Genomic DNA, 144,179 nt, shown 5'->3' with positions numbered 1-144,179 from the left:
ATTTTTCCTTGATTCTTAATATGTTTAGATCAACTCCCACTTCCCAAACATCTGCGAGGAAGTGGCATAGATATATTACAGCCCGAGAAGAGTTTCAGAATGATCAGATTAATAGGAGAAACAAGACATTCTTAAGGAAGCAGAAGCTCCCATCACATGGACAAATAAGGCCAGGAGAGCCAAAGCACGGGTATAATGCTAGAAAGTGGTGTGAAATAATCTCATAGGTATGATTTCAACATCAAATAAAACAAATGATGAAACATGTAATGGCAGAACCACATCCATCCTCAGGGCTCCCAAAGACTACCATCACTTCAGATCAGAAGCTCTGATTCCACCAAGATTAATCTAGCGGGACTTGATGCTTCATTTAGATTTTACTCAAAGGTATGTTCTTCAACACAGGCAAAAACGTTCTCACAGAAGTAATATTTAAATAAGACCTTTTAAAAAAAAAAAAAAAAGGTGGACAAGATCTTTCAAGGATTAACAATAGATAGGAAACCAATTAAGAATGTTGGGCACCATGTAGCCGAGAGTTTGGACAAAGCAAATTAGCCACTCCTTGCAGCCTCAGTCATTTGTTCCCAGAAAGGGGATTAAGTAGAGCTGCTCAGACTAATTTTATTGACACTGATAAAGAGGAACCAGTTAGGAAACCAAGCCCCACAAAAGCAGAAGCTGATGCTCCTCAGCCCAGCCCCGCCCTTACCCCACTGGAGAGAACTCAGCCCAAACATCTACTTCCTTCCCTGACTAACTCAGCTGTTCTCAGAAAGGAAGTGGCAACCAAGTGCTTTTTCATTCGCTAAAATTAAAGACATCTGAGAAACAAGATGGTGTGGTCAGTGCTGGAACTCTTCAATCCAGGCCAGTCGGTTTCAACGAAGCCCAATCACTCCTCAAGAGTGGTGGTTAACAAAAAGAGAAAGAGGCTGTCTAGAAAAACAACAGTTGCCAACGCAGATAATCTTTCCTAATGTACAATTCAATGAAATAAACAAAGATCCTTTGTCACTGAGGACGAGTCAGTTAGGTCATAATGATTATACCGCTGATTCTTCACTACTTTCACAAGATTACTTCATGATTTTCCTTTTAAGACTATTGTTCCTCAGGCCCTCCTCATTTGCAGAGACCAAACATAAACTTATGAGACAGAGGCTAATGGCCAGAACCTCAAGACCACCATTCCGTGTGAAGAAGATATTGTTTAGTGAGATCCAGTACAATACAGAAGGATATCCATCAGAATCCTGTACATAAGGTTCTGGTTATCTGGGTCCTCAGTGATAAAGGTTTTCCTGTAAATTTTGCCACCGCCCACACCCATGCTCACTAACGTGTTTTGCTTTCTGGGATCACAAAAATCATTTTCACTTTCGTTGCATTATGCATCCATTCAAAACTATTACAACATCAAAATAGCTGGCCAAGGAAAATAGCTGACCAGTAGTGTTTGAAATTAGACATCTTCTGTGGTGAAACTAACAAAAAATTAACAAGAACTACAGTGTTCTCATATTACAGAGGTGATCTACTTTGTAATATAATTGGCAAGATCAGCAAGAAATGGTGTTTTCTTACTCTTCTTAAAAAGATTTAACCAAAAGACTCATAAGTAATGTTTAGTAATATTTTCAATATGTAATGCTAACACACTGAGCATTTGCTATGGGCCAGGCATTTTATATTTATAAGCACTTTATACTTATTAATATATTATTTAATAATTAATATACAAGAAGTTATTAATATATTAATATATTTAATAATACACAGGAAGTCATTTTATAGTAAGTTATGGAGCTACGATTTAAAACTGTTCCATGAAATAGTTTTATCTGTAAAACAGGTTATCTGCCCTTAAAAGTGCATTTCTTTGGTTATCTAAGTGGGTAATTGGATTTTTTTTGAAGGCTTTGTAGTTCATAGTGATAAGTGAAATTACACATTACTTAATCCCTAATGTCTGATTGCAGTGGGGGCAGTGAAGTCCCCTTGTGAGGAATAACTTTGTAGCTCCTCTTGGGAAGAAATGCATCCCTAAGTAGGTTAATTCAACTGAGCTAGATTATCTTTTTAATGATAGCATGAACAACTTTGGTTTCTGTGTTCTAAAAAGTTTCTTTCAAGTGCACCACACATCTAAATAACCGCCTGAATTTATTGTTTATGCAGCTGAGAAAACAAAATATTACTGGGAACTGAACTCAGAATTCATAAAACAAAACATTTCTTTATTGGGAGATTTTTCTAACTGGAGTATGTATCATAATCCTCAGACTTATAGGAACATTGTAGGAAATGCTACAAATCACACATACAAAGAACATGAGAAGGTCTCTGTTGAATCAGAATTCTTTTTCATACTGTGTGTCTAGATGCCTCAAAAAGAGTCACTTGCATGCACTGAGAGATGATTAGGTAAGAAGGTAGAGCCCTCATGAATGGGATTGATGCCCTTATAAAAGAGACCCCAGCAAGTTCCTTCAGCCCTTATGCCATTGGGAGGATGCAGCAAAAAGACAGGCAGGCCCTTACCATACACCAAATCTGCCAGTGCCTCGGTCTTTGACTCCCCAGTCTCCAACGCTGCGAGAAATAAATTTGTTTTTTAGAAACCACCCAGTCAATGGTATTCTGTTAAAGCAGCCCCCATAGACTAACACATATGTAAAAATAAATAAATCCAGGGTAATTTTCAAAATCAACTCTCCTGGTTTCAGAATCGCATTCCTTAACATACTCTAGTTGGCCTTACAAGGAGCATGTAACAGTTTCGCATAACATCCTGCCTGAACGTGTTAGGGTAGAGGGCTCGATGACTCTTCATGGAATGTTTATTCTCTTGGTTTGCCGATAATAAAAATAAATACCTTTTCTTATTGCAGAACATTATACCATTTAATCTTTTTTCTTATTTATTTGTTTAAGTAATCTCTGCACCCAATGTGGGGCTTGAACTCACAACCCCAAGATGGAGAGCTGCATGCTCTTCTTATTTTAGAGCATTATATGGGGTGCCTGGGTGGCTCAGTCAGTTCAACATCCAACTTCAGTACAGGTCATGATCTCACAATTCGTGGGCTCAAGCCCCACGTCGGGCTTTGGGCTGACAGCACGGAGCCTGCTTCAGATTCTCTGCCCCTCCCTCTCTCGCACTCTCAAAAATAAGTATTTTTTTTTTTTAAAAATCAACCTATAGAGCATTAAAAAGCTCACGCACATTCTCTCCTTTCACACGCATGCAAGCAGGCATGTATGTCAATAAGTAACCTGGAAGAAACAGCCAATGCTTCCATACACACCCCTAATTAAGAGTATTTTCCATGTGGACATGGAGTGTCTGGGTTGGAAGAATGCTTACATGTAGATAATGTACTCTAACCCCTTCTTTTTGTATATGAAAAAAATACAGGCCCAGAAATGTGAACAAGAGTACCACTACAGCCCCTAATGAATTAGTGGATCTCAGTAATAATCATTATCATGACAAGGGGGACATCCAGTCCAAAACAATTAAATCAGGATCCCTAAAGGTGGGACTCAGGCATCACTGTATGCTAAACCACAGCAGGTAAAAAGGATCTTTTTTCCAAAATATTTTCCTTATTTTCCACATACCTATTAATACTCTGGAACACTATTTCCTTTACTCTAGCTTGAGCAGTCCTGCACTGAGATAAATTTCCAGAAATGAAATTACTGAATGTATAGTGAAGACTTCTGACATGTATTGTCAATTGACATTTTAGGAATTTTGAAGAGATTTATACCCCCATTTGCCCTTTGTATATTCATCAAACATAGTTTATTAACTTATTCAACAAACCTTTATTGAACAACTACTATGTGCCAGCACTGGGACTGCATCAGTTAAAAAAAAAATTAATACAAAAATCTCTGACTTCATGGAGCTTACATTCATTTTAATGGGAGTAGACAGAAACAATAGACTAAATCAAGTTATATAGTATGTTAGAGGGTGATGAATGCTAAGTTGGAAAATGAAGCAAGGGAGGGAATTGAGCAGGAATGACTGGTGAGAGTGGCAGGAAAGGTGACATTTGAGTAAAGATAAAAAGAAGAGGAAGCCATCGAAAAGGCTCAGGCTGCCTGGCTTTTTCCAGCAACAGTAAGCAGGTTGCTGTGACTGAAGCAGAGTGAGCAAGGAGAATGTGTAAAAGATGAATGGGAAGGGGACATATCATATAGGAGGACTTGGACTTTGACCCTGAGACAGGAACCTGTTGGAATGTTTTGAGCAATGACCCACATGCTAATCAGACTTAACAGGATCACTCTGACTATAGAGAAATAAAAGGAGCAAGGGTGGAAGCAGGAAAGACAGTTAAGAGATTATTGTATAAATCCATTTGAGATATGTTGTGGCTTGCACCCAGGATGGAAACAGTGACCTTGGTAAGATGTGATAAGAATTTAGGTCTATTTTGAAGATAGAGCCAACAGGCTTACTCTCTGGTTGTAAGCGGAGTTTGAGAAAATGAGATGCATCAAATATGACTTCCAAACTTTTGGTCTGAGCAACTGGAAAGAAAGCCGTCAACTCACCGAAAAGGGGAAGACTACCAAGTGGAACAGTTGGGGGGATGTGGAAGGATCCAGAGGGCCACGTTAGACATGAAAAACTGTGAGAAGGAAGAACACCGCAAGGAGAGCGGTGTCCCGGATGCCAGGTGAACCGAATGTTTCCATGAAGAGGTGGTGATTGTTGTGTCAAATGCAGCTGATAGATGAGGTGAGCTAAAACTGAGGGTTGATCAGCAAAAAGGAAAGTCATGGCTGACCTTGACAAGAGCAGTTACACGCTGGAGCTGGTGAAAGCTTGAATGGATCCAGTCGAGAGAGAATGGAAGTCAAGGAATTGGAAATGGTAGAACAAGGATGCCTAACTCTTTTGAGGGGGATTACTGCAGAGCAGAGGAGAGAAAGGGGCCAATAACTTAAGAAAAATGGAACAAAAGAGATTTGTTTTTAATATATGAAAAATAATATCGTGACTGTGGGCTGAAGAGAATGATTCAGTAGATGGAATTTCTGGAGACACCTTCTTGTGCTTGAGTAGGTAAGAAGGGGTGGGAGCGAGGGGCCCTGTGAAAGGGTTGATGGGAGCATGGAAGATTCTAGCACTAGGGGAGATGCTAGTGGGTGGAATGTCGTGGTGGTGTGAGCGTATGGAAATCCTCTTCCGGTTGCTACTACTTTTTTGAGTGAAATAAGCCAGATCATCCATTTAGAGTGAAGATGGGGAGGAGATGCTGGAAGTTTGAAGTGTGGACGAGGATATGAAATCATCGTCAGGGAATGTGGGACAGTGAGTGAACTAGGGAAATGTATTACGATTTTACAACAGGACTGATTTCTTACTTGAAGGCAATTCACAGTAAATTTAGAGTTAGACCACCGCACGTAGTTTTGTATTTTTTTCTTCAGATATGTCCATCTGTGAAGGTTTGGGCACAGACTAGACTGAGACCTACTGAATTGCCAGTGTTGGAGTTTTGACAAGTGATAGTAACCCTGTTTTGTTTATAGTACATGTTTTACAGATCTTTCCTGGTTTGTGATTTGCCTTTTCCTTCTATCTCAATTTTTTTGTACTACAGTAACTGTTTATTTTCATATGGTCAAATCTATTATCTTTTCCTATGGTTTCTTCCATTGAGCTTTTACTTGAGGGAGTCCTTCCTCAAGAAGGGATGATATAAACTTTCTTCTATACCTTCCCCAATTTCTTATGGTCGAATTTTAACTCTTTAATCTATCTGTATGTATGCTGTGATGCAAAGTTCTAATAAAATAGTCTTTAAAAAGTTTCTTCTTCTCCACATTATTAAAGAAACAATTCCTTATCCTTGAGTTTGTGATTTCTTTAAAATATCTTTCTATATTTTATAAGTTCTAGTTCCAGGTTATCATTTCTAAGTTACTAATTCTCAATACTTAAAATGCCTTAACAATTGTATGTTCATAATTCTTCAGGATCAGATAAGGCAAATACCAGCCTCCAGCCTCTCTGTTACAGACATTCTTTAACCATTCTTACTTATTTTTCTAGAAAATTCTGTCATGATTCAAAAACAGACCCCTCTCAGGATTTTTTTGGAATCAAATAAGCCTAAATTTTAATTTGGGAAATATCAATTTCTTTATAATATTTAAGTTCCCAGGGGCGCCTGGGTGCCTCAGTCAGTTAAGCGTCTGACTTTGGCTCAGGTCATGATCTCACAGTTCGTGGGTTTGAGCCCCGCATCCGGCTCTGTGCTGATAGCTCAGAGCCTGGAGCCTGCTTCAGATTCAGTGTCTCCATCTCTCTCTATCCCTCCACTGCTCACCCTCTGTCTCTCTCTCTCTCTCAAAAATAAATAAACATTAAGAAAAATGTATAATATTTAAGTTCCTCATTCAGGAATCATGCTCTGATTCTCTATTCTGGTCTTTTAAATTGTACCGGGTTGATTACTCATTCATGTTTTTATACACTTCAAATACCCCTGAGATACAGTTTTACTTTGATTTTGATTTTGCTAGAATGAGTCCTCAAGTAAATTCCCCAGAAAGAAAAGCAGAAGGTAAATTTCTGATACTTTACAAAAAAATTTTTTTTTCCTCTTATGCATATGATTTTTTGGGCAGGTATAGGATCTTCAGACTGTAGTTTTTTTCTCTTGATAGTTGTCTCTAAGTTCAATGGATAAAATGTTCCTTGAAATACTATGACAAGGGAAAAAAATGGAAAACAACCTGTATGTCAAAAAAAAGATTTATTAACAATAAGTTAGTGAATCATTAGTAGGGAAGTCTGAACTATTTTCAAAATGAGGTAAATATATGCACATGATAAAGAAGATTATGTGGGGGAAAAAATGAGCCTGCATAATAATATGTATATTATGATTAGATTTTTGAAAAATAAAACCCTACATAGGTATATATCGGTATATCTGTTTTCACATCTGTTTATCGGGAAGGACACATCAAACAAATATTAACAAATCACAGTGGGTATTAAAACCAGTGTGTGTGGGAAGAACTTTCACTTTTTACTTTCTGTACTCTAAGTTATTTGAAGTTTTAAAATTAGGTATTATTCTTAACAGGCATATAGTTTTATACAGCCAGTGTATACATTTACTTCACCTTTCTCTGCACCTAAACTGTTGACCACTCCCTCCCACAAACACTGGGCTGGGTGCTTCTTCAAGTATTCCCATGCCATACTATATTGATTTGAATTCTACAACTTTTCACTTTAATTTATAATTGCCTTTTAGTCCATTTTTTCCAAGCAGACTGAAAAGTCAGGTACTTTCCCTATTTCATCATTTTCTGTTATACCTTATGAAGTAATTGTTCAATAACTCTTTGCTGCAAATGTCAATGATTTGAAAGAGAATGTGTGTCATGTAGTTCTCCGGAAAGTAAAAGAGGCAGTGTTCGGTAGATAGAAAAGAGAAGTGATATAGGCATAGTGGAAAGTCCTGAGGATGAGCTGGGTTCATTGATTGGTAAGCCAGTCCACCCCGGGAATGGTTCCCTTAACTGCCATCTAAGTAGGTCAAAGGGAACAAGGTGGAGACTTAACTGGAAAAACTACTCAAGAGAACTAAGAAGGTCACTGGCCCTCTCCATTGGGGGAATTCCACACCTAGATAGGAGAGTATTATGTCAGGGTCTTTCTCTGGTAACCTAGCTGTTCACATATCCTCTGTGGGCAGGAGCTGTAAGAGTGGCGTGAAACTTCTGAAGGGGAAGTTGGAAGGCAAATAATCATGGTAAAAGCAAGAGAAAGCAGGACTTGCTTATTAGGGAAAAGACCAAGCTGTCCCCAAAATGAAACGCCAAAAAGTATATATACATCTACATGCGGAGCGTAAATAACATGGAAGTTCACGTCCTTCTCATGTTACAGTAAGGTGAGCAGTTCTGCTTGGCAGGGAGTCTCTACTCCATAGAGTCACTCCAGGATCCACCCTCCTTCCATTTTATTATTGCTTCACTGTTCCCTGAGGTAATCTCTTCATCCCTATGGTCAAAGTTAGGTTGTGGGCACATTCAGTGCTCCCACCTATGGAAAAGGCAAAGAGGAATTCTAAGGCAAGTGGCTTATCTTTTAAGATCGAGATGACCCAGAAATAACACATTACTTCAGCTTACATCCCATTAGCTAAAACTTAGCCACATAATCATATCTAGTTTTGAAAAGAGGATAAAGATGTAGTCTAGCTGAGTAGCCATGTATCTAGTAACCATCCATCTATTTTTATGGAAGAAGGAAAATATAGGCAGGGAGAAACCAGGAGTTTTTGCCATACAAAGAAATCAAATATTGTGCTCGTAAGCTGACTGATAAAAGTGGCATTGAAACCCTATTGGCCATGAAATGCTGGTCTAAGACTACTAATTTGTGTGCAGTGCAAAAGCTAAAGCCTATGGAAGTAATTTAAAGCTAAATGCATTTAATTTAAAGGATTGTTTTTTTTTTATAAAATTTTTTTTTCTTTTCAACGTTTTTTATTTATTTTTGGGACAGAGAGAGACAGAGCATGAACGGGGGAGGGGCAGAGAGAGAGGGAGACACAGAATCGGAAACAGGCTCCAGGCTCTGAGCCATCAGCCCAGAGCCCGACGCGGGGCTCGAACTCACGGACCGCGAGATCGTGACCTGGCTGAAGCCGGACGCTTAACCGACTGCGCCACCCAGGCGCCCCAAGGATTGTTTTTTTATTATGAGATAACGTCCTTTCTATTTTTTATGTTAAAATGCCTTCGATACAGTGAGAATGGTAGATTGCATGTCTTTTTTTTTTTTTTTTTTTAAGTAAAACAACATTGACAATACTACATCAGTATTCCCATTTTCCATTTTGTGTCTGTGTGTTTGTTGAGATTTTACTGATCCTTCAAATGTTTATACAGGACCAATGTTCCATATGACAACCAAACACAGAGGGTCAGCAGAGAGGCCAGTAATTAGGATGGTTATTATCCCCTACTCTTCCCTCAACACGAAGATGGCATCTCACCCATAGGTTAGGTTTTCTAAACTCTCCCTGCTGGAGCTACCATCGTCTCCCTCTCCATAGCCAGTTAGGTTCCCCTCCTCTGGACTCCCATAGTACTCTTTACATGGTTCCACCATAGCATTTATCCTACTGCATTGTATTAAAAGTTAATGTTTCTCCTATTTGAACATGAGCACCTCGGAATAGGGACCCTGTGCCCATTGAAGATACTAGTTCTTTTTGAACAGGAAATATCTGTATTAGTTTGTTGGGCCCACCCCAGCAAAATACTACAGTCCTAGGTGGTTTGAACAACAGAAATTTGCCTTATCACAGTGTATCATTCTAAAGTCAAGGTGCCAGCAGGATTGGTTGCTTCTGAGGTTTCTCTCCTTGGCTTACACATGGCCACCTTCTCACTGTATCTTCACGTGATCTTTCGTTTGTGGGAAGGGATCCCTGGTGTCTCTTTATGCACCCAAATGTCCTCTCCTTATAAAGACACCAGTCAGACTACATTAGAACTCACCCCAACAGCCTCATTTTAACTTAATCACCTCTTTAAAGGCTCTGTGTTTAAAAACAGGCACATTTTGGGGGCACCTGGGTGGCTTAGTTGTTTAAGTGTCCAGCTCTTGATTTCAGCTCAGGTCATGATCTCACGGTTGGTGAACCGGAGCCCTGCACTGGTCCCTGTGCTGACAGTGTGGAGCCTGCTTGGATTCTCTTATCTCCCTTTCTCTCTGCCGCTCTGTCTCTCTGTCTCTCTTTCTCTCAAAATAACTAAATAAATTTTTAAAAAAACGGCACATTTTGAAGTACTGGGAATTAAGACTTCAGCATATCAGTTTGGGTGCAGACATAATTCAGCCCATAACAACATCTTTATGATCTTTGAGGATTATAAACTAATCAATGTTTTTATTATTGATTGATTTTTTTGATTAGTTTTTTATATTAGAGTGAGCAGGGGAAAGGGGCAGAGGGAGAGAGAGAATCTTAAGCAGACTCCACACTTGGCACAGAGCGCGATGCAGGGCTCCATTCCCTGACCCTGAGATTATGACAAGACACTCAACAACTAAGCCACCCAGGTGCCCCCATGTTTTTATTTTTAAATCAAATCAGTTCTACACACAAATGTAGAAGTAGAAAGTCAAAATCTCCTTTCATCTCACTCTTCATGGTAGTCACTCCCAAAAGTTAGAGGTAATCAGTGATTCTGGAATGAATGAGTGAGCAGTAAGGTGGTCCGCTATTACACCTGAGGAAAATGAGACACCAAAAGGCTAGGCAACAGTTTTAAGGTCGCAAAATTACTTAATGGTAGGAGGACCGTAACCCAGTTCTACCAATGTCTCACCTAACATTCTTTCTACTATCCTGTGCTTCTTCTTTTTAGCATTTAATTGTTAACTAAAACTTGTGTTCGTCATTTTTTAACACTAAAGTGTGTAAGCTGAAGATTTTATATTTTTCTGTAAAAGTTACCAAACTCAACTAATATAAATGCTTTTCACTTATAACTTGTCTTAGGATCTTCATGCAGCAAGAAACAGATATTCATTTAGATTAGTTTTCAGGTACCTGTTGCTGCATAACAAATCTTGACAAAACTTAGTGGCTTAAAACAGCAACTGCTTTATTCTTATGATTCTGTAGGATGGCCGTCTGAGAGTGACTTCTGATGGCCTCGCCAGCAACCACACAAGGTCTCTTACGGCTAAGACTCTGGAACTCACACAGCGTTGCTTTTGTCACCGTCTGTTGGTCAAGGACAGTCTCAAGGCCCACCCAGATTCAAGGGAGTGGAGAGATAGCCTCTGCATCTTGATGGAAAGGGTGGCAACATCATACTGCAAAAATGCATGTGGATACAGGAAAGTGTGACTCATTGGGGAGCATTATTATAATGTTTTTCCATAGCTGACATTTCCCACAGGATAACATTCTGCTTGCCAGCCTTCCTGTTATGCCCACAGCTTCCTTTAAATAGGGGTGCTTGGGTGGCTCAGTCGGTTAAGTGTCCAACTCTTGATTTCAGCTCAGGTTATGATCTCACGGTTGGTGAGATTGAGCCCTGTGTCATGCTCTGCGCTGACTGCAGGGATCCTGCTTGGGATTCTCTCTCCCTGTCTCTCTGCCCTTCTCCCACACTTGCTCTCTCCCTCTCTAAACAAACAAACAAACAAACTTTAGAAATAAACAAACAAACAAATGGAATAGTTCATATGGTTTCATACTTTGTACTGTGTAACTCCACCACCTGGCTGTAAGAAGTTGGACTGGAAATTAGTGCTTATATTAGTTAGGATTAGAACCACGTTCCAGTGAGACAAAATCCCACATGGCTGGGTTTAAACAAGATAGAAGTTTATTTCTGGCTCTTGTCAAAGTCCAGAGGTAGGTTCTTCAGGATTGGTATTGGCCCCTTCTATCTGTTGCTCCATTGAGCAACAGTACCTCCCATTTTTAAGGTTGCCTCATGATCATGATATAATTGTCACAACCAATTCCACCCAACAGGAAGGGAGAGGGGGAGGAAAAATAGAACCCACTCTATTTAAGGATATTTTATGGAAGTTACACATCCATCTTCCTCTTATATCCCATTGGCCTGCACTTAGTCACATAGCCATACTTATCAACACAGGAGATTGGGAAATGTACTGGTGGCCGTGTGACTGGCCAAAACTCCGGAGTTCTATTACTACAAAATAAGGAGAGAGTAGATACTGATGGGTGATCAGCAGTCTCTACCACATGCTTGACCTAAAGGCATGTAATGTGGCCTGGTATGAGATATATGCCCAACAGAGATGTATGATTTATTAACTAATTCCTTCTGCAAACATAGTATACATTGTGTCCTTTCTATAAGCCAAGCACTGTTCTAGCTACTAAGAATAGGGTAGTAAACAAAGCAAAGTCCCTGCCTTCCTTCAGTTAATAAACTCTAGTTGGGAAAGATAGGCAATAAACAGTATATTGTAAAATACTGATTTTGTGCTATGAATAATTGGTGTAGGCAAGGGGATATATAGTTAAGGCATGTGGATAGGAAGGGATTCGTGTCCCTGACATGTGAGCAGGGACACGAATGAGGTGAGGAACAGGCACGAAGTTCTAGGGGAAAAGGCACAGGCCAAGAGAACCGTGACTTCAAAGGCCTTATAAAGCAGGAGCATGTTTGGAATGTTTGAAGTAAGGAATCTGGCGTAACTAGAAAAGGAGCTGGGGGAGTGATAGGAGATGGGGATGTGGAGATAGCTGGAGATTAGACTATAATAAGGACTGGGTAGTGGAGTGTAAGATATGCTTTCTTTAGGAGTCTGAAAGCAAAGTTGTGTCAGGGGTTCACAAGGTCACCCCCAGGTTCAATAATTTGCTAGAAGGATTCACAGGGCTCAGCGTACAGTCAGACTTAATGGCCAAAAAAGTAACAGGATGCAGAGCAAAATGAGCAAAGGGAAAAAGTGCATAAGGCAAAGTGTGGAGGAAATCAAGTACAAGCTTCCAAGAATCTTCAGTGGAGTCACACAAGAGGAACTTATTTCCTTCAGTGACAAACTGTGACAACAGGTATGAAATGCTCTCTACCAGGGAAGCTTATTACAGACTCAGCACCCAAGGTTTTTTTGAGGATTGGTTACATGGGTGTCCTTTTCCTGGTCCATGCCAAATTCCTGACTGCCAGAAGGAAAGTATGTATTTAGCATAAGCCATTACTGTTTGCACAAACAGTTGAGGCAGCTTGAGCTACTCTTAGACATTTAGCAAATGGTCAGAACCCTCCTGAAACCTAAGTTCTCAGATGCTAGTCAAGGGCCAGCCTTGCAAGCAGGTCTTTCTAAGAACAGCCGTCCCGGGGCCTTTTATTAACTGTTTTCTGCACAAAAGCACACAGAGAGATGCTCCAAGCAAGGTGAAATAGGAACCAGAAAACTAAGCAGAGACTAAGCCAACTCCATGAGCTAATAGAGGCAATGAGTAAATAAAATTCATGAGATAAATAAACTAGCCAGAGGGCAGTAATAACAGCAGGAGGAAGAAACAGAGAAGAAAGAAGCTGAATCAAGTGAATGGAAGGGTATCTTGTGCAAGAGGAATTCCCATCTATATGGCAACAACCCCAGTATTGCTTTTGGGACATTAGAATTGCTCTGTGATCCTAGGGACTGATGAACAATTCTCTGCTTCTTCCTGAGGCCCGATTGTTCCATTAAAATGGCTCCATTTTCTTGCCTCCTAATTTCTTTTCGTACCTTTGTAATAAATTCCAATCATCCAGGATCAGAAACATGCCTTGTGCTGTGCTCCTTGAAACCTGAAAGCACCTCACTAATACACCTGGGTTTTCAGCCATTCAAAACATAGACTTAAAGAGGAAAACTAATATGGTGGCCAAGAGGTCACTGGCCAACTGGGTGAAGGACCAAGATTCATAGCGTAGAGTGAAACTCCCCACCTACCGCCGTGAAGCCATGTTCCAGTCATATCAAACTACACACAACTATACTCAAATGCAAAGTGGACTTTTATTCCTTTTTGATTTTGGTCATGTTTTTCATTCTGTTTAGAATTTCAGGGGTTTTCATCCTTACGCAAAGCTAGCTCAAATGCTGTTTGCATTATCTATGAAGCCTCTATGACCACCTCTCTCCCCACACTCTTCTCTGGCCTCTCTGGAGTGATTCTTTCCCTCTGCACTGCTATCTCAGCTATTGGTACATATTTCTGTAGTAACAATTACAAAGCATATTGTAATCAACTATTAAGGCATTTTCTCTGAAACAAATTATGTTCCTAGCACAATGCTTCATAAATGGTAATTTTTAAAAAAACTTTTTAACATTTATTTATTTTTGAGAGAGAGAGAGAGAGAGAGAGAGAGAGAGAGAGAGAGACAGATCACGAGTGGGCAAGGGGCAGAGAGAGAGGGAGACAGAGTATATGAAGCAGGCTCCAGGCTCTGAGCTGTCAGCACAGTCTGATGAGGGGCTCAAACTCATGAACCACAAGATCATGACCTGAGCCGAAGTAAGATGCTTAACTGGCCAAGCCACCCAGGCACCCTGGTAATTTTTTAATAAGCGTATATTTGGTGAATGAATGAATGAACAAATGAACAAACGAACCAAGAAACAAACGCAACGAGTCACATATTGAACAGTTCTGACTCCAGGATTTAAGGCCAGATCTCCTTGACCATTACAGACCATTCTTAATTCCCATGCTTAAAACAATAATCTCTCTCATCTATTGGGGAACTTTTTCTTTTCTAAAATTGCATTGCTTTTATGTTATTTTCTTGAAGATATTATTACTTTACAGATGTTCAATAGCCATATTAGCATTGGTTCTAATGATTTTCCTGGTGAAAATAAACTTCTTTTTTTATTTTCTAAATATGGGAGGACTTAAATATGCCCCATCCAAAAAAGTATATGCTAAGTACACTCAATTTTGTAGTCTCCAAGTATGTTTATACAAATAAGTAAACACAGAATTGCTCTCCTGCTATGAAAGTACTTCCTATCACTAGTGCCTCATGTATCTATGCATATTTTTAATTAATTTTCCAAACGGGAATAATTTCAAGTAGTATTGTTTTCACAATCCACTACTTCTGGTACTAAAAGTGAATTAATTGCCTAAGAGATTTTACATACAACCAATTCTAAAAAGCATAGTTATGATCGCAGCAAACATTAAATAGAGTCTAAGTTTGTTACTCTTTCTGCAAGATCTCTTTTGATTAGTGGCCTTTTAAAATCTGATAGATATTCCACAGCTTTCCTTTACTTCCTTGAGAGCTATTAGAATTAAGACTTTTTTTTTAATGCTTTGATGACATACTGTAGTTGGCTGTCGTTAACACGCAAGAGGTTTCAAGAACTAAATGAAATATATTCCCAGAAATCGAGGACAGGTTTTTTGTTTTTTGGTTTTTTTTAAAACAGCATCATCTAAAATTGAAGCTAATTAGAACTAATTTCAAATCTGTAAGGTTAGCCATAGAAAAGAGGGTTTACAAATACATGTGGATGAATTTGGGGTGTTGCCCAATTCTTATATGTGTGGAGGGGAGGATACTACTGTGGGCTTGGAGAAAAAAAAATTCTATTTTGGGGGCAATTTCTTTGGTTCAGGCACTTAACATATGCTGTCACTTAATCATTGCAACACTTCTCTAAAGTAGGACTCTTATCCACATCCCACAGATGGGAAAATGAAGATAGGAGGGAGGCTTCAGGCTCCACCCCTACTGCAGAGCAGAACTGAAATTTCAACCAAGTTTCCCTGAATCCAAAGTTTGGGTCTCCACCACCCTAAATACATGGCCAGGTTATCACACCACAGATACAAACTGCTTTATATAAATAGGACCTATTCTGGATATCATCCCCAAAATGGAGTGATCTGCTTAGAGACTGAATTTTAAAAACAAAATTAGAATTGAAGAAGGGTCAGCAAATTATGGCCCCAAACTTACTGGAAAGGTGCCAACCACGTGTGTTTGCTGTTGTTGCCGATGACTGCTTCTGGCCACGAGGACAGAGTTGAGTAGTTGTGACAGAAATCACATGGTCCTTAGAGCCCAAAATGTTTACAATCTGACCTGTTACAGAAAAACTGTGCCGACCTCTGGAATAGAATCAGTATCCAATGCTGTCCCGGGGAGACGGGATCACTGTCAGGCAGACACTGGAGAGCTGTACAGAGTTGCTGCGGGATCTGCCCACTCTGCCTTCTCCTAGAGGAAGTATTTTAGAAAAGGAGTCCAATTCCTTTTGCCTTAACCTCTTGGCCACCAAGGAATCTCATTACAAATACCATTCTCTAAGTTCCGTGGTAACTGAAAACATGTATGAAGAAAACCACAAATAATATAATTGCTATGAAAACACAAACTAACTATAAATTAGAACAGAAATAGAAAACCTATACATATGAAGACCTTTTTCGATTGGTACAGGTTGTTCATCCCTGAACCAATTAAACATTAGTAAGGGAGGGGCGCCTGGGTGGCTCAGTCAGTTGAGCGTCAGACTCTCGGTTTTGGCTCAGGTCCTGATCTCACCGTTTTGTGACTTCGAGCCCTGCGTTGGGCTCTGCACTGGCGGCGTGGAGCCTGGTTGGGATTCTCTCTCTCCCTCTCTCTCTGCCCCTCTCCCACTTGCACTGTCTCTGTCTCTCTCAAAATAAATAAACTTTAAAAAACAAACAAACAAACATCAGTAAGGGAGATGGGATTCTGTTACTGGCCTAAATTAACCTTGGCCAGTCACTGGCAACTCAACAATACGATGAAAGATGGAGTTGAATGGATGTTGTCAGGTCAGTCACTATATTCACCAAAATGAATGTGATTTTCTGATAAAGGGTCTGCTAAGACACAGTATGAAGAAATACAGTCCTGGTTAAACAATACAACTTGTCATTATTTTCCCATTTGACACTTACAGATTCAACTGATCTTAAGTGGCCAGATATGTTCATCACACAGTAATTGTTTAAAATTTCTAAAAGGTAATTGTGGAAATTTTTGAAATTTCCAAAATTGTGAAAATTAAAAATTTTCTATTTCTTGGCTTTCTTCTCATGCCATTGATGGGCCTATCATTTCCTATGCATAAACTCAACACCCTGCAAATTATTTACCTTTATTTACCTTTTAAATAAATTAATTTTTTCTTTATTTCTTCATTTACCTTTTAAATAAAAAAATAATACAATTTATTTTTGGGAATAATATGCATTCACATGATTAATAATTCTTTTTTTTTTAATGTCCATCCATTTCCTTAAAGAGAGAGAGAGAGAGAGAGAGAGAGAGAGAGAGAGAGAGACAGAGTGCCAGCAGGGGAGGGACAGAGAGAGGCACACACACACAGAATTGGAAGCAGGCTCCATGCTCTGAGCTGTCAGCACAGAACCCCATGCAGGGCTTGAACCCATGAACCAGAAGATTGTAACCTGAGCTGAAATCAGACACTTAAATGATGGGGCCACCCAGGTGCCCCAAATAATTCTAAAGGTACTTAAGTGTGTCTCAGCAGTTTTCCCTTTCCTATCTCTGTACTCTGTTCTCCTGTTCCCTCTACCACCAAAGTTACCATTTTCTTGTAGATCATCTCATAGTCAGTCTCTGCCTTTATAAGCAAATATGTAAACATATTCTTTCCCTCTGTCCCTATTTTACAATATCTGTGCCTTGGGTTTTTTTTTTTAATCTTTATTAATACATCTTAGTGATCTTTCCATAATGGTATACAACTTGCTCATTTTTTTTTAAATTTTTTTTTCAACATTTTTATTTATTTTGGGGACAGAGAGAGACAGAGCATGAATGGGGGAGGGGCAGAGAGAGAGGGAGACACAGAATCGGAAACAGACTCCAGGCTCCGAGCCATCAGCCCAGAGCCCGACGCAGGGCTCGAACTCACGGACCGCGAGATCGTGACCTGGCTGAAGTCGGACGCTTAACCGACTGCGCCACCCAGGCGCCCCAACTTGCTCATTTTTTTATAGGTCTTCATGATATTCCATTGATGGGTATATTATAATTTATTTGATTAATCCAATGGACATTTGAATGATTTCCAATCTTTTGATATTACAAACAATGCTGCAATGTATAAGATGAGACATAGGTCATTTCGACATATTTGGGGGCATATCTGTAGAATAAATTACTGCCTTTTCATTTTTCACCCAAAATATCATTTTCACTAGAACAACTTTTGCACTGGATGGTAATACTCACTAAAACACTTTAATATTTTGTTGGTTTGGTAAAAAGACTTATTCATGTCACAGACTGAAATTAACTCCAAATTATATAATACACACACTAACTTACACTAAGACTCGGTTGCCTCACTACGAACAATCATTTTCTTAGAGCTTCACCTGTATTATCAGAACTAACGATCAGGAGACATGTGAAAAATGAGACAACTGACTGCCTATGAAACAAGTTGAGAACAACACCAGGAAGACGAGACACACAGGCCAGGCAGCGTTCTGGCCTTGCTCATTCGCACAGCGACTTTCTTACTGGCCTCAGAAGCCCTTCCATCGGAACTGACATCTCAGCAAACTCTGTAAATTCGAAGCCCTTCTGGGGAAGCTTGTACGTGTCCGAAACTTTGTAAACATTTCCTGTTAGGGTTCTCAGAGTTGTAATCCCCTGGATATTTCACAGGCTCCCATTAGCAAAGGTCATGAAAACTAAATGCATTGTTTTCTAGTTACCAGTCCAGAGCAGAAGCCAATATACTCTGAGCAAGTTCCAAACAGTTAATTTAATGTGGATTATACCACCCCTTGGGCCTTATCAATGAATGCTCAGACATTGCCCTTGGGAGCTAAGTGACGGAATCCATACTACTTAGCTTCCATACTGCTCCCTCCTCCAAAGTAAACCCTGACTCCAGACTCTCATTTGTCCTAAGAGCTACTAAAATGAATATAACCCTGCAAGAGGGAACACTATAAACTCAACCGGTCTTTACACACCATTTTGACTGATTTCATCATATTGGTTACAGGATGACATTTTAATGGGGAGAGGGAGAAAGCTCCGCACATGTGGTAGGTTGAGACAGAGTCCTGCTGAGAAGGGACACTAAAAGGCAAGACTGAGTAAAAGCTCAGAGTAGTCCCTGAAATATAATCACCACCGTCGCCCCTCTCCCAGTTTTAAATCTCCCTTAAGAATGTTTGGGAAAACAAATGTCAGGATGGATTTTTTGAGTCTGCAGTGTCAAAACAATTAACTTTATTTAATGGCTCATTAAATATCTGCATGCTCAAAGGCCAGTAACTTCTAATCGATGCACTAGACAGTCTTCACATGTTGCTTATGGGTGCTTATGAAGGGTGTTTAGTATTTTCTTTAATACAATCAGCTCTCAGAACAGTTTCACAGCGATTTGTTTTTCAAAAGAGTATTCTCAAGAGTTGATCCTAGGCCTTTAAGCATAGACTAAAGGTTATCTCTCACAGAGGCATAATTTACCAAGGCCTACAATCACTCAGCCTGAAGAAGACCTCTGACTAATTGCTGTGAGGGGTCAGCAAGTAGAGTGGAATGACTGAAAAAGTGGATCACACAGTTAATTGCACACAGTTTAGCCAAGAGCTGAGCAAAAGGCAATCCCACTCTGTTTCTTTGATTTGTATCCAGTTTGAAACTCTGTCACTGGCAACAACTTGGTTTTTGTGTCTTCTGAGCTCTGGCAGGGGAGTGGGCTAGGCTGTAGCATTTATGGTCTCTCCTGGTGGCTAAGTGCAGCTTGCTGAGCGTATGTCTGGGACAGAAGGCGAAGAAAATCCTGTGGGTGTCCCACTGGATATAAGCCTTAACTGGGAGCCTACAACTAGGCTGTAACTACCATGCCCTCTCCATTATTTCCAGAGAATTACCCAGGAACATTACTGGAAATGAGCTGTCTTGTCCACTCAGCTCCCATTCTCTTGGGGAGATTAGAGCCCTGTGAATTTCACAACCTTTGCAGCTTCTTGGGAAATGCATTATGAGTTCCCAGATCTCTTGCTCAGCTTCCATGAGATTCCCAAGTGATTGCAAAAGTGAAAATAAAACCCAAAGCTATTTTGTGCCTTAGTATTTATGAGTAAGACAGGGAGTGAAAATTGCATACAAGGAACTTGGACTTCATGATCCTACAGCCTTTGGGGTTTCATGAAAGCCATAGTCCCCTTGTGGAAGAAATAAATGTTGTTAATGTCACGGGCCTACTCTTGTCACATACCTAAGTAATTCATGCACTGTTAGGGTTGTAAGAATTCAAAGATCATCTACTCTACACCACCATATCATAAATTTGAGACCAGAGTGCTTAGGCCCTCAGTTCATATGGTAGAAAGAACATTAAGCTTAGAATGAAAAAATTTGAAATTAGGTCTTAACTTGCCCCTTTCTGGTTGTGGCTTTCAGACACACCAGTGAACCTCAATTTCTTTATTGGCAAATTGGTATAATTTATGTTCCAAACAGGCTGCGAATGTTGCTTTGCTGGGCAGAGGCAGTGAGGTGCCACCAGGAATGTGGAAATACATTGGCTCTTACAGAGTCACTCTAGGAATAAATGATTAAATTGTAAATTTATGACAAAACAGTTGTTTTTAAAATAAGTATTTTTGCATTTCATAGAGTACTGTATATCTATTATACTAAAAAAAAAAAAAAAGAAAGAAAGAAAAAAAAGACCATAAAGAAGCAAGTGAGGATTACTCGTAATTCCTGGTCTATATATTTCCAAATAAATTCTGGAAGAATTCCTCATACACATGGGATGGTATCATGCTATATATGCTTTTTTGAGACTTAATAAGATGTTATTGGTATTGTCTTTCAATGTATTAAAGAGCACTCAGAATTCTAAGCCTAATGAATTGGGCCTAATGTCTGAGAAACGGGTCTGATCTGAAATGTGATAGTAATTTGAGAATCCTGGGAAAGACTGAGTGAAGAGAATATGAACATTGGCAGAAACAAAGCAAAAGGAAGCCCCAAAATCCCAGAATGTAGACCAGGCATGGTGCTAAAGCTTTATAGGTTTTATTTACTTCATATACTCTATTCAACTATCTTACAGAATAGGTACCATTACTTTTCCCATTTTTCACATGAAGAATCTGATGGGCAAAGCAAGTAAATAACTTATGCAACCAGTAAATAACTTACCCAACATCACGCAATTAGTAAATGCTAGGAATTGGATCTGTACTCAAGCGGTATACTTCCAGAGCCTGATTTTTTTTTTAATTTACATTTTTACTGAAGTAACACATAATTTAAAGAATCAAATAATTCTTCAAGGTTTGCTTTGAAAACAACAGTCCCTAATTCCTCACTACCCTATTTCTTACAACCTAGAAGCAACTACTTTCATTCCCACCCCCTCCAACAGCTGATTCTTAAGGTATTTACATCTATATTGCTCATGTGCTTGGATTGTTATTTTCATTTTAGGCATTCTCTATTGGCATCTCTACAAGGTGAGGATTCAGCTCTGTCTTCCGTATTTCCCACTCCCACATGAGCTCTTGCCCCCACTGCCCCTTCTCTCAATATAGTCTGCTGAATGATTGTGTCCCCCCCCCCCTGCAAAATATCTTGTATGAAACCTAATCCCCAATGTGATGACATTTGAAGGTGGGATCTTCAGGAGATGATTAGATCATAGGGTGGAGCCCTCATGAATGGGATTAACACAGTTATAAAAAGACCCAGAGAGGTCCCTCACCTCTTCTGCCATGTGAGGTTAGTGCCGGAAGGCACTGTCTCTGAATCAGGAAGCTGGCTTTCAGCAAACACTGAATCTACCAGTGCCTTGATGTGGGACTTCCCAGCCTCTAGAACTGTGAGAAATATATTTTTATTGTTTATAAACCACCCAGTCTATGGTAGTTTGTTATAGCAGCCCAAATAGACTAAGGCAGTCCTCCCGTGATTCTCATTACATCTAGTTTTCAATATTCACATTATTATGAACAGGCAAATATCTACGATACCTGTACACCACCATGACCACTTTTCCTTTACTACACAACCTCCTATATTCTCTGGACTTATTGTCATGAGTGTTTTATTGTTGTTTGCTTTGTTTTCTTTATACTTAATACAAATCCAAACTCCCCCACAATTATCTAATTTGCCTTTTAATATATTCAAATGAACTAGAAACTCTAATCATTTCGTCTTCTGGAAGAAATCAGACTTGGTTGCTCCAATCTGGGTCAGATGCTCTGTAACATTAGTTCCAGTTAGGAGACTGATACCCATTTAGCCTCTTTCGGGAGATTCTCTTCACTTCTCTCTAGTCTTAGATCCTACTTCCTGCTCTCTATGCCTTTCACTTTCTTGGTTTGTTCCCTTGTTTAGTGAAGGACACAACTCAGGACCTTCCTGAGAAAAAGCACAAAGAAGTAAAATTTTTGAGATCTTGCATATCCGAAAATATCTTCATTCTACATTTAATACTTTTCCAGAGCTTAGAAATCTATTTTTCCTCTGAATTTTGAAAGCATTTTCTCCATTGTCTTCTAGATTTGGGTGTTGCTATTGAGAAGACAGATGACATTCTGATGCTTGATTTGTTATATTAAAACTCCTCCCCCCCGCCCCACCCCGGAAACTGGAGGTTCCATTTCTTTGTCCCTCTTGTTTTGGATATTTTGTTTACTCTTCAGTACAAATTTATTGAGTGCCTACTAGGTGCCAGGCACTTATAGGTGCTGAGAATACATCGCTGGAAGTTTTATTATGATATTCTCAGGTGGGCATCCATTTTTAACTCTTATTCTGTTCTGGGTAGTTGGTGGGCCCTTCAGTCTAGAAACTGAGATTGTAGGATATATTCATTACTTTTTTTTCTTTTGATGATTTCCTATCCTCTTATCCCTTCTTTTCATAGCCCTGTTATTAGATATTAGGCATCCCGGACTGATCCTCCAATATTCATATCTTTTCTCTCCTATATCTGTATACTGTAGTCCTTTTTTTTTTTTTTTAAGTCTACTTCCTGGGAGATGGCCTCAATTTTATCTTTTAGCACTTATATTGAACTTCTCATTTTTAATGTCATATTTTTAATATCTAAATTCCTTTTGAACTTGCTGAATATTCTTTTTATAGATCACCCCGCTGTTTCGTATCTTCTCTTACCTCTCTGAGGAGAAGGTTGTTTATTTTCTAAGTTTTCTATTGGCAAAGTTTGTTTCCTGCAAGTTGCTTCCCTCTGTTTGTCTTCGTCCCTACCTTTCATTAATAGGCATTCCTCAATTATCTGATGATTACTGGCTGTCTGTAGTTATTTTCAGAATGGAACATTGAAGAGAGGATAATCTTTATGCATAAGGAGACTCTCCACTGAGTTTGCTACATAGGTTGACATACTGGGTCCAGGTCTGTAGATTTTCTCTTCAGCAATAGGGTTACCCAGAGAATTCTTCCAGCCCTCTGACAGGAAGGCCGACAGGAGCCACGTGAAGAAAGAAGATTGAGGAAGTTTCAACACACAATTTATAGATCTACATATAATACCCAGTCTTTAATAGCTCTCGTCTCTCCCCAACACCCCAATCCAGAGCCCCTCTGTTCTTGTCAGGAGAACAAGACTTCAGTTTCATTCTGAATGAAGAAGAGGCCATCTTTTACCTTCAGGGAATAGGGGTGGGAACTGAGGCTCTGTCAGCTTCTTACAAAGACTTTCCACCAACTGTGCCTGAGTGGCTCAGTCCGTTGAGCATCAGACTCTTGATTTCAGCTCAGGTCATGATCCCAGGGTAATGGGTTCAAGCCCCATGTGGGGGACTCTGCACTGAGTGCTGAGTTAAGCTGAGCATGGAGCCTACTAAGAGTCTCTCTCTCTGCTCCTGTCCCTCTGTCCCTCTCCCCTCCTCTCCCCTTCCTTCCCCCACCTTCCCCTCCCCCTCTACCCTCTGCTTCCCAGCCCTCCCTGCTTGCAGGCAAGAGCTCCTCTCTCTCTTTAAAAAAACAAAAAGACTTTCCACCAAATCATCCTTGTAACCCCACCCTCACTCCCACTTCCTAAGGTACCTAAAAAAGCTTCAGTTTTTTAGGACTGCATGTTGGGTCCAACCGACTTGGGTTGGTTATCAAGTTTAAGATTCAGCTTTCTTTTTTTGTTTTTGTTTGTTTTTTATTATAACTCCAGTATAATTAACATACAGTGTCATACTAGTTTCAGGTGTACAATACACCTGATTCAACAATTCAATACATTGCTCAGTGCTCATCAAGATAAGTGTGCCCTTAATGCCCTTTACCTATTTCACCCATCCCCCCACCCACCTCCCTTCTGATAACCACAATTTGTTCTCTATAGTTAAGAGTCTGTTTCTTGGTTTTTCACTTTTTTTCTTTGAGGAACACACTTTATTTGAATCTCTTTTATGTTCCAGACACACAGAACTTTTTTTCATCTTAACAATGCCTCTCTAAAAGAGGATTTATTACTTGAGTATCCAAATTCAGTTACTACTTGTTTATTAGCTTCCTAGTTTTTAAAGTTTTATTGCTATTGTCTTCCATTTCATTGCTTTTGTCCTTGCACATTTATGTTTGGTTAATGATAATTTTGTTGTTCTCTTAGCTGGGTGAAGGAGGGAAGGTATTCAAATGCTTATGTTCAATCTGATGTCTTTAACTGGACTGCCTCAGCTCCTAAGCTATTATCAGTATGTTATAGAAAAGTTTGCCAAGTTTGTTCTGTTTTAGAAAGACAAATACTAAATCTAGCAAAGAAACAGTCACTAAAGAAACATGATAACCAAGTTGAACAAAATGTTCATCAGGACTCTCCATTTTTTTTTTTTGTTTTGATTACATGCTCACCAGAAATACTATAATTATGTGAAACTCAACATGTCCAAGGAATTCATATTCTAACACCCACACCAATTTCTCTTATAAAGTTCTACATCTTAGTAAGTGGTACCTCATCCTTTCATTTACTCATGTCAGAAACTTAGGAGTCATTTTAACACCTTGTCATCCCTCAGCCCCCACATCTATCCATTACCAAATTCTGCCTACAAAATTTATGACAGGAGTCTATTTCTTTCCATCTCTTCTGTGAAGACTCCAGTTCAAGTTAGCAACGCATCTCACTATACTTCTCTAGTTGTGTCTTGACTGACCTCTCTGCAACCATTCCTACCCCTCACCTGTCCACTTCTCACAGTGCTGTCAGAGTCACCTTTGCAAAATGCAAGTCAGATCTCGCTCTATGCAATCTGTGTGAAATCTTCCCATGATTTCCCACTACTCTTGAACTAAGGAGGCCAATCCTCAGCAGGCCTGGAAGGGTCTGTAGGACTGGCCTGGCTTCTTCTCTGGCCTTATCCAGTGGTGCTCCTCCCCTCACTCTTAGCTCCCAGCCTTGCTGCCTCTTTTCTGATCCTTTTTTTCTGATGCTTGTTCCCCCACAGTCCCTTGAAGCAGAGCAGCTCCCTCCCACAGCTGCTCTCAGCAGCCTAACTGCCCCTTCCCTGGGCCCAGATTATTGCCTACTCATTGCTTAAGTCTCCCCTTCTGGCGTCACTTCCTCAGGCAAACCTGGTGAGGTCAGGCTTTTTCATAATGTACTCACACAGAAGCGTGCTTCACTTCCTTATAGCACTTATCTCACTTGTTACCTAGGCCTCTGCTTTTTACGATATTTTTATTAATATCTGCCTCCCCCACCAGATTGTAAGCAGCATGAGAGCAAAGAGCATGTCTATTACTTTTCACCACTAGATTCTCAGGACCTAGCTAATTTCTGATTGTCTCTTTAATGATTGATTGAAAAAGAAAAATTAATATGTGTCTTGGCTAACATTTTCCTCAAGTTCAGAAGAATTTCAGTGTATTGTGTCATGCAATCTTTCCTTTAAAGATTCAAGGTCATTGTTATAAAAAAAATGGTATGATATAGTAAATTTCTAGTCTTTTTTTTTTTTTTTTTTTTTTTTTGGGACAGAGAGAGACAGAGCATGAACGGGGGAGGGGCAGAGAGAGAGGGAGACACAGAATCGGAAGCTGGCTCCAGGCTCTGAGCCATCAGCCCAGAGCCTGACGCGGGGCTCAAACTCACGGACCGCGAGATCGTGACCTGGCTGAAGTCGGACGCTTAACCGACTGCGCCACCCAGGCGCCCCAATTTCTAGTCTTTTGAATGGATAGGGATATCAACCAGTATGTTAAATAGCCTCAGACTAATTGTTCAGAAAAAAAATGTGAGACAATTTTGAAGTTTTCAAAAAGGAATTTGAATTTTTTTAATGCTCCACAGAAGACTAAGAGTTTGGTTCAGTTACCCCCTTTCAATAGGAGAAGCATTAAAAATAACAGTTCTAGGGGCACTCAGTTAGTTAAGCATGTGACTCTTGATTTCAGCTCAGGTCATGATCTCATGGTTTGTGGAACTGAGCCCCCAGTCGGGCTCTGTGCTGACAGTGAGCCTGCTTGGGATTCTCTCTCTCTCTTTCTCTCTACCCCTCCCTCACTCACGTTATCTCTCTGTCTCTGTCTCTCTCTCTCTCTCTCTCAAAAATAAATAAACATTAAATATATATTATATATATAATAACAATTTTATTATTATCATTAACATTATTGAATACTTACTATGTACCAGCAGTAAGCAAACTTTAAATATGTTATCCCATTTAGTCCTCACAGCTAGCTACCCTCTGAGGTAGCTAACTGGTAGAATCTCCATGTTACCAATGAGGAAACTTAGGCAGGTTAAGAGGTTAAGTAGCTGTGGGTCCAAGTGGTTGAATTGGTGTCCATATCCCAGGCAATCTGGCTCTAGAGCCTGTGTGTTTTAATGCCTTTAATGAGAAAGATGATGAGAAATTCTTTCCAAGAAACTAGAAATTTGGCCAAGGGAAACTGATCTTAAATTTGGAAGAGTCTTGGAATTTGGAAGAATTTAGACACAAGGGAAACCCAGTTAGAAGCAACTAAACACTGGAATAAGCTGGATTTTTTTTTAAAGTTTTATTTAAATTACACTTCGTTTATATACAGTGTCATATTAGTTTCAGCTATACAATGTAGTGACTGGACACTTCCATATGGAATAAGCTGTTTTAAAAAAATAAGTTGCATGTCTTTTCTGATGAACTTTGAAAACCAGGATGGACAGGCTTATAGCCAGAAGGGTCAGTTAATCATGTGTTTAAGAGAAGGGCTTGGAACCAGTGATCTGTTGAGGTCCACTCCATTTCTTCAACTCTGAAAGGCTGTTTAGTGCAGGTTATCTTTGCCTTCAACCTTTCCCCTGGTTGAAAATTTGCCCAATGTAGTCAACTTTGTATTATCCCAGGGTAGCTCATCCAGGGCAAATCTTGCTTTATTGAGTTGAGTAGTCACTTCGCTTAATGACTTGCTGTGTTAACAACTTGGCATGGGCTCATCCGCAGTCAGCACCTCCTCAGTTTAATTACTTGCTTTGTTGACATTATACTGTCTTCAGGGAAACACTTTGAAATCCAAAACTTAACCAACTCCTGTAGTACTGACTACCCACCCCCACCAAAATGGTACTACAGAGGAAGAAAAAGGAGAAGAATTTGAAGGAACTGACATGATGCTCACGAGGATTTTGATGAATTCAAAGAACATAAAAAATTGTTTAAAAAAAGGTGAAAGGAGACTGTGATTCAATAAATCAGAACGGCAGGAGTCTATAAGAATGGTGTTAGGAACACTAAATCATTCTTTAGAATTATCTTGAGGCTTGCTAAAAATATGCTAAGGATACTTTAAACAGATTGCATTTTCAAACACAAAGAGAGCCCAACTTTATGGGGCAAATGGCATATGTGTTGGCAGCTGCTGTATAGAGGAAAGCATGCTGGAATTGGGGTCCCCGCATCTCTTTCCTGGACTCTCCATAGAGCTGCCCTGTCCCAGTGAGGCCATTACTCTCCAGTCCCCATGTGAAGGTGAGTCCTATGGCCCTCACCACACGCTGGGCTGCAGGACCCAGACAGATGGCTCACACTTGCTTTTGGAGAATATTTGTCTAAAGGCCTTGAAACTTAAAACCTGGGTGCTCATCTTCACCAAATACATATGTCTACCTATCTTATCTAAAACAGAAAACAAATACACAAACAACTTCTCCCAGTCCCCTACTGAATCAATAAAAGAATAGGGAAATAAAAGCTGAATTGTAGATCTGTTTGGACTCGAGGCAAATTCTCTGCAGGATTATCTTTTGCTTAGATAACTATAAAAAATCCCACAGTAGGAAGTTCAATCTGGCTTGTGGAATTTGAGATCAAAAGGTCAGGGGCATCTCTGTGCAGCAACCTACCCATTTACTTATGTAATGTTTTAATAAAAGGGAGCACTTAACATATATAACCAGTTAGCAGTTTTGATTGCCTTCAGGATAAGACAATGCCAGTAGCCCAAAATGACCAGAGATTCTCCTGAATATGAAGATGATTGACATTATCATTCCCTAAATACACCAAGGCTCCAGTTTTATAAGGTTTATCACACTTGGAATTATTAATTTACAAAACATTTTTTTAATATTTATTTATTTTTGAGAGAGAGAGAAAGGGAGAGAGAGACAGTGCACCAGAGTGCCAGTGGGTGAGGGGCAGAGAGAGAGGGAGATACAGAATCTGAAGCAGGCTCCAGGCCGTGAGCTGTCAGCACAGAGCCCAGAAGCGGGGCTCGAATCCGCGAACCGCAAGATCATGATCTGAGCTGAAGTCGGACATTCAACCAGCTGAGCCACTGGAATCGTTAATTTAATATCTGTCTTATCCCCAAGTTAATTGCAGGCTTTGTCAACGCTGTTGAATGGTGCCCTAGAATTGTGTGATGCAATACCCTAACCCTTCCCCAGACCATAATCTTTTATGAGACCAGGAGGATTATTACTGTCTTTTCTGTGTTATATTCCCAGTGTTTAGCAGAATCCTTAATGCAAAGTAAATGCTCAATAAATAAGTGGGTGGATGATTGAAAAAATTAATGGTTTGGGTATATTTTCTTTCTTTCCTCAGGACTCTGGGAAGATCACTTAATCTCGCTGTTTCCAAATCTGGCTATACTTCAGGATCACCTTCAGAGTTTTTTTAAAAAATAGGGTTTGGTCCTCACTTCCAGGCACTCCAAATAATAGTTTACAAAACTGCCACAAGTGGCTGTGATGTACTGTTAAGTTAGAGAAGCAGAGATTTAACCCATCTGGCCTCACTTTCCTTGTCTGGAAAACAACTGGCCCTGCGGCCTCATAGGATGTCGTTAAGACCAAGTACGATCAAGTGCAAAGTACTCTAGCAAAGAAAGGACTATATGACCGTGCAAGGTAGGATAAGACTTAAAGGCGACCAAATGGACCTGCCAGAGAGCACACACAATTTTACAACCCAGGTGCTTCTCTTTAGCACATACAGCACCCATTCGATTCTAAGATTTGAATAAGATCTGAATATTTTCTGAACAAATTAATTCTTCATTCCTTTGTCTATAAATCTGCTAAACTTGGCCACAAAGCACCTATTTTATATAATTTTATATAAAAGCATAAGAAGGTTATTGGAAAGACAGAGTCATTTGGGGAAAGACAATTCATTCATCCCTGGCTTTATTTCTTCACTTGTTCAACTGGTCATAATTGGTCATGTCAATCTCATGCAAAATGATACCTCTGGCTACTAACCCCCTAACCTGTCATCAACACAATTGTTGCAGATACCATCAGGAGGATTCCACCTAGATTCCCTGGATCCCCTTTATTGTTTCTATATGCCCATCCCCCAACTGCTGCACCCTTAGTCCTAACATAACTCACTTGGAACCTTCTTCAGAGAGTTTCTCTTGGGTTACGGGAGTCCCTCAGGCAGGACGTACTGAGAGTCAGAAATGGCGTGGTGTGGGAGGGTGATGTAGCCAACCCCTGACTGATAGAGGAGTATGAAAGCCCAGCTCACCTGTCTTGAGGCAGAATAAACCATCCAGTCATTTACACTCCAGAATTCCCATGGGACTAGGCTGAGCGTGAGACCTTACCTGAAATTATACCTTTCCCGGGTTTCTTCCCCTCCTTCTTCTACTCGTCTCACTTCCTTACTGGCATCTCATGTAAGAACTTGCTTGGTCATCATTGGCCCACAAATCTTCATCTCAGAGCCTTCTTCCTAATGTCCTCATCTTGCTCAGCTATGCGTTTTAAATTTAAAAACAAATACTCACTTGTTCAATTAAACTTTTCATTTCTTCAGTTAAAAATAACATTTCACTATCAGATGGAATATGCATCTTTGTGTCCATAAAGAGTTAAGTCCATTGATCTCTTCCTTTGTGACCTCAAGTCTTCGGTCCATCTTATTAATTCATATTAGGTCTTTTGGTTTTTGAGGTGAATTTACATACAGGAAAGTAAACAAGTCTTACATGCATAGCTCAACAGATTTTTACATATGTATGCCCCCTGTAGCCACCACCCAGTCAAGACACAGAACATTTCCAGGACCCAGAGTCTCCCAGTCAACACTCCCAAGCAGCCACTATTCTAACTTCTGTCATAGATAACTTCAACCTGTTTTGTACTTCCTGTGAATGGAAACATGCTGCCGGTACTCTTCTGTGTCAGGCTTCCTTCGTTTCTTCCAAACATTATGTTTGGGAGATTCATCCATGTTGCAAGTGTTGTTCATTCATTTTCATTGCTGTGTTGTTGTCCACTGTATGGAAATACCACAACTTATTTACTCATTCTCTTGTTGATGGAAATTTAGGTTGTTTACAATTTGGAGGTACTATGAATAAGGCTGCTGTGAACATTCTCTACATGCCTTTTGGCAGATATAAGCACTTATTTCTGTGTGGATACCCAGAACTGGAATTGCTGGGTCATAGGTTATATGATTAACTAGCCTTGGTTGGTGCTGTAGCAAACATATTGCCTCTTTGCCATATTTGGGTAAATTTCCCCCTAGGTTTTTGCTTGCCCCCCCCTTTTTTTTCTTTTGAGAGAGAGAGCGTGCAAACACGCATGTGCAAGCATGGGGGCAGAAGCAGAGGGAGAGAATCCCAAGCAGACTTTATACCCAGCATGGAGCCTGAGGTGGGGCTCAACCCATGACCCTGGGATCATGATCTGAGCTAAAATCCAGAGTTGCACGCCTGGGGCACCTGACTGGCTCAGTTGATTAGTCATCCGACTTCAGCTCACGTCATGATCTTACAGCTTGTGGGTTTGAGCCCCACGTTGGGCTCTGTGCTGACAGCTTAGAGCCTGGAGCCTGCTTTGGATTCTGTGTCTCCTCTCTCTGCCCCTCCTTGACTTGTGCTCTGTCTCTCTCTGTATCTCAAAAATAAATAAATGTAAAAAAATATATATGTATATTGAAAAAACAGAGTTGGATGCCTAACCAACTGAGCCACCCAGGCACTCCAGATTGCTTGCCTTTTTAATTATAGTTATCTTTTTTTCCTCCAAGTTTTATTATAATATAATTTTCACACATAATATTCATTTCATGTATGTATGTATGTATGTATGTATGTGTTTATTTATTTATTTTTAATCCATCCCTTTTAAATGTGAAGTTTGAAAAATGTTGGCTAGGATTATAGTCATGTTACCATCACCACAATCAAGATGGAGAACATTTCCGTCACTCTTATTATCTTCTATTTTAACATAGAAATGTTTACATTTTTGATGCAATCATATATGACTTATTTCCCATTATTTCTCTATTTTTAAAATACTTCACCAGTTAATTCTTCCAGATGAACTCTAGAATTATTCTACAAAGTATCAGAATGAGTACCATTGCCTTCTTACACAAACATATAATAAATTTCGAGTCTTAGCTGTTGAGTTGGACACAGTAACATACGAATCCCAGTCAAGGGGTGCCCGGGTGGCTCAGTCGGTTGAGCGTCCCACTTCAGCTCAGGTCATGATTTCATGGTCCATGGGTTCAAGCCCCACATCAGGCCCTGTGCTGACAGCTCAGAGCCTGGAGCTGCTTTGGATTCTGTGTCTCCCTCATTCTCTGCGCCTTCCCTGCTCTCTCTCTGTCTTTCTCTCAAAAATAAATAAACATTAAAAAAAAAGAATCCCAGTCACTTAGCTGCTGGATGAAGTTAGGCAAGCCTCTAGCCTCTGTGGTATCAATTCCTTCTTCTGGAACATGGTTATAATAATGGTGCCTATGGTGCTGTTTGCCGGGCACTGTTCTTAGCAGTTTATTGCAGTGCCTTATCAAATCCTACAACAGTTCTGTGGGGCACATATTGGTCCTCTCCTAATTTTGTAAACTGAAGCACAGAGAAGTTAAGTAAACTGAGTCCGGCTCGACAGCCACACTCATGCTTGCTACTGCAGTGCTCTGCTTTGTAGGTAAGGAGGTGACTCAGGGAGAGATGAAGCACAGCACCTGGCATGAGCGACACAGAAATGCTAACCTTTATTATCATTATTCATCTTCTTTATATACTCGATACAGTTACATAATTGTCTTCATCTAGGTCATGCACATTTCTTGTTAAGGCTACTCATAAATATTTTATGCCCGTTCATACTTTTGTGCAGGAGATGTCTCCTTCTCCCATATGTTTTCTCACTGGCTATTCTGGATTGTAGTGAAAGCTGTTGAGTCCTTTCTACTGCGTAGCTAACAGAACCCTAGCAGCACATCAGCACCATTTAAAATACACCTCCCCAAAGTAATCTTCATTATGTTTAGTGCTCCTTTAATACCAAATGAAGTTAGTAGATAGGTAATGAAAAAAACTAGGGATTAGAAATAAAATATTAGATGCTTTGTCCTTTGGTTAAAGAGAAGAAAGAGGGGAAAACAGAAATAATACACTCCGCTGAGAATAGTACACGAGAAACCATAGCACATTACCGCCCCCCGCTCCAAAAAAAAAAAAAAAGCCCACTTCATTCTCAAGCTCATTTTTAATGTAATACTTAGAAACAGTATTTACAGTTTAAATTGACTAAGTGATTTTTTTTTCAGTTTTATTGAGATATAATTGACATACAGCCCTGTGTAAGTTTAAGGTGTACAGCATAATGATAGTAAATTGTTTGTTTATTTTACCACAGAAGAAGCAAAAAGTGTTTTAAATTAGCAAAAGACATGGTATCAGCAAAGAAACAACTGTGAGCTGCAAAAAAAAGAAAAAAAAAAACAAAAAACCACACAGCTTTCAGCAGATTCTCCCAAAGAACAAGTGTCCTAATTGAATACCACTAGACTAGAAAGAATAATTATTAGCAATGTCACCTGATGCCAGTGCTATTCTAACACCTCCACCTCGCACTTGTAACACCTCATAACCCAGTGTTGGCAACGGCTAACCCTTTTCCGGCTGCAGAAACCCTGCTAGACCCTCCCCCTCTAGAAAAGATCTCTCACATTCCACCTCCTCCACCACAGGAGGAACAGATTAAAACACAGCAGCCTGATAATAAATTGTTTAAGTTCTTCTCACCACTTGGAGGATTCTGAGAAGAGCAGACACTTCCTCCTATCCAGATATTGGTGTTTTAGTGTTCTTGATAACCCAATAAAAAAAAGGAGGGGGCTATTTCTTCTGAAAAATTGCTTTCTCTTGTATATAATAGCCAAGCACTGTACTTGTTGGGGGTGCGGGGGTGGTAAAAATTTCCTCTTGGGCAAAATATTCAAAGGTTTTGGCCTTTGTATAGTAAATATATTTAAAAGTGACTATGTGACTATGTCAGCTCTCCTGAGAACATTCTAGTGCCAGCGAAGGTATGCCTGTGTCAATGTAACACGACTGATCTGCTATCGGTCAGGAGGCCAATGGGAAAGGATGCTACAAAGAAGAACAAAAAAAAAAAAATATTAACAAAAGGACTTTTTGCAAAAGGTGTGAGCAGGCAGAAGAACTTCACAAAGATGATTTATTTGATCATAATTGGGAAATTCAGGAGTGCCAGTGGCTTCATAGGTAGCTGGATCCAGGGGTGCAAACAATTGCAAATCTCTCAGGATGAGCAAACATAAGAACCCTGGCACCTTCAGTCTCCTCACTTATTTTTCCCAAAGGTAGAAGAAGAGACCTGGGTCTGTGGCTCCAAGGGGACGAGTGGGGATTAAAATCTAGCAGACATTCATGTCACCAAACCATGAGCCATGGCCTGCGGAATTGGGAAAAGGATCTGGCACGTGGGCATGTGGGCATGTGGGCTCGGCTCTTCCGGTGCCCTCCATGCTGTCTGGTCAGATCTTCTGTCTTCCCAGTTTGCTCTCGTACATTGTGCTAAGCAGTCTGCAGTGGAGAGCAAAGTCTAAAAGATTCCAGCCATGCCAGTGACTGGTTGTAAATCAAAGTAACAAAGGAGTAGAGTGTTAGAAAGTTCTTTTGGGCAGCAACCCAAAGACAAGGGCTCAGTCAGTTTCTCAGTAATGAAACCAGTTCCTCTCCATTTACCTGACCTCTGCATCTGCATCTATTTCAAAACTTATTCTGAATTGACAAAGAGGGGTATTATATTTTAGACCGCTAAAAATTCCATCAGCCGTGTTATCAGGATATTCTCTCTTTCCATCTCTCAACAGTGGTTTCCTCTCTCCGTTTCATTCTTCAGCAGATTTTCCTCATTCTGGAGGAAAGATGGCAAAGTTCAAGGTTTACACTGCTCTTTCATGTCACAATTTCTGTAAAAAGAAAGTAACTCTTTCACGATAATTCTAGCAAAGAACACAGGGAAATGTTTCATTGGTTCAGCTTGGGTCATGTGTCTAGATAGGACTGGAGCACCCTGATTGGCCAGACCTGGGTAACTGGACTACTGCAGTTTCTGGGGCATGGGTAAGTCTCACCTAAACCATACAGGACAAGAATGGGGAAAGAGACTATACTCATGTGCAGACTGAGCAAACAGTAACTGATTTGTTCTCAGCAGATTGCTAAGGAATTTGAAATGCTTTAAAAATTATTTTTCTTTTTTTTTTTATTTTTTTAAAATTTTTTTTCCAACGTTTATTTATTTTTGGGACAGAGAGAGACAGAGCATGAACGGGGGAGGGGCAGAGAGAGAGGGAGACACAGAATCGGAAACAGGCTCCAGGCTCTGAGCCATCAGCCCAGAGCCTGACGCGGGGCTCGAACTCCCGGACCGCGAGATCGTGACCTGGCTGAAGTCGGACGCTCAACCGACTGCGCCACCCAGGCGCCCCTAAAAATTATTTTTCTTATCATTACTGGTTACATTATTATTGGCTATACATTGGAACTACCCGGAGAGCACATAATCCCCGACCAATTAAATTTCTTGGAGTTTCTTGGGGTTAGGACCCTCACATCAGCATTTTTGTAGCCCTCGAGGTCCTTGCTGATGTGCAGCCAAGGTTGACAAACATAGCATATGTAGAGCATTAGTTCTTAGTCTGGGGCCAGGCAAGGATGGCATTGATCTTGTTCTGGAGCTAGCTTTAACGTGTTATTCATACGAGGCCTGGGAGTGGAGGGAGATTCTGGGAAGATGGAACTGACAGTGACCTCGCTTTTGAATCTTTCTGTATTTCTACATAGAGACAAAACAACTAAAGAGAAAAACCAAAAGCCCATGAATAACGTATGCAGCCAAACAGGGCACAACATGTTCCCACAGACCACAAAGTAAAAACAGGTGATGGCAAACCACAGACACTGTGAGAAAAGGTACAGAGAAGAAGCACCTGGGGGTCTTAAAGACTGCGACGAAGAGATCCACAAAATAGGGAATTTGAGGACACAGCTCCCTTCCAGGACAGGGTCCCACCCAGGGGAAAAACTCCTGGAAGTAGAATCGAATTGAACCGAATGGGGTCAATAAAAAAGTGAAGGAAAGAGAAGTTCCCACAAAAATGGGGGAGAGGTAGAGTCAAGAACTCTTCCAAACAAAATAGTCAACTCCAAAACATGGAAGGCAAAACACTAAATAAAAAAAAAAAAGCCTATTATCTTTAGTGGTAGAACTTCTGAAATTTTGCACTTCAGCTTCATACTTTTCTTATTATTTAATACTTTTTTTCTGTGAACATGAGTTGCTAGAATAGTAAGCATGTATTTTCTATGCATATATGTTACCAAAGCTATATATGTATATATGTATATATTATGTATTATGTGTTATGTATCATGTGTATATTATGTATACTAATAGGTATATTAATTTATATATGCGTATATATCCACATATATATGTATATACACATATATACAAATGTATATAAAAATTAATATGGAAGAACAGCACTCTAAAATATGGGCACCTGAACTACTTTATACATCCCAAAGGCATGCAGGGGGATCCACCTGGAGATCACCAAAGTGAAACCCAGTGTCTGGTACACCTTGTGAGCCCAAAAAGTCATCAAGAAGGAAAGTAGGAAAGTCCACAATTGACTGCATGAAGACAAGTCTCCAGTGTCATTACTTTCCACTGCACGCATGGTGTTGTTTAGACATTATGGAGGTAATAAATGCTAACTGAATGAATGAATGAGTCTAAAATATGAATGAATATCGAGTGTAAGAAAACTTTAATGAAACCTAAAAAAATCATTAAGAATCCTAAACATTTAAGGAAAATGAAAACACTAGAATGAAAAGTATTTACAAATTTGAGTTGTAGAATACTCCACCATTGGGCTCAACTCAGTTTTAATTAGAGTTGCCTGAATAAATAACTCTAATATCATGTGTTAGTCTTGCCCCTCCTGGGACAACATACGAGACTTCATGAGTGTGCATAATTTCTCACCATTGTCTATATATTAGCCATGATTCCAGTCTCCTCTCTCCTATAAAGCAACAAATTCAAATGCTGGCAAGAGATTCTCAAGTCCCTTTTATTTAAAAAACTAGGGAAAACCTTGGAAAAATTCAACACAACTGTCATCAATAACTATAGTAGTTAGGGCTCTGGCATTGGAACAGACTTATAAATGACTGATAATCCAACCATTGCCTCAATCTATGTCCCCTGGTAAGTGACCTTATGTCTCTAAGCCTCATTTTCTCCATCTTTAAAACGGGTTTAATAATTGTGTGCTTGCTGTTGATAACAAAGTGAACGCACAAGTATAAAGCATTTAGTGCAATCCCCAAATGTTGACTCATAATAATAATAATAATAATAATAATAATAATTTCCAGTGACAATCTCAATATGAACAGCAAAACAGTAGGAGGAAGGAAAAATGCCTCTGGAAACCAATGACTCTAAATAGTCTGTTTCATTCTTTTTTTATTTACTTTTTTAGTAGGCTCCACACCCAACATGGGGCTTGAACTCACAACCCCGAGATCAAGAGTCTTACACTCTACCAACTGAGGCCGCCAGACACCCCTAGTCTGTTTCTCTAGTGAAATTCTCTGATTCTTTATATATTTCCCTCATACAGGTTGATAAATCACTTATCAATTATCAAAAATTATGAGTACCTACTGTGTATAAGGTACATGCACATTTGATGGTAATTACAAAATGTAGTATTAGGTTTCCTACCACCTAATTTAGCTTTTATTTGCATATTATTTAAATTTCAGGGTACCCCGCAAACAGAGGATAATTTAAAACCCAAGTAACACCCTGATGGGCAGAGGGCTGTGGAGACAGCACATCTTCTTCTGAGCCTTGGCAGGCCACGGGTGGGCAAACGGGGAACCAGGCTGAGCTCACAGCTATGCAGCTTGGAGCTGCTCTCCCACTTCCAAGGGGTGGGAAGCCTGTGGGGCCACAGATTCACCAGCTGATTGCAGAAAAGGCCTGGGTTCATCTTAACACTTGTGTTCTGAATTGTCCAGGCCCCGGAAACTTGAGAAAACAAGCCACCCTCAATTTCAGTCCCTGGAGTCAGAGGAGTATGGCAACCAGCTGTCTTCCTGAACATAGTTGCAAATGACTTATTTTGAGTTCTTTCTCACCGAAGCAACTACATCGACTGGTGGGCTTAGCATTTGTGTAGACAAAGGCTTAGAACCTGTTTTGTGTGGTACAATTTTAGTGTCTGTGATCTTTCCAGTCATTTTTGTCTACAGGCTGTTGGCCCTGAGAATTATTTACATTTTAATTACAAGTGCTCAACCCCCCATAGTAGGAGAGTCAAGCAGCTTATTTACTTCCTACTGGCAGGCTTCTGAGGAAACCGCTTAGCCAGGCTTGCTGAGCCACTGAACCAAAATAAAGTAACTTGCAGAAGAGCCGCACCAGGTCCTTATTCACCAGCTTTGCTTCTCCTCTGCCGGGGCTTCTCACGGGGACCAAAACAGAAATGAGCTGCTGTGTGCAGCAATCAAAACACGGCCTCATTTTTCACCCTCCCTTTTCTCTGGATGAAGCAAACTTCTAACAGAGTCCATTTGCATGTATGTATGACACTCATTTACTGAGCAGAGCAAGTGAGTGAGTTGGTTCTCTGTGTGCCTTTTCAGATAAGCTTATCCCTTTAATCATTTAACCTTTTCTTTGTTTACAAAGAAATGTTTAAAAATATTAATCAGCCTCATCCCCCCTTCTAAAGCAGAATACACTAAGCAGAAAGCAAGCTTCCCTTGATGGCACGTGGTCGGCATTTTGGATTAGTCATTGAGATGTACTCTGATACCCACAAGAGCCGGGAGGTGGGCGGACTTGTTCGCCCCAACATTAATCCCACACTGCTACATGCTGGGTTCTGGTTTCTACCTTTATGCTTCCTTCCCTGTCTGGCTGCCTGCTTCTAACAGCCCCTTTCTCCACTTCAAACGTGCTATTTCTAATCTGCCACGAACTGGGAAATCAGATAAGCCTGTTTCCTAGAACTGGGAAATCAGATAAGCCTGTTTCCTAGAACCAAATGCCTGACATAATGTTCTATGAACAGAGTGCATAAACTTCAGTGCATACTTGGCTATCAGTTAGGATGCTTTGGGCTGCAAATAATTGAAAACCCCGACCCATCACGGCCTAACCAACAAGCCAATGCATTGCGTCATAGAACAAAGAGGCTCCAAAAAGGATAGAGTCCAGCACAGCACTTCGGGCCCCATTTTACTTCTGGATAATTCTACCAGACCCCTGTCTTCCACACTTGGCTTCATCCTCCAGGTGGCAATGTGGCTGCAATGGTTCCAGAGGCACATCCCAGACACAGCAATGTTCCCAGGAAGAAGAGAGAACATTTCCTTCTGTGTCTCCTTTAGGGGAAGGAAACCTTTTCCAGATCTACTCCAGCTCCCTCAGCCAGCTTCCCCCTCAGGGCCCAGAATTGCCCTTGCTCAAATCAACCACTGACTTCGGGGCTACAACTTCGGGGATTGACTTGGGCTAACTAGCATCCACCCTGGACCACATTGGAATTCTCTTAGGAACAAGAAGAGGAAAAACTAGACATTGGGAAGAGAACCAACAGTGTATGCTAAAAATTGAAGTTGTTTGTCGGCTTATGGTTTTCAAATAATTTTTGTAGATTTGTAAATGTTTCTATAATTAGTTCAGATTTGGAGCAGATTACTTTTAGAAAAGTGAGGCATTGTTTGAGTTAGAAATCAAATGATATTTAGTGAACAACTAACTTTCAGGCTACATGTACCCATAAATGGAGGCAAAGCTTGGTGGTTGCTTCTCTGTGAATATTTTACACTTGAATGACTCCACCTAGAGTAAAAAGACTACACAGTTTATTACAAGGAAATGTTCAGAGGAAGGAGCCATAAAGGTGGCTGGCATGTGATGAAGGCCAGATACCCTTCAAATGACTGCTGGTAAATAAGTGACAGGAAGATCCTGGGAGCCACTATTATCTTCATGGTGCACCTTAAGAAGGAGGTCTTGAGACCTAGGCCACTCCTTAGGATTCTCTCTCTCCCTCTCTCTATGCCCCTCCCCTGCTCATGCCCTCTCTCTCATTCTCTCTCTCAAAATAAATAAACCTTTAAAAAAAAGGAACCAGTTATAACAATCAGACAAAAATGCTTACGATGCACAGTGAGTAATGTAAGCAGTCATGGATAAATTAGGCAAACTTATTAATATATTTTGTTTCTTTCTTGAAGCTCTGGAAAGCATCTCCCTGTGCAAGGAGCTCAGTTGGGCATTTCTTCAATTAACATAATACGTAGAACTGTTCTTATAGATCGACTAAAGGACCCCTCTCATTTTATAGAGTTCAAGCTTTCAGAAGACATCAGCTTTTCCAAGTGGTCCCTGATTCTCCTCCCCACCACCTCCAACTGGGATTTGATGTTTTTTCCCTTTGCTCCTTGAGCACTGTACGCACACTTCCAACACCATACTTACCACACTGCATTACAACCTTTGATTTTTGTCTTTTTCCCAGAGTTCTAAGGATCTTGATAAAGGAACCAAGTTCTACTTATTCTTGTATCCATAGGGTCCTGGCACTTAATGATTATCTGTCAGAAGAATGGACGAATAGATGGATCAAGAAAGTAAGCAGCAAAGCAACCAATTTGTCCCATCCTACTCAGGAAGTTAGGTGCATAGTTAGGCTAGAATCCTAGACTCCAGGACTATTTTCCAATCCACAGACCCACTAGGTCTACACAGATGGGTTTTTTGTTGCTGTTGTTGGAAATTCTGTTTTTAAATAGCTCTAAAACTATGTCGGGGCAGGTAGAATGTTGTGACACTAGAAACAAAAGGACCCTGAAAGCACAGTATCAGGATGTGCAGGGTTTTAAGGATAGCGACATGGCTCAAAAAGACTTATTATGGAAAACAAAAAGACTTTAAATTATCTTCTCCAAGTTACCTTTGCTTACCAGCCATTTAAGAAACTAAACTCTAAGCCTATCCTTACCCCTATTGTCATCCCAATATATACAAAAGGCAAGAAGCTGTGAACATGGGGATTACATCCACTAGAAGCCTCCATCATTTCAGCTTTGTGACAACTTCCCTGGAAACTGAACATCTTGAAGAATGAAGTTTTTTTACTGCAAAGTTTTAGTGTTACTTCGGATTTTCTTTTCTTGCACTAGACTCAGATAGAAAGTCTTAGTTACAGGAGCGCCTGGGTGGCTCAGTCGGTTAAGCGGCCGACTGCGGCTCAGGTCATGATCTCACAGTCTGTGAGTTCGAGCCCCATGTCGGACTCTGTGCTGACGGCTCAGAGCCTGGAGCCTGTTTCAGATTCTGTGTCTCCCCTCTCTCTGACCCTCCCCCGTTCATGCTCTGTCTCTGTCTCAAAAATAAATAAACGTTAAAAAAAATTAAAAAAAAAAAAAAAGAAAGTCTTAGTTACATCCAGAGTGGCCTCAAGGCTCATAATGGACTAAATGGTTACCTAAAGTAATGGAAAAGGGGAATAGCTTATTCTCGTTTTGGTTTCTATTTGGCCAAACTTCCACCAGAGCCACATTCCTCACTGCAGAATGGAGCTCTTGCTTATCTCTGAAATATTAGAACAAGCCATTCTTTTGAATGGTGGGCATCTTCCGGAAGGTAGACTGCACTGGCTTCAGAACTGATAAAACCACCCTCTTTGCCTCACAGTCCAGCATATCAAGCATATCAAGCCCTGACTGGAAATGCAGTTCACAAACTGCAGCAGATAATTTGACTGAAAACAATCTGGCCAAATGAAATCTCGCCAAACACAATTTGACCAAATATAAAGTGTTTATAGGTATTTAGTTTAAAAGTAATTTGGTCAGTAGGAAAATTGGTAAAATAATACTTTTATGACAATGAGTAACCACAATGACTGCTTCTTTTAGCGCTGGTGATTTTGGAATGTATATTGTGAGCTGACCTTGTAGCTCATTGTGCATCGTAAGCATTTTTGTCTGATTGTTATAACTGGTTCCTTTTTTTTAAAGGTTTATTTATTTTGAGAGAGAGAATGAGAGAGAGGGCATGAGCAGGGGAGGGGCATAGAGAGAGGGAGAGAGAGAATCCTAAGCAGGCCCCACACTGTCAGCACAGAGCCCGACATAGGGCTCAATCTCATGAGATCATGATCATGAGATTATTACCTGAGCTGAAATCAAGAGTCACTTAAACTAACTGTGCCACCCAAGTGCCCTTTCTTTCTTTCTTTCTTTCTTTCTTTCTTTCTTTCCTTTTTTTTAAGCAAATTACTTATGTTCTTTGCTTCTTACAATACCAAAAAGTTGGGGGAAAAGAATTGTTCAACAGCAACAGAATGATCTAAATGGCCAACAAAAGTAGATGAGTTAAAACAACTAAATATCCATTAATAAAGGAATTCATTAAGACAGAATTTTCACATATTTCCTTCCATGCTTTATTTTATTATTTAAGTTCTTTTGTTAATTTTCTCTTGGTATGAAAGCAATGTTACTCAACACACACACAAATTAGAAAATATGGACATGCAAAAAAGGACTCATAAATTAACCTGTTCAGTTGAAACTTTGAAACCTTGAATTATTTCCTTCCAGGACACACACACACACACACGCACACACACAGTGATGAAACCAATCTGAAAATTGGTCCAAGGAGACATGCCGTAGGATTTTTACACAATTACTATAGTTGAGCTGTGCCAAGGTGAAAAAGCAATGTGATTGTTAAAAGAATCACATTATCATCTATAAAAATGTACTAGTTAAAAAAAAAAAAGAAGTAAAAAGCTTCCCATACTTAGGTCTAATGGAAATTTTGCTGTGGGCTTTTTCAAAGTGAGGATAAAGTGATGTAGGGGTTAACATTACCAACAACACCCTAACTCTAAATAAAACAATATCCCGTAGAAACAGGACTAGGATCTGAGTTGGTAGAGAGGGCAAAGCAGTAAGATTTCCTTAATAGTCATCTGAGATATTGGATATCTAATTTAAAGACTTTTTTTCTTCAAAAGAAAAAAAACCCTAATTGTGGAGATGGGTAAAGAATGCTTCAGGAAATTCTAGCATACCTGCCTTGTCAGGAAGCTTTACAAATAAATACGAGGAAAGACGAGCAGACGTGAGATGTACAGGTCAAGATTGCAGAGCTATTAGCCAAGGCAGATGAGTTTTAAGAATAGGGCAGCACAGTGTTCCCTTAACGAACGTGCCATACTCCACGCTGCCGAATGCCCCCTGCACTGCCTTTTTGTTGGCTTCTTAGTTTAGTCTGTTAAAATGTGGAGGAGAGGCCCAGCCCAACCTGAGCAAAATCAGAAAGTAGCGTAAGCTGTGTCTCCTGTTTGCACCCTCCTTGGAACTCTGCCCTCCCCCAACTTAAAAGAATGTTGCAGCTGGACTGAAAGAAAGGCATGGAAGCATTCAGTCCTGCATTCCTGAGGTCCAGCCTTGGTACAGGGAGTCAGGCCACAATCCTGAAGACTGAAGGCACTGGAAAATGTGGAGTCCAGGAGCGGAGGTAAACCCTCAGGGTTTACCCAGTGGAGCAGAGGTGGGCTTACATGAGCTCCAACTGGGAAAGAGAAACCATTCTCTGGTGAGCACACTGTAGAGAGGGGGCCTGTTGGCACTTTAGACTCACAATGTTCTCGTGCCCTTTTGCCCCAGAAGATCTAATCATTGCTGGGTATTTACTTACCCTATAATATAAGGAAGTTTTAAACCAGAATTGGCCCTTAATGAGGCTGTTAGAAGTCTACCCTAGAGTGCATGGATTTGGAGAGGGAGGTTGTATTGTCTAAGGACCTAAGTCTCCTAGTGACGAACGACACTAAGACTTGGGGCCCAGCCAATTCGAGCACAGCTCTCCCAGCCCAGCTAGTTCCCTCCGTCTTCACCCCCTTGTCTTCTCTTTCCCTCTGCCCCAAGATGCTGAGCATGGGCAGGATCCATGCTCACTGTGACTTTTCCTTCCCATGCCCACATCTCCTCACCTCCCGGCCCGTCCCTGCTGCCCACCCCAAGCACGGTATCACAGCCTTCCTATCAGCTGGTCATCACTCAGCCTCCAGGAACTTGATCCTGATTCTTTTGAAAGTGGTTGGGTGCAGCTGCATGGAGGGGAAAAAAGAAGTGAACCAGAGAGCCTCAGCTGTGGGCCTTGCAGGTGAGGAGGGAACAGGAAATCCTACTGTTTGCTGATGACAAATCATGATATCCACTTCCCTTATAATTCAGATTCGCATAGGAGGTTGAGGTCTCAAGTGGCTGTTCCAGATTACCCATTTGTTCACTGCCAAAGTCACGATTAGACTCCAGCTCACACAAATATCACCCAATGGATGTGGCTGCCTCTGTCATGCCATGTAGAGACAGAAGGAAAACCATGATCTTTCCAGAAATGCTCATGCTGATAGGAGTTTGGGGAAAATACTGAGAAAGGTTTACACTGAAACTGTTTACAGACACTATGTAACTAACAAAAGTCCAGATTGATTTTTTAAGCTTGCCTTGTTCATATAAAATATTAATTAGGGGTATGTCCTTACGGGGCAAAACATTTCATAAATATCATTCACTAGTGTCAAATATTGACCACATATTTTCATAGTAACAATCTAACAAAGACCTGGAACCTCACCCTAGCTCTGCCTGCCTTCCTTCCTGAAATTAGACTTTTTTTTTTTTGATAATATCCTTTCTGAAAATATTCCTTCTGTACCCGTCAAGGATTTTGGGGGAAAAATATTGCTTTTCTGTTTTAAAATTGAATCACGACACCTATGCATAGACAACAGTTTTTTGAAATGGAGCTATTTTTAAACAGTACATGCGGTCCATAAGCCATTTCATTAGTTGCCTTCCCTGCCTAAAAAAGGAATCTGATACTAATGAAATGATTTCAGTAATCAGTCCATTTAAACAGATGTTGAGTACCTAAGTGGCGGTTTCCGTATGGGACACAAGGGTGCTGCTGGCTCAGAGCTTGCCATGGAGGAGGCAGGATTAGGTAAGGGCAGAGGGCTGTCACAGGAGACCAAGGTAGAGTAGGGTGAGTGGCGAGGAGTGTATAGAGAGCTACAAGGATCCAAAGGAAGGAGGGAACATAAATATTTGTTGCAGAGAACTTGTGCTACAGTGAGTGAGAGATTCGGGAAAAGTAGCTGTGGAGATAGATGCTTGAGCCTTGAAGGATGGGAGACATTGAAAAGACAAAACAAAACAAAACAAAGTACAAACAAAAAACCAAGCATTCCTGGGCTTTGCTCCAGAGCACGAACATTCAGAAAATGCAAATATTTAAGAGAGTGATTTTCGCAAGATTGTGCAAAATACTCTAATTTAGCTTCTTCTCAAAACACTATTTTTTTCCCCTTTGTGGTGAACTTCTCTAAGTCCCCAGGTCCCAGCCATTTTTGGCAGCCTTCAAATATGAAACCCCAGGGAAACTCACCAGCCCGGAGACCTTTGGCCTTTGTGTCATAGACACTACGCTCCCCCTTCCACCTTCATAGCTCACACTGAATCATCATTTGTGTGTGTACTGAAGAAGGGATTACTTACAACTTAATTCACTGACTCGACAAATATTTATTGAACATCTGCTTGTTCTAGGCATTGCCAGGCACTAGTAATAGAAAGGCAAATACAAGTCATTAGGGAAATGCAAATTAAAACCACACTGAGACATCACCTCACACCTGTTAAGATGGCTAGTATCAAGAAAACAAAAGACAACAACCCAACCGTTGGCAAGGATGTGGAGAAAAGAGAACCCTTGTGCACTGTTGGTGGGAATGCAAAATGATGCAGCCGCTATGGAAAACAGGCTGGAGGTTCCTTTAAAAAAAAAAAAAAAAGCTAGAATTACCATATAATCCAGCAATCCCACTTCTGAGTATTTATCCAAAATCATTGAAATCAGGGTCAGAAAGAGATATCCGCCCTCCCATGTCCATTGCAACATTATTCACAACAACCAAAGATATGGAAACAACCTAAATGTCCGTGATGCATGAATGAAGAAAAAAATGTCATATACATATAATGGACTATTGTTCAGTCTTTAAAAACAAGGAAATTCTGCTATATGTGACAATATGGATAAACTTGGAGGACACAATGCTAAGTGAAATAAGCCAGACACAGATGGACAAATACTGCATGATTCTACTTATACGAGGTGTCTAAAATAGCCACATTTGTAGAAACAGAGAGTGGAATGGTCCTTGCCAGGGTCTGGCGGGAGGGAGGGAGCTGCTGTTCAACGGATATAAAGTTTCAGTTATATAAGATGAAAGAATTCAAAAATCTGCTGTACAACAACATGCCTGTAGTTAACAATCCTGAATTGTAAACTTAAACACTTACCGGAAGGGTGGATCTCATGTTAAGTGTTCCTATAGTAAAAAAAATAAAGTTTATTTTCTCTAAGGGCGAATACACCTTTAAAAAATCAGGTACACACAGAAGAATCAAAGGACATGAAAACCAAAAGGTAGCTGGGGCCACAGGGGCAGAGGAACTAGACCACCAGGGCAAAACATTCCTTAGGGGTATTGCTCGAAGCAAATTAAGCCACCCAGGCTATACTCTCAGGCTCATTATTTTCTATACTCCAAATTAGAACAGTGTGTACTTTCTCATTTTCTAGTTTGCCACTTTGAGAGGCAAAAAATAGTTTATTTTCTCCACTGGGGGCTGGAACCATATCACAGACTTCTTGCTGAAGCTCCCGTTCTCCCAACGCCTGGCTGGTCCCCTTATGGGATTTGCCACCTTATATTTGGCTGTTCTGGAGAAGGCTCCGGGATATTTCTTCAAAGGCAACATCAAAAGCTCAAGTTAAAACCAGAAGATTCCCTATGGGATTCCTGCTCTGTTAGGGCCTGGAGAGAGGACATTTGATAAGAAAGAGATTAGCGGTCAGAGAAATGATCTCATTCTTTAAGACTAGCGTCAGTTTAACAAGGAGTGTCTTTGTCTCCTGGAATCAAGACAGCAGAAAACTCTACATCCAAAATAGTTCCCCCAGCATGCAGATGACCACAGAGGCACACACTCCTCCACAGAAACATCATTCCCTCCCAGGCCCCACTATGTGAAAGGAAAGGTGGAAACTCTACGAATAAGCTACGTCCTTCCCTGCAGACTATGTAACTAGCATGCCTGCTGCCAAAGAAAACCTGTCAATGCATCTATGGATCTGTCAGGCCTGAGCTAGCCCCTGCCTCCTCCGGCAACATATTTATCCATCCTCCTCATCGGCTAATAAAAAGAAAAGATGTAACTGGGTGACATGCAGCTGCACTGGGATTTGTCATCAGACAGGAAAAACCGAAAGCTACATAGAATTAGCAATGACCTTTACTTGTGTTGTTTACATGTCATAAAATGTGCCCATTTTAGGGGCACCTGGGTTGCTCAGTAGGTTAAGCATGTGACTTCAACTCAGGTCATGTTCTCACGGTTTGTGGGTTCGAGACCCGCATTGGGCTCTGTGAGGACAGCTCGGAGCCTGGAGCCTGCTTCAGATTCTGTGTCTCCCTCTCTCTCTGCCCCTCCCCCGCTCATGCTCTCTGTCTCCCCAAAATAAATAAAAACATCACATTTTTTTTACAAATTCACCCATTTTAAGGCACACAATTTAATGATTTTTAGTAAATTTACAGTTGCACAAAATGTGCAATTTTCTATCACTCTAAAAAGAACCCTTGTGTTTATTTGTAGTCAATCCCCGTTTCTATCTCCTGCCCCCAAACAACCACCGCTGTGCGCTCTGTCTCTCACAGATTGACCTTTCCCAGAAATTTCACATAACTGTAGTTTGTCGTGTCTGGCTTCTCTCACTTAGCATAACGTGATCGGGGCTCCTCAACATTGTAGCATATGTGCCCGTTTGCCTTTACTTTTTATTCTGTAGAGTATTTCACTGTATGGGCATACCACAGTTTGTGTTTACTTACAGTCACAGGTTGGCAGGCGTTTGGATTTTTTCCAGTTGGGAATGTTAGGAATAAACCTGCTGTGAACATTCTCATACCTACTTTATATGGAAATAACCTTTTCGTTGTTCTTGGGTAGATACCTACGAGCAGGATTGCTAGGCCATATGACAAGTTTAGGCTTAACGTTTTAGAAACTCCCAAACTATTTTCCAAAGGGTCTGTACAATTACACATTCGCATCTACAGCTCATGAGGCACCCAGTTTCTCTTCATCCTCACTAGTGGTTGTTTTTGTCTGTCTTTTTCATTATCATCTTCAATGGGTTTATTTGTTTTTAAGACTCAATTTTTTCTCACCCCCTAAGTCCCAGAAACCAGAGTAGCTGAGCACAAGATCTGGGTCATAGCTGGCTAAGGCTTCCGAGACTGTGGCAATTTAGGGAAGAATTTGATTGTGGGAGATGAACACCTACGTGTTGTGATTATAACAAAGAAGGGTAGAGCGAGGCCAGACACCTCCTTCGTCCAACCTTTGTTGTCTGAGCAGGGAAACTAGTCCTTCTCAGGACAAGACGTTTCCTCCATATTAGAAATGATCTCGTGTGTGCAAGAATTAATGAGCGTTTATGAGCACCTGTAGTTGGAAAAAGTGTATTTCTCATATACCGCATAAGATGAGAGTTAAATATTTTTTGACTATCTATTGAGAACAGAACATCTTATTGGGAGATAGAAGAATAGACCAAAACTCCTGATTAAAGAAGTTCAAAATGTATTCCCTCTGGTAAATGGAAGTGGGGGAAAGGAAGTAGGATGGGGGGACACTGCCTCTCATTGAGAAAAACTGCCAAGTCATGGACACATTAGCACATGGCTAAAAAGTATGTGTGTGCAAAGGGGTAGGGAATTGAGCTAATGCTTGAAAAAAATGTTTGGGAGGGTTAATGACTATGACCCCGAAGTCAGCCTGTGCATACACATTACTAATTTTGAGAATTTTGAACTTCCTTCATCTTAGTGACCCTTAAAGCTTCTGAGTGGATCCATTTTATGACTCACTGCCCATGACTTGAAAGCTATTTCAGGGTTTGTCGAGATCTTGTGCAATTAGTTGGGGAGGGCTGAGAGGAGTGAAACCTGGAAAGTGAGATGGTCTGGTGAATAGGCTTGCCTCGTGCAGGTGGAGAAGGGATTCAGTGGGCTTCTCCATTCTTTACAGAAGAGCGTCTCTCACTACCCCTGAGCCGTGAGCCAGACATACACCGGAAACTTCTGAAGTCTGACTGACTGGCAAAAGCCAATTGTGTGCATGGCCCAGCTCCACATTCAGAGAGGTGCAGAGCCAGGAAACACTAAGAGTCAGGCTCTCCCCCCCTCCCCCCACCATCACCCCCAGCCCCAGGAGTAGTTGCTCACCATTTGCCAGCACACCACTGCAGTGAGGTGTTCAAGCTCTCTAGCAAAGCATTCTGGGTGATCTTCCTTTGAACATAATAAGTTCTGAGCGCTCGTTACCTTGGAAGGTGTGTGCAACAAACACTACAGAGAACTCAAATGGTTTAACAGGTAGAAGATAAAGAGTAGGGGCACCCGGGTGGCTCAGTCGGTTAGGCGTCCCACTCTTGATTTCGGCTCAGGTCATGATCTCACCGTCTGTGAGTTCAAGCCCCGCGTCAGGCTCTGTGCTGACAGTGCGGAGCCTGCTTGGGATTCTCTCTCTGTCTCTCCCTCAAAAATAAATAAATAAACATTAAAAAAAGAAAGAAAGAAAACAAAGACTGGGTACATTTACTGCGGGAGGGATAGTTGCTGGTAATTAAGCTCACAATCCTGCAAGACAGATGAAACACCTTCATCAATAACTATGACAGGAGGCAGAACGTGGCCAGAGACATGAGGTGCGGACTGGAGGAGATGATTCAGAGGGGAGGCGGGGGTGATCACGGAGTACATGCTGCCACAAGGCCTTCCAGAGCCCACAGGTGCCAGGTGGCACCCACTTTGGGGCCTCCTGGTAGACTACAACATGAAGAAATGCCAAAACAAGGTTATAGAAATTGTAGTACGTCTTTAATGCTTCCACTAAACGTATCGCTATGTCTAACACACGTACACGCAAAATCCAGTGCCGTGCAATTGCACTATTCATGAAAGCATTAGAGAAGTCATTAAAATATTAATCCACTGTACATTTCAGGGGGGATGGCTTAAATTAAAGTTGTCTGATGAACATCTTCTTTGAAACCTGCTAGTGAATCTCAGGGACTGTGAAGCCTCGACAGGAGGCTAAGACCCCACCTGAGGACCATTGGGATACGAAAACCCCCAAGCTTTTTTTTTCTCACGTGCTCATATTGAGAATTATAGCCAAATCGTCACGAATTCCAAGCAGGAGCTTGTCTGCCATCTATAGAAAGAAGCACTTATCCGGTAGAACTGGGACGTTTTCATTTTGCCGAGGTGAATCACTCTAACAACTGAAGTCCGCCTCCTTCCGACGCCCAACTTTTACTATATTGAATGGGAACATTTCCACAGGCTTCTACTGTAGGGCTTTGAAAGTCACATTACCTACTCCTGACGAGCAGAAGTTTTGTCTCTTTCTGTTCTCATCGTACCACACGGCAACTGACGATACGGTTTCACCCTTTTTTGGCTCTGCTGCTGCCTTCCCGGTGCGGGAGCCACTTCCTGCTGCGGTTGGCACACCTGCCCCTCGCTGCGACGCTTCCCTCTGGGTGGCGGTTACCCTGCACCCTGGCGCGCCGGAGCTGGGGGGATCAGATAAGCAGCTTGTTGACACCTGTTATGATGCGTCTGTAACGTGAAAGAGGGGCCTGCAACATCTGGCCCTCATGGGGCTCGGTAGGCCGACTTTTGGATGGACGTTGAGGGTTTGGGGTTATGTTTTGTAGTTAAGTGTTGCTGGAAATGTGGCATGTACATGAGGGGTTGATAATATACTGATATCATGATACGCTGATAATAGGCTGAACTGTATCCCTGCCCCCGAAGGTATATACTGAAATCCTCATTTCCACTACCTCAGAATTTGACTGTATTTGGAGAAAGGGTCTTTTAAATTAAGATGAGTTATTAGAGGGGCACCTGGGTGGCTCAGTCGGTGAAGCGCCTGACTCTCGGTTTCAGCTCGGGTCATGATCTCACAGTTCGTGTGTCTGAGCCCCACATAGGGCTTTGCACTGACAGCACAGAGCCTGCTTGGGATTCTCTTTCTCTCCCTCTCTCTCTGCCCCTCCCCTGCTCTCTCACTCTCTCTCTCTCTCCCAAGTAAATAAATAAACTGTTTTTTTAAAAAATGTGTTATTAGGGGCGCCTGGGTGGCTCAGTCAGTTAAGTGTCCGACTTCGGCTCAGGTCACGATCTTGTGGTTCACGAGTTCGAGCCCCACATCAGGCTCTGTGCTGACAGCTTGGAGCCTGGAGCCTGCTTCCGATTCTGTGTCTCCCTCTCTCTGACCCTCCCCCCATTCATGCTCTGTCTCTCTCTGTCTCAAAAATAAATAAACGTTAAAATTTTTTTTTAAAAAAATGAGTTATTAGGGGAGCCTGGGTGGCTCAGTCAGTTAAGTGTCCGACTTTGGCTCAGGTCACGATCTTGTGGTTCACGAGTTCAAGCCCCGAGTCGGGCTCTGTGCTGACAGCTTGGAGCCTGGAGCCTGTTTCAGATCCTGTGTCTCCCTCTCTCTGACCCTCCCCCCATTCATGCTCTGTCTCTCTCTGTCTCAAAAATAAATAAACGTTAAAAAAAATTTTTTTAAGAAAATGAGTTATTAGAGTAGACCCTAATGCAATGATTGGTGTCTATAAAACGTGGCCAGGACACAGATGCACACGGAGAAGACAATGTGAAGACGTAGGGAGAGGAGAGCTATCTATAAGCTAAGGAAAGAGGCCTCAAAAGAAGCCCACCCTGGTGACAGTTTGATCTTGGACTTCCAGCTCCCAGAACAGTTAGCAAATAAGTTTCTTTTGTTTAAGCCACACGGTCAATGGTACCTTGTACGTCCGCCCTAGCCAACTGAGACACCAACCGGGCAGATGTTGCCCCTATGGCATAGGGCCCTGGTGTTCACACCTGGAGTCGATAACATTAAAAGCTACCCTGAAGGCCCCCCCTTGCCAAGCACGTGTCTCAGGACAACTCTTCCATTTAAGCCTTTGGTAAATTATTAATAATACTGGTTTTCCAAGCAGTGTAGTGTCAATGCATGGAACAGAAAGGAAAAGACAACTGGAAACTGAGAGAAGAAAGAGGAATGAGCTTCCAAGTATGCAGGAATAATTCAGAACTTGAGGGGGAAAAAATTTTCACCTGCAGGAGATAAATTCTGAGTTATCAGTTAAAATCTAAGAAGAGCACCAGGAGGCATTGCCAGCTCTTTCCATAATAAATGTATCAGACAAAAAAAAAAAAAAATCCAGAACTGGGAAATTTTTTAAAGTTTATTTATTTTGAGAGAGAGAGAAAAGAATGGGGGAGGGCCAAAGAGAGAGTGGGGGAGAGAGGGAGAGAGAGAATCCCAAGCAGGCTCCTGTCAGTGCAGAGCCCAGTGCGGGGCTTGATCTCATGAACCGTGAGATCATGACCTGAGCCGAGATCAAGAGTCAGATGCTTAACCGACTGAGCCACCCAGGCACCCCCAGAACTGGGAATTTTTACACACAAAACATTTTTTTTTAAAGTATAAAGGTAAATTGTTAGGGTATCCTCAGATAAAAACCACCATGAAAGAAGAATGTGTGTGTGAAGTTCTAGTTTCAACAATTTAAGAAAGAATGAAAGAAAGGGGACTAAGAAATGAGGACAGATGACACCAGGCAAAGGGGAGTGAGAAGGAGCAGAATCATAGTTTTTGAAATTATACACATGAAATCTGGGTGGAAAGGAACTGCTTCTCCAAACCCCAGAGTTCCAGACCTAACAAAGGCCACTGGAGTTCGGAAAGTGTTTTAGGAGAAACAGAAGGCAATCACTCTTTGCCTAATAAGTAAAAGACACTATTGTCCCTTCTCCTGATCGTCGGTACCAAAAACTTCACATAGATTTGAGGCAGATCTGTGTTACCATACATGTGGATGGATAATATTAAAGGACTGTGGGCATTTGGGAAATTACTAATCGGCCAAGACTGAATTTAGGTGAGCAAACCCACTCACCCATCCTTGATCCTGGAGTCCCTACCTAAGGCAGAAGTGCTCTGTCCTCAGGGGGCACAGTGGCCCTCTAGAAGTCTGAGTGGGGTAGGAGACATGCAGGACAGGGGAGTTCCAAATCTTCACAGATCTTCAAGGACACTCTATTTTCTATTCCCTTACTAGCCCTAAAATTTCCTGTCTCCTTAGAAGTGGCGGCAGTTCCTAAGAATACATAAATGGTTGGGGTGCCTCGGTGGCTCAGTCAGTTGGGCAGTCGACTACAGCTCAGGTCATGATCTCACGGTCTGTGGGTTCAAGCCCTGCGTCGGACTCTGTGCTGGCAGCTCAAAGCCTGGAGCCTGCTTCCGATTCTGTGTCTCCGTCTCTCTCTGCCCCTTCCCTGCTTGCTGTCTCTCTCTTTCTCAAAAATAATAAACATTAGGGGCGCCTGGGTGGCGCAGTCGGTTAAGCGTCCGACTTCAGCCAGGTCACGATCTCGCGGCCCGTGAGTTCGAGCCCCGAGTCAGGCTCTGGGCTGATGGCTCAGAGCCTGGAGCCTGTTTCCGATTCTGTGTCTCCCTCTCTCTCTGCCCCTCCCCCTTTCATGCTCTGTCTCTCTCTGTCCCAAAAATAAATAAACGTTGAAAAAAAATTTTTTTTTAAAAAATAATAAACATTAAAATAAATAAATATTAAAAATTTTTAAAAAAGAATACGTAAATAGCAAAAATGTGCTTTTAAACTGTTTCTAGATATTAAGGCAGAAAAAAATGTAAACCAGCTCGGAGCCATTTGCAGTCCATTATCTCCTATTGAGAAGTACTATCCTTGTTTGCACGCTGTACCTGGCAGGTGCTAGTTAGAGCCTACCTGGCTCCTGGACTGTTATCCCTGGTTTCAGAGGTGTCCCTTCTAGACTCATTCCAAAAAGAGCAAACGCGTCCAGACTTGGTGCAGTTGAGCCCTGGGGCAATGAGCTGAGGTTATTAACACATTAGCTCCAAACCAGAGCCCCTGCAAGCCGGGAGCGGGGCCTGGCAGAGCTAACAAGTCAGATCCCAAAAAACCTGACAGACTGGAAAAGCAATCGCGGATGAGCGTGACCAGGTGTCCATAAATCAACCATTTAACCTCACCTGATTTTACTTCTCTGGTGACCAGAATGGCAGGAACTTGAGACACGTAACTCACCCACCTCTGAGCTCTAATTAAAGTTTGCTAAGAGCTTTATGATCTGCCCAGGCAACTAGCCTGGGAATGCAGAAGTGCTCACGGTGCGGCTGTTATTATTTTGTTGTTGTTAGTATTATCCCGATTTTATAGTACTGATTCAGAGCATAATGGATTCTGAGGGTTCTGGTTTTGTTTTGTTCGTTCGAGGGGGGTAGTGCCGAGTCTCTATGTGTAATGTGCTCTCCTTCCCTTCTGACAATGACGCAGGCAATGTATGCGGCTGGAGAGACGGCCATGCGCTAAATCATCCATTTCCTCTCCTCAACCTCCCTCTGCCCGGCAGACCTGGGTATGAGGTGACTAGTTGGGGTGGAGGATGGAGGCGCTATCTCTGAGCCACTCCTACATGTTCACCACATACACACACTGGTTAGTACGGGAATCCAACCCAGGCATTGGTTCAGAAACCTTTTTAGTTTAGATTCTATGGCTTGAGATTTGGGTGCTAGCACGAAACAACTGGCCACCGGGGTTGAAGCTGGACATTTAACTGGATTCGTTTAACTCAGAACTTAAAGGAAACATACCCACACCCACACCCAGCCACTCAGTCCAAACATGGCACCATTGTTTGGGTTATCAGACAATTCAATCTATAAACAGCTAGGGGTTGAAGATTACAAAAAGTCAAACTTTGACCTCTTCGGTCCTGGAACTTAAGTAAACACAAAATCTTTGCATTTGGGAGACTCTTAGAGGAATATCAAGTCCAGATTTCAACACAACATCTGAACTTCCTTGATAACACTACCAATTAATGGTTATGCACCCTTGAATACCTCAAGGCAGGAGATAGATTTATCTACCCTAAAATTAATGAAGCGTCAATGTCAGGGCCTCTCAATTGCAAGAGCCTCTTCCAAGCCCTGTACTTAACTTTGTATCCCACATTTACATATTTTGTCTTCAAGAGGGCCCCCCAAATGTATTAACTTCAAGCCCCACAAAACCTAAGGTGGGGGTAATTATACTCCAAAGGGCAATCCAAAGTGCCTTTATGGGAAAATAAAATCTGCCTCCCTACAAGTATGCCCGAAATATCAGAAATGTGTTTTGGGTAACATAGTGATATTTCTAAGACTGAGGGTGTTCATTGAGTGAGTAGAGCATTTAAGAGGGTCATCTGAAATTCCTGCAGTTAAATGTAACACCAAGTGCTCTTTTTTTTCCCCATTACCTTTCACAAGGCTGTTCCCTCTTTCTGGAAGCTTTCACCCCTTTTGTCAGATTATCTCCTACTTTGCTTTTGGATCTCAACTCATACCTCCTCAAGACTGTCCTCCCTAACTGCCCTGATCAGTGCTCATCTATAAAGTATTATCGCATCGCGTTTCTTCATGGCACATAGCACACTGTAATCTCGGTCGTATTTACACACTTGTTTGATTACACTCCCTCTTCCCCCATCACATTGAAAGATGCATGCGGCTGGGACATCACCTTCCTTTTCTTACCCCTGCAAGCCCAAGCTAAGCAGAGAGCCTAGCACAGTACAGATCTGTAGACTGAATCAAGAGTGCACAATGAAGGCTAGAAGGAATTGGTAAGAAAAGGTCAAACACAAATTCAATAAAAACGAAAAAGTCAATGTTATAAAGAATTACATTTTAGCTCGTTATAAAATATGTTGTCTGACAACTATTTGCTGTCCAGCGATGAAATAGGCTGTCTTAAAAAGTGGAAGGTGGGGGCACCTGGGTGGCTCAGTTGGTTGAGCGTCCGACTTCGGCTCAGGTCATGATCTCACAGTTTGTGGGTCCGAACCCCACATCAGGCTCTGTGCTGACCGCTTGCTCAGAGCCTGGAGCCTGCTTCAGATTCCGTGTCTCCTTCTCTCTCTGCCCCTCCCCCACTCACACTTTGTCTCACTGTTTCTCAAAAATAAATAAATGTAAAAAAAATTTTTTTTTTTTTAAGTGGAAGGTGTCCTTCAGAAGTACATGTGTAGTACTAAGGATGTTGAAGAGGGAAATTCCATACAGGTCTAGAGCTGGGCTCAGATCAACTAGATCATTTAAGATTTGTCCCACAAGAAATCCTGTTAATCCTGTTAAGCTTCCATTGATGGCATTGATGATGGTCTGCATATGTGTGGATACGGTTTCATGTTTAACAAGAAAGACATTAAACAGAACTAAATGGTTAGAAGTTTATGTTCAATATAGGTAGAAACCAACACATAGGAGTAAGTATAGGTGCCCAAATAAAAACACAAGCACTGATACCAACTTGATTCAAGAATGAATAAAGATTCCTCCCAAGATAGAATAACAGGGGCTGGATTTAACCTCCTACCTGAATCAACTGGAAAGGAAAACTTATGGAACAATGGTTTTCAAAAACTTGAAAAATAAGCACAGGCTGTGATCCCTGAGTGGAGGGGGATAAAGGAGATAACTTCTGTGATTGAGCCAGCTTATTTCAAGATGCCCAGGCTGCAGCCAAGGAAGGGCAAACCACACAGAGCCTGCAGTCATGCTGAGTGGGAAAAAGATCAGAGGTCAGAAAGGCCATGGTGCCAGGGCTGAAGAAAGAACCATGAGAATGAGTAGGGAGAAAAGTTTTTGGAACTCATACAGGGCTGGGAATAATTCATGTTCCTTTCAGCCAGAGTAGAATGCAAAGGCCATTAGATAGGGCAGGGGTTGGCAAACTATACAGCCCACAGGCCAAATCTCGCACACAGGTTGTCTTTGGAAGCTTGTACACCAAGAATTATTTTTATATATTTAGAAGATTATAAAAACACACAAATAAAAATATGCAACGTGGAATGATCTCTATATATGGCCTATAAACCCTAGAATATTACCATGTGGCCCCTTACCAAAAGGGTTTACCAATCTCTGAACTAGTGTTGAGAAAGTTACTGGTTTAGTAGTATAAATAAATTAGCCCTAAGCTAAAGGCTGCTCTGGACTTTTAAAAGCAAATTCAAAAGGATTCTACCAACTTATAGTAACTTAGCTAACAATGAACTAAATCTAACACTATTTAATGAAATACAACAAAATCCAGTGTCTTAAGACATAAAATTGACATCGAGCGTCCAGTAAAAATTTGCAAGACTGGCAAAGAAACAAGAAAATATTACCCTGTATCATTTACCTATTGCTGTATAACCCACTACCTCCGAAACGTGGTGGCTTCAGACAATAATCATTTATTATTTCTTATGTTTTTTGTGAATCAGAAATTCTTACAGAGCACAGTGGGGAATGCTTGCTTCTGCTTCACAATTCTGGGGGCCCAACCTGGAAGATTTGAAGCCTAGGGGCTAGAATTTTCTGAAGGCTTATTCAGCTGCATATCTGGCAGTTTTACTGAGGAAAGAGTTAACAGAACAGATCTGGTTGCTTATTTGTTGCATATCTCCAAGAGAATCTGGAACCATGAATGACCCTTGGCCAACCACTGGCAATATGGCCCTTAGATGTCAGGTGATGATTTTGTTTGTGTGTACCTGGAGCAACAGGCTGTGCTATACTAGCCTGACAAGTTGTTTGGCTTGAGTAGCAAAATCAACGATGTGCACCTAGTTTCACTGTTGAGACCCTGAGTTTCAGTTGCCATGACTGGTCACGTGGTAAGATCTGCTTATGTGACCATGACCAGCACCTCAAAAAAGCCTGGGACCCTAAGACTCCCACAGGATTCCCTGGGTAGACACATTCCATACATGTTCTTATCAGTTCTTGCTGGGGAGAAAGCAGATTGTGTGTGGCTTCTGATGAAAGGCTCTGAAGCCAGTGCTGAACCGGTACTGAACGCGTCTGGGCTCTGCCCAGCGACCATACCTTCCCTGACGCTTTATTCAGTTACCCTTTATGATAAACTTTAGCTGTGAATATAACCTTCCCTTGAGTCTTGTGAGTCCTTGTGGCCAATCATCAAACTTGGGGTGGTCTTGGGACCCTCAAAAACACCAAGCAAATACAAATCAAAAGAAAGCCAAGTGTACCAAGTGTATAAGTTATCCATTGCTGCGTAACAAGTTACCCCAGATGTAGCCATCTCAAACAGCAAACTTTTATTATCTCATAGTTTCTGTGTATCAGGAATCTGGAGTGGCTTAGCTGGGTGTTCTTGTTCAGGGTCTGTCCCAGTCTAGGTGTCAGGCTTGGCTGGGTCCGAAGGATCTGCATCCAAGCCCTCTTGCCTGGTGGCTGGCCTCACTGCTCGGATTCTCCTTAGGGCTGCTCATGACAAGACTTCCCCCAGAGGAGTATTCTGAGAGAGAGAGAGAAAGAAACATGGTCTGTGACAGAAGTCACAGTGTTTTATAATCTAATCTTAGAAGGGAAGTAACTTTGCTTTTACCATATTTTATTAGTCACACAGAGCAATTTTGGTACAATGTGAGAGAGGACTACAGAAGGGTGTGTGTACCCCAAGTATACCAGGGCTTGGGGATCATTGGAGACCATCTTGGGAGCTATTAAAACAGCTGTATTAACATCAGACAGGTAGATTCCAGAAGAAGGAATATATCAGGGATAAAGAGGGGCATTTCATTACAGTAAACGGGTCAATTCCCCAAGAAAATGAAAAATCCTATAGCGAGCTTCATGCTTAATTCTAAGACCCAAATGGAGGTTTTCTCCATTTGTGTTTGTTATAAATATTTTCTGTAGGGGATATTTGGCACATTTCTAATCCCATCTGTGCTCTAGCATCATCTTCACTGTAAGTTGTCTTTGTTGACATCAAGGGAATCCACAATCCGATATTTTTTCCTTTAGTAAAATAATTATGGAGATGCCATAAAAAAAATAAAAGCACATTTGTAAGCAGTTCTGCTTTAAATAAAAAAATCACAGTGAGAAAAAGTCACTTAGGTGTTAAGAAAGGGTGTGGGGATTTCAAGAAGTCAGAGTTCAGCAGAGCAAGCAGGAAATCATAGCCACAAACCAGAAACAAGGCCAAGGCGTCAGAGGCAGTGGTCATTTTTAATGATTGATAGGCCAGCCAAATTTGACATGGGTGTCTTGGGAGTGGGAGATGGCACTGGGAATCCATTAACCAAGCCTTGAGTATGTGAGGCTGAAGCTGTCTTGTTTGTTACTGACATCTTGGTACCTAGCACATAGTAAATGACTATAAAATGTTTACCTCTTTATGGAAAAAAGACACAGTCTGTAATGGGAAGGCCTGCCAAAATGGACCAACATGTTTAAAGACATCATTTGAATATGTATTCCAGAATGTAGACATATATTTCAAGACTAGTGCATGTGGTCTCCTCCCAAATTCTAATAGCTTGTGATAAGAAGAAAAGAAGAATCTGGAAGCAAATTTTATACAAGAATCAAAATAGGCAAATTTCAGATTTCCCCTGGCATTCAAGACTCGCCTGATCTGGCTTTTACTTATTTTTCCAGACTTCTCTATCAGTTGTACCTTCTGGAAACCTGCTATTCCAGTCAAATTGAACAAATACTATATTATCTTGATTGAATTTGTACCTATATCCCCACTTCTTAATATCTCTGAAACCAAGAAGTGTTTCACAATCCATGCATCTGGATTATGGCCCTCTTTTAAATTTGTCCTGGGGGCGCCTGGGTGGCGCAGTCGGTTAAGCGTCCGACATCAGCCAGGTCACGATCTCGCGGTCCGTGAGTTCGAGCCCCGCATCAGGCTCTGGGCTGATGGCTCGGAGCCTGGAGCCTGTTTCCGATTCTGTGTCTCCCTCTCTCTCTGACCCTCCCCGTTCATGCTCTGTCTCTGTCTCAAAAATAAATAAACATTAAAAAAAAAAAATTTGTCCTGTATTTTCTTCTCTCAGAGATTTGGTGAAAGGTATTTTTTCTGCCTCTTCTACATCCGTTGAAATCCAACCAATCTTTTCAGATGCAACTTGAATCCCAAATCTCCCAAAAACCTTTCCTAACCAGCCCTTCCAAAAATTAATTTGCTTTCTTCTCACCTACATGGTACCAACATCTAAGTTTACATATTCTGTACCACTTAATATGTGTCCCTGTCTTACTTCTCCTTCTGGATTATAAACATCCAGAGGACAAAAAATATGGCTCTTACAGCCTTGCATTTCTCATAGCAGGCAGGCAGCACCTATCTTCCTCATTTTGATGACCAGTAAATACTACTTCAGTGAGTGAAGGAATATGTTCATGATTATACACAATTATATTTAAAAGAATACAACTTGTTACAAATAATGGGAACAATTACAATAGGAAAACATGCCCCTGGTTAAACAGGAAAAAAAGCAAGCTGTGGAACAGAATGTATAGAATGATATTTTTGCTAAATCAACAGCAAGTCCCTCCCTAGCATGTAGGATATGAATGTCTGTATATACACAGAAAGTTATTTGGAAGAACACAGTCCTAATGGTTAACATCAGTTATCTCTGGAACGTAGGATGACGTTGTTAAAATTACGAAAGTTCACAAGAGATTTTCCCTTTTCAGTTGTTTCCTTCACACACACACGCACGCACGCACATACATGTACACGCACACACATCTGCACGCAACAAAGTGTGTGAATTTGTTTTGCAGTGACGATTAAGGGGAAAAAAGACTAAAGGGCTGGCGATCCTTCAGGTACATAGCTTTATGGTGAAGGGGAACGAGAAAGCCCAAAATTCAATACATAGAAAGTTATGAGTTATGAGATATGACAACCAAGAAATAAGATTAATTCAGAAAACCGTAGAAGAAAAATAAATAGTTTTCTGAAATCAGTTGTAACAGAATTCTGGGGCCTAATACACTGGTTGATTTAAAACTACGATCAGGGGCGCCTGGGTGGCGCAGTCGGTTAAGCATCCGACTTCAGCCAGGTCACGATCTCGCGGTCCGTGAGTTCGAGCCCCGCGTCGGGCTCTGGGCTGATGGCTCGGAGCCTGGAGCCTGTTTCCGATTCTGTGTCTCCCTCTCTCTCTGACCCTCCCCCGTTCATGCTCTGTCTCTCTCTGTCCCAAAAATAAATAAACGTTGAAAAAAAAAAAATTTAAAACTACGATCACACACAAAAAAGGTCAGGGCAGTGGGTCAGCGTAGGGAAGTCCATTACTTTAACAACAAAAACCCCTGTAGCTTATGTTAAAGTTTAATTGAAGCAAGATTCCTATTCAAGAGACATCCCTCAAATGTGCTTTTCCTCCTAAGAGTAGCCCCATCAGAGGCAGGAGAAAAGTGTGTATTTATATGGAATCCCGTGACACCACTGATTTGAAACACACTGAATGAGATATTTGTATCTCTACCATTAGTAACAAGCAGTTAACTTTATTTTTTACTGCTAACCATGCACCCCGCACTGTGCTAAGTGTTTTCCAGGTTTTATTTTACTGGTGACTCCTCACAACCCTATGACATTACTGTTCCCATCTCACAGATGGGGACACTGAGACGTAGGCTAGACAAGTAATAGCATCAAGTTTGAACTCAGAACGTCTGTGAACTGATGCAGAATTCCTCACTCTTTGCCTCTTCACAAAAGTGCCTGTCCCACCATCACACCTGTTATTGCTAGACGTCCTGTTCTTCCTTATTTCACTTTCTTACACCACTGCTGTGTGAAGGCGTGTCCTGATTGCCCTTATTTGTGCCAACGTTAGACAAGACTCACCATCACACAGCTCAGGTAAGTTCTTTCAGACAGAGAGGTACGTTCATCGCTGCATAAAGCACATAGGCTACCAATCCCTTATACACAAAGTTTGAAGTCCAAAGAGGTTTGATAAATGAAAGGCTTTTTTATAACTCATTTGATATCAAAGCCCGGCCAGACATAAACTCATTTAGCAACAAAACCTGCCCTGAACTGACTTGAAGCTATTTTTAATCTTCATTGATCACAATCAGTGTGAATTTTCATACACTTCACTGCTGAAATATTAATTTGCTTTAGTACAGGGTGCTGCCCAGATGTCACTCAGGGTTTTATGTATGGTACAATATATTTACCTTTTTACCCACCCAAGAGCCACAAGTCCTAAATTACAAAATACTTCTGGACCCCAAGGGTTCCAGATATGTAATTTCAGATGTGTATTTCCTTTCTCCTAACACTCCCCACCCCCTTGTTTTAAATTAAGTGTTTTCCCAAGTCTAACACTTAGATTTGGTGAATACGTAGATTTGTCTATGGCCAAGTTGTACGCACACTTTGTAATCTCACAAAATTCAGCAACCACAGCGGCACCCTTCTTGAACTGTGTTCTTACACAAAAGGCATTACACAGCCCTACCCCCTTGCTGATTGTTTCATCATTCATTGACTGAGAGCCACTAAAACATTTACCCCCCAAAGGATTAACTTTGTTTTCCCTTTCAGACCATTTCTAAGTGTGGGAGACTGCTTTGTTAGGCCACTGGTTGGCTGTTTTCCTGACTCTTTTGGAATATGTAAATCAGTTTATAATTCCATGTGGGATCGGATTAACCATAATGGGATTAAAATTAAGGCAATCCAGATGAGCCTTACACTTCTAACTGATCTGGGTTTTTTTAACCTGAATTTTCTGGATACAATTACCCAGACTCCCAGAGTTGGCTTTCTCACTCCTCTGCCATGATTTTCCGGTATTCTGTTGGTGTGCTTTCCCAACCTTTAGCGCCCAACCATAGCATCTGAAGATTCATTAAATCTGACACTTCGGAAATTTACAAACTGCCAAGAATTATCATTCACTAACTGAAATTGTCCGTGATAGATATCTGGGTCACAAAACTGAATCCTGAAAGTCAAAGAAAGATCCCCAAACCAAGGAGAAGGAAAAGCACTTCTGACTTCAGGCACTTTTCTTGCTTTCCTGTGGTAAATCAGCTGCTATGACAGTAGACTCACTCAAAGAACATGCAACTCACTGCTTAAAATAGCCAAAGAGCGTTTTTCCCTAAGGAATCAGATTCTGCAAGAAATTACTAAGTCTTACAGTATTTCTATGAGCACTGCTTCAGCCATCAAGAATTGGAGGGTTGAAAACATTCGGCTGTTTCGGGTCCTTAAATTTTAGCGGAGAACAAAGGGGAGTTCCGTGGTGTTTAGCATAGATGGATAGATATGCCTGTTGTTTTAAAAGCCTCCCATTTGGTTCAAGTTGAAATCACGTTGATTTGAAGTCCAGACTTCAAAAGCATTAATGAATCCTTATAACATCAGCGTGGCATACGTAAAGGCCAGTACGCCCATTTTACAGGGGACTGATTAGAATGAAGATGTTGTCAGGTATATAAGATCTATTTCTACCTTAAAGTAAGTTTTTGAGTTCAGAAATAAGGTCTTGGGACTCAGCTCCGTGAGCAATTGCTATGCGATATGACTGCTCTTCTCTGCGTGCCCCGTTATTCTTGCTGACGCCGAAGGTCTGCCCTGTCACTTCCCAGAATATTGGTGGCACAAGGAGGGTTGAGGACCTGACAGACCCCTAAGGAAAGCAGTGGCTGCCCCCAGGAAATGGGGGAGGGGCATGCCGGCAGGGCTCCTGTGGGTTAGCAAGAGCTCTCTCTCCAGTCGTCATACTCCGTTCTCCTTAGCAAGCGTCCAGGGCCCCCGCTCCCTTACCTGCCCTTTCCCACTGAGGCCAGGCTGCTCTTGCCTCCGAATCCTTCTGTGGAGTTTCCCTCTCTCATCCGCCACTCTTGTGCACGGGGCCGAGCAACCAACGGCCTACGGGACTTGATGTGCGTGGGCCTGTTACCAAATGGAAACTGAAAGGCAGCGAATTTCATCTCCATGAGGCACCAGGGCTATTTCAGAGAGCAGGGGTGCCAGATTCATCTGTAGTGATGGTACTCAAAGGGTGATTGCAGAGAGCAGAGCAAAACGCTCACGAAGATCGGAAGTAATACACTGTAGTTTCGGGAAATTCCGAGAAGAGAAAACATGCTACGGACTTTTCTACTTCTCTGTCTTTTTAAACGGTTACCTACCTTGTTTCTGTGCTAAGCACACATTTCCCTAAATGGCAACTTCACTCAAGTTCTTTCATTCTGTAGTATTTATTTATTCTACATCCACTTAGAATTTTTCTCTCCCCCCCACGCCTTTTTTTTTTTCAGTAAATATAAGGATATAGGAAATGTATTAGCATTTATTATCCGTTGAGGCAGCAAGGTGCTTACCAAGCATGAGAAGCCAGTGAACGCCCCAGGCTTGGGTGCCCTCAGGGAGCTTATGTTCTGGGGACCTGAAAGAGCCTGAGGAGGAAAGCTGTCATGAACAAGTCACTTGTGTGGGGTTGCTCTGAAGGTTTGGCATTTGTCCGAAAAGAGTAGGATATGTTGATCTACATTGGATATTCTGGATCAAGTATCAATGAAATCCTATCCTAGGCTTTGGCACAAGACCAAATTTGAATTATAGGAGATAGTCGTGGCCTTATACTGGAGTTTTTTTGTTTTGTTTTGTTTTGTTTTTTAACACAAACACTACCAAAGGAAACTCTAAAGCATTGTCTAAAATAATGCTTGCAACCACGGGTTGAAAATTAAAACATTTAAAAATTTATAATAAAGAGATACATTGGCATCTCTCTGTGTTCTTTGAATGGAATTTAACCAAAGACGTACATTAACTAGTCATTACAGTCAAAGTGACTTCACCGGCTGCTCATTTTTGCAGTGACGGTGTGACGGCTGCAAGTAAGGACTGCATCTGTCTGTCTTCCGGGGTCTACGTTTTATTGGTGGTCCCTCATCTTTCCCCTGTACTTCCTGGGAGCTACAGATCTCACTCCTAGGTCCATCCACATTCACATCATGTCTGAGGAGATACCCTAGCCTCCCCCTGTGAGCCTCTGCTAGACCAACTTCACCCTGAGGAGATACTTTCTAAGTTTGTTTCTAATGTCTGGGCTCCTTTTTTATTCTGTCCTCAGAAGTTACTAATATCCACCCTTATGGCTCCACTATATAAAACCTCTTTGTCTAGAGCCAGCCCACACTCTGCCAAAGAAGGATTCCTTAATTCAGGAAATCAGATCCACTAAACTAACTATCTGGCTCTGCTTCAAATGCTCTTGTGAGTCAGGCTAAATGCTTTTGCTAATATAGTTGTCAAGAAATTGTGTTTGGGACCTGGGCTGAGAAACAGATGTCAGGGGCTACAGCTGTAGCCCTGTATCTGCAGACCGAGGGTAGCAGGGCCAAAGAATCGGACGTCCAATGAAGAGTCTGTCAGTCTTCCAGTTACTCAATGAGGCTGAGAAAGAAAAAGAGTTGGAGAAGTGCCTGGATACTACTCTTGAATAACCACATCAGCCCCCTTTTAATTATTTATAGCAAAAAGACATAGATCTAAATGAATCTCAAGCTAGAAAGGGATATATTACCTAAGTTCACTGGAAAATGCCCAGGCTGCAGAGTTACTGGGGGACAGTCTCTGGCCGGACCAGAGACAGAGAGCCATCGGAGGCCAGTGAGCAGGCCAGGCCCGGCAGAACCATCTGACCCCAGCAGGGCAATAAACAGGCTCTTAGGGGACAGTGAAGAGCTGCCCCCTTTCAGCATAACCTCTGAGGACAGTGGCCAAACACATTTGCATGAGCAGTTCATGTCAGTGGAGAATCTCAATACAAAAAGATCATTTTTGCCTATAATCTTTATTGATGTATCTCAGTAGCATTTCCTTCTGACTTGGTACGACTAATACGTGTGCAAGCCCCCTGCTAGCTTCCATCTAGAAGTTATCTTCTGCGTTTTACCAGTTATTCCAAACATTATCTCAAATCGTAACTCTTTATTCTAGCAAAAATTTGAAGATGTTTATGCCATTTTTTAAACCTAGCACAATAAATAATGCCAGATTTGCCTCTGTAATAATGACCTAGAGTAGGCAGACCCCAGCTCCTACTTAATTCTGTGAGTTTCATCACATTATGGTCCAGGAGGCACAGAGGCCTAATCAAAAGCATCCATTGGTATAATGTTTTGCATATGTCCTTCTCATGTTTCTCCATGTACATATATTATATATACGTGGCACTGTTATCTATAAAAAAGTAAAAAACTGGAAGCAACCTACATGTCCATAACTGGGGACATTTTTTTTTAATTTACATTTTTTAATTAATTTAAGAATGTACTTATTTATGTTGAGAGACCGCACACACACACATGTAGGGGGAGGGGCAAGGAGCGAGGGAGAAAAAGAATCCCAAGCAGGTTCGATGCTGTCAGTACAGAGCCTGACATATGGCTCGAACTCACGAACCATGAGATCGTGACCTGAGCCAAAATCAAGAGTCAGATGCTTAATCAACTGAGCCACCCAGGCACCCCACAACTGGGGAAATTTTCATCTATGTTATAGTATACCTAGAACCTTTTGCAGCTCTTTCAATGACGTCTAGAATATTTTGTAGCAATGTGGGGAAAGAATTGACTTGCATAGTTAAGTGAGAAGGCCAGGATACAAAATTATTTGGATGATCTGACATAACCTATATAAAAATTAATGCACATGACAGGGTGGGGAGTACAGGAAGAATACGTGCACACCTGATTAATAGTTGGCATTTTGGGTGTATGATCATATGCCATTTCCTTCTTATTTTTCAAAATTTTCATAATGTTACTACATTGTTTTCACACAAAATCGAGCATATTATACATACACACACGCATGCCTCATCCAAGAGAGTTTGGACTTTTCTAGGCTGTGCATTTTAATATTATCAGTTATAAATAGAAGTAATTATTCAAACTAGTTTGACCTAGGGGACTTATTGGACTATATCATTAAAACGTTCAGAAGATGGACCACCCTCAGGGTGAGCTGTTCCAGAAACGCATTGCGCCCCCAGTGCTGGGGACCCATTCCTCTTGACTCCACCTGGCGGCATGTACCAGCCTTTTTGTCACACTTCTCCCTTGTGGCAGAAAAATGGCTACAGCAGCTCCATTTTAGAGAAAGAGCAAGGTCAACTTTGCTCCCGGTTGTCAAACAACAATCTTTGCTTCAGTCTGATGAGACCAGCATGGACCAGTTGCTGAGACCAGGGAACTGCTACACCGGCTTCAGGTTAAATTATGTCACCCGCGCACGCTGGTCTGCAGGAGGCTGATTACTGTTCACAAATAGTTACTGCCTCTCCCTGCTGGAGGATTATACTTCCCCACCCCACTCACATCAGGTTTAACCCTAAGTTGCACTGGCTATTGAAATGCAAAACACCAACGTTCAATACCAAAATGTGACATAGTTGTTTAAGGCTACACTTGGCTTCCCTGAAGCCATTTTGTTCCTTCTGTCAGGTAGAAGCATTCAGAGTCAGTGTGTGGTTTGCCATACTCTTTCTTCTCTGTTACAGTCTCTGGCGATATCCCAAACAGAAGCTTCAGTGTCAGCCTGGGTTCAAAAATAAAGATGAAATGGGGTTGAGCCACAGCCAACCCAGACTGCACATGTAGCATGAGCTGCACCTTTGTTATCTGCTGCTGATTTGGGGGCTGCTTGCTGCGGAACATAACCTTCCTTCCCTGACTGGACTTGAGTCCTAGCTTAGCCATTTCTTTGCTACATGAACTTGGGTAAGTTATTTCACTTCTCTATACTTTCTTTATTTGCAAAATAGAGATGATACATAAAACTCCTGGTACCTACGGTAGTCCCCCCTTATCTGTGGGGGATATATTCACCCCCAGTGGGTGCCTGAAATGGCCAATAGTACTGAACCCTAGATATACTATGTTTTTTCCTACATTCATACTTATGATAAAGTTCAATTTCTAAATTTCATGCAGTAAGATATTAATGATAACTAATAACTAATAATAAGATAAAACAGTCATATCAACAGATTGTAACAAAAATTATATTAATATGGCCTCTCTCAAAATATCTTATGTACAAGACTCCCCCTTCTTGTGATGATGTCAGGCGATAAAATGCCTATGCAATGAGATGCAGTGAGGTGACACAGCGTTAGGCCACTACTGACCTGATGATACATTAGAAGGCGGACCACCCACTTCTGGACTGCAGCTCCCCCTGGGTAACCAAAACCCCAGAAAACACAATCATAGATGAGGAGAGACTACTGGACTCAGAAATGACAACTGTGATTATTTGTTGATAATAAGAATTATAATTCTTACTTCCATGGGGGATTTTCTCCTAATTTATCTTTGTGATTTTTAGGAAGGAAAAAAGTCCATCTGAAAAATAAGGTCTATTACATTCTTCTTCACCAAGACAAAGTTACCCAGAGTTTCAGTATATATACTAATTATCTGTAGCTAGAAGAAGAAATTCCTCCTCAAGATATAAATGTTAGTTCCTTGAAACGTTCTTCCCTTCTTGAGAAATAAAAAAATATTAACCCAAAATTTCATATGGGAAAAATGTTTTATCACGCTCAATACCAGAATGTGATAAAGCTATTCAACAGTATTGTTGGCTTCACTGAAGTAATTTTGTTTCTTCTCGGAGTTATCTATTATTGAAGATAGCCAAGCAATGGATATTGAAATAGATGATTTTTCTATTCCATTGTGAAAAGTCTTGTGTTCCCTGACCCCTTCCCATAAAGTGATGCATTCTTGTGTGTGTGTGTGTGTGTGTGTGTGTGTGTGTGTGTGTGAGGGACTGAGGGAAGGAGAGAGAGATTATAGTCAGAGAAATGCAATTTAAAAGTAAAATGTCTACTTTCTTCCTTGAGAATGTAATTAAATCTAGACTTGAATCTAAGTTGACTTGATTTTGTAATCAATAATTATTTTACATTATGGAATACATTTTCCATCTTAGACATTTATCACTGACATCTGATATCTAGCATGTTTTTTCAGATTATAGGTTTTATCTTGCTTGGTTTTTCTGGTATCCAGTAATTAAGGTATGAGGCAAGTGTTTATTCCCTTAGATAAACAAATGTGCTTTGAAGAATGCAGTATAAATCATGGTTTAAAGGCATTAGGGTAGTAGCTCCTACAAACTGCTCTGCCACAGAATTACCTGAAATCTTACACACACACACACACACACACACACACACACATGCACACACCTTTCTGGGCCCTACCCCAGGACTTGTGAATTACAATCTCTGGAAGAGGGGCTCAAAAATTGTATTTAAAAATCCCAGGGCATGACATCACCAAGATGGTGACATAGGATGTTCCTGACTTCTCTCCCCCTCACAAGAACAACTAACATCGGTTCAAGTATTAAGACACCACTGAGAGAATCCTAGAATATGAGGGTAAAGCTGAAGCACTCCCCTGTACCTCAGAGATCAGGACAGACTACATTAGAAAGTTTTTCAAACTTTATCATTTTAATTCCCACTAGGATTGGTCCCAGTGGATCTATATCCTCCTTAACAGTTGTTATTGTCAGATTTATTTTTTATTAAAATGTTTATTTTTTGCCAATAAAAATGGATATACAATTTGGAGAAAAATTTTTCAAACACCCAGATTTTGGTTTCTAACCAAGGATCCTTATGAAATGACTGATTCCAGGGCCGGGGTGGGGAAAATGTAAGATGAGCTTGGAACATTTTCTTGTGCCAGAAAGTAGAAAATTGCTCAAAGAATGATGGGAGTCATGTCAAAGCACACACAACTCTGCTTGACAGGAGTCTTGCTGGCCACATCTGGAAAATTTGAATATGAAAGTAAAGTAATAGCAATAATAGATTAGAATCCACTAAATAAAATATATATATATTGATATATTCAAAGGAAGGAAGGAAGGAAGGAAGGATGGAAGAAAGGAAGGAAAAAGGGAGGGAGAGAGGAAGGAAGGAAGATGGAAGGGAGAAAGGGAGGGAGGAAGGAAAAGCTCTTATGAAAGAATGTCAACTTATACATGTGGAAGGAATAATACAATTGGAAAATCACCAGTTGGGCAAGAATAATCAATAGATGCTAAACCAATAGTTAAAAGTTTGATGAGGAATAGAAAGAATATTTACATCATCTCAAAGCATCTCCCCACAAATGACATCCTAATGACAGAGGGAAAACAGTAAATTTACAGTGAAAAAGTCTGCAGGCACCATCTGTATTGACTTGAAAGGTGTTCCCTAAAAGATATGTTTACATCCTAACCCCCAGGATCTGTGAATGTGACCTTTCACATGCACACAGGGTCTTTGCAGACATAATTAAACATTTAATGAAATCATTCTGAATTACCCGAGCCCTAAACACAATGACAAGTGTCCTTATAAGAGACAGAAGGGGAGAAGGCATGGACAGAGAGAAGGAGAAGGCCATGTGAATATAGAGGCAGAGAAGCTACGAGAAACGCCGACTGCTATGAGAAGCCAGAAGACGCAAGGAAGGATTATACCCTAGACTTTCCAGGGGGAATACAGTCCTGACAACTTGTTTGAAGCCACGTGATTTGTGGTAATTTGTTACGGTGGCCCTAGGAAACGAATACGCCACCTTAACCCAATGATCAGTGTTAGTATCACCAATAGAGGGATTAACCTACATCCTGTGGCTCTTGATGAGATGTGCTAGAAAGCTCGCAGCCTCACTCACATAATGTTCCTGCCCAAACTGCACAACCTGAATCTAATCATGAGGAAAGAGTGGACACATCCAAATTGAGACCCATTCTCCAAAAAAGTTGTGTGTACTCTTGAAAAATATTGAGGTTATAAAAAAACCAACAAAAGGCTGAGGAACTGTTCCAGATTAAAGAAGACTAAAAAAAAAATATGACAACAAAATATAACGAGTGTCCCGGTCTGTGAAAAAAACAGTCATTTGGGGGATATTTGGCAAAGCTTGAGTATTGGATAATAGTATTTTATCAATCTTCAAGTTCTTATTTTTGTTACTCATATTATGATTATGTGACAGAATATCCTTGTTTCCAGGAAATAAACACTGAATATCAAGGGGCAGGGGGTCATACTGTCTGCAGCTTATTCCCAAATGATCCAGAAAAAAAGGATCTATGCATACATATAGAAAAAGAATGAAGAAGTACATCTGGCAAAGGTTAATAAGTGGTACGCAAGAGTTCTTTGTGCCACTATTGCCTTTTTCAGCAATTTTGAAATTACTTCAAAATAAGATATTTTTTACAAGCTTGCTAGATTATTATAACGTGCAGCTGGGGATGACAACCACTGCATTAAAATTCACTTGTTAAGGCAGTGGTTCTCATCTGGGTGACTCTGCCATCCAGAAAACATAGAGAAAAGTCTGAAGACATTTTTGATGGTCAATTACTGCACACGGTGGGGAGAGGAGAGCAGGGATCCGGAGGGTGCCACAGGCATCTAGTGTGTATAGAGGCCAGGGATGCTGCTAAAATAGTAAAATGCATAGGACAGCCACCCGTAAGTAATTATCTGACCCTAAATGTCAATGGTGCCACCGCTAAAAACCTTGCTTTAAGGAAATGATACACCTTCGCCAATAGAACCGGAGTCTAAACACTTATGGAAAATGGCACCAAGTTAATATGGGTTTAAAACGCTCACCACAGCAACGTTATATATCAACCAAAGATTCCCATTTTGTGTAAAAATACATTTGCATTTCAAGACTTGGAAGCCACAGACAGAAATGCATACAGTGACATGTGACACCAAACATCAGACAAGAGTATAAAGGAAAGGAGACGTGTAGAAGTTTGGCTCATTCATTTTAACATCAACCAAGTAGCTTGCATAATTTTAGACAAGTCCACCGCAAACGCCATTGCAGGGCATGTGAACAGCTCGGTGAGAACGACAAATAGACTCCTCTCAAACTTACGACTATATTCGTAAAGCAGTATAAATATATTACATTACCGGTTACCTAGGGTAATCCATATCACTTCTTTCTACATCTAATGAGATCTCCCATTTCTGTATTTTTACCATAGGAGAGCTACACAAACATCAGCATAACTGAGTGACGAATCAGACAGTATTAGTCAGATTTTCACATAACAATCCACAAAACCTCAATGACTCTCAACAGCAAACATTCATTTCTCATTCATTGGTATGTGCCCTGGCTGAGTTGACCCTGCTTCAAGTTCAGGTCTGCTCTGCATGTCCCTCACTCCGGGACCAGTGATCCCCTGGACAGATGGCCGTTGCCTCATGGTAGATCACAGGCGCTCTAGAAGCCAGGCCAAACTCTGCGAGTACATTTAAAGCGTTGCTCACATCACATCTGCTAATATCCTGAATCTCCATGTCGGTATAAGTATTTTTATCTCGGTTTAATTGTTACATAGTATTCTGTAGCATAGGAATGCCATCATTTATTAAGCCTCTTATAACTGTACATTGAGATTATTTCCAATTCTCCCCCTACTATATGCGATGCTGTGATAAACATTTTGTAACTCAATTTTTATCTGAATTAACCATTCACTGTTAAGGAAGAAAACATCCAAAAGTGGAATTTCTGGATGAAGTCCTAGAAACAATTATTTTCAAAAGGTTTTTCTTCTCAGTGTTGTCTGGCGTTCAAATCAAAGCAGTCAATGTTAGGCAGTCAGTTGGGAATTCGAGGATTTAAGGTATTGACACATGTATGTGGGTGGGTAGGCATGGGAGAGGAGCAGAAGAGAGGGGGAAAGAGAAGAATGGAGGAGAAATTGATTGTGAGAATCATCCGAATCCAATGTAGAATGATACCAGACACTGTATAAGAATTACTGGTTGTAGCAGGAACCCCCTCAAAGAGCCAGTTGTACTGTAGTTGATTTGTAAATGAAATAAAAAAAAAACGAACCACTCAAATCAGAACACAGCTAAATGCTGTAAAAATTTAGTGATTTTTATAAGACACACAAATATACAGCTAGTAAATTATTGGACCTAAGAATTTTTAACTACAATCTATTAATCTGATCTCCTTTTTGTCAATAAATCATTAAGAGCAGTGGTTCTCAACAGGGGTAGGTGGGTGTTATAGTTGTCTATTGCTATGTAACAAATCACCCCAAAATTTAGTGGCTTAAGACAACAAATCATTATTATCACTGATGGTTCTGTGGGTCAACTGGGCTCAGGTGAGCAGCTCTCTCATGGTGCCTGTCATGTAGCTGCAGGCAGATATTGGCTGGGGCTGAATCATCTGAGAGTTCAACCGGATTGGGTGTCCAAGATGGCTCCCTCACAGGACCGGCATTGATGCTCATTGCTGGCTGTGAGCTCAGCTGAATGTGTCAACCCGAGTGGCTAAATGTGGCCTCTCCTTCTAGTTTGTGACCCTCACAGCAAGGTGGCTACACTCAGAGATGAAGTGTCCTGAGAGGGTGGATCCCAAGAGTGAGTGTTTCAAAGTCCCAGGTGGTAGCTCCTTATGATCTAATCTTGGAAGTTCCAGAATATTGCTTCTTCTGTATTCTTTTGTCTCAGTGAACCACTCAGGTCTTCCCAAAAGCAAAGGGAGAAGAATTTGATTTTGGCCTCTTGATCAGAGAGCAGCAAGTCACATTGCAGAAGAGTGTGTGGGATGGAAACTATTTCTGTGGCCATCTTTGGAAGATGCAATCTCTACCGGGGTGGTGGAGGGGGGGTGGTGGTGAAAAGTTGTCTGAAGTTCTCTGAAATTGTTGACTAGTTTTCACCCATTTATGTCTTTCTCTGAAGAGAATCCCAAATATTAGTAAGATTCTCAAAGGAATCTGCAACCAAAATAAATAAATAGAAAGTAGAAACAATCACAAATCTAGGTAGATTATGGTATGTTACATAATTAAGTTTATTTTATACCCTGATATTCCTTTTAAAGACACTTGATCTCTGCTATTAACTTGGAATTGTTCAGCATCTAGCTATGATTCACTAACAAATTCATCCAATTAAACATTTTAAAAAACGTCAGATAATTCTGTCAGTGTGACAAGTTAAATAAAACCAGATACACATACACACACATACACTCATGTACACGTATATAAACATGGTCTGAATTTTAAACAGAGAAGCCTGATTAAATGGGGTTTGTATTTTGGACCACTGTTGCCACCAAGCTACCTGTATTTGATACTTAGGAGAGTTCTAATAGACTTAATATTCTACACACAGTTCGGGGAAATTTTCTTTTTAGATGCCTGCAGCACAGGGCACAATAATTTCCAACATACAGCATGAGATTTGACTACTTTATCTCAGCATATGTAACTATAACTGTTATTGTTCACAAAATTATCTGGTTTTTATTACAGCATTGGACTCTGTGACACCCCAGAATCCATGACTGCCTCAGACAGGCTCCATTTATAGTAAGAACTATTTCTGTTTATGCCTCTCTACTTGCTATTAGTTTCACGAACTTATGCCCTCTGGATTTCAATGGTGCGGGAATGGGAGGGCAGAGAATTCAGGAAGGGATGGACGCAGGAATCACCAGCCAGCTACATGTTCCACAAGAGGGGCATTTTTTTGCTGTTGCTGTTGAGATTGAGGTGTCTCTTAAGTTTCTTTTTATCTCGCATGTTCATCTCCATTATCATCCTCTTTTCAAATGATACCTTCTTTTTTCTAAGTTTATTTTTGAGAGAGAGAGAGAGAGAGAGGGAGAGGGAGAGAATCCCAAGCAGGCTCCTTGCCCAACACAGGGCTCAGTCTCACAACGTTGAGATCATGACCTGAGCTGAAAGCAAGAGTCAGACGCTTGACTGATTGAACCACCCAGGTGCCCCTCAAGCAATGCCCTCTTAAAGAGACTGGGTCAGTTGTTCCGTAACATTCTTGGCTTTGCTGATTTTTTCAACACGTTTCCTATAGATTTAAAGGCTTGATTAGATTCAGGGTGAACATTTTCCATGGATGCTTCACAGATGCTCCTATGTATTTCATATGACATCACACAAGGACGTGCATAGTATCTATTTGCCTTGCCTTTAATGACACTGATTGATCTGCAGATCCAGATGGGGACTGCCTGATTCCTGGCTGTAAAGTTGTTGGCTGACCTTCTGACTCCCTTGGAATAATATCTAGTTCCTCACTTATATTTTGCTTCTTAGTTTTAGCATCCATAAATGTTTATTGCCTGAATCAGTTATTTCATTAGATGTAAAAGGGTGAATTTTTCTAATTTTATCATTTCTTCTACATTTACTAGCTAGAATACTTGTATAAGAAAACTCTCCCTCATTAACTAAGGCTATATTATAAAATTTTGAAAATAGAGTTTTCACATGGAAGGCAGATCAAGGCTTACTTTTCCAGTTAATTACTAATTTTCAGAGAACAAGGTAATAGACTATGGCCAATAGTGATAAGTGAATTATGTTTGTTACTTTGGCTTTCTCTTTTGAGTATCATTATGAATTCAGGAATATTTATTTCATTATTGTGTTTTGATCAGTTGCCATTGCTTTTCTTGTTGATGGTAAAATTGTCCACTTTTAGGCAGTGTGCAGATTCCCTGCTTTCCAGCATAACAAGATGATCTAGTCTCAGTTTGTCATTTGCCACTCCACACCTGGAACCAGATCTCTCCAAGAATCCCCAGTCCCTTTTTCTGAGACTGTAGTCTGAATGCTAACATTCTCATCATTACTGGACTGTCATTGCTACTGGGTCTTTTCTGTGGACAGAACTTTAACATTTTGAATTTTAAAAGACTCATATTCACAATTCAAATATATTTGAATATTCGATATATCACATTCAAATTTCAAATATTCAAACAGTTTAAATTTAAACGTAATCAAAAGTAACCTACATGTGATTATTAAATCATTATATCGTACACCTGAAACTAATATAGCACTGTATGTGGATTGTACTTGAATTTAAAAAATAAATAAATAAAATGTTTTATAGTAACCTACTGGGTTTTTTAAAGTTTTATATTGGTATCTTCCTTCTCTCAGACATTACTACATTAATGTAATTACTTATTTATAAGCATAATATAATAACTTTAAAATGTCAATATAGCATAATGAGAGATAGTAATATTATTACTAACAATCAGATACTGAATGCAAGTGAAGATTTCTTTGTATTTTTGTTAGAATATATTCCAGTAACGATATGTGACATACCCTATGTTTCAAAATACCCAATGGACCCAAGTATAGGCAAAAGCTTTTCTCTTGAGGAAGAAGAAAGGTCTAGCTAGGTTAATGGTCAGAATGGCTTCGGTTACCTCGTCTGGGCCCTCCCCCAGCCCTGAGAAGGCAGGAGAAAAGGCCCGAGATGAGTAGACAGTGGGCTGCATTGGCCTGTGGACACAGCCCAGCCAGGGACGCTCTGAGCCCCGCCCTCCAGGACTGCTGGGTGCCCGTGGCCGCCGAGAACAGGTGCCCCCAGCTGCACTGAACAAAGACAGATGAAATACGAGATTCGTGTCTATCTGTGCGCAGCGTCTGCGCAGTTGACTGCAAGCATGAGGTAGCCAGACACTTCACCGCAGTGTTGGGAATGTTTCATAGCATTTCGGTACTTGAAAAGAATAAATTGTATAAATGAAAAGTATATACTTCCTCCTAGCCCCTAGATCATTCAGAACATTTCTTTGGACAGTACGTGGCACCAGCCTGCCATTTTTGAGTGCATCACAGGGCTTGTTGCTATTATTTATCTTGTTCTTATCACGTTGGTATTTAAGCATCTTATCGCTGTACAGGAGAGAAAAGGTCCTGTTCTGCGGGCTGTGTTTTTCAACCAGTGATTCAGGAGTACTGATACACTTGCTCTGTTTTGAGCTGCACTCACATTTCTGCTGGGAGGCAACAACAAGGAAAACACAGGTGAGCTTGGCAGCCTTTGGGGAGGCAGCAGGTGGGAGGAGAATAATCAAGAAAAGCAGAGAAAGGCTTTGGTTCTTTAGGTAAACGGAAACCTGTGTTCTCTCCCTTTGAGACGCTGCAAAGTAACAGTCTTGCTTTCTTCCCTTCTCCCCTTTTCTTCTTCTGTTTTGCCCAAATCTGTTGTTTCAAGCTCAGAAGAGAGTGGTAACCTGTTCAGATCCAGGTCTCTGTCTCCCGTCTAATTAATTAGGCCTGGCCTCCAGGACCCCCCGCCTTCCCACCACCTCACAAATCTTGGAAACCTGCTTAGTTCAATCCATCAGCCTGAATTACTGGGAACAATTTGGCCACTCTGTTTCGTATTCTTCTAGCCCTTTCCTTAACCCCTCATATTCACAAAATATTTGCTCAAGGCAATGTCAATCATTAATGTAATCAGCATTGCATAGAGAGCTTGCTAGAAATACCAGCTCCTCCAGCCTGCATTTAAATTCTGATCTAATAAGATCAAGTAATAATAGGGCTGTAGTGATACTGATGAAGGAAGTCCAGGACTTGCACTTCAAGGAAAAATGGCTTCAACACACGAGGAGAGGATGAAATAAAGGAGAGTCCTTAGATGCTGCCTGTGAAGCCCAGGCCTCCTAGGAGGACGGAGTACTACTCAGCAATACAAAGGAACTAACTGCTGATACACACCCATCAGGGGTGAATCTCAAAAGCCGTGGAAGAAGCCAGACACAGAGTGAATAGACAGAAATCAGATCAGTGACTGTTTGTGGGAGGGAGGGGAATTGATCGGGAAGGGGTCTGGGGGGATCTTCTTGGTGACGGAAATGTCTGTATCTTGATCGCCAAGGGTGTCTATTACAGGCACGTATGCCTATGTCAAAATCTATCTAATTGTACATTTATGATCTGTGCTTTTCACTGCATGCAAATTATATCGTAAAATTTTTTTTTACTTGAATATACCTACTTTGGGTGATGATAGAAAATATTTTTACCAATTTTTTTGGCAACGTGTATCTTTTAAAGGTATGCACGAGGCAAAAAAAAAAAAAAACCTCTCAAGATAGAAGACGATTTAACATAGTGCTGAAAATACGGCATGCACTCAATAAAAGTGTATTGACAACTAATAGCCATTGCATAAGTTTGTTTGTAAGATGCCTCCTTTCAGCCCAGCATTATAGTCAAATTCAGCACTATCTACAAGATTAAAATTTCCCAGCCGTAAAAAATATTTTTAGTAACCCTCCATTCCGTCAGTCCAGTTATGCAGCCCTTTCGTGGGAGTATAATAAATAAAATCAATACTTTTTATTACTTCACTGCCAGAAACTTACTACACCCAGATTCAAAAGCATAAGGCTGTCTGCAAGGCTGATGTACCCTTCAAGGAGTATTTTATGAGGAAAGCATACTGTTATAATTTTGCAAGAATAAGGAAAGCTACCTTTAAATCATAAGAAGTATTTCTTAGGTTGAAGAAGTATATATAAGGGCTATCAATCCCCTACATATGATCTCTAGCTAGATAAATGCAGGGGGGAAATCAGCTTTCTTCTAAAGACATAAAATTTCCTGAAAAATATATACTGGATGAATTTTATATTTCTATAATAAAAAGTATGCACTGCCAAGTCTCAGGAAAATTGGACAAATGGCTCAGTAAGACTTATCTTTCTTAATTGTGATGTGTTTCTAGAGGTAACTGGTCTCATAATACGTGACTTTTTTCCTTTATGTTTTCACCCTCTTTGAGGACTATAACCCACCCCCTCCCCAAAAAATCAAAGAACAAACCATGCAAAAATGCAAATCAAACTAAAGTTTCAGGCTAAAAGATAATTTACAGTTAGATTATTATGTAGACACAATGCTGAAGATACAAGTTTGAAAACATTCTTTAGCAACAGGAACTCCCCAAATATTTTCAATTGTTTTGTCACTGGAGAATTCACATACAGAGAAGAAATAAACAATAAAACATTATAACGTAGCTATTACTGGAGAAATATGATTTTCTTCTTCAATTTCTAGAGGATATAATTTTTAAAGGAGAAAAATAGAAATAATGAAAAAAAGTGAGGACAATTCAAAAACTGGGAAGAGTTTTAAATCCCTCAACCACATATAAAAATGTTCATTTTATTATAAAAGAATTAGGACTTTAACAATCAAACTATATCTATTCCAGTGATCCCAAAGTGTGATCTCCCAACCAGCAGCCCCAGGATCATCTGGGAACTTGTTTTTAAATGCACATTCTTAGGACTGCCTGGGTGGCTCAGTCAGTTAAGCCTCAGGCTTTGATTTCAGCTCGGGTCATGATCTCCAGATTGGTTGAGTTGGAGCCCTGAGTTGGGCTCTGCACTGATAACACAGAGCCTGCTTGGGATTCTCTCTCTCTCTCTCTCTCTCTCCTCTCTCTCTCTCTCTCTCTCTCTCTCTGACTCCCCCCTGCTTGCTCCCTCTCTCTCTCTCTCTCTCTCTCTCAAATTAAATAAATAAATAACTTTAAAAAATTAAATGGATTCTTGGGCCCAACCCAAGCCTACTAAAGTCAGAAGATCTGGGGGCAAAGCCCAGCCATCTGTGTTTTAACAAGCCTTCTGGGTAATTGTGACACAGGGTAAAGTCTGAGAACCATTGATTCATTCCAGAAACATTTATGGGGTGCCCTTTGTAGGCCAGGCTCTGAGAAAGGCTTTGGGGACAGAAAATAAGGAATTAACATGATCCATAGTTTAATCAGTCACAAAGAAAAAGAATATTAGCTAGTAACGTCATTTTTTTAAATACAGGAAAATAGGAGACGTCCTTGGTAGAGCTCCATCAAGTAAAACTACCAAGAACACTGAGGAATTTTACTGAGGTTGGGGCAATCGTGCTCAGTAACAATTACCTGGAAGGATTTGTTTTTTTCTTTTTTTCCTTTTCTTTTCTCTTTCTTTCTTTCTTTCTTTCTTTCTTCTTTCTTTCTTTTCTTTCTTTCTTCTTTCTTTCTTTCTTTCTTTCTTTCTTTCTTTCTTTCTTTCTTTCTTTTCTTTCCTTCTTTCCTTCTTTCTTTTTTTCCAGAAACACATGTGCTGGCCCTCTCCAGACCTTTGGGATCACAATTGCCTAGAGTGGGGCTCAGGAAAACTCTGTTTTTCACAGTTCCCTCTAGTAAGTAATTCTGATGTTTACCAGAGTTAATAGTAATGCTCTGTAGAGATGTCTCAGGATCTGTGTTTGCCCGGCTGCCGGGCTGGCAGCCTCTCCAGGTATGGTCTGTGGATTACTGTACTGAATCACCTCCGGGAGGGGAGAACATGAGTGTACTAGCATGTAAAATGTAGATCCCCAAAACTAAACCACTGAGTCAGAATCTCTGGGGACAGGGCTCAGGACTATGCACTTTTTACAAATTCTCAAGTGATTTTTAAGCACATAGGAATTTGAAGTTTACTACCTTGTGGATCTCCCCAAGGACTACTTTTCAATGGTGCGCCTGGGTGCCTCAGATTGGGTAAGCGTCTGCTTCTTGAGTCTGGCTCAAGTCATGATCTCACAGTTGGTGGGTTCAAGCCCCACATGGGGCTTTGCCCTGACAGTGCAGAGCCAGCTTGGGACTCTTTCCTTCTCCCTTCTGTCTCTGCCCTCCTCCTGTGCGAACTCTCTGTCAGAATAAGTAAATAAACTTTAAAAAAAAGGTCCCCTAATTTCTTCTGTCTCTCGATATGTATGGTGGATAAATAATGCCCCCTCAAAACGTCCACATCCTAATCCCCAGAATCTGTGAAATTTACATGGCAAAAACGACTTTCTAGATACAATGAAGTTAACTAAGATTCTTGAGATGGGTGATTCTCCTGGATTATCTGGACGAGTTGAGGATAATCCCAGAGCTCCTTACAAGAGGGAGGCTCACAGATCAGAAAAGAGATGTGACAACAGAAAAAGAGGATAAGAGTCAGAGAGAGCTTTAACAATGCTACCCTGCTGGTTTTGAAGATGGAGGAGGGGCCCACAAGCCAAGAGATACAGACAGTCTTTAGAAGCTGAAAAAGACAAGGACACAGATTCTCCCCCAGAGCCTCCTGAAAGAACGAAGCCCTGCCCTCACCTTGATTTGGGCCCAGCGTAAACCCATCTCAGGATTCTGACCCAACTTGTGATTATTTGTTATAACAGTGATAGGACACTAATATGATATGTAAAAGACACAGAAAGGAACATAATACAGGGACAAACTACACTATTACTGAAGAAGCTTATCTTATTTGGAGAGTCTACCGCCAAGAGAGAAGGCATATTTAGTGTTCCCTTGAAATTTATTCTTATCAAACAATTTCTTTGGGTAGAGGTCTTAATTAGATGCAGGGTTCCAGTGATCATAGTAAACAATTCCAGAACCTTAAAAAAGAAAAGAAAAGAAAAGAAAAGAAAAGAGAAAAGAAAGAAAAGAAAAGAAAAGAAAAAAGAAAAGAAAGAAAAGAAAGGAAAAGAAAAGAAAAGAAAAGAAAAGAAAAGAAAAGAAAAAACCTTAGTTGCTCAGTAGCTGTAAGATTTCCTTTTCAGATTCAATCTTCAGGACATTATCAAAAGATATGGAAGGCCACCAGCTCATGACATCTTTTCCCTAGTGTCTACTCCCACGTAGCAGACAAGGCCCCAAATCCTCAATTCAGAGGAAGAATCAGGGAAAGCATTCATAATGGACATACTTCATGTGCTGTCATCAGTTACACAGTCAAACCTGTAAAGGAACACACCCCTGGGCAGGGGGGGGGGGGGGGGGAAGAAGACTTCAAAATCCTCTTACATTATCAGCCGCTTCTTTAAGCAGTGATTCTCAAGCGAGAGCCTGCATCAGGTCACCTGAAGGGCCCCCTCCCAAGGTTACCGATGCGGGAAATCTGGGCTGAAGCCCCCTGCTCTGCTGCCTGTCCAGGATCACATCCTGAAAACTGCTGACCCGAGCAATGGGTCCACCATTGCATCCACATTAGCATCGCATGGGGACACCGAGTCCTGATGGCCCACCTCAGGCCAATTAAACTGACTTGCTGATGGTGAGACCAGCTAACATGATTTTCAATCTCGGCAGGTGATGCCAATGTGCAATCAAAGCTTGGGACCTCTGTCCTAAAGGCCAAAGTAACAATGAAGGAAGGGCATGAGTCAATATTGGGGAGAAGGGACAGTCACGGTGACCTTGAGATGCCCAACCCTTTGGCTGCCCCTGGCCCTAGGATCTCCTCTTAAGAAAATGTCTCCTGCTTCAAAGTTTAAAAACAACATCTGATCTAAGGAAATAAGAATAAGATGCCACAACATACGGTCCAGCCCAAAGAGAGGACATTTCTATGAGATATTGAAGCTAGGGGAAAATGGTAACCTGTTGGAAATGATGATACAACCCTAAATACTCCCTGTCTGTTTAACAATGTATGATAGTTTCATAGTAAATTGCAAAACAAGCCCTTAATCTTCCTTTTTACAGAAAGACCCAAAGGAAGAGTAGTTTCTTATATTAAATAAAACAAAAGGTTCAGTATTTTCTGTTTTCAGGCATTTAATGTTCTGTGCTTTATATCCATATATTTCTCTCTTCCTCACATCTACATACCCTATTTTTTATTATCATGAATATTCATTGTTTCCAAACAATGTCTAATTACTCATCTGTCAGACACTACTCAATTCAGGTTCTATTATTTTAAACTGATAGTTTTCTGTTGAGACCCACATGACCTGGAACTTAGATTGCCCACCAATATACTATGTTTGTGCCTTTTTTGAAATAAACTGCAAAGCAGTTTCTAACTTTCTAACACACAGCCTAAGCCCTTCTGCTTAATGTCAGACGAGCTCCGAAAATCATTGCCTTTTAAGGGAATCATTGTTTTCTGTTGTATGTCCCCAATAATGGCTTTAATCTGTTCGGAAAACTGATCACACGACCTGATAGATTTACTCATTTTCATCCCAGATTTTATTGATATGTGTACAGAAAGTTACTTTACTTTTGGATCGTAGCACCTATCAACGAATATTATAAATCCCTGAAGCAAATGTTTTTGTAACAGACTGTGAAAAAGAGCTATTAGAGTCACATTTACTTTTTCCAGGCGATTGGATATAAAAATTTGTCAATTCTTTCTGCCTTTACTTGCTGGTGAGAATCTAGCCTCTGAACACCTTCTTTTCAGTTTTTTTCAGGTGCTTTTGAAGGGTAAGATCTGGAAGAGTAACCCTTAATCCAAGCCACATCTGACTATCTTAGCTTATTTCATTAAACACCCGAGACTAAACATTGTATGACAGAGTAGCATCTCCTCCAGAGCACAGGCCAGATTTTATTTATGGTGCTACTTACTAATTAAAATCAGTCCAAAGAAAAAATTCAATGAAGATGAATGGTAGGATTTACTTCATCAGTGTCACAGAAATTAAAATATAAAAATGTACGTCAGATGGGTTATTTCACATCAAATGAATGACACACGTGAATGTAAATTTAACTACTTTCAAACCAGACAAATTAATGCACACATACAAACATATCCAGGGCATGAAGTTTTAATCTGATTTTTATTTTACTTTCCCGTGAGCTTATTTACAACACGTATGTTTTTGTTGCTATTTTCCTGATAACATACAGTGGCTGAAAAAAATTCACACGTTTCAGGAAGGGTAAAATGTGGTTTATTTACACGTCCATGGTTTTGTAAACATAAATGGGCCCATATTTTGCCTGTAAACACCATACTTGAAAACTGCATGTTTGTTGTTGTTGTTGGATAGTTTTTCCATGTAAATACATTAAGATCTCCACAGTAAAAACCAGCGTGGTAGGCCATTTCAATGTTTGGATATATTCTAAGGTATTTAGACCCCTGTTGATAGAACATTTAAATCATTTCAGCTATTCGATATTGTAAGCAACTTTGCAAGAAACAAACTGGTAGCATGTATTCAATTATTTCCTTAGAGTGAATTCCCAGGAGTAGAATTGCCAGGTAAGAGAACAGAACCCTTGAAACTTCAGCATCTATGTTCCTAGAAGTCTCCAAAAAGGTGACGCAGAATTTCACCCTTCTGGTGTATTAAAGAACTTGTTTTCCTCCATGCTCACCAGTAGGTTTAAAAACAAAACAAAACAGGGGCGCCTGGGTGGCGCAGTCGGTTAAGCGTCCGACTTCAGCCAGGTCACCATCTCGCGGTCCCTGAGTTTGAGCCCCGCGTCGGGCTCTGGGCTGATGGCTCAGAGCCTGGAGCCTGTTTCCGATTCTGTGTCTCCCTCTCTCTCTACCCCTCCCCCGTTCATGCTCTGTCTCTCTCTGTCCCAAAAATAAATAAATGTTGAAAAAAAAAATTAAAAAAAAACAAAACAAAAAAGGGTTTATTGAAATGAATTTTCCATATCGTAACATTTACTTCTTTTAAGTATACAATCCATTGATTTTTACTAAATTAACAGAGTTGTATAACCATCTGTCACAACCCAGCTTTCGAATATTTCCAACACTCCCCAAGGCCCGAGGGGGCCCATTTATAATTATTCCTCACTCCTAACCAAGGTCCAGGCGACCGCTAATCTACTTTCTGCCTTTTTTCCATTTGTCATATAAATGGAATCATACAATACGTGGTCTTTTGTGTCTGGCTTCTTTCACTTAGCATAATGTTTTTGAAGTACATCTATCTTGTCACATGTATCCATATGCCATCCCTTTTTATTGCCAAACAGCATTTTTGATACCCCACCTCCCAACACACACACACACACACACACACACACACACGAAACACACAAATCCTTCCATTCAAAAAAGAGAAGATTCTGGGCACAGGAGTCACTAGTCTACAACAGTTGTTCTGGGCAAGAATTCTGAAGACTTGTACCTTTAGGGTAGAGAAATGCTTTGCCTTGAGCTTGATTCTGCTTTCTGTAAGAAGCCTCTGGGAGCGCCTGGGTGGCTCAGTCAGTTAAGCGTCCGACTTTGGCTGAGGTCATGATCTTGTGGTCCGTGAGTTCGAGCCCCACGTCAGGCTCTGTGCTGACATCTCAGAGCCTGAAGCCTGCTTCAGATTCTGTGTCTCCCTCTCTCTCTACCTCTCTTCTACTCACGCTTTATCTCTCTTTCTCTCTCTCTCTCTCTCTCTCTCTAAAAAAAAAAAAAAAAAAAAAAAAACATAGACAATAAAAAGGAGAAGGAAAAGCCTGTGTCCACCTTTCTCCATGGTTGCTGGTTTTGCCTTCTCGGAGGTTTTTCCCAGTCCATCTCCATCTGGTCATTTTTACTGTGAGAACGGACACTTTCTCCAGGGGGGACCAAACAGCTCATTCCTCGTTCATGTAGGCTTGGGGGTCCAAAGATGATTTTAAGGCTTAAGCATTCAAAGACGTTTTTAGTCCAGGCTTCTGATTTCTTTGGCAATATGTTTTTATTTAGTAGGCTTCTAATCCGTTTACTTTCACTCAGTTCCACAGGCCAGGAACCCCACCCCAAATTCTTTCCTAAATGTAATTATTAATCCTGATTTCTTTCCTTGCTTCCTCACCTTAAGGGCTCTCTCACATACTTACACAGCTTAATGCCAGCATCCTTGAGATCATACAGGCGTCTGGGGAAAGAAGAATATGCCCTCAATCTGGTCTTTGTGGCTGGGCCATCACTTAAAAGCATTTTCAGTCTCGTTTCCTATTGTGTGGGGTGTGGAAGCAGTTAGCTTTCCAGCTTTTCGATGCCCCACATTTCTTCTCTCCGCATTTATTTTTATTTCTGCTTGAAAATCATCCAGCTATTTACAGACTGATTTTTCCTTCTAACATCCTCCTAATAGCAACCAGTAACAACCAACCTACCGCAAAACTCTGTTTTCCAGTCTCTTCCCCTGGAGCTACAGGTTCAGTAAGTGCTTAATCTACCTTTGAGCTATTGCCAGTGACAGTTTTAACACATATCTTACCACTGTATTACTGTTACATGGGTCTGCATCACCCCTTCCTCTGATAGAGTTACCTCACCACCCAATGCCAATTCTACAAATTTTGGGGTTTCTTAGAGCATTGTACCTCGTTTCCAAAGCCAATATTCCCATTAGTTAAGATGATGCTAACACCAAAGTACATACCCCCAAATATCGGTAACTGAACATAATAGAATTTTATTTCTCACACATAGTATCAATTAGAGGCGGTGGAAAACAGGGGTACCCGGTCCCACAGTCCTTCAGAGGGAGCCTGCCAGATACTCTGGTGCCCTTGTGTTGACATACAGCCAGCAGCCGAGGGAAGAGAGGCTTGAGCACTGTGTGAGAGGTGATTACGGACCACACCCGGAAGCACTGTACCTCATTTCATCAATTCTGCCCACGTTCCTTTGGAAAGAATTCCTTCTTGAGTCCGCACCTAATTGCAAGGAAGGCTGAGAAATATATTCTATCTTTGTGCCCAGAAAGAAAATCAAACAAGTCTAGCAAACAGCTAGCCAACGTCTGCCTTAGCATCACAGGAAGCATTTAGCCTCAAGACTCAAGAATTCCACCGCTGAAGACCTTTGCTAAGAAAATATTCTGATATACAAGATGTTTATTCTGTATCTCAGAATAAATACATATAAATATATAAATAAACAGATAAATATATAAATAAACAGAACATTGAAGGTAGAACCCATTTATGCAACAGAATATTACACAGCGACTAAAAATGTTTTTATTAAAAGCTTTAATCATGTAGGAAATCTCTCTGATATAATCTTAAGAAATAATAGAACATAAATTTGTACACATGATATGTATATATCTTTGAAAGACAGCAGTAATTGTGCTGGAAGTAAATGTGCAGAAACCATAACACCCATAATCTGCGTGATAGGATTATAGATTTATCAATTTTTCCTTTTTATGATTCTTCTTATCCAAATTGCCCACTATAATCAGAAATAAAATACATATTTTTCTATAACATAATAAATTCATAGCCATATCTAGGTCTTCTAGTACTCCAACTACCTCAAATGTCACTATTTGTAATAATGAATCCAGGAAAGTAACATATTAATAACATATCCTTTTTAAAATAATAAGAAATTAATATCATCATTATTTAATTACATATTCCCTGAAAACACCTTGAAACGAATAAGGTGGATAAAGTTATCTACTTTCTTCAGAGGTGACCTACAGTAGGAATGTGATTTTTAACTCCTATTTCCCTACCTACAGCGCCTTCTGTTTTTTGTTTTTTTAATTTCTTTTGCAACATGCCCACATCCATTTCTGAAAAGAATATCCTTTCTCTCTCTCTTTCACACACACACACTCTCGCTCGCTCTCTCTCCATTCCTGCAAAATATACCCATCACAGCACATTTGACTGAACATTGGCAGATGGTATATACCTCACTCATCAAGGTTTTCAGTAGAAGCTTGTTCTGTGTATGTCCACCTGCTTCTGTGTTGGAGGTAGACAGAAAAAAGGCACCAAAATCACTAGATTTATTGTCATGCTGTTGGTTTCTTAGAGTACAGGATGGATTGTGTACAGGATGGATTGTGGCCACACTTCATGAATCGTTTCTATCGACACCTGGCCAATTTCAGACTTCGTAATCAGATATTCCAAATCTCGGATATTTGCCTGAAAGGAGGCTACTATTCTCACCTGTATGTGCTACTGCATCTATCAATTATCATCGAGTTAAGGGCTGTTGACTTTTCTGTCCACATTGAGGGTTATGTTTATGTTTAAATGACTAATGCCCATCTCTCCCAGCCATTGTAGAGCTACGACTGCTCCTCTGAATTTTTGGTTAATTAACCTGCATGACTCACTATCTATCTTCCCATCCAAGTGTGCTCCCGTGGGAACTCGTCAACATACTCACAAGATATTGCGAAATAAATCAAGGGATAGTGTAAAACATGGTGTGTTCATGCTTTCTTAATAGAAAAAGTAGTTTGCTCCTAATTTTCTTTTCACTTAGAAATGAATTCATAGCATTCTGTCTCCTAACTCCCACTCTGGTGTTTGTGTGGATTATTTTCTATTTTAAACTGTATTTATTATTTTTTCTATTTCAGAACTTTAAAATCCAGGTTATCTTATTAATACCTTTATGACTATTTCCATCTATGAATATATTTTATCTGTTTTCTGACAATGCCTAATGTACAGTGGGTAACTGTGATTGGTAAAAGTCGTACGGAACCACTAACACAATTCTGGAATCTAATCTTTAATATTTTTGCCAGGGATTATGCAGAAACTTATAATTATGTTTTACTTTGGATTTACCCCATCTTTACTTTATCTCATATTAAAGTGTAATCAAAATCAGCCTGTTTCCATTCGGTCACAAATCCCCTTCTTAAAGCACCTATTCAAAAGTCTCCCCAATTTTCATTTTCTCTGTCTATTCTCATTATATTAAATCCCGATATCTGAAAATTGAACCATATAGTAGTATTACTGTGTTCTTTTAAAAATACAGATCATATCTACTCTTCCTGTATTTTTACATTATAACTGTGTGTTTTTAAATCCTTGGCAGGTTGCAATTAGATTTCTAGCACGCCATTGTATTAGAGTAAATACCATTATTATGGCAGAAATAATTTACCTCGTGTAGTGTGCTGTTCAGACAGTCTGCTGAGATGCCTCTGATACCAAATATCATTCCCATTCTTTAATTATAATTTTTAATCTTTCCTGGTTTACCATTCTTTCAGTAGATGAATTATTTTTATTCTAAAATTCAGAAATTGTCTGGCTTTAATAATGTTTATTAACAAGAATTACAATATTCCATTGCTTTTCTCCCCCCTCCCTGCAGAACAGTAGGAGTAACTTTATTTTTCTCAAACTCTCTGACCCATAACATGCAAGACATGTCTGGCAACAGCTCAGGTTCATCATTAGTAGTTGAATGCATTTGTGAGATTAGTTGTTACGTGGATTCCACCTAGTTCGTGGTCACCACATTAAAAACCACACAGTGGATGGGGCGCCTGGGTGCCTCAGTCGGTTGGGTTTCCGACTTTGGCGCAGGTCATGATCTCACGGTTGGTGAGTTCGAGCCCCGCGTCGGGCTCTGTGCCGACAGCTCGGAGCCTGGAGCCTGCTTCGGATTCTGTATCTCCCTCTGCCCCTCCCCTGCTAATGCTCTGTTTCTCTCTGTCTCTCAAAATTGAAGAAATGTTAACAAAGAAAATTTTAAGTCACACAGTCTAATGCAGGGCACTTCCTTTGTCTTGTCTGGAGCATTGAAGAATGAGGCCATAATCCTTACACCACAGACAAAACTTGAGGCATGTGTTTAACAAATCTGTGATAAGACAAGAGTGTGAACCCTGCAAGGGCAGGGGCAGTGTCTTGCTTCTCAGTAAATCCCCAGGGCATACCGCAATGCACTGATGCATAGCAGGTGCTCATTAAACATGTATTGAATGAGTGAATGTGCACATGAATGACCTTCACTGGTTCACGAGTTCACTTTTTGTCCCTCTTGCTGTTCATGGAAACAGCTTTAGTTAAGGTTGAATTCAACCTGAACAAGTCGTTAAGAGTGAGCCGTGATAGTTGGGAGGAGAGAATGGACTGTACCATCTGCCTTAGAGTGAACTCACTCTGTTCCTCCTCTGTGATTCGGGCCAAGTTGTTCTCTCTCTCTTAGCTGTGATCGTTTTATCTGTTCAATGAGAAAAATATGGCCTAACTCCCAGATTTGTTATGAAAATTAAATGAAGCAGTATTTGTAAAGTGCCTACTTACCTAATCTGATTTGGACATTCATGATTATTAGGTTTGGGGGGGGTCAATATTGGTAGCCTCATATACCAGTCAGTAATTGCCACATAATAACGACAGAATCTCAGGGGCATTCAATAAAAACACTCTGTCTTTCTGTGGGTCCACTGCCACGGCTCTGCTGTTGGCTGGCCAACTCTGTGCTGTGGTTTGGATCCAGGTCTGCTCCCTGTTTCTCAGATTCCTTATCCCAGAACACCGCCATGTTCTTTTCATGGTCTTGGCAGAGATGAGAGAGGGCGAGCCTTCTGCCCAAGCATGTTTTAAGCCCCTGCTTCTGTCATGAATATTAACATCACATTAGCTAAAGCATGTCCTGTGACCATCCTAAAGTCAAAGCATGGGGAAGTATACTTCTTACACGAGGCGGAGGAGGCTGGGGATGGGGAGGAGAGAGAAGAATGAAGCCATAACCCCACAAACAAAACTTGAAGTACGTGGGGGCGCCTGGGCGGCTCAGTCGGTTAAGCGTCCGACTTCATTCAGCTCAAGTCATGATTTCACAGTCCATGAGTTCAAGCCCCAGGTCAGGCTCTCTGGCGACGGCTCAGAGCCTAGAGCCTGCTTCAGATTCTGTGTCTTCCTCTCTCTCTGCCCCTCCCCCACTCGCACTCCGTCTCTCTCAAAAATAAATACATCAAAAAAAATTTTTTTTTAACTGGAAGCATGTGTTTAACAAACAAATCTATAATAAGATAATAAGATTGTTTTGAACAATAATCCAGTCTAACACGTCTTCAGTAACTAAAGCTGGGTGAGGTCCATGGGTCTTTTCTCCCATACCCTTGCTACCAGGTAGGATGATGCAATGTCAGCAGGTGTCAGATGGAATCCTGCCATAACCACAAGCAAATGGGACACAAAAGGGGTGAAAGAAACTGTTCTATAAGCTTGACAAAGTTCCAGATCTCTATTCTTTCAGGTACTCTCATGGCTTCTTAAATGAAAGGCTCATTTATAGTGGCAGGATTTATCTATCTTTTTAATAGGAGTCAAATCCCCCAAATCTTCCAAATCTGAGACTACTGGGTCAGTTAGAAGTCAGGAGTGCCCTTCTAAAGGCTACAGTTATGAGGCTTGTAAGATTCTTCTGCCCTGGGCATGCAACACCAGGAATGCCTGCACGGTGTTTTCAGCAAATCCACATTTCTTTATGATCACTAATTTCACCAATAAATAAATCACTTCTTTTTAAAAAATTTTAAATATTTTTTAATTTATTTTTGCAAGAGAGAGAGAGAGCTAGTGGGGGAGGAGGGGCAGAAAGAGAGGGAGACACAAAATCCGAAGCAGGCTGCGGGTTGTGAGTTGTCAGCACAGAGCCCGACGTGGGGCTCGAACTCATGAACCACGAGATCATGACCTGAGCCAAATTCAGACACTTGACCAACTGAGCCACCCAGGTGCCCTAATAAATCATCTCTAATAAGCATAAACATATATCTAGTAGTATCACTATTTAAAAATCTTTGGTGTTGATCAAAAATTAAGAAGGAAAGTAGCTGAAGTTTGGAAATAGCTCCTCTGAGAGTATAGGCCTCTGACTCACATCTCTCCGACATTGGATAACTATTCCCGTGGTGTGTTCCTAATCAGGGTACTTTGAATGGTAACGAAGCATCTTTCGGATGTCCTCTGAAACTGCTGTTATACACTGAAACTAAATCATTGTCTATGCAAAAGTGTTTTAAAGTACAGACAACACAGCACTAGTAGACGTCCCTTTTTTATTCAAACTGCAAATTCCTGGTAGACCAGGTCTCTGGGGTTCTTGTTTTTATTTTTATTTTTTTTATTTTTAATTTTTTTTTAATTTATTTTATTTTATTTTTTTTCAACGTTTATTTATTTTTGGGACAGAGAGAGACAGAGCATGAACGGGGGAGGGGCAGAGAGAGAGGGAACACAGAATCGGAAACAGGCTCCAGGCTCCGAGCCATCAGCCCAGAGCCTGACGCGGGGCTCGAACTCACAGACCGCAAGATCGTGACCTGGCTGAAGTCGGACGCTTAACCGACTGCGCCACCCAGGCGCCCCTTATTTTTATTTTTTAATGTTTATTTTTCAGAGAACACAAGCTGGGGAGGGGCAGAGAGAGTGGGACAGAGGATCCAACGCAGTCTCTGTACCAACAGCAGTGAGCCTAGTGTTGGGCTCGAGTTCAGGAATGGCAAGATCACGACCTGAGCTGAAGTCGGATGCTCAATCAGCTAAGCCACCCAGGTGTCCCTCTGGGATTCTTAAAAAAAATAATAATAATAGAAAAGTACATATAAAATAATCATTTGTTGTTTGGTTTAATCTTTACCACAATATCATGTTCACTTTATGCTGAATTAATTCTTTCTGCATCGTAAAGCCAAGGACAATAAAATTGGGCTAATAATGAATGAAAATCGCAATTTAAAACTCGCATCTCCGGGCGCCTGGGTGGCGCAGTCGGTTAAGCGTCCGACTTCAGCCAGGTCACGATCTTGTGGTCCGTGGGTTCGAGCCCCGCGTCGGGCTCTGCGCTGATGGCTTGGAGCCTGTTTCCGATTCTGTGTCTCCCTCTCTCTCTGCCCCTCCCCCGTTCATGCTCTGTCTCTCTCTGTCCCAAAAAAAAAAAAACAAAAACAAAAAAAAACACGTTAAAACTCGCATCTCATTTCATGACTCCCAGACTTTAGTCAGCTTTGACTTAAGAACAAAACATTCAAAAGAGCATAGGAATTCTTTTTCTTAAGTCCTTTGACCAAACAAACTGGCGATGAGGAAAAATCAATCTATTGTAGAGCCTCTTATGTCGATTGTCAGATTGCTTCCCCTACAACATCTGCATAGGGCTTGTGTGACACTCCCCAGAATGTCCCTGCCATCCCAAACTTCACATGTGGACAACTGTCCTTGATTATCTAATGATTTCAAGACAAGGCAGGGAGATGGCAGCTATCCTTGAGTATTTGAAGGGTTGTCAGGCCAAAGAGGGGGGAGACTCATTTCATGTATTCCAGAGGACGGAACCAGAACTCATCATATCTAAAAGGAGGTAGTTGGACTCAGCATGAGAGAAAGCAGTGTAACAAATAGAGCATTGGGAACTGTAAATACCTCGTCACGTGGAGGCGGGCCAGGATGACCACCGTGTGCACTATGGCTGAGGGGACAGAATCAGGTGGCCTCTAAGGGAGCTCTGCCGCTAAGTCCTCTGAGTCCATGATTCCAAGAGAAGAATGGAGATTTCTCCCTAGGTCAGTACCCTACCTTGCCCTCCTCTCTTCATCAGAGTGAGATCTCTGGCCAACAGCCTTTTGCATTGTTCAGTTTCAGACCTACGACTTGGGGAGGAACGTGACACTCGATGGCTCTTACGTCAAGAGGCATCTCAATTCCAAATGATTACTCTTCAGTTTTTGCATACATTCCTTTAGAAAGATGATTCTAAGAAAAAGTCTCAGCAGATTTCCTGTTTCTCCCTAGTCATTCATTCCTTCACCAAAAATAGGGAGAAAATAAAATATAGCTAAAAGTTATAAGTAAGTAGTTAGTATTTCACATCCTTCACTTGCATTCTTCCCCAAACTGACACATTTCTCTCATTTATGCAAGCCACTTCTTTTTTCCTATGCAAAATTTACTCTCAGAAACATAAAAGTGTTTTAGAGATTTTTACTCTTAAGTACATTTATAATACTTCCATGCTCTCCTTTCAATAAATTCCTTCTGCTGCTTGTAATTGTGGACCCCTTCAGGATTATGAACCCAGTGGTGACTTTATGACACAAAGCCAACAGCATTGTTCAATCACTAGAACTGTTCCTTTGTGTTGTTTCTAAATTGTTAACTCCTTCAAATCATATATGTTTAATAAATGAAATTCGGAAAGGTCTTATTTTTCTAGTAATAACTATCACTTGAATCATCAAGAATACTATTCATTTATAGAAGCAAATACCTAATAGCAATCATTCATTTGTCCTCCAATTTTGACACATTAGTTATAAAACACCAGAAAGACCATCTCCTCTCATTCAGGTGTGTGTGTGTGTGTGTGTGTGTGTGTAGTATATATATATATATACACACACACTATATATATGTGTGTATATATATACTATATATTATATATGTGTGTGTATATATATGTGTATATATATATATATGTGTGTGTGTATATATATACACATACAGAAGATCTTGCTAAGGCCAAAGAATCCCTGAAATGGGTGCACCACTCACTTTATTTGTGAATGCAAGGAGATTAATGCATATATGTGTGTGTGTGTGTGTGTGTATTCACATATTCACAAAAATAGAACATATACATATACGCTTATATGTATTACATATATGTATATATACACATGCCTCCAACACTGACACTGCTGTATGCAAAGCCCTCCACTCCATTATGAATACATTTTTAAATCTGTGACTTTCTCTCAGAGGATCCAACCTCTCCAATCAGAGAAGTTGCTGAGTTCTATGATTCATGGAGTGACTATACACTTGTTTTCAGACAGACCACTGTCATCAGATTATGAATGAAGAAATCACCCAGCCTACCTTTTTACCCAAGTCTGTAGGTGCCCTCTCTCGTCCTCTCTTGCTCTCTCTCTCTCTTTTTTTTTTTTTTTTGGATGCCTGGTGAGTGTATTGTCAACAGGCCTTGCAGGGACTTAGGCTCAAAGGCCAAGGATTCTGTTGTAAAGTTACCCGAGCTAATGTGTTCATTCAACAAATGCTGGAGACTTCTGTTAAATAGAATGTTTAATCTATAGCCTCTGGGGATTAGAACTGGATGACTCTACCTCAGCTTTCTCATATACTCGTTAAAAAGTGGTAGGCTAAGATGAAAGTTAGTCTTAAAACTAAATTCTGCCAAACACTCAAACATTTGTTGGCAAATAGGCACAAGAACAGTCAACCTCAACTGGTAAGTTTGGGGAAGTTCCACTCTTTGTCTTCAGACACACCAACAGACATTTTGCATGAAAGGTTTACTCCAAGGTGAATGCCATAGTATTCTAATGGTGAGAATAGCGCCATTCTGATTAGCCAACAGAGCTCTGTTGCGGGGACCCAGGACTAAATGAGCTCAACACCTGAGGGCTTCTCCAAAGGATTTGGGTAGCTGGGCTCGCCAGATTCCCACAAATTTTCATGCAAGAGTGGCTGGACTCAAGGGTCAAATATAAGTTAAACATTACCCATTTCGGCAGTGAAAAATTATTTCTTATGTTTCTTATGCTAATTAGCAAATCCCCATGTGCAGATTTCCACAGCAATATTTGAAGAGCTTGGTATTCAGGTCTGGAGCATGGATTGCTGATCAGGATACTGCAAATGCTAACTAACTACCGCTAGGACATAGATGAAAAATTAATTTCATTCACATATCATACGACTTATCCTGAAGTATTTTTAAAGTAAAGTTTCACAAAGATGATATAATAATCTAATGCCCAATTTGGGAATGCTTTAGTCTTTTATCTACTTTCATGACTGCTAAATGAATAGCACTGATGGCATTATTGGAAATCTCAAGACTACGTCAATACGAGGCAAAATGATGAAGTCAAGCATCCACTTTCTCTATTCCCTACTTTAAACTCAGTATCCAAAACTAAATGACAAAAGCAGCATCTCTTCTGATGTTCTCTCCCTAGGTGTTTGCCACCACAATCTTCCCGTCTGTCCAGATCAGGTACTGGGATTCATCCTCACTGGCACCTTCTCAGTCAAAAAAAATAACATATTTAGGTGGTCACTGTGGTGTGTTGAATGGTGGCCTCCAAAAAGATACGCCCATGGCTTAATCTCCAAACATGTGAATGTGGCCTTATCTGGAAAAAGGGTCTCTGTAGATATAATTAAGCTAAGGAACTTGACATGAGTTTATCCTGGATTATCTGTATGGTCCCTAAATCCAATGACAAGTATCCTTATAAGAGAGAGGCAGACAGAGATGTGACACAGAAGACAGGGAAAGAGGAGGAGGCCGTGCGAAGACAGGACAGAGATTGGAGTGATGCAGCCACAAGCCAAGGAATGCCAGGAGTCCCTAGAAGCTGAGAGGCTGGGAAAGATTTTTGCCTACAGCCATTGCAGGGAATGATGTCTTGCCAACAACATGATTTCAGACTTCTGGCCTCCAGATCCGTGAGAATAAGTTTCTGTAGTTTTAAGCCACCAGACTTATGGCGACAGCCCAGAGAACTAACATAGTCACCAAATCCTCTTGAGACCTACCTTTTTAATGTCCTTGAATCCATCCTTTTGCCTCTATCACATGTCACTGGCATAATTCAGGCCACCATTAATTTCCATACAAATTCTGATTGACAGGAAAAGAGACTGAGAGGTAGTAGCAAAGACAACCTCTGATCTGAGTTTTATTGGGGCCTTGTCTTACAAACCCTGCATGTCATACCCATTATCCGCCCAAACTGAGCACTTCTGGAAATGGGAAAATGCCAACGTACCTGATTGTCATCATCAACTAACTTCCTTAACATATCTGGCAGTCAGGCGAGCCATGCAGCAGACACAGGCCTAGTTTACCTTCACCTGAGTTTGAGAAACTGTACAGATTTCTCACATCTGTCCAAAAGAAAGAAAACAATCTGCTTCCTTTTTTTCACATATGTCTGATATTGCTTCAGTATGCTGGAAAACACAGACCTCTTGTGAATCTAAACATTTCTCCTTTCGTCTTGGGCTGAAGAAAAGCTACGGCAGGAAAGGGACTCCAGTGCTCAGTGGTATTAACTGGATTAAAGCGTGAGCTGACTGATTGGAAGGAGACTTCGGCAAAAGCTCCAGGGCAGGGAGAGCAATGAGTCCAACCGTAATATTGATAAATGGTTGCTCAGCGCTTAGAGAGCTGCTTTCTGAATCTTCAGAGTTTTAAAGCCTGCAAAAAAAAAAAAAAAAAAAAAAAAAGATCTCTCCACTAAGGTGGATGCCCATGGGCAGATGTTCTAGCAACTGTACCACTCTACTAAGTCTAGAGAACCCAGGCTCCTGGGGCTAATTAGGTTATTGGTTTCCAAGAACCGTTTGGCTCCAGGCGAGCTACCTACTCCCAGAGACAGAAATCTATTCTAGGTTCTATATTGCAGAATGTTTTCCCACTGGTTTAATGCAATCTCAATGGTCTTTATCCATAATGTAGGTGTTTCACGAATACCATTCCAATAGGTTACTAATTACCGATTACAGGCCATGGTGCCGAGAACAAATTCTTTAAGCCTTCTCCACGCTTTAGGACACTTCAGAATTTCTCTTGACAGTTGTTTACTCATTTTTAGATTCCAGCACTTCATCTCTTCTTTCTCAACATCTCCACCCAGACATTATAAGAATAAGACTAAAAACATCGCAGCATATAAAATTTGGAGGGAGGCGGTGAGAAAATCTGGGGGAACTTTCCACTTGAAGCCTCTTCTGTTAATGTCTATCACAGCTTCTCATTACCCAAGAACAGAAATCACAGTGAATGCTTCTGTCATAACACATGCAAGAAATAACTAACCGGATTGTAAAGAGACAGTTTTTATTGTATTTATTTTGGGTTGGATATAGAAATAGGCCATCGAGGAGCATGTATATGTGCATAAATACAGATATACATTTCAGCAAAATAAAATTGTACTATCACAAAAGTGTGACCGTAAAGTAATGAGATGTATTTCTTTGTCAGATTGTGGAAATCACTTGTCATTCTGTATATGCAAGTATACTATAATTGTATTTCAAATGCAGCAACACTGAAATAGCTAAGCTCACAAATATGCTGGAGTCCCTTCTCGGTTCAACACTCACGCAGTTGGCTTTACGACTCTCACGAATGTTCCAAAACGCCAGCTCCATGATCATAATGAACATGTAGACAAATTAGGTGGACATACAGCAGTAGTAGCCCATGGAGCCACCTTAACTGAGTAAGTGACTATCACCCTGCATTCTGATGATCCAGTTGTGGCAGTTCTGAAAAGGTCCCCTTGTTGAAAGGAAAAGAAAGTCCAAAGTTTTCATGCCCCGCATGGCTGACACTTGTATATCTGATATTCCTTTAATTACCATTTATGGACTAGGTACCATATATATATATATATATATATATATTATCTCTAATCCCTACAGCCACTCACAAATGTGCAGATTATCATCATTACCATTTTACAGATAAGGAAACAGGCTTATAAAGGTTAAATGACTTGCCTAGAGGCTCACAAGTGATAAATAGACGAGCACATATTAGAACTTCTGTGTAATTACCAATCTTCTGTCTCATTACCAAGCCTTGTGACTCAAAGACAAAGCCCTTCATGCCCACAATTCATATTAAAATGTAAATGTAGATGGCACAGATACTGAAGACTGGGTGTAACTCACACTATCAGTAAGGAAAACCATGAATTCCCATATCTGGTAAAGACGGGGCAGGAAAAGGTTCTAGAAGAGCAGGAAGGGCATCTGAGGGGCCTGGGAACACTGTGCGCCTTCTCACAATTCTGCCCGAGGAAGTTTGGAGTTCTCAAAGCCCCTTTCTTATTTCATCTCATTGCGGATAAAGCCCGTTCTCATTCTGGGGCTTCAAAAGTAGCAAGCACATTTGAATTACCCAATTCATCATGAGAGTATTGTTAGGAAAATGCCAACGCTATCAGAAATGAATTAAATTTTTCTGACAGATTGAGTTCGACTCATGCTCTCCTTTTCTTTCAACTGATATGTCATTGCTGGTTTTTTCACGATCTTGATATCTTTGCTTAGTTAGCTTTGTGCTACAGATGCAACATTTCCAGCCACTAGGGACCGAGTCAGGGTTCAGGCTTTTCTGTCTGAGTTCAAATTTTCAGAGTTCAGAGGAAGGCAGCGCCAAGGTCACCGAAATTAGAATTACCAAAGTGAAAAATGTACCAAGTGAGGCCTTATGGCTTACTCCCTAACATGACCAAGAGAAAGAGGTAGGGAATAAGATTGCTTGCATGACATTGTTTTGGTGTGGCTGTTGTTTCCAAGATCAAAGTCTCTTCAGTTCTGGTTAAATTCTCAGCATCTTTGACTCTGCATGTGGTACTCAGACCCATGTTATTGCTACAGTTTGGGGACTGTCACTAAGAAAAAGTGCTGAGTCACAAAATTGGACACCAGAAGCAAATAAGTAAAAACACCTACGGGCAAGGTTGTATTAAAATGTAATGAAGTCAAGAAATTTCTCTAGGGGGCCTTGTCTTTTTATTGAAGTAAAATAATTTTCCATGCCATGGTTGTCTCATTTTATATTTGCAGCTTTGATGACAAGGGGGGAAAAAAGGAAGAAAGAATGGGAAGAGAGAGAGGAAGGAAGGTAGGAAAGAAGGGAGGGAGAGAAAGGGAGGGAAGGAAGGAAGAGAAAGAAAGAAAAGAAAAGCCTTGTTATCCACGCTCTCTTCTGGAAATAGATGAGAATAGCTCAGAATCCCAGGGCTGTGGTGTGCTCTTTCATTAGAAAACAAAATGATTCATGCCAGCAGAGTCACGCTTTCAAGTGTCAGATGTTATTTGGTGTTGGCATGGTATAATGGAAGGGGCTGGAACTTAAAAACTAAACACTGTGAATTTAAAATCCAGCCCCTGCTCCTAACCTTCTATGACCTTGAGCAAATCATTTAAATCCGTTGGTTCAGTGTCTTAAGCATAGTAGACCACATATTTGGATTAGAATCACCAGAGGATACTGTTAAAAGTGCAGAATCTTGGGTCCAAACTACCACTGGAATTGAATAGCAGGTAGAGGCATGGATCTGAATTTTAAATAATCTCCAAGAAAATCCTTAAGTAGTGCTCTGGCTTCAATGATCTAATCTCTACAATGATTTCCTTAGATTAAGTGATCTGTAAAGCCCCTCACAGCTCTAACACCTTATAATTTTATAAACTAAAGGGATGATTGCCCAATAGATTAACAAATTGTGTTATTCCCATATAATGGATTACTACTAAGCAATAAAAATAAATGAATTAGTGACATATGCAACATGAGTGAATCTTAAAATAGTTATGCTAAAGAAATAAATTACACAAAAGAAAAAGATGATTCCACATACCTGAAATCCAAAATTGCAAAGTGATCTATAGTCACAGTGATTGTCTAGAAATGGGGACAAAAAAGGGATTACCAAGGAGCACCATAAAACTTTTAGGATGAAGGCCATGTTCATTATCCTGATTAAGGTGACAGTTTCCCAGGTAAAAGCATATGTAAAAATTTATGAAATGGTACACTTGGAATTTGAAACCTGTGCCTCAATAGGTGGTTTTAAAAAAAAGGAAGAAAGTGGGGCGCCTGGGTGGCGCAGTCGGTTAAGCGTCCGACTTCAGCCAGGTCACGATCTTGCGGTCCGTGAGTTCGAGCCCCGCGTCAGGCTCTGGGCTGATGGCTCAGAGCCTGGAGCCTGTTTCCGATTCTGTGTCTCCCTCTCTCTCTGCCCCTCCCCCGTTCATGCTCTGTCTCTCTCTGTCCCAAAAATAAATAAACATTGAAAAAAAAAAAAAAAAGGAAGAAAGAAGGAAAGAAAAAGAGTAGGAGCTTAGGGAAGCCTTAACATCCCAAAACATTCCTGTCCAAGTATAGAAGACGACCATCAGAGGGCAGGACGAGGGAGTGCTCCTGGACAGAGAGCAGGGGGCATCATCAAACACAGAGGGAGTCACAGGCATCCTAAACTGTTCCACCTCAAAGGCCAGAGAAGTCATCTGGAAGCTATAAAAGCCTACACTGTCGCCTGCACAACCTGGGTACCAGAAGACTGCCAGCTGCCCAACCCACCGACCCCAGCTGCTGATGCCACTGGGATACTCCCCACGAGCCTCCTGCTGCAGCGTGGTTGGTGAGTGCCTGGACCTGCCCACACGGTTACGGCACCGCGTCGCCCATCACATTCAGCCCAGGCCAGCATCAGGGCTTTTGAGACTCCAACACGGGGGAAGGTGGTGTCCATTTAAGATGACCTTGCTGGCACAAAGGAGTCTCAAACTAGAGTCGTGTTGAGCCCTTGCTCCAGGCTCTTCCAAAAGAAAGTTTCCAGCTCCCACTGTCACTAGGCTGATACCAGTATCACAGTCTATGTCTACACATTCTCTTCTCTTACCTTCCCGACCGGCTGCCCCCACCTCTCCCACGTGGGGGATTCATAAAAACAAATGACCTCATTCTGATGAAGCACGTACATCGGCACAGAGAGTGCAAGGGAACTGCCTACACCCTGAGCTCTGAGCTCTGCTTTCTGTAGCCTTGAAAGAACTTTACTGGAAGCTCTGGCAGAAAGTTAAATTGAATAAAGATCAAAGTTGATAAAATTCCTGGTAAACCCACAAATGGTCCACTTTAAAGGCAACAGTCCTATTCACTTCTGATTAAAATGGAAATTGTCTGTGAAGAACCTCCTTGGAACAAAGTTGAATGATGGGACTAGATTAAGAGAGAAGTTCATTACCCTTAAGTGAAAAATGCACAAAGCCATCTTTCAGAGGCAGTAATGGAGTAGCGATGGTAAAGAGATAATTAAAAGGACAACTTAAACTTAGCTGAACAATTTTGGAGATCCTCAGGGCACTGAAAATGGAACCAAGTCCCCCCAAATACATACTATCCTGACTGCCGAGATGATCAGATTACTGTCTCGTCGTATATGTTGGTCCAGTTACCTCTGAGTATCACAGCACAGATATTGGAAACAAGTTCTGCCCCTGGCCTCTAGTCTGTTTTTTTCTGGTTTCGGAGAAGGCATCTACTTCTGTTCATTTCCTCAGCTCCTATATTTATCCCAAGCAGCAGGTGCCTGTTTTACCTGACCAGTCATGGGGAGGCACGTATTGGCATAATCACTCTTCTTCCCCCACCCCCATTACCACCACCCAGCTCCAGAAGCAATCAACGTGGTAGACTCTTACCACCTTTACTAAAGAATAGAAATTTGCTGCTAATTACAGAAATCAGGGGCAACATTAATTAGACTCTAAACCAGCACTGTCCCCCTCCTTCCCCCTGCCCATTTTTTCACTTCAGTAATGCATGCAGCCTCACTGACAGCAGATTCTCTTAGGAAAAGTAGAATTGATAACATTCTGAATTCCATATGTTAGCCATAGATTGTTCTGCAAATCTTGGTGGGTCCTGTTGTTTAGTAAAGAGCGTGAAAATCTCAAAGAATGATTGGAAGTTTGTGGACCAAGTATGGGTCTTTCCCTCCTGCACTGTCTGCATTTTGGAGATAAGAACTACTAACTACAGGCTGGAGAATTTCCTGTATTTGTACAGGAACACACTGCATGTACACAGAGCATTTCCCACTCACAGAGGCCAGGACCAGGTGAGGCTATATGATGACAGGTTTAGGTTTAGACGCTATGGCCAAAGTTCATCTTAACAAAGCAACCTGGCCACTCAGATCTCCAGACTCTTCTCCCAATTGCTGGTGACTCAGAATGACCTCAAGGAGTTCAATTACCACCATTCTAACTCTATTTTCTTCCAACACGCACAATCAAATTCCTCTAGGGATATTGAAAATTACTAAGAAGAGACACTTTGGTTTCCTCAGATGAAAATGAATCCAGATGAAAACACAGTATTAGAATTCTTAATCATTGAGATTTCTGAAGGCTGGCAGGTGTAACTAGATAGTCATCAGCAATGAGACCGTAGGGTAAGAATCGAGTGCAAGGCATCAAACTGGACACAGTTAACCAGAAGGTTCACCTGAGGAATGAAACTGGTAGACCCTAAGCTTTAAAGGTGCTCCAGGAGAACCAGGCGGTAATTATAAAATAGGATTCATGGAGAGCACTTTTAAATCACAGTGAAGAGCTCATTTCTGAAGCCATTGGTTAAGTTATTGCTTCCGACCATCGCCATGGCTGCCAATCCCTTTTACAGAGCCAAAAAAGAAACCAATTTTAGCTCCAACTTCTTTAACCTCTTACCTTTCCTAGGAAGGAATGTTCTTCAGAGAATCTGAAAGTTGAATCTTCTAGTAATAAACACTTTAGAAGACAGACAGAAAGAAAAATCTCAGTTGAGAAACTTTTCACAAACTAACTCAAGAGGAGTTATTAAAAACATGTGAAAAGAAATGGCATACTGGCAGCAGCTGTGACTGCCTGCTCTTGAAAGTAGGAATGTGGCAGAAAGAAATTTTTTGTGGAAAGTTAGTATTATTGTTGACGCCAGACAGGCTGGGCTGTGTATGGGTCTGAGGGTAATTGCCCACTTGTTTTTAAGCACCCTAAAGCCCTGGGGAGCATCGATGTGGCTCTCCTGAGGGCTCATCATGCACACACATCTGGGCACCCACAGAAAAAGGCATTGGCCATCTGGATTCACGATGTTGCTGTTTCTGCGGGGAAGCTTCTTTATTACTTAGGAATACAGTGAGTGATTTAAACTTACTTTTGTGCTTGGGAGCAAGCAATTTACAATTAACCCCACACAGATTATTTTTTTTCTTTAATACTACGCAAAGCCATCTACAGATTCAATGCGACCTCTATCAAAATTTCAGTGGCATTTTTCACAGAACTAGAAAAAATAATTCTAAAATTTGTACAGAACCACAAGAGATCCCCAAAAGCTGAAACAATCTTGAGAAAGAAGAACAAAGCTGTAGGTATCCTACTCTCTGATTTCAAACCGTACTACATGGCTATCGTGTTCAAAACAGTATGGTATTGGCATAAAGTAGACACACAGATCAATGGAACAGAATTGAGGCCCAGAAATAAGCCCATGCAGATATAGACGATTAGCTCATGACGGAGGAGTCAAGAACGTACAATGGAGAAAGTCTCTTCAATAAGCAGTGCTGAAAAACCTGGAAAGCCACAGGCAAAGGAATGAAACTAGACTCCTATTTTACACCATACACAAAAATTAACTCAAAATGGATCAGAGACCCAAATCTGCGACTGAAACTGTAAAATTCTTAAAAGAAAACATAGGCAATAAGCGCCATGACATTGGTCTTAGCATTGTGTTTATGGACCTGATTCCAAAGGCAAGGGAAACAAAAGCAAAAATAAACAAGTGGGACTACGTCAAACTTAAAAGCTTCTGCATGGCAAAGGACACCATCATCAAAAAAAAAAAAAAAAGAACAACCTGCTGAATGGGGGAACATACTTGCAAAGCATATATCCAATAAGGGGTTAATATCCAAAATATATAAAGAATTCATACAACTCAATAATAAAAAAAAAGTCACAATTTTTAAAATGAGCAGAGAACCTGAATAGATTGGTGGGAATGTAAGTTGGCACAGCCACTATGGACAACATAGAGATTCTTCAAAAAATTCAGAATAAATCTACCAAAAAAATAAAAAAAATAAATGATTTGCCTCAAAAATAAAAAATAGAATAAATCTACCATGGGATCCAGCTATTCCACTTCTGGGTATTTATCCAAAGTATACAAAAACATAATTTGAAAAGATATAGACACCCCTCTGTTTATCGCAGCATTATGTACAATAAGCAAGATATGGAAACAACCCAAGTGTTAACCGAACATATAAAGAGGATGTGGTATGTGTGTCTGTGCATTATACATATAAAATAATTATATCATATATAGACACTCATACACATGCACGACAGAATACTACTCAGCCATAAAGAAGAATGAAACTGAAATTTTGCCCTTTGCAACAACATAGACCATTGTGCTAGATGAAATGAGTCAGAAAAGAAAAATATCGTGTGATTTCACTTGTACGCGGAATCCAAATAAATCAATAAATAAAACAAATGAACAAGCAAAACAATACAAAAACAAACTCATAGGTACAGAGAACAGATTGGTAGCTCCCAGATGGAAAGAGGGTCAGGAGGTGGGCAAAATGGGTGAAAGGGGTCAATTGTATGGTGATGGATGGTAACTAGACTTTCAGTGGTGATCATTTTGTAGTGTATACAGGTGTCTAATTACACTGTTGTACACCTGTACATATATATACAGTGAATGCCATTAAAAATGCTATATACAAATTTTACCCCAATAAAAATATTAGGTATGTATTACTATTATAATTTTTTAAAGCTAATCAAGTTTCTATTTAAAAGAAACAATTAAGATCTTCTACTATTGCTCTGGGGGATCTAAAAACAGTGATGAAGGAGAACTAGCTTCTTGAGTTTGAGCCTCAGGAACTCAACTTGGGAAGAGAAGGGCTCAGTAGTTCTGGCTAGGTATAAATCCTCAGAGTGAGAAACCTGGCCAGGCTCAGATACCATCCATAGGTTGTAGAGGTGACCGTGCTGGTCCCATGTGGACAAAATGGTTCTCTTTGTGGCTCTGCTCCTTAGCCTCTGATGGTCCCAGAGTTCAGAATTAGTTGCAGTGGTGAATCATCTGGGATCTGTTGGAACCAGGAATAAATATTGCCTTAATTAATGCTCACATGAACACAAGACCGGCTTTGCCATACAACCCTGGACCTGGGGCATTCTGCAGGCTTCTTCCTCTCTTCATGGAACCTAAGTTTGTTGAGTGCTTGCCCCAGGACCCTGATAAGCTACTGGGGTGGTGAAATATCTGAGAGGAAGTCCTAACTCCACAAGCAGATAAAGTAACTCTTAAATATCTATGAATGCACCCTTCTAATGCTACAAAAAGAAGGAGGAACAAGGTTCTGTGAGCATGTGAGAAAACAGAAAGTGCTTTATTCTTCCTGAGAAGGGTGAAAGAGAACCTCAGGAAGAGGGAGACTTTGAGCGAGGTCTTGAAATCCGGGAGGATGTTGCGATGCAGAGGAATCAGAGACAAGCACCTTCAGGAGAAGGAACAGCATAAACGAAGACACAGAGACCTCACCCCTCTCAGAGAACATCCCGTAGTACATGTGGCTAAAATGAGAGTGACAGGGTGTGGAAGGAGACAAGATAAGACAGTAGAAGGAGGCTGGGGACAAAATACAAAAGGCCTTACAAATGCTCTAGACTTCACCCTTTGGACATTAGGGCACCATGGAAGTCTTTTAGAGCAGATAAGATGTAATCAAATGTGCATTTTTAAATAGTCACTCTGGCATCATTGTGGGGGGTGAATTTGGGGGTTGATGTAGAACTTGGAAGAAAGAAAAACTCTTGCAGAATTTGGCAGGTGGGAAATGAGGAGGCCTAAGCCAAACAGTGAAGTAGTGGGTATCAAAGTAATATTTCTGATGGACAAGTAACAGACTTGGGAGATTCATTGGAAGGGGAGCTTGAAGGAAAGGGAGACAGAGAAGGATTCCCAAATTTCTAGCTTTTGTCTAAGCTAGAGGAATGTTCTTTCCATGAAGCATGGAAGGGGCTATTGAGGGAGCAAAAGATGGGGTGAGGGAAAGGGGGCTGAATCATTTGCTTTTGGTCATGTTGAGCTGGCAGCTTAGAATGTATAGTAGAGAGTTGGGAATGCAGATCCAGACCTCAGATATTTACGATGCTTGTTTTTGCATGACCAAACGGAGACTAGGAAATGTTAGATAGTATGTCCAAGGATTCCTAGTAAGTGGTGACTTTGTGTCATCTTGTGTCCCTGGGTTTTATCACGGTATCTGAAGTGAATAAATGTCACTTCAGTAGCCCAAAACCAGAGAAGAGAAAGGGTAGAATCTGGAAAACACCAGATTCCAAGGGCAGGCAGACTGAGAATGAGCCAATAAGGGCTGAGAGAGAACAGCGGGATTGGTATTGTAAAAGCCAAGGAAGAAGAATTTCAAGAAAGATGAAATGTCACATGGCTTGAAGCTTGGGGAAGAGGAGAATTTGGCCATCTGGGGTCATTTTCACCTTTGATAGAGATGAATGTGAGAGCTAGTTTGGAAATGATTGAAGAGAGAATAAGAAGTAAAGCAATGGAAGAGAAACATCCAGACTACACTTCCAGAGAATTCAGGCTTACAGAAAGGAGTGAAAAAGTGGGGAGCTTGAGGGAGGGTTTTCGGGGTTGGCTGGATGGTTGGTCCTAAAGGATGAAGTAGACTAGAGTGCATTTATGGGCAGAGAAAAAGGCTCTAGTGGACAGAAAGAGGCCAGAGATAGAAATCAGTGGCTTAGTTAAGGGTGAGCTAAGGAGAAGAGGCAGTGGAGTGACTTTGTGACATAACACATCTAATCCTCTGAAACAGAAGGGAAGTAAAAAGTATTAACAAGGAAGCACTCCTTGAAAACTAGCCTCTAGGGGGCCCCTGGGTGGCTGTGTCGGTTAAGCAACTGACTCGATTTCAGCTCCCTTTCGGGAGATGAGGCCCCGAGTCCCGCTCTGCACTGCTTGGGATCCCTGCTTGGGATCTCTCTTTCCCTCTCTTTCTCTATCCCTTTCCTGCTCTTTCTCTTGCTCAAAATAAATAAATAAACTTAAAAAAAAAAATCAGCCTCCAGGTTTAGGATTACTTCTTGATTTCGTGTCATGAATTTCTCCAAAAGTGGCTAATTAGAAAAATCATAGCACTCGCTCTAATTGACATTGAAAAGCCCAAAGCCTGGGTTTTCAATTGTATTTGGCATTGGCCAAACAGAGGTTTAACTTGAGGCTCTTATTTTCGGGTTTTTATTTTGGTCTATTTCAACCTTGATTTAACAACTGGAAATATCAGACGAAAAGGGACATAAAAAAGAGAAGGCATTTCATTTCACCATGGACTCAGCCTTCCAGGAAATACCACCATTCCACAGCGGCAATAAGTGATACTATAGCCCCTACCCAAAACTCTTCACCTCCTGGTTATGCGGGACCAATTAGGGGGCCATTGACATTCCCCACAACAATGGAGCTCACACCATACAACTGACAGCACAGACACTAAAAAATAAATTGCGATCTATTCCTCATTCACACTACAGCCCTCTTCCTGAATGCAATTCCTTCTTCAAAAGCAAGAACTCTGGTCTTTGGTCTCTCACGGCTTCCGTTTTATGATAGGGTCCAATCGATGAGGATTTACTTCAGCCATAATTTTCAGTGGCAAAGCTTAGGATTTTAACTGTCTTTAAATGTATTTCTCTAATTTTATAATAATTGTCCTACTTCTTTCTTCTCCATGTACTATCCTTATCCTGAAAACATACCAGATCTGAGGTTCTGTGTAACTGAAGCTTGGGTTTGGATATTATGTAGATGAGCGAGAAATGAAAAGGATTTATTTTTCCGAAACCACCTATCCTCCTGATACGATGAGGGTCTGAGGAAAGTTTTACGTAACCCTCCCACTCCCCACAAACGTACCTTACAAAGTTTTGCAAGGGGCAAGTGACGAATGGCACAAACACATGTACCTTTGGCTGAAAGAGCTAAGTCCGATTCGTAAGCAAAACATGTACTTTAGTCTCAGATGTTCTCAACGGATATGTTCAAGGGCTTAATGGTCATAGCACACTAAGCCATGCCACGTCCTGCATGACTCTGTGAGTCATCAACCTTACCGCATCCAGCTCTGTACTCTGTTCATGTCCTGCAACCACGTCTTCCTGGATTCATTGTCATTTCTTGTTACACTTCGAGTCCGAATGCTTTATCTTCCCCCTTCTTTTTCTGGAATAAACCAGAGCATTTTAGATGTTAAATGTTGCCTCCATGAAACAGAAGAAATCGCCAAAGTGGGTCTCTCTCTAATCTTTCTAGGTAGTCCAGTATGACTGGAAGGTTGTTGGCTAACAGTGCAGGAGATGTCGCCCTCTAATGGAGAAAGTGTTTTCAGGCGCTCACCGGTTCAGTGCCACCCGTAAAAGGTCATTTGGCTTTTTGCTCTGCTTCCATTTTGCCAATCGTCCTCCCAAAAAAATTCACTTCAAACTCAACTCTCTTTATCTTTCCTTACAAACCAGTTCTTCATTTTACTTCTAACACATTTTTCTTTATAAAATTAATATATGCTAATTACTTTAATATTCAGAAAACACAAACAGATCAAAGACAATAAAAATCCCAAGAGTCAGAAATAATCATTATTAACATTTTGAACTTTATAATCCTTCCAGTCTTTTTCTCTGCACCCTCAGAAACAAATACACAGATACATGTATCTATATGTAATGTTAGAGCGTTTCCTAAAATGGATTTATATACTTCTTCTTTCCATGTGACAATAGATCGTAAGTGTCTTTTGTACCAGTTAATATTTGTTTCTTTGATAAAAAAAATGATAGTTTCTAAATATAAATGCTAACTGCAACCAACAAAATAATCCAAAGACTCATAAAGGTACACACACACACACACACACACACACGCCCCTTATGCTGTCCATCTGAGGTAGCCAAAGTTAATATCCTGTTTTGTAACCACGTAGATCTTCCTCTACCTCACAGAAACTTTCACACACATATACAGAGATTCTAGCTTTTCTTTACAAAATGGGCTCTTGCCCTATATATTATTATGAAAAAAAACTTTGCATGCAATACATCACAGATATTCCTCCAGGTCAATAAATCAAGGCCTAATTCCTTATATTAGAACCACATTAGTAGAACACAGCATGGATATACCACAATTGCCATCCCTCGTCCTATTGACAGACATTCAATTATTCCCAGATTTTTGCCTTACCTACGTGCTTTACTGCCTATAAGATAGATTCTCATACATAAAACTGCTGGTCAAGGGTTGCACACTTCTAATTTGGAACATTTTAGAAGTTTCCGTCAAATTCCTTTGCAAAGAGTTTGTAAAAATCCCAACTCTTCCGGCCATGTAGGAATGTGCCTGTCCCTGCAGCCTTACCAGCACTAAATGCTATGTTCCTCTTTCACCTTTCCACTCTGAGGGTTGAGAAATTGTACCTTGTTTTTACTTTCACTTGCATTTCCTCAAATACTAGTTCACTTTTGTGTTTTTTATGTGTGAATATTCCTCTAAAATACATGTTTAAAGTCTTGGGATTTTAACATATTAGCATACCGTTGATTATTTAATCAATCTCCTCCTATCACATACAAGACTTTTATCCAACGTCTTCAAGTTATTAGCGATACTGCAATTAAGATCCAGCTCTATTTTTGTGTGTGTCTACCCATTTGCTCAGACTAAATTCCTGGAACTGGAATTGTTGTGTTCATGAGCACTGGTAAGCAGAGCAATTAAGAGTGCGGGTCCTGGGGGCTCAGTTCAGTGTCTGACTCCCGATTTCAGCTCAGTCATGATCCCAGCGTCGTGGGATAGAGCCCTGCGTTGGGCTCTGTGCTGGGTGTGGAGCCTGCTTAAGATTCTCTCTCCCCCACTCCTGCCCTTCCACCCCTCTCTAAAATAGGAGAGGAGAGGAGAGGAGAGGAGAGGAGAGGAGAGGAGGGGAGGGGAGGGGAGGGGAGGGGAGGGGAGGGGAGGGGAGGGGAGGGGAGGGAAGGGAAGGGAAGGGAAGAGAAGAGAAGAGAAGAGAAGAGAAGAGAAGAGAAGAGAAGAGAAGAGAAGGAGAGAAGAGAAGAGGAGAGGAGAGGAGAAAATAAATAAAATAAAATAGTGTGGGTTCTGGAGTCAGACTGTTTGGACTGAATTCTAGATGTATCACTCTCTAGTAGTGTGACTTGAGGCAAGTTGTTGAGCCTTTCTTGTTTCAGTTTCCTTATCTGCAAAGTGGAGATAATAATATAAAACTCAGGATTGTTGAGAAATGAAACTTGTGAGTATAGACAAAGCTCTTGGAACAGTCTCTGGGATACAGTAGGTGCTAAATAAGCACCTGCTAGTGTTACAAACACCTTTAAGGCTTTCAACGGATGTTAAAAGTGAGTTTTGACCCAGGCACTTGGAACCCAGACTCCAGAACCAGGTTCTCACCCACTCTGCTTACTGGCACTCAGGAACACAACACTTCCAGGTCTGGCATTGAGTCCGAGGAGATAGAGAGACATCCACGAACTAAGGTACATGGACCTTAATGGCAACAGGTGTTCCACCTTAAAGTTAGGTGCCTGAACAAAATATTCAAAGGGCAAAAATGAGGGCCTTCTTCCTCCCTTGGATCATTTAGGCAGAAAGGGCTGCAAGTTTGGAAGGGGAAGTAGGTGTGACCAGCATGTCTCCGGCTGAGCTGTGCCCTCTTCAATGGGGGGAGGAGGGGTGCATGGTGATCCTCATCTCAAGCCTCCTACCCTCTTCCCCCACCATGGTCCGTCCTCTGACAGGCCAGAAGATGCAGTTAGCAAGTAGACAGACAGGAAGAGAAGAATGAGAGAAGGTGACTGAAACCACTGTCTGCAAGATGGGTGGCCCATCAACCACAGACGTCAGTTGGGGGAAGGCGAGGAAAAGCGTCACCTCGGAATGAAGGGTGAAATGTGATTTGTATCTTGGACGGTATACTCTTCGTCTCTGAGGCAAGCGGGTGTTTGGGACTTTGACCACAGGCCAATCTGTTCCACATGAGTAATCAGAAAAGTCAGGGCGCCAGCCAAGTTTTCAGCCAGGGACAGGGGCAGATTCCACCGCTGAATAAATTTTCAAGGGGTGATAGGAGATACAAACAAAAAACTCATCACGCCTGTTCAACGTAAAGATCCCACATAATAAAACACTGACTTCCAGAAAACTTGTCTCCATTTACTCTCCAATGAGCCGCGTAAGGAGTCTGTTCTCTCCTCGCCCCAAACCCTCATGATCTACAATTTGGTTTCCCAAACAGACTTTAATTGCGTGAAGAGAATAAACGGAGAGGCTGACACAGATACGTTGTTTGGCAAGTATATTTCTAACGGGCCAGCCGGTCTCTTAGGAGATTAGTTAATGCAAACAGGGCCTGTAGAATGAAGTCACTTTGGGAGTTGACGAGTCTGGTTCCCACACGCCCACCTGAGGACCAGCCCTGGGTCTCCCGCAGCCCGGAGGCTCCAGAGGGGGTCCGAGGCCCTCCGGGAAGCCAGCTGGCTTCCAGCTCTGTGTCTCTTTAGCACCATTTAAGCGCAACAAGCAGAACAGCCGGCTTTGAGGAGGGAGCGCATGAAATGGCCTCCGGGGACCAAGAAGCTACACGTTCACAGACTAAGAGATCCGGTGTCTAATTGCCAAGCGGCGAGTCGTCGAGCATCTCGTTGAGAGGGAGCATTTGAAGGAGGAGCCGAAATAACCCCGACTCCATTCGGCACAGAATGAGAGCTGAGCCCCACGATGAGCAAAAATAGCAGGTCTGCGGGGCCGTGGAAAGGTGCTGGCAGTGGGGCGTGTGCGCATTGCCGTGACAGGCAAACACAACACCAGGAAAACACTTAATCTTCCTGCTTATCCCCAGAAGGACTAATAACCAGGGTGAGAGGGAGCGCCACATCCTTCTTCATTTAGAAACGAGCTGCCCCTAATGCCGTGCTCTCCCAGTTTATAGACCAAATACCTGCTCGCACTAAAACTGCCACATATTATAAACCTCACCGAGGAAGTGAATCCATCACGTTCCCGCTCCCTTAAGGATAGTTTTTCCCTGGAGTACATAACCCATTACTGCATATCTTGTAGAAATCAAATGCAGACTCCATACTCCACCACAGAACAAATAGGTTTTGTAGGGGGAAAAAAAATGCACAAATCATGACATTTTGTTTTTCTTTTAGCTTCAAGGCTTTTATTTCGTTACGGTTACTGTTCTGTTCTTTGTCTTTGTCTTTAAGTAGCCATTCCTCCGGCATCCCTCCCCTGGATTCGAGCCAGAGCTGAGGAAAAAAAACGTCACGGTCACCTTGGTCTCTGGGCGCAGACTCAAGGGTGGCATCCAGGCCAGTCTGGACCACAGCGAGAAGTGGGTTGAGGGGTGCGAAGATGTCTTTCAGTTAACTTGGACCCTTTTCTGACTCTCTCCCCCTCATTCATACAGGTTCCTGACTTCATTCAACCGAGGAGGGCGACCATTTCTGCGATGCCACTGACACGAGGCTCCACAGGTTCAGGGGTTTGTCGTTCACCCCCGTGTCCCCGTGCCCAACACAGGGCTTGGCACACGGTAAGCCATGAATGAGGATTTGGCGAAAGAATCTCTATGTGAATGAAAGAGTGAGTTGAGTACATTTAAAGACAACTATAGGGCCACCTGGGTGCCTCAGCCTGTTAAGTGTCTGACTTTTGACTTCGGTTCAGGTCATGATCTTGTGGTTCGAGAGTTCGAGCCCACGTCAGGTTCTGCACTGACAGAGCCTGCTTGGGATCCTCTCCCTCTCCTTCCCTCTCGGCCCCTCCCCTGCTTGTGCTCTCTCCCTCGCTCTCCCAAAATAAATAAATAAGCTCAAAAAAATTCAAAGACAACTCTAAAAGGAATCCAGAGGTTGATTCTAATGCTAGACGTTGAGGACATTAATGCTTGTGGCATACCTTCTGTGCATCAATGATAGGCAGGGCACTTGAAGGCTCATTTAATCCCCACACACCTCATACTCAGCAGTTGTTGCATTTTTCTGGGCTTGCCTCTTCCAGCCCAAGCTGCAGCTGGAAACTGAGTTGTTTCCATAACTTTAGAAACACAAAGCAGTGATGACTTTAAGGAATAAAGATCTCAGTGGTTTCTTGAGTCAGCCTCCTTCTTGTGCTATGTCTCATCGATATGCCCAGCCAGATCGATGGATCAATCCATCTTTTTTCTTAAATTGCATAGGGAAGGTGGGAGGAGTCAAAAGTCACGTTTTAAAATCAGAGAGCACTTTTACACACTTAAAACCATGTTAAACGCCTGGGGCTTGGCTCACTGAATTTATCCTTGGCTTTAAGCTCGTCCAGAGTGGTTAGAGATGGTTAGAGCCGGGAAAGCAACGCGACCCAACTAGGCAAATGACAGTGCTCAGTTTAAGCTCTAAGAATGTGCAGGTACGCCGAGCTTCTGCAGCGCTTTAGGGACACCCCAAAATGTCACAATAACTAATAGAATCTTAAAAGGGGGCTTAAGCCAAGGAGATCCTGTTGTGTTTTGATGTATCCCCAACACCACACAACCTTAGTTATCTCTCTTAAACCTAAAGTTTGGAGAGAAGGGATTATTTTAGTTCTCTGAGTGGTTAAATTGTAGATAAACAAGAGCATATGGGGGCGCCTGGGTGGCTCAGTCGGTTGAGCAACAGACTTCGGCTCAGGTCATGATCTCACGGTCTGTGAGTTCGAGCCCCACATCAGGCTCTGTGCTGACAGCTCAGAGCCTGGAGCCTGCTCCGGATTCTGTGTCTCCCTCTCTCTCTGCCCTTCCCCCACTCATACTCTGTCTCTCTCTCCCTCAAGAATGAATAAACGTTAAAAAAAATTTAAACAAGAGTACGTGGCACTTTGCTTCAAGGAACAAACAACGTCTGATGCATGCTGAAGCCTCTGTGGGCATGGTAGAGCCCTTTCTTAGGCTAAGTTTTGTCAAATGGACATCATGACATCATTTCCAATTTTCCTGCCCCTGAAAAGACGTATTTACGTTCAAGAAACATATTTTTCCCCCTAACTTTCCTTCCATTGTTGTATCCAGGATGCAACAATATTAAGCGAGGCTGACCATCATGGTCCAAACGGAGAACTTCCTGTGGCTGAGTGGTCAAGGCCTGCCTTTGTCGCTCATGAACGTCATTCAAGATAAACCATTATCTCTGTCGTGTATGATTCTAGGCTGAAGCACAGCTGAGCCTTGCTCATTTCAGCTCAAGAAAGAGAATTCAATAGGCACAAAAACTCTGTTTAAGTATTTGTTCTCAAGGAAATTGCTCAAAACTTGCCTACTATATGCAGTTTATGAGTAATAAGTTAGCCATGTTCATGATGTCAAAACTCACGGTCATGTGAATTTAAGATAATCCCCAAAGTAATTGTTTAAACACCAAGTAATATCTGGTTTTAAGTGGAGGTTTCCAGGAGAGCTTAGGGGCCCCTAAACTAGGAACTTTAATCTGTTAGTTCAGATGGAAAAGGAGCAAGAAGGAGCTTTCTTCCTTGATTCTGATATTCTCCTCCTTGGCGTTATTGCACAGACCCAGAGATTCATTGGACACTATCTCAAACGCCATTTCGGTAGCCCATGCCAGAAAAGTTCACCATCTCTATAACTTTTGTGTCCTTTTCTCTTTCTTTCTTTCTTTCTTTCTTTCTTTCTTTCTTTCTTTTAATGCTAGGTTTGATCTCCACTTGAACTTTTTGTCCCCTCGTCCTTCTGGTCTTTAAAACACAGCATCAGAGAAACAAAGCTTTGTATGGACTAATATTCCTGGGCTTTCCCCACTGAAGGTCCATCGTTGTATATTTTCACACATGAAATAGCAGAGGAGATGGCCCCACTGTGGAGAAACTCGTGGACCCCACTGAGCACAGCCCTCTGATTTCAGTCTAGGGAACCAAGGCCCAACATACAGGACCAACATGAATGAGGAGAGAGGGCCACCTTCGTTCATGTGGCTTCATGGACGCTCCCTCACTGCCGACAGCCTACCTTCCCAATTCTACTCTTTTCTCGATCCTGACTCAACATTCAAAAACTTAGAAATCTTCCTCGTGCCTCACTTTGCATTGTGCAGTTATAAAGACTTCATTTCAATTATCTCCTAGATTAGGACATTCAAAGTACTGGTGGACTGTGTAATGTGCCAAGGAAAAGTCAGGTTTCCTTTTCTAGAAGGTCCGTTGATTCTTAACTTTTCTTCATATTCTCTGCCACCCTGTCTTTACCCACCGCACACACGAGTGGCTGAACTTTTCCATATTTCCATCGGCCATATCTTTCTGCCCAAGTGGTCAAGCACATTTGTTCAGATTCATTCTCTCTGTTTCCACGAAGCTTTGATAAAGGATCCCATCTCTCTGGCTCCTCCTCCATCAACCCTGAGTGACCACATCTGTCTTTGGACACACGCCTTAGGGCTACCTTGAGGGTGAGGCATGTCAGCCTAATGCATAACTGCATGATAGTGATGCTAACAGACATTCACAGGAAGCTCGTCAGGGACCTAGAAGTATTCTTAGCCCTCTCAGAGGCTAACTCACTTAACCTCTACAATTAACCCTACCCTAAGTTGTTATTGTCATTGCACAGAGGGGACGTCTGAGGCACAGGGGACACCTGAGCTGCAGGAATTGAAAACAACGTGGTCCAGCGTTACTCGGCTGAGAAGTAACCGAGACAGGTTTTAAACACAGGCAGTCGGGTTCTGGAAGCCCCGTTCTAACCACTGTGATATACTGCCTCTCCCTATGAGGAGGACAGACGAAGAAGGCGGGCCGCTTCAGCCATCAGTCCCAAGAAAGAATTATATATCCACTCAGGTATTACAGAGATCATTATAGAGTAAAATACAGCAAATATTTTGGTCTGAGTATTTTTGGACTGTAACCATTTAAAAGCAACTTTCATTTTATTGGCAGGAGAATTACAGATTTCTATGCTATAAACAGCAATGGACTGAGGCATAAATAAAAAAAAAAACTTTAACCATTTTCTATCTTTTGTAGAGAGGAAAGGGAGTTTTCTGTAGCTCATAGGCATTTTGTTGGTGGGTTGAGAGGTCTTTCTTTATGCAGATGGGCTTTCTGGCTTTAAGTCTACTGGAAGCTTTTATTTTCTAGATCTTGCCTGACAACCAGTGTTTCACTCACTGTGGGCCCCACACAGCTTCTCATAAAATATTTTGCTTCTAAGTGAGTTGTGAAAATGGGACTCACAAAATGATGACAGAAATATTGCTTTTCAAACCTTCCATAAGGCTTCATGGTAACAAAATAGAATATATGAGGGGGGAAAAAACGTCTAGTTGGTGTTACAAAGGTGTACAGGAAATAGGACAGGGTTTCTTTTTATTTGAAGCCGCTGAAAAAAAATCATTTAAGGCCATAATATACTCATAACAACCTCTTTTGTTAAAAATAATATTGAGATTGTACCAAAATAATTTCCCTAGAAATTACATAAGACACAGATAACATTAATTTCAGTGACTTATTACTAGATAAAAATGAGGAGTACCTTCTATACACTGTTAAGAGGAAAATTAGAAGAACATTCTCCTTGTGAACTTTCAATGAAGGGCAAGTGACAAGAAGACATCCCGGATATTCAGAGCCTTGGAAACTATACTCCCTGTGTTCTATTTCTGACTTCATTATTAAGGATGTGTTTTAGCAAAACACAAAAGCAAACCCAGTTGAGGAGGAAATCTGAGCTGTAACAAACAGGGAAGCTAGCCAAGCAGTGCAGTATAAAGAAAGTCCCCAGTGCAAACATGGAGCAAACCCAGAAGGTCCACACAACACCGATAGACAGTCTGGTCTGGAGCCATGTCCTAGTGCTATGGTGAATAGGCATACTTTCTTCCAACAATCAGAATCAGAAATGGCATATAGAACCTTTTAAAAAATATTACAGATTTTGCAAAGAAACCAAACATGGTGTGATCTGGGGCACGGTGGAGGAGAAAAGCCGTGTGACCTTGATGAGTGAAGAATTCCCCTGACAAGTACATGAGGTTAGGCGTAGGGCATGGCGTGTCTTTCCCTGCTGGCCAGTTACCCTGCTCAGCTCTGCAGTAAATACTCTTTATGTGGTTATGGCACGACTGCCCTTCTTTACAGGTGTAGGGCCGAATGGAAATTACTAACCTTGACAACATAAAAGTAAGGGTATAACCAGCCCAAATTGGGAAACTTATGGGGAGGAGAGGTATAGGAACGTATGGGAAGATAATTTCTTCATTTGACCTAATGAGAGTGAAGAGATACTATCGCGAAGTAGAGATTTAAGGGTACTATTTAGTTACGAAAGCACAAGTATAAAGGAACCACCTGCTAATAAGTACTCCCACCGACACTTACCGTGACATAAAATCTGTGATTTACTTCAGGTTACTATTGTCCTGAGGGGGAAAAAAAAAAAAAAAAAAAAAAAAAAAACAAAACCATTCTATCCCCTCTTCAGATTTCTCTAATTCAAGACACCTCTGATTCCGAGAAGCTCCTCCTGATGATCCAGACACCCCAACTTTAGAAAACACTGTTGGTCTCTTCTTGTGGCAAGCACAGCTGCTGAGCACATAAAACAGAGTACACAAACAATAATCATAGTCCTTCCCGATCAAAATCCTGCTCTTGGCTGGTAAATCTCCAGCCCTGTCCCATCTGCAGGCGTACTGTGGTCCAGCTCGAAGCCATCCTTCAAAAAGCCCTTTCTGGCCAGTGCCTGATAGTCCCATTTGGAAAGGATGGTCTGACATTAATAGAAAGATCACGGATTTATGTGGTCAGAGCGGGCTCATGTCCTGCTTCCGTTGCTTATTTCTCTGAAACTTCACATTATTTAATCTGTCCAAACTTTAGATTCCCTGTGTGTAAAAGGGAGGTAGTGGCATCCACCTCACAGGTGGTATTGATGATCAACCGAAATACCATTCGAGACATTTAGTGAAGCGCTTGCCACATAGTGGGCTGCGATTTCCCTCCCTTCCCTTCATAGATCAAATCTATTGTGTTGAATATGAAGTGTTCTTAATATATCTGATCTTCATTTCTTTCTACTTAAACACCTGTGAGCATCAGTAGAACTTTTATAAAGTGTTCTTTCATGTCTAAATTTCCACAATTCTGTGCCCGGGACCCTAACTGAACATAGAGCCATCCTAGTCAAGCAGGTCCTGGGCTGGACCAGAAACTGGATTACTGCTGCCACCTGGTGGTTACAAGGGGGAAATTTGAGGCCGCGTTTCTTAGAAGCCTATGTGCTAAGGTCCAAATGGCCATGGGCCGCCTGCCCTGCCCCCACTCCTACATTTTATGTTAGAGAGAACCTGGTGGAGGCAAGACGCCTCGATTTGTTTCTGACAGCAGTATGTGGAAAGGGAGATGCATACTGCTTTGTTTTCACCTTTTGGATTAGATCAAGGTCAAGAATGACATGGGCAAAAATGTAAAGTTGAATCTGAGGGTCTGACATTCTTTCCTATTTCTCTTCCTCATAGCATCTTTGATTTCCCTTGTCTTCATCATATATATGCAATTTGTTCCTCGGATCAAAAGCTGTTCAGAAAAAACACTCTGACGAAATAATTCCCTCTAGGGTATAAGTGCTAATGAGGATTAATATTAACATGTAGTGTTTGCATTTTTTCTCTTTTTTAATAGAGGAATTATACGTACATGATACAAATTCTAAGTTCTCCTCCGAAACCGCCGAATTCCATTCCAAGGGCACCTTTTTATCCATATCCTACCAGAGATTTTCTGCCCATATACAAATATAACTTTTTATTATGTTTAAAAGGCAAATGCTATACAAGTTATTCTGCATCTAGCTCTTTTCACCTAATGTATCTTAAAGATTATGTCATGGTATTTGCACTTTTAACAGGAATTAAAACTCAACCCTCCTCGGGGCAAAAAGAACACACCTCCGAGGAAGGGGAGTGATCATCAAGCTGGGATAGAGGAGGTTTGTGGCAGTGAGTCTCGAACTTCAGTGAGGATATGAGTCACCCGGGAAACTTACAAAATAGGTGGGGTCCATTTCTGATTCAATAGGCCTGGGGTGGGGCTGGGAATGACCTGTTTAATGAGGAGTGTGGTTGATCCTAATGCAGGCTCTATAACAACACTTTGAGACTCACTATTTAAAGGTAGAAGGTCTCAGCCCTGATTGCATATTAGAATCACCCGGGGAACCTCTAAAAATCATTACAGATTCTGATTAGCTTAGTCTGGGCTGGTTCCCAGGTAAATCTTACACATGGCCCGCATTAACACAGTGACTCTCAAATGCTTACTGGAATCATTAGGAAAGCATGAAGAAACACTGATGCCTGGGTCACAATCCTGAGGTGAGGTCGTTGGTCTAGGGTGTGGCTGGCCTACTGTATGCTTTTAGAGTTCCCCAGGGGATTCAGATGTACAGCCAGGGTTGAGAAAACCCGTTTTAAGAACATGGGTACTGTAATTCCAGAGTCACGACAGGTGACGCTGACAGATCAAGGAATGTGCTTGTGTCCCGCACCACTATTTTGTATAGACATGGGAGAGCAGAAGTAAAGCTAGCATGTTACCCTTCTCTGTTTTCTTCTTTCTAATAAACAGTTTGCAATATTCACTAAATATTTGTTCAGTGGGAACACTTTCTGTCATTAGTATGGTAGAAGGACAGTGTGACAGTTAACTGTCCATTTTTTGACCTATAAGACCAATGAAAGGAGTTAAACATGAAGAGAGGGCTAAACCCCATTTCTAGCAAAACCAGATTTGGGCTGGTCATACTCCTGAAAGAGAGTTCCCCACGGTCTGGTCACAGGTATTTTCTTCATACCTCTGGGCCATGACAATTAGATTGGCCGAACCATTGCTGAAACTTCTGTGATGAGACCCCATCACGCAGTTTCCATATTAAGCTCCATCAACTGCTCTCGACAAAGACCAGCATAGAGCTGAGGATACAGCCAGTATTCTATTTCCAACTGCCAAAATAGGTTGACGGCTTTTTTAAATTAAAGTATAATTGGCAAATACCTTTATATTAGTTTCAGGTATGTAACATAATATTTGTATACACTGTGAAATGACAGGCTTACTTTTTTTAAACCACTCTTTCCAGTGACCTCTCTGGATGGCAAACAAATTACTTTTTTGTTTTTTAACTTGATTGGGCACAAGAACAAGGAGAGAACTGTTAATATTTCTCCGGCTGTGCACTCTGGCAAGACACCAGCTTAAGCTGTTTAATTTACAGCAATATGGCTGCGGGCAAGTCAGCCTAATGATGGAAACTAAAGATTTAGAGTTAAATATTAAATTTATCTTAGTCTTTATTTCTTGCTGTTTCAACCAATAAAAAAAAAACGCCTCTGGGATATTCTAGTGTGAGCGTATCTAGCTTGTGGTGCCTTATGTACAGCCAGAAAGACATTGAACTCTAAATTACACTTGGAGCAGCCACAGCATTTGTTTCTTCTTTACTTTATGTTGGTGGTATAACCTCTACCAGTTGGGAATGTGATACACTTCACAGGTTCATGTTGAAAGTAGCTTGGCCTAGGTTTTCTGTTATGGGATAATAGACCCACGTCGACGCAGAAGACCTACGTCTTTCTCTTTGGGAAATTTTCTATCAACTGGGGCACTGGATAAGCAAACCAGTGAGGATGCAGAGGAAGGTGCTATGGTGAAGGCTTTTTCTAATTTGTGGCTCCTGCTATTTAAATCCAAGTTCATGGTTGATGCATATGTGCCAGGGCTATAATCAAGGAAGGTGGATGGCCATTCCCTTTTTTCTTACCCATTTACTGAAACAGCACAAACTAAATCCTGCCCTTGATGTTCTGGTGAAACAGCTATCCGTGCATTGGATGCATTGGAAGGCAGTGTTTTCTTCTCCACTGTTACCTTGGATTAAGTCCTCTCCTGCTCTGGGTCCTGGTGATCCCTCCTTTCCTCTGGAAGTCTCCTCTTGGCTTTTGGACCTCCTCAGTTCCAGCTCCTCTTCCTCATCTGGTTGATGTCCTCTCTTTTCTTCGCCGGTTCCCGTCTCTTCTGTGACCCTTAATGTGGACACTCACAAGCTTCTGTCCTGTGCCTCTTCTGTTCTCAGTCCATCTTCTCCCAGGCCATTCCTCCATTCCCGTAGTGTCCACTCCTGTCCATGTGTCGATGACTCTTGGCCCCACATCTCAGCTCCAGCCTTTCCTGAGGCCCACATCCTGTGGGTCTAACTCAGTCCACACCCCACAGCATTGCAAACTCAACCAAACTGATTGTACCACTTCACTCCATATAACCAATTCCTTCTCTCTTTTTTAATTGAATAAATTTGACACGAGACATTGTGTAAGTTTAAATATACAGCACATTGCTTCGATGCATTTGTGTGTTTTAGTACGATTGCCGATGTCCAATTTCTTCCCGTGTCATCAGCTTCTCAATCTGGAAACTTCTCCCTGGCTCGTGACCCTCAATCCTGTAATGGCAGAAAGAGCTGTCGAGGCTTCTGCCTCCACTTCTGCTTTGTTTACGTATCATTCCTCTCTTGGGCTATTCCTATAACTTCCTACCTGGTTCTCCTGAATTCCAGGATTTCCCCCTTCTGCTTTACATTATGCTTTTTAAATCTTTTGCTAAAATAAAATGTATTGCTAAAATCAGATCAAACCAAATCAAATCCTTTGACTTACCATTGCATTCAGAATGAGGTATTGGATCGGGGCACCCGGGTAGCTCAGTCAGTTAAGTGTCCAACTCTTGACTTGGGCTCAGGTCATGCTCTCACGGCTGTGAGATCAAGCCCCACATCAGGCTCCGCGCTGGATGCGGAAACTGCCTGAGACTCCCTCCGCCTCCCCCTCAGCCCCTCCCCCCACTAGGGCAAGCACGTGCACGCTCTCTCTCTCCCTCTCTAAAAAACGTAATAAGGTATTGGAGAACCTTCACAACGAGGCACAAAGTTACCAGCAGTGGAGCTCAAACCCGATATTCTAGTATCCTTTTCTGCCCTTCTCCCATGCTCTTGTTGCGCCAAACTCTTTCCATTACCCGAAACACCATTTTATGTTTCCATTAAAAAACACTTACCGAGCATCTGTTACATCACAAGCCCTGAGCTACTGCCAAGAACACAACAAGGTGCAATACCTTTGTCAACTGCCCTTAATCCTGGTTCTACTGTATGGTTTTAATCTAGCCGCAACCTGCTTTAAAAAAAAGTTTTTATAATATAGTAGTAAAATGTGGATAACTGAATCTGTTCAATCTACTGAACTGGTTGGGCACCGTGTGATTCGATGCCTCAGTGCTCTTGCACATGCTGTCCTGGTTTCCTGAAGTCCCCTTTACCTAGACTTACCCTCCACTCCTGGTCTTTCACTTCCACCCCCTTCCCATCTACCCGGTAGACTCCTGCATGGAGGAGGACTCGGGCCACGGGTTGCAACCGAGAAGGAGGGCTGTACATGCTGACCATTTATTGAGCACTTATTACCCATCAGGTCCCTGTTAAGTGTCGTCCGTGCTTTTTCTCACTGAACCCTCCCAACAACCCTCTCAGGTTTTCACTGTGCCCTCATTTTACAAATGAGGACATTGGGGCCTAGAGAAGTGAAATGACTTTCCCAGCAGCTCAATGCCAACACTGACACTTCACACCAACCCTACACTGCTCCCCACTCACAGCAGGTGACAGATAAGTAGAACACAAAATCATATTTGTGCTATGAATGCAACCATACAAAACATGCCTAAGAAAGAAGACCGGTAAGGGGCACCTGGGCGGCTCAGTCCGTTAAGCATCCGACATGGGCTCAGTTCACGATCTTGTGGTCCGTGAGTTCGAGCCCCATGTTGGGCTCTGTGCTGACGGCTCAGAGGCCGGAGCCTGCTTCGGATCCTGGGTCTCCCTCTGTCTCTGCCCCTCCCCCGCTCATGCTCTGTCTCTCTGTCAAAAATAAATAAACATTAAACAATTAAAAAAAAAAAAGAAGACTGGTAAGAAATACCACAATGTTTGGGGTGGTGGTTGTGTCAAGGTGGTAGGGATATTGGGCACCTCACCCCCACCCCAACAGCTGAAATGTCAGCTGCTTGCCTTTCGAGACTGTCCCATTTCCCTGACCCCCAAGAAAGGCCGCCCACTCTGTTCCTGGGGCATATTTTCAGACAGCTCTATGGCACTACTTGCTATGTGATTTTCCTGTTTGCCTTGTTTCACCTGATAGATTGAGCTCCCCAAGGAAAACAGACTATGTGTTTTCATATCTTTCAACCTCCAATGCCTTGCAGAGTCCCTGGAATATAAAAATTTTTTTAAAAATGCCTAGTGGGTGTTTGATAAATGAATGAATGAACGGTCTCGGGTCTAGGCTTTATGAGCCCTAGGATATCTTTTGCAACTACTCAACTCCGGCTTGGTGATGCAAAGGCAGCCATAGAGCATACACAAATAAATAACCATGGGAGTGTTTCAATAACGCTTTCTTTATGGACAATAAAACTTGAACTTCATGTAATTTTCACATGTCAAGAGACATTATTATTCTTCGAGTTTTCCCCCCACCATGTATTGAAAACTGTAAAAACCCTTCTCGGGGTAGACTGGACAAAAACAGGAGGCGGCCAGATTCGCTCTGTGGACCATGATTTGCCAACCTCTGCTCGGACTCCTCCAGGTTACCCGTCATCGTTCTCAGCATGGGGACTGTCCCACGGTCCCACGTGTGGAGACGGTGGAGGAGAGGAGCTGTGGGGTGTGTGGGGTGCAGCTCACCACCCAGGCTGTGTAGCACACCAGCAACACAGCCGCGTGGTTCCACGGACACCAGAACTCAGGTCACTGCTGGAAACTCCCCACTCGACGGCGTATAGTGACCTGGTAAATCTCCCAGAAAGTCATGTTTTTCTACTCATCAACAGAGTTACTAGTTAGCCTCCTAGGGAGAAAAACTGAAAGGTTTGCGAATAGAGTCGCTATTTAAAATCGGGAGCAGCGGGCAGACCATGAGCAGTTACCCGGGAAATATGCAGACGTGTGCGTTCAGGAAGGCTGCAAGGCCCATCCGAGAGTCCGCATCCAAATGCGGCTTGTGCGCCAGATAGCTTTTGATCTGTTACAAATAAAGGAATTTGAAATTCCCAAACAAAGCAGAACTCCAGAGGATTGTGCCAAGGTAATGGGATTATAGCACTGAAAACAGGTCAATGGAAAGACACCTGCATTTTGAAGTGACACAAATAGCTCAGAAGTGTGGGGCTGCTGCTTCTCTTAACCTAGAAGTGTTTCTGGAGCTTGGTAGAAGGCCACTCCTTACGTAAAACTTATCTATCCTGTTAAAACAGGCTTTCCTTGCTGCTTGAGTATCTCTCAGGGAGGTCACTAGGGGGATTTGCCAGACTTCAAAGCAGGGAAAAGAAAAAGCTTTGCAATAACACAGTCTGGCATCTATATAAATATGTCAACTACCCCGTATCTCCAGTATTAATCTCAACACTCAGTGGGGTTCTGAAAAGTTGAAGAAAGTGAATGCTAACATTTTAGGAGAGTTTAATAAATGGTCGGCCAGCAACAGCTTGCGACGACCAGCTGTGTGGCGGGACGGGCCTTCTGACTTCTTCGTTCTTCCGTGTATTCATTTGTAACATGAGCTGTATCAGACCGCGAGGCTCTTTTCTGCTCTGTGATTTCAGGATTATAATATATATTCCTATACTTGTGGAACCTGAGTTTCACTAGAACTTACCAACATTTGGGTAGAAAAGGCACACAACCCTCTCTATGTGGTATTGTGGCCAACAACCCTTAGCCTGGCATTGAGCGAGAGGACAATCACACAAATTCCAATGGTGAGATAGTCTACAAAACCACTGGTCTTCCACTGCTTGGAAGACAAAATTTTACATTTTAAAAAATAAGTCACAAGGACTATTCCAGATTAAAAGAGACCAAAGAGACATGGTAAGATACAACTATTGGGACATGTGAAGTAATGTGACTAGAGACCATACATTAGTTAAGATATATACAGTACATAATACAATTGTGTGTATATATGTATATATGTATATATATATACATATATATACACACAATTGTATTATGTACTGTATATATCTGTATATGTATATATATATATTACATAGTACATAATATACTGTATATATATGTATATGCTGTATATACTGTATATATATGTATATATGTATATACTGTATATATACTGTATATGTATATATATATATTACATAGTACATAATAATGATATTGTGGTTGTATAAGAGAATGTCCTTGTTAGAAAATACAAGCTGAAATATTCAGGGGTAAACTGTCATGGGGTCTATAACCTACTTTCAAATGGTTCAGGAAAAAAGTGTGTGAGTGTGTGTGTGCGTGTGTGTGTGTATGTGTGTGTGTGTGTAGAGAGAGACAGACAGACAGACAGAGAGACAGAGACAGAGAAGATACAGCAAATGTGGCAAGAGGCCAGCAACTTGTGTGTCTGGAGGAAGGGAATAAAAGCTTTTGTTGTACTATTCTGTCCACTTTTCTAGGGGGCTGAAATTTTCCAAAACTGAAAGTTGGGGGGAAAAACATGAATGAGTCAGACTTCCTATCACTGCAGGTGCCCTGCAGGTGTTCTTCTCTTTAGAAGAACCAAGGAAAGAGGAGCCCGGGGCTGAGGAAAAGTAGGGTTTTCTTTGTTGGACGTTGAGGACTTGGACATATATAAACCACATAAAGGGGAAAATGAGATACTGGAGGCTGGGCTAGACAGATAAGAAAGTCAGACAAAGATGCTCCTAGGTCCCACTATTCTTAGAGAAGGGACTAGAAAGAGGGCTCCCTCTTAACAGTGGAAGACAAGTCACATTTCCAGAGCTGACCAGAACAATTACCCACGGGGCAAAGGACTTGTCCCAAATGTATAGGGAAAATCTGGACAAATCTGATCAGGAAAGCCCAGAAGGGTCATTGTGGCGCATTTGATGCACCATTAGATTTGTCTTGAGATGACCGAGTTACTGAGAGAGGGGATTTCTGGGAACACAGGTGGGCAGGATGCTGAGAGAAAACAAAAGGACAGGATAGAAATAAGTAGAGTCCAGACCTGCTTAATTGGTAGCCCAATGGGGATCCCAACCAGATGGCATTTCCAGCTCAGGCCAGTGAGACAGGATTGAGTGGAGCAACAGATGCTTCCAGCAGACACAATGGTCCTTGGTTTTATGTCTGTCACCATCAGAGCTTCCCAAGATGAACCACAGAGGAGTATGTTAGATGCAAAGTCTGAATATAAAAACATGGGAGCCGTGATTCTCACATGTTAGTGAACTTCGGGATCACCAGGAGGACTTGTTCAAACCCGGATGGCGGTGTCCCACCCAAGAGTTTCAGATTCACTAGGTGTGGGGGGGAGGGAGGGCAGGGGGGATTTGCATACTCACCAAATGCCCAAGTGATGCTGACGCATCTGGTCCTGGGCCCACACTGTGAGAACTACTGACATAGCAGAAAGGAAACGAAAGAAAAGTCTTATCCAGAAAGCTGTGGAGCCCTGAACAACACGGTGAAAGGACCAAGTTAGCAGCCTTTTCTTAAGCTGCCTTAAAAACAGATTAAAATATTAAAAGCTTGGCTGAGTCTCCAAAAAAGTCACAGGGAAACAATGGAGGATATTGCCTTGCTGCAGAAAGAGAAAGAACCATGACTGGAGGGGTGGAACTGAAGGGTGAGGAGGGTGGGGAGGGGAGCAGCCAGCTGACGTGCTCCTTCCTTCTCAGCAAGCCCCTAGAGCCACGGGCTCCGGTTCAGGAATCTGCTGAGGGCAGCTCTCCAACACAAACCAGCAGGGAAAGAGGATTCATGGCCTGAGCTATGCTTGCCTCCCTCAGCCAAGGAGGCCAACCCCCTGAGGCCACACGGCCTGTTTCCTAAGGCCTTTCCTGACTCCTGTGCCAGGTAAAAACCAGCTCAGCGGCAGGTGAGTAAACTCAAACCTCCCTGGCTTCTCACACCATTTTTATTATAATAAGAACAAGCATTTATTACACGTTTGCTAAGTGCAGAACCCTCATCATGGCCCCATGAACTACGCGATTACACGTCTATTACAGATGAGATATCTGACCCTTGGACAGGTTGACCATCTTGCCCAAGGTCCCACAGCAAGTAAGAATTGAGATAATCAGTGCTTCCTTGCTTCTCCTCCTGGAGAGAGGAAGTTCCACCGAAGAGACAGAAGGTGTGGGGGCATGAGCCAGAAGAAAGGAGAAGAAATGAGGAATGGGGGAAAAAAAAACAACAGATGCCCACCGCAAAAGGAAAGCTTCGACATTCAAGAACACCTAGCTGCTCCTTCTGGAATCATTGTGTGAGAAAATCTTACATCCATGAACTGACCTATTTTCATCTTGGTCTTCTGCATTAGAAATCCCTCACAATGTAAAGCAAATAATGCAGAATGCCAGAATCTCATACTCTTAAACCAGCGAGAGTGTGTCTTCAGTTCAGGCCTGTTTTCTGTACTCAGTGCCGACAGCTGGACTATCACCAGCTGGTGACACCGTGAAGGGAAGACCAGGGAGCATCTGGAAGATACTGAGGGGCTGAGAGGTGTGGCTTAGTTGGGGAGGGAGGCAGGCATCACAAACATGAAAACAAGCCTGCAGCACTGACTTAGAGAGCTTTGATCTGTTTGTGAAGCTGGTAAAAACGGCTCCACAGGAACCAAAGCCAAATCCAATATTGTAAAGAGACATTTACTGGAGAGCAACTTCCCTCCTAGTTACATATTTGCATGTGGTGTAAAACTGCTAAACATCTGAAGAAAGGAAATGCTGGGAATCTTACGACTTAACTAGAAGCCACACTAATGCCTTCAGCCAAGATGAAGACAGAAACAATGCCTGTAGCCTCTACACCGTCACCCAGGGTTGCCATGGGGAGAACTTGCTTATTTTTTCTTCTCTAGACCCTTGATCATCATGAGCAAAACCAGAAACATATGTCTACGGCAATTCTGGAAGGAAAATTCACTTCTCTCGTGCTGTTTCTGATAATAAAAAAATCAAGCAGAAATGAATTCCAGCTTTTTTACAATTCAATGATAACACTTAATCTTGAATTCTTACCTTCTAAATTATTGGTTGCATCTCAGGGGGCTTAGTTTTGGGGCAAATAATGGCAAAGGGGTGAATGACTGAAAAGAGCTAAGTATCGATTGAGCTAACAAACTACTAAGGGCTTCTAAGCATTTAGGAGGGGATCTTTTAATTCTCATGGTACTTGTCAAAAAATAAATAAATAGCATGAAAAGATGTTTCATCTGTCATGCTGAGTTTCAGGGATATCATGTGATCTCAAGAGAACCAGGAAGAAACTCCTGGCCGCTAGAGTTCAATGAAAAGCGATAGGTAATCAGATCCAAATGGGGAAACGGAAATTTGATATTTTCTGTTCTATTTCAGTACCGTCTGCTATATTTAGTTTCATGTTTGGAATCCATGTGATGAATCTATATAGTTTTGTTCTCAGTAATTTCTCTTTAGTCTATCAGTGGATCACATGCCGTGACAGTTGGAAGCAAGTGGTAAGCTCCAAATTGTTGCAGAAATGGCATCCAGCCTACCAGGGAAGCAGGCAGAAGGAGAGGGTCATACAGAGGAGGCCCTAGGCACGCCTGGGTGGCTCAGCTGGTTAAACACCCTACTCTTGATTTCCACTCAGGTCATGATCTCACGGTTCATGAGTTCCAGCCCCACATTAGGCTCTGCACGGTCAGCACAGAGCCTGCTTGGGATTCTCTCTCTCTCCCTCTCTCTCTGCCCCTCCCCCTCTTGTGCTCACTCTTTCTCTCGAAGTAAGTAAATAAACACTTAAAAAGAAAGCAGAGGACCTGAAATCATATTAAGAAGGAGCACAATCCATTAGAGACTGGTGCTTTTTTTAAATACTCTGTTTAATGTTGCAGGACAAAGGCAGGCAGACTGAGCTGCACATGGTTCTTTTTGTTGTTGTTTTCAACATTTATTTATTTTTGAGAGACTAAGTTTGAGCGGGGAAGAGACAGAGAGAGAGAGAGGGAGAGACAGAATCCCGAGCAGACTCCAAGTTCTGAGCCATCAGCACAGAATCTGACGCGGGGCTCAAACTCACAAACCGCGAGATCATGACCTGAGCCGAAGTCTATGCTCAACCGCCTGAGTCACCCAGGTGCCCCCAGCTGCCTATGGTTCTTAAAGCCATTAGTTAACTCACCACGTTCAAACCTTCTCATTCGGTGAAATGGGTAATTTAGAGATCGCTGCTGGAATTCGCATAGGAATTCCAGAGGGGAGGGAACTCCTATTCCCCAGGAAAGCCAGGCCCCCACGGCTCCCAAGAAGCCGCAGATATGGTGCAGGATGCATGAGCTGGGGAGAAGGAAATGAGCACTCCAGCAAGGCATTGCAGGCTTTCGTGAGCAGCCCGTCTTGTAATGTCTACGTGGCCATGTGAGCCAGCGGCCTGTCAGTGAGAAGGGAGGATAACTTAAGTGAGGTGATATTAGGAAGCCTACTGGACAGCAGAGTCACACTTGTTTACTGGTCAGCATTATGGATAAAAAAGGCAGATAGTTTTCATCACAGTCTCCCTCCTGAATTAAACAAGGTTGTCCTCTACCCCAGCATCTAGGCAATGCAAACACATCCTTTTGCTTTATAGGCAAAATGATGCAGTTTGGTGTAACTACTCTTGCCCCTGATGGGCGAGGAGGTGAACCCCTCTTTACACAGAAAGGACATCCCAGTGCTGAAGGCCACCCTTGAGTTCAGAGCCTCTATCTGGGCTCATGTCTCACGAGGTCAACTTAAAACACGGCTTCTGCCCGGGCTCCTTGCTGCCACGTCTTTTTCGTTTGTTATTCAGCCCTGAGGTGGATATCATGTGTTCTGCTTTTCAGGCCCACGTAGATCTGTGCTGAGCAGCCCTTCGCACACGGGAGGGTTCATTGTGTATCAGGAACATAGCACTGGTGAACCTGTTGGTTCAAGCCCAACTTGCAAATCTCCTCAAGAGACTAGAGCTGACATCATCGACAGGTCTGAGTCTTGTATTTGTCTACTTCACGGGATGCTTTAGTCTCTATTAACTCTCCCTTTGGTCTTTATGCCACATTACCTTTGGGGGTTTCAAAGTACTGGCATAATTAATATTCAGTACCTGAGAAACTAATATGTGTTTAATCATGTTTATGGAGCATCTATAATGTACCAGGTAGAAACATGGACCTTACATACAAGGAATCCATAGCAGGGAAATCATGACAAAAAATACCGTAGCGTTTAAGTGTCATAGTAGAGAACGGGAGACATGGACTCTGTGTGGCATTGGTCCAGGTCTTTGTGATAAGGCGGATATAAGAATACCTCATCTCTTAGGTTTATTGAGAGCATAAACGCAGGTTGCATACGTAGAACCTGGCATCGAACTAGCATGTATTTAATAGGATATTGTGTTTGTCTCATTACTTCCACCACCTCTCCCACCCCCATCCCCCTGGCAGAATTATGAGTGCTTGTCGCATACCCAGATGGGATTAAATCCTCCAGATCCCCGAAAGAATTGTCTGGTCTTCCCACCCTGGGTGCCGGAATGGGTAGTACCACTGTCAACAGGAGTCCACTTGGATGTAAGCATTTGATTCGAGGAGGTACCATGAAATACAAATTATTGAACCCACAGCGTGTTCAGATAGCTAATGTACAACCAAATGCACCTACTACAAACAGCACAGCATAGAGTACTGTTATTGCATCCAGTTTCATTTTCCTTTCACCAAAAATAGCATGACTAAGGAAACTGTCCCTACTCTGATCTGGCCCAGGCTTCCTTGTTCTTTTATCACCAGGGTCCACAGATCCTCTGCTGTGTACCTGCCTCTGCTGCTTTAAACCCTGGCCAGAGGGCCCTGCCTTGGAGTTGGCAGTTGAGAAAAGCCCACCTTGCCTTCCCCATGGGACACATCTGGAGCCCACGCCCCCTTCTAGGTCACCCTGTGAGTACCCAGCTCCCTGGAATTCTCTGTTCAGTTAGCCCTGAGCCCACTCCAAGATGCACATGCATCTTCCCTGGGCTGTCCTCTCAAAGGTGGGAAATTGCTCATGGTACGTGCAGCCCTAATGCCAGCGGGGTGGTCAAGGTCAAGGGGTGGCTATCGGCAGGAGGTCTGGCTGGAGCTTAGATGCACAAGCCGGCCACGTGTGTACAGGAGGGCCCTTGCCGTGTGAGATAGAGCCTGGCCGATCAGAAAAGAGGGTAGGTGATAGGCCTGAAGAACATGAAGAGTCTAGATTTGCTCCTGACCTTCCCCGTCTTTAGGAAATTGCGTTTGTCAAGGTAGGGAGAAGTAGGGAGCTACAACATATTTTCCTTATGAATTCATAAACCCTGATTAATAACTTTTAAATATGCAGACATATCGCGTATGGGTCTCTTGTACTCTTGCCCTGGACCTACCAATGTTAAGAGCAAGTCTGCTGTTCGGGCCCCTTACCAGTGTGTACCTCGTGATCCTTTCCTTATCTCAGAACTCTCTTTACTAACTGCAGACTATTCTCTGTGTCTGCAGCTGCTCACAGTTCAGAGTTTATATATAGTCTTTACCAACTGCTTTCGCTTTCCTCTAATAAACATCTGCTGTTATCACTTAGTGTGGCTTTTTATATCTTCAGGGGTGTAGAGCTTAGATTTTAGTCTCTTTCTCGGTCCTTCTCATTTCCTACTCAGTCTTTTTAGTGGGAAATGCAGCTTCCAAATTGAGTCTGAGTCTCCAGAGTCATGGAAGCATGTTCTGGGTATGACTATCAAATGTCCCTGCTGGCTGAGACAGGCTGGGCTTTAAAGTTAAATCGCTTCACATCTGTCTCAGGCCTTCAACACCCCCCCTCCCCCCACCACACACACACAGTGCTGTGAGATGGCAGAGGGGGCCTTGTCCACCTGTGCTTAGGGTGGAGAATATAAGCTGAGAATTACAGGAATTTCTGTCTATGGTAGGGAATGTTAAGATTATACCCCAAATTTATGACGTACTATGTAAATTACCAGCACAAAAGCAAAACAAAAGTCCGGGCACGTATTTGCAGTAGGGAACCCCCACCTCTAGCCAGAGATTGCAATCCATGGTACAGAGTTGGAAGCCCTGAGTGCTGATTCCTACACGGCAGACAGAGTGGGGGTACACTAATCAATAAAGCTCTGAAAAATGAGAGAAGATTTGGTCCTGGAAGCATTCCTAGGCCTATGCCATACTTGCGGTGATAAAAATGATTCGCTAAGAGATGAAGTTAGAAGACAATTGCGGAGCGAGGGCTATCGTGGCATTCGCAAGTGCCGCAGCCCCCAGAAAGATGATAGTGGTTTCCAAATTTGTATGCAAATTTTTTCTTCTGTGCAAGTGTCTAAAAGCAAAATTGGTCCATTGAGTTAATCACTAAACAGGGCACTTCAGTGTGCTCCAGTTCTGACATCTAATCAGCAACACAGCTGCATTTAAATACTGAAGACTTAAAGGATTTTGGGTTCTGAAGCAAGGGATTTTCTAGATAATCTTGCCTATAAGGTCCTTGACTTGTGCAGTCAAATGCTGCCGACTGTGATCTGCAGGAAGTATATCTGTTTTTCTCCTGTGTATACGGTTGGGAATCTTTCATTGTAATTAGCATTTGCTACTGAAAAGCTCGTTTCTCAATTTTGCTGTGCACTTGGTAGAAACCAAATCTGCAAGGACTCAGCACGCAGTACCCGCGCCCACCCCCCCCCACCACCCTCCGCAGCTGACCCCGGCCCTAAGCAAAGCACCGTGTGGCACGAGGCATGGTGGCCCTCAAACCAAGTCAGGAGGTTCTGCTCAAACACTCCCAAGGCTAGAGCTCAGACCAAGATTTTGCTTTTTCTGTGATCTCTCTCTTCTCTGAATAGCAAGAATGTAACAGAGCAGAAACCAAAACTTAAAATGATGCTAAAATAAAAATGCTTCTAGGCTACTGCAGTGGAGATTATGCAAAAAAAAAAAAAAAAATCATTAGGATATGCCATCAGCTTCCATTAAATAAGCCTAAAATAAAGAGCCGGGAGATAAAAAATTAAAAAACCATTTTTTAAAAGAAGAAAAGGGGGAAAAAAAGGAAATGGCACACTGAGACCTTGCTTTTGGTGCCCCCTGCCAAAGCACTGGTAATTATGCTTGTTGGAATATTTAGCATAATTAGTCTTCAGCTGCCCATTTCAGTTTTGCTCAAGATATAAATGTCAAGTCAAAGCTATTAAAAACCACGTTCTTGAGAAACATAGTCGGAAGGAGAATTGCCCAGGTAGCAAACGCACTGCCGGAAATCACAAATGTCACTGAGTATTTGCATTGTTCTGCTGGCTAGATGCACTAATTACTATAATTCTTTTATAGCATATAAACTCTGAACTGCCTGATAGCCACATAAAATTAATTTTTATGTTAATTAGCCTCTCGTTCAAGTGAAAGCTAACCAAAGCCACACACTCTGCCCTGCCGGTCCGCTGTACGCGTTCTCCCCTCTCAGAAAATTGGCCTGTGTGCCTTCGGTCAGTGTTTCCTATGAAGTGGCGCGGCTCCTCTTGGCCCCGAGCTACCGTAAACCAGGCATATGATTTACTGTCCATCATCTCAGACAAAAATAGATCTTTTTTTCCACAGGCAGCATAGTATCACTGGCTAGAGTCAACAGAAAACACAGTCTGGTGTCACCAGCTGAGCAGAAGGCCCTCGTGCTGTTTTGCATTTATCACGGGCACTTCCTTCAGGGAAGATGAGACATTCCCACGGGTGACAGAGAAGCGCATTTCTGCCCCTTCGGAGAAGAGGCTGTGGTCGCCTCAGCAGCTTCCCGAGGGACTTGTATCTGAGCCCGGAGCTGGGGATGGAGACCAGAGCTCCATGAAGTGAGCAGCCTGGGGAAAGGACCCCCATCGCAGGCAGTGACAGGAAGACGCTCTCCAGGAGCAGGATGTGCACCAGGGGCAGAGCCCTGGAATTCATAGACTCACGAGACTTGAAAGACCTTTCCCCTCCTTGTTTTACAGGTGAGGAAAGGAGATAAAGGAGGGCATGAGACTTCCAAGATCACCCACTGAGCTGATGGCAAAGTTGATGTGCTGCAGGCATAGGACTTTTTTTTTTTTTTTTTTTATCACATCCCAGTGCACCAAAGAAGAGGGGATAAAGTCTGCTCTGGCCAGGCTGACAATCAAGTAAACATGCCTATTGTTTTTTGTTCTTTTTTTTTTTTTTTTACGAGTAATGTTTTGAGGGGCCCCTGGGTGGCTCAGTCGGTTAAGCATCTGACTTTGGCTCAGGTCATGATCTCCAGGTTCGTGAGTTCGAGCCCCACATCGGGTGAGCCCTGCTTCTCTCTCTCTCTCTCTCTCTCTCTCTCTCAAAAAAAAAAAAAAAAAGAGTAATATTTTAAAAAATATTTGGGGAATAGGGTGCAAATGTGAGCATGAAGACACATGGCTCTGTAAGTGGGGGAGAGGACATGAGGCTAGGCAGGCCAGATGAGAAATCTGGCACATTTTTCAAACAGCGCTCAACTCTTTGATTGTCTAATAATTTCTCCCAGTTCTTTGCAAGATTAAGTTCCACAAGCCTTGCTTAACACGCAGAAATCTGCCCATCTTCAGGCTCAGAACACAGAAGACGTGTGTTTTCTAGAATTGCCAAGGCGCGCTGCCCAAGCTCTGTAAGTGGGGCCCAGGGTCCTAGTCTGGTCACAAACCAATTAAGTTAAGTGCTACTGAAATTGCTTTTTATCATGTAGATAAGAAGCAGTTCACACGTGAGATGCAAGCCTTGACACATAAAAGCTTATTCATAAGCCTGGGCCTAGTGACTTAATAGTCACGCTAAGACCCATATAACATATTTGTGAGATGGAAATGAGCTGTCAAACAACGAGAGGGCTCTGGGGATCACAGATATTAGAAGTGTGTAACAGCTCCTCTGTCTCCGTAAAATTGCCGACAATCACCAGTGGCAGCTCTCTGATAATCCCGCTGACGGCCATGTCTGCTGACATCAGAGGAACTGAGGCCAGTCTGAATGGCTGGGCTGGTGGAAGAGTGCTGGGTGGCATCCCATGGCGAGGTCCAGCCTTACCAGATTGCCTCCAGGCAGGAGCGCCCAGCTGACCGTTGCTTATTTCCGTCTAAACATCTCCATTTCCTTTGAGGAACCGCTCTCCACAACCCGCGCCCATGCAGGGAGCAATTCTGGTGGGTTCCTTCCGTGTAGCAGGGGCCCATGGTTCCCCTGACCATACAGATGGGTCATCATTCCTTCCTCCAACAAGTATGCACTGAATGCATCTTGGCACTGGGGCTTCCGCGGTGAGCGAGGCACCAAGCTCTCTGCCTACGTGGAGCTCATACTCTGCTGGAACGGGCAGGCACTGAGCCCCCACACCAACGAGTAAACCATATCATTTCTCTTTTTAAAAATAATGTTCATTTATTTTTGAGCAAGAGAGAGCGGGTGGGGTAGAGAGAGAGAGGGCAGAGGGTCTGAAGCAGGCTCTGCGCTGACCGCACAGAGCCCGATGAGGGGCTCGAACTCAGAACCGTGAGATCGTGACCTGAGCCGAAGTCGGAGCCTTAAACGACCAAGTCACCCAGGCGCCCCGTAAATAATATCATTTCTACAGTGAGGAGTGTCAGGAAGAATATAAAGCAGGGTGGCAAATGGAGACTGCCTAGTGGACTCAAAAGAAGTGTCAATGGAGCAGAGACCTGAATCGTGTGAAAGAACCAGGTGTGGGACTACCTGGGAGAGAACACGTGACCTGTGACGAGCCCCAGCCAAACATTTCCCCAGTCACGGCGACTGGTCCAGAATGGGCTATGTGATGCACCTCAGGCCAATCAGGAATGTTTTCTGTGAGGCCAAAGAGAGGCTCTTTGCCTTTTGAGTTTCAGAGCGGTTGCCAAAACTCCCCTTCTCTGTACAATGGGAAAAGGTCATCCACGGTCAGAGAGAACGAAGCCAAGAAAGGCGAGTCCTGGCTGCCGTCACCCCTGAAGCCAGACCCACCCTGTACCCCTCAGATCGTCCTTCCAGTAAGGACTTTCTTTTCCATCTGTGAGAAATGTGCTTAGCTGTGGCTACTGTGTACAGACTCCTGCCACCAGCTCTCCTAGGGGCCACCCAGCCTTCAGACTGAGGTCACACTTTTCTCCGATGGCCCTAGTCAATGACGAACAAGGCGGTGATAGCCACGGCCACATTCTCCCTGAGCGTCCCAAGGCACAAGGACCTAGCCCAGAAGTCCCCAAGCTTTCTCACTTCGTGGCATCCTTAATGTCTCAGTAATTTTTTGGTGGCCCTCCGTAAGCCAAAAGAGATTACCTTCCAGTTCCTTTTATTAAACAGTTAGGTCCAAACAAGGTGACAGACGTAGTTTGTGGAACGTCTGCCAAACGTGTCACCGTGTTTCCCAGGAAATTTTAAAATACCCTGCCGTGCGGTGGAGAATCTGAGTGCGCAGTTCAGAGCTGCAGGCGTAACTATTGCTATCCAATGCAGGCTTGTCCAAGGCAGTCGGTGCTCCAGAACTCCTGGAGGGGCCAGCAGATACTTTGTCAGAACCACTCTGGGGACCGCACGCTTCCCCGGTGTCCAAGCTGTCTTCCTCCCTTTTCCTTTCTTTTTTTTTTTTTTTTTAATTTTTTTTTTAACGTTTTTATTTATTTTTGGGACAGAGGGAGACAGAGCATGAACGGTGGAGGGGCAGAGAGAGAGGGAGACACAGAATCGGAAACAGGCTCCAGGCTCCGAGCCATCAGCCCAGAGCCCGACGCGGGGCTCGAACTCACGGACCGCGAGATCGTGACCTGGCTGAAGTCGGACGCTTAACCGACTGCGCCACCCAGGCGCCCCCTCCCTTTTCCTTTCACAGATGTTACTACCCAGTAAAATCTTTGCATCTCTAACTCCATCCCCGCATCTCTTTCTGGGAGAGACCGACCTGCAACATATCTCTTGACTACCTGGGACAATGTAAGGGAACCTCATGAAATCCATCCCTGAGGTCACATTTAATGAGCATATTCCAAAAACGTAGAACTGATAAACTTACCAGATCAGATTCCCTTTCAGTGTCAACCCATTATGGCTGTTCTATTCATCTTTGCGTTAGCAGCCCCCAGCATGCTATTGGTCACAGAGAAAGTACTCAATAATTGTTGATCGTATATTTGATGAATGAATAAATCATGTATAAAAATATACACAACATCTGTCAGCGTTTTAATCAAAGTCTTGAATAAAAGACAGCCACAATGTGTTCCACGGTTTTCTTCTGGAATTCACTTGAATCTTCAAAAAGTTCTACCTATCGGGGCGCCTGGGTGGCACAGTCGGTTAAGCGTCCGACTTCAGCCAGGTCACGATCTCGCGGTCCGTGAGTTCGAGCCCCGCGTCGGGCTCTGGGCTGATGGCTCGGAGCCTGGAGCCTGTTTCCGATTCTGTGTCTCCCTCTCTCTCTGCCCCTCCCCCGTTCATGCTCTGTCTCTCTCTGTCCTAAAAATAAATAAACGTTGAAAAAAAAAAAGAACTCTGAAAAAAAAAAAAGTTCTACCTATCACTTACGTATTCCTCTCCCAAACTATATTATAAATTAGTGGCGAGATTTCTGGCAGAAAATAAGTATTTGGGGAGAAGCTATTTCCCTACCAGGTGAATGCATCATTGACACTGAATGCAGTTGATTTCATCTGTAAGATTAATAAGTAGATTGGATTTTCTTAATGTGTGAGAAACCCAAGTGAATTTCAAAACCCAATCATTAGTGAACGAAACCAAGCTTGAAAACACAACTAGACAAGAAGTTATGTCTGTGCTCTGTAGTATCCGTCCCTAGGCATTTTATTGCCATATTTAATACACATTACAATAAAGACTTAAAAAGTCTAAGACAAAGAACACCTAATGAAGGTAAGCCCAACTCAGAACAGGGTTTCCAAAGAGAGAGGTGTTTAATTCCATTTACTGGAGACCTAAATCTACAATAAAGCTCTTGAAACATTTCCCCAAATGTGCTGCATCGTATAAACTTGGATTTCTCTCAACCAGATGAGAAATGAGGAGGCGAACCTTTTGATGTGGGTTTCCATACCTACCTTCCTGGCACTCCCCTTTATCATCTAGAAGCACCATGCATCCTCTAATGGAGAGAGTCCTTGTCATAAGTCAGCCCAGACTGCACTTCCATTAGTGCTAAATGCTCTTTTAAAGTGAAAAGAAATACAGGAGACTCAGCCCTATATTTCCCCTCTCTGCAGAGCCTTCCCGGAAGGCAGCAGGGGGGAGCTACCCGGACCATCATGGCCTTATTTACCGCTCCAGTCATTTTTCACACTCTTCCAGAAGCAACTCTGCTTTCCAGCTCAGGTGTATCAGCAGATGCCCTGGGATTTTGCACCTGCTGTGACGGAAGACACAAGCACAAGTTAATTAAGTCTATTGTTCAAACAATTTATTTCTCACTGAGGTTGACTCACTTGCAACTACTTCAGCCCAATTTTATTTCCAGAGGCAGACTGCCACCTTCACTCTGGTGTGAGGACCGCCTTCTTTAGAAATTCATTTTATTTCAGAGACTTCCAGGTCACTGGCGGAGTAACGCTTGAAAAAAAAAAATCTATTGCTAATGGATGACAAGCTGTTTAAAAAAAAAAAAAAGGATGTGGTACTGGTATTTTTTTTTCAACGCCGTAAAATTTTTCAGAGTAACATCACGAAGGGGAAACTGGAATAAGTCGAACGTTGAAGATTTAGTACTGTGCAGCACTCTTACTCAAAGTCAAGACTGAAAACTGCTTTTGAAAGGCTTTCATAGTCTCCCTGGCAGAATGAAGCGTGGAAAATGAATGGAAGGTTTAGTCCAAGGAGAAAAATGTAGGCAAGAGACATGGGGGCTGGGGCAGAGGGTGGGGGGTTAAAGCTTGTTGCTTTGTTTTTATACAACCGGATCAAAGGACATCACCCACATTGATTGCTTCTATTTGTACTTTGTATCCTTATTGTGCTTCCATTCATCCTCTCTACCTGATGTTCTGGATACTCTTTTTGTCCTCATTCCTCTCTTGTCACATGCTGAATCATTTCTTCCCCGGGATCACCTGTCCCCACCCCACTCTCTCTCTCATTAGATCCCGTGTGCAGTGCAGCCGACATGGCTGGCCGCCACCCATTGTCTTCCGAAGGGTAGAGATGTTCCTGGGAAGGAGCTACCTGGCCAGAGACTACAATTCCCAGCCCCCCTTGCAGCAAGTTGAAGCCAAGTGGCTGAGTTCTTCCAAATGGGCCATGAGAAGAGGGATGCACTCTACTTCCAGATGTGGTGCATTACACCTTCTGCACTCTCATCTTCCACCTCAGTTGGCTGGGTGTTGATGCCCTGGGCCCCTCAATGACTCCTGCCTTTATCCTCCTTTCTCCCACCATTGGCCTCTCTGTAAGCAAGAAATAAAAGTATTTTGTGTGGTGCCATTGTGAACGTGGGGATTAGTAGCTAGTCTTAACTAATGCATGAGAACGATCAAAATAACCAAAGCCTAGTACTATAATTGTTCCAGCCACAAATATTTATTGAGCCATTGCTACATACCAAGCTCTGTGCTAAATCTGGGGGCTAGAAGATAAAGAACACAGATATAATCCAATCCTCACAGAGCTTACACGGAAGCGCCTTAATTTTCAAATCATCTTGTCTTCCTAATAGCATTTGTGCCATTGAACTTGACCTGAAAACTCTGAATCAGGAGAGCCATTTAGCCTGTTGTACACATACAGAAACTACAACCCAGACAGGACGTGGCACGAATAAGACAAATCCAGATCTCCCTAATACAGCGTCCTGCACAACATGGCCTGTGGAGTCACCCACCAAGCAAAGTAGAACTGGCTTCTCCATGAGTCCTACCAAGTCAAGAACAGAACGAATGTTCCCAGCCACTATCACACCTCAGCTGCTCGTTCAGTGCCTACACCGTGGGTCCGAAGCAAAAAAAATCAGTGGATGAATGGAGGTCGTTTTTTTAAGACACAAGACTCCAGGGTTTCCTCCTTTGCCATCTCTTTATAAAACTTGAAAAAAAAATGCATTTTAGGAATCATCTGCATTTAGTCATTTGTTTTTGCGACTTAAAAAATGGCCTCTAAAAAGAAAGGAAGCATAACTAACTCAGACAAGGGTGAATTCAGATTTGTGACACTTGAAACTTAACTATTTTGGAGACTCTTTTTAAGGAAAAGAGCTGTGGTGCCTAGATAGCTTAGTCGGTTAAGTGTCAGACTTTGGCTCAGGTCATGTTCTCATAGTTTATGAGTTCGAGCCCCACACTGACAGCACAGAGCCTGCTTGAGATTCTCTCTCTCTGCCTTGCTTCCCCACTTGCTCTTTTTCTCAAAATAAGTAAGCTTTTGTTAAAAATAAGGAAAACATAAAATTACAAAGCAAATTTGGCAAAGGGCTTCAGTAGGGTTCTGGCAAATGAAAGACTGTCAAACTTTAGCTTCATTGGTTTTATGGCAAATCCACACATAAGCCAATGTTGCTGGGTTTTTTAAATCAAGTGAATAATTGAAAGGAGGATTGAGAGTTTTCTAGATATAATTCCACTTTGATACCTAGTTCAGTTAATTATTAATTGGTTGTCTATAACCAGATTGAGCAACAATCCATCAAAACTGTATTTTTGAGTTCCTATTTTCTGAACCATGTATCATGTTGCTTCTGTTTTGAATATCCATTTGTACCTACTTATGTAAGGACAACTTGGTTTTTTAAGTGAGACCAGAAATATGGATACTGGAACACAAAGTAATAATGGTGGGAGTCTTGTCACACACTTAGGAAACTTATTTTAGTCCTAGTTAAAAAAAAAAGTGATATTCCTCTCACTGATGCTGAGACCTATGGAAAAACCACCCATCCCACTGTGTATGTAAATCAGTCAAGCCCAGTAATTAGAAAATATGCTAATTTGGTCCCTGATGTTTACCCCACCCCCCCACACCAAAGATTTTATTTTTAAAATGTCCCTTTTCCCATCTTCTGAGAATTAATGACCTTATGCTTTGTTGACTTGGGAAAACTCAGTTGCCAAATGAAAATTGTCCACAGTGAAATGTCAGCTTCTAGCTCTTTACATCCTAACCCAGGGAGCAATTAACAGGAACACATGGCTCATCTTCACCACCAGGGGGCTTAGGAAGCCCAGACCTGCAAGCCTTTGCCAGCTAATTATACGGCCGTAAGTTATCCTCTGGAGTAAATTTGTAACCCAGTTAGAAAGCAGGCACATTCCAATAAGTGCCAGTGTAAATGTTGTCCTGTTAAACCCCTAACTAACAGCCACAAACTTGAGTTGACAGTAACAAAAATTTTCCTTCTAAGATCCTAAAAAGTAAAGGGCTACTAAGATATTTATTTTCTAGGTCATGACTTCCCATTTAATTCAGGCAAAGCTATGTATTTCGCTAAATTACATATTCTTCCCATGACCAAAAGTTCAAAACAATATGTTCTACATGATCAACGTGTAGGTAACCGTTGTTATCCCCCCACCCCAAATAGTCTGGCAGCACATTTTCTCTCAAACAGTCAACACTTGGTGAACATGATTATCAATCGACAGAAGTCACCTTAAAAGCCAGGCTACCTCCCTGGTCCATGTACCAGAAAAACAAGTCCCAGAAACTGAATAATTTGGGCTTGGTGTAAAAAAAAAATAGTTGCAGCTTACTCAATACCTGAAGAAACATCATGTGAACTGAAAAGAATGGTCCTCTTAAATGTTCAAAAAGAAAGAGTTCCATTAGTGAAAACACATTTTTTTTTCACACCATGTACCAAAGTTCACTTAAAATGTAAAGAGTCACCTACATGTATGAGATAAAACTATAAAATTCTTTGAAGAAAAAAAAGCATAAAGCGTCATGACCTTGGGTTAGGCAGCGATTTCTTAGATATGACACCAAAAGCACAAGCAACAGAAGAAAAACTTGATAAGCTGACCATCATCAAAATTTTGAACTTTTACGTTTCAAAGGATACCACCAAGAAAGTGAAAAGATAATGCACAAAACGAGGAAAAATATTTGTAAATCATATATCTGATAAGGAACGTGTATTCAGAATACAAACTCTTACAACTCGACATTAAAAAGCCAATAGACACAGGAGGCACCTGGGAGGCTCAGTCAGTTAAGCAAGCATTTGACTCTTGATTTCAGCTCAGGTCATGAGCTCACGGTAGGAAGATAGAGCCCCCGCACACCAGATTCCAGGTTGAGCATGGAGCCTGCTTGAGATTCTCTCTCCCTCTCCCTCTGCCTCTCCCCTGCTCGTTCTCTCTCTTTCAAAATATATAAACATTAAAAAAAAATGATTGACCTTACTGAAGAATGGATAAAGAATTTAAAAGATATTTCTCCAAAGAAAATCTACCAATGTCCAATAAGCACACGAAAAGATGCTTAACATCATTAATCATTAGGGAAATGTAGATTAAAGCCACTCTGGGATAGTACTACTTCCCACCCACCAGGATGGCTAAAATGAAAAAGAAAATAGCAAGTGTTGAAGAGTAGATGGAGAAATTGGGACCCTCATACTTTGCTGATGAGATGGTCGAAAGATGCAGTCATTTTGGAAAACTGGTAGTTCCTCAAAAAGTAGTTATCCAGCAATTCCACTCCTAGGTATATACTCCAGAGAAATGAAAACACATGTCCACACCAAAACTCTTACATAAAATATTCAAAGCAGCATTGTTCATAATAGTTGAAAAAATGGAAACAGTGAAAATGCCTGTCAACTGAAGAATATATAAACAAAATGCAGTAGAGTAGATCCTTCAACTGAATATTATACAGCAATAAGAAGGAAGGAAGGACTAATTTATGCTTCAAGATGGATAAACTTTGAACACATTATGCTAAGTGAAAGAAGCCAGACCAATAAAATAAAATAAAATAAAATAAAATAAAATCTCGGGGCACCTGGGTGGCTCAGTCAGTGAAGCATCCAGCTTCTTGGTTTCGGCACTCTCTCTCTCAAAATAAATAAACTTAAAAAAAATTTTTTTAAACAAAAAAAAATAAAGCCTCACATATTGTATTATTTCATTTATATGAAATGTCCCAAGTAAGCACAGCCCTAGCAACAGAAAGTAGGTAAATACTTGCCAGACGCTGAGTGAGAGGGGGATAAAAAGGGAATGCTAATGGATCCAGGGTTTCTTCTAGTGATGGCAGGCTTGTGAATATCCTAAAAACTGCTGAATTTTATACTTTAAACAGGTGAATTCTATGGTATGTTAATTATATCTCAATAAAACTGTTATTTAAAAAAAAAAAAAGCAAGAACAAAAACTCACTTCTGTTCAGGGAAGAGGGGTGTTCCAGTCATAAGTCGTCTTGGTTAAGGTGACGGATACGATCTTAGTGTGGTGCCACCAGCCAATGATACCTTCCAAAACGTTCTCTTTGCTCTGATTCTGAATATAACTTGACTGCCCATTTAGGGTTTTCTAACAGAAAATAAACTTGTTATCAGCGGAAGTGAGCATTTTACTCCCCTTTCATTCACACATTTGATAACTACTTTGAGCCTCCTTCGTGCCATGCACCGAAATGCACGCATGGCCCAGAACAGTGAACAAGACAGAAGTGGTCTCTCCCCTCTGGCTCTCAAAGTCTGGGGGGTGAGGGGTGGAGGGAGGCTAAAATAAAGGAGAAACCAAATAAATAAATGGTATTCTGCTTCATTGTTTATTGTCTCACAACCTCTCTCCCTAACCAAACTCCTGCCCTGACCTCACAGAACAATTCTCATATCTTTATATCCCACTGTAATTATCTAATATATAGTATTAGTATATATCTGATATAGTATATATCAGATATATATTCTATATCTATACTATATATATACTATATATACATATACATATACATATACATATATATAGTATATATGTATATACATATATATACATATACATATACATATACATATACATATATATAGTATAGATATAGTATAGATATAGTATAGATATAGTATATATAGTATATATATATACTATATATAGTATATATACTATATCAGATATATATATCTGATTATCTAATTATCTAATCTAATTATCTAATTATCTAGTATATAGTATTAGTATATATCTGATATAGTATATATCAGATATATATTCTATATCTATACTATATATAGTATATATAGTATATATATATAGTATATATACTATATCGATACATAGTATATACCAGATATATATTCCATTAAGATAGTACTTACAAGCGCTTAGACTGTGCCAGGCACATAATAAGTGCTAAGTCATTGTTATTACTATTATTATTACCATTATGATTTCCTCCTGAAGAAATGTTTGTGTTAAGGGTGGTGTTCCCAACGAGTATGATTTTAAGCCTTGGTATGCTTGGTTTCCCCGAAGGGAGTGAAGTCTCCTGTTGTCT

The 144,179-nt window shown here is 41.6% G+C and overlaps 3 long non-coding RNA genes across 3 annotated transcripts in view; 2 read left to right on the top strand and 1 right to left on the bottom strand.

Annotated features, from left to right (window-relative positions):
* Positions 1-11,125, top strand: part of LOC122481586 — a 13,102-nt gene extending 1,977 nt beyond the window's left edge. Inside the window, exon 3 of the long non-coding RNA XR_006296894.1 lies at positions 10,695-11,125. This is a non-coding gene — a long non-coding RNA (uncharacterized LOC122481586). The remainder of the gene's footprint in view (positions 1-10,694) is intronic.
* Positions 11,126-57,750: 46,625 nt separating this feature from the next.
* Positions 57,751-63,817, bottom strand: LOC122479708. The gene is made up of 2 exons (XR_006296411.1): positions 63,284-63,817; positions 57,751-57,973 (listed from the first exon to the last, which is right to left on the bottom strand). It is a non-coding gene; the product is annotated as an uncharacterized LOC122479708 (long non-coding RNA).
* Positions 63,818-66,989: 3,172 nt separating this feature from the next.
* On the top strand, positions 66,990-139,176 carry LOC122481584. Its single transcript, XR_006296893.1, has 3 exons — positions 66,990-67,251; positions 112,022-112,147; positions 138,830-139,176. It is a non-coding gene; the product is annotated as an uncharacterized LOC122481584 (long non-coding RNA).
* The last annotated feature ends 5,003 nt before the right edge of the window (positions 139,177-144,179 follow it).

The sequence above is a fragment of the Prionailurus bengalensis genome, chromosome C1, assembly GCF_016509475.1.
Source record: "Prionailurus bengalensis isolate Pbe53 chromosome C1, Fcat_Pben_1.1_paternal_pri, whole genome shotgun sequence".
NCBI classification, from domain to species: domain Eukaryota; kingdom Metazoa; phylum Chordata; class Mammalia; order Carnivora; family Felidae; genus Prionailurus; species Prionailurus bengalensis.
This window is presented reverse-complemented; position numbering and strand designations above follow the sequence as displayed.